This window comes from Lutra lutra, chromosome 12, assembly GCF_902655055.1.
Source record: "Lutra lutra chromosome 12, mLutLut1.2, whole genome shotgun sequence".
NCBI lineage: Eukaryota > Metazoa > Chordata > Mammalia > Carnivora > Mustelidae > Lutra > Lutra lutra.
In genome coordinates this window covers 27,170,150-27,305,892 of record NC_062289.1, presented here as the reverse complement: position 1 = coordinate 27,305,892, position 135,743 = coordinate 27,170,150, and the positions used below count along the sequence as shown (strand labels likewise).

At 41.7% G+C, this 135,743-nt stretch overlaps 3 protein-coding genes across 8 annotated transcripts in view; 1 reads left to right on the top strand and 2 right to left on the bottom strand.

Annotated features, from left to right (window-relative positions):
• Window positions 1-17,559: 17,559 nt before the first annotated feature.
• On the top strand, window positions 17,560-87,011 carry KATNAL2 (katanin catalytic subunit A1 like 2). 2 transcript variants are annotated; one of them, XM_047698144.1, is made up of 16 exons: window positions 17,560-18,412; window positions 44,127-44,197; window positions 46,868-47,037; window positions 48,597-48,639; window positions 51,872-51,989; window positions 53,126-53,224; window positions 55,513-55,611; window positions 55,814-55,891; window positions 59,552-59,650; window positions 61,613-61,676; window positions 61,877-61,995; window positions 68,518-68,609; window positions 70,783-70,893; window positions 84,003-84,165; window positions 85,102-85,204; window positions 85,708-87,011. In XM_047698144.1, exons 1-16 carry the CDS (start codon window positions 18,362-18,364, stop codon window positions 85,845-85,847), a joined length of 1,620 nt encoding a protein of 539 aa, XP_047554100.1. In that variant the 5' UTR covers window positions 17,560-18,361; the 3' UTR covers window positions 85,848-87,011. The 2 variants fall into 2 exon arrangements, with proteins under 2 accessions (XP_047554100.1, XP_047554101.1); XM_047698145.1 differs by lacking the exon at window positions 17,560-18,412 and adding an exon at window positions 42,020-42,127.
• Window positions 87,012-92,597: 5,586 nt separating this feature from the next.
• Window positions 92,598-127,633, bottom strand: HDHD2 (haloacid dehalogenase like hydrolase domain containing 2). Of its 5 annotated transcripts, none has more exons than XM_047697192.1 (8): window positions 127,144-127,302; window positions 120,980-121,125; window positions 119,529-119,639; window positions 115,675-115,883; window positions 110,148-110,232; window positions 100,386-100,602; window positions 98,056-98,119; window positions 92,598-93,971 (listed from the first exon to the last, which is right to left on the bottom strand). In XM_047697192.1, exons 3-8 carry the CDS (start codon window positions 119,627-119,629, stop codon window positions 93,868-93,870), a joined length of 780 nt encoding a protein of 259 aa, XP_047553148.1. In that variant the 5' UTR covers window positions 119,630-119,639; window positions 120,980-121,125; window positions 127,144-127,302; the 3' UTR covers window positions 92,598-93,867. The 5 variants fall into 5 exon arrangements, with proteins under 5 accessions (XP_047553148.1, XP_047553146.1, XP_047553144.1 ...); XM_047697190.1 differs by having other exon boundaries at window positions 121,082-121,125; XM_047697188.1 differs by lacking the exons at window positions 120,980-121,125; window positions 127,144-127,302 and adding an exon at window positions 127,493-127,633.
• Window positions 127,634-131,737: 4,104 nt separating this feature from the next.
• The window catches only part of IER3IP1 (immediate early response 3 interacting protein 1), a 16,865-nt gene continuing 12,859 nt past the window's right edge, over window positions 131,738-135,743 (bottom strand). Inside the window, exons 2-3 of the mRNA XM_047697194.1 lie at window positions 134,175-134,276; window positions 131,738-132,929 (exon numbers count right to left, since the gene is read on the bottom strand). Coding sequence (XP_047553150.1) covers window positions 132,874-132,929; window positions 134,175-134,276 — 158 coding nt within the window. The 3' untranslated portion in view covers window positions 131,738-132,873. The remainder of the gene's footprint in view (window positions 132,930-134,174; window positions 134,277-135,743) is intronic.

Genomic DNA, 135,743 nt, shown 5'->3' with positions numbered 1-135,743 from the left:
TCAAAAGTCTTGGGAGTGACTTTTCCATTTATTAGCTATGTAACTTTAGCAAAGTCAATTTTCTAATACATAAAACAAATGATTATTCCTGAACTCAGAATGTTGAAGGATTAAATGAGATAAAGTATATAACTTTATGAACATTTAAAGTGATAGATGATAAATCTTTTATACCTAAACAGCTGATAAATATCAAAAAAAGTATAATTAAGAGGCACTTAAAATATACCCATGTGATATACCCTAATATCTTTAGAAAGGACTCAACCTAGTGGGATCATGCATGAAATTTTGAATTCAGTTCTAAGCACCTGTCTTCTTCTTTTCCTTCCTACCTCTGAACCAGCAATTCTCTCTGATCTCAACATCTTTTTTTTTTTAAGATTTTATTTATTTATTTGACAAAGAGAGAGAGAGCACAAGCAAGAAGAGCAGCAGGCAGAGGGAGAGAGAGAAGCGGGCTCCCAGACAAACAAGGAGCCTGACTCGAGATTCAATCCCAGGACCCTAGGATCATGACCTGAGCCAAAGGCAGCCGCCTAACCAACTGAGCCACCCAGGCATCCCAACATCTCTCCTTCCCACTGATTTCTTCCTCTCTCCATATAATCATTTTCAAACCTCCTATAGTGCCAAGCCATCTTTCCTCCTTTGCCTGTCATACTTCTATTTTAATCACATTTCTTCAGTCCTTTACACTTTTCTGATAGTGTTTGGCCTTAACCTTTACTGAAACTAATATCAAGGAAATTGAACAATGAATTTATCTTTTAATTTTATATACCCAACTTTTTATTCTGAAATTTTTAAACACCAAGAAAAAAGCATAATACGATGAACATCTGTGTATATTCTAACTAGATTCAGTAATTATTGATATTTGAACAATTTTTATTGATCTAATTTACATACAATTAAATCCTCATATCTTAAGTAAATTCTTCAATTATTTTTGAAAAATACTTATTAAGATACAGAACATGGCCATTACCCCAGAAAGTTCCAAGTTCCTTCTTGCCCCATCCCAGTCAAGGCCCCCACAAGAAGCAACCAATGATCTGATTTCAAATACTACAGTGAGAACTAAAAAATGAAGGAACATTCTCTACTTATTTTTAAATGCTATAATAACTTTGATGGCAAAACTAGACAAAAATTAGTTTTCTCATCTAACTTATAAATACCTCTTACCCTAGTAATGCAAGGATGGTTTCACACAGCATACATATTAAGCAACTTGTAATTTGATCCAACTCACCACCTGATACAACCAAAAAATCTGGGATTAGGAAAACAGAACCAAATGCCTAATATAAGGAATTATCTAGCCAAAATCTTAGAAGTATTCAGGCGGTCAAACCAAACATTTGTCCTGAAGGTATTTGACAATCTAAAAGCAACGTCTATAAAATGAGCTATGACTTTTGGAGGATTGCTGAGCAAGAGAGAAATCTAAACCTAGTATCACAGAAGATGGAAAATCTAATAAACACCCCCTGTATTTAATATGAGACTCCTTAGGGTAAATATAAACCAGAAGTAAATCAGTACTTCCACAGATTGCAATCAGGTTTAATAGTAATTGTTTATTAAGCTTTCTATATTGAATAAACAGGTCCTAGAGAAGCACACTACAGGCACTAGATAGAAACAATTAAGTCCCCTCCAGATGAAGATATCATGACCCCAAATCTCAGACAACCCTACACAGATAATTTTCCAAATAAAATGACCAGCACATAGTTAAAAATCAGAAAAAGACTGAAATCAAAGCATGCCTACACTAAAAAATTAAAAGTTTGAAAAAATAATCTAGCAGAAACTCTATTCTAGAATTAAGAACTCAATGCAGAGGTTTAGTAGTATATTACATACAGTTAAAGAGAAAATAACCAGAACATGTGTTGGAAGGCTATTTTTAAAAAATATTTGTATGATAAAGAAAGAGTTGGGTAGGGGCAGCAGGAGAGAATCCTGGGACAGACACCCCCCCATCACTGAGCATGGAGACCAATTTGGAGCTTGATCCCATGACCTGTAAGACCAGAACCCCAGCCAAAACCAAGAGTCAGATACTCAACCGAGTCACCCATGCACCCCAGAAGTCTATTTAGAATGAAGCACAGAGAAAACAAAACCAAAAAAAAGGAAAAATGCATAAGAAAATATCGGAGACATAATTTGAAACCTTTGAATCATTGAAGATGATGTTGAAAAGGTACAACAAATGTTTAATTGGAATCCTCAAAGAACAAGAAAGCCAGAATGAGGCAGAAGTATTATGTGAAGAGATAAAATCCGAGATTTTCTAGACTGATGGAAGAAAACTAGGTAAACCGATAACAAAACCCTTTGCCATCCTGCATGGGTACTTGACTTTCAGTTAACGCTCAGTTAACAACGCTAGCTTTGTTCACTGGAAGGGTGATAGAGGGCTATAATGAACAACAACACAAACAAACAAACAAAAACACCTCTGACTGGCAAATTGCCTCTCAATCAGGAGGAACTTAGTATGAATGAATTATAAATACCTGATGGGGAGGCCATACTTGGGACTTACCTGAGGGAGTTCAATTCACCAGTAAAATACAGCAATTTTCAGTTTGTACGCAACTGGGGGCATCACACTAATGTATTATACAGAACTATCGTGAGAAATAGAATAAATCCATAAGTATAGTGAAGCATTTTACCATGCCTATCTTAGTAATTGATAAAAAAAAAAGACAAAGAAAAAATCATTAAAGATTTTTGTAACAACATAATTAACAAACTTGACCGAGTGACTCTAATGTGCAGAAAATACATTATTTCAAGCACATATGGAACATTTACAAAAATGACATATAATGACAGTAGAGCAAGTCTCAACAATTAAAAAATTGTAATAAACTACACATAACATTTACCGTCTTCACCATTTTTTTTATATTTTTATTTATTTATTTATTTGACAGACAGAGATTACAAGTAGGCAGAGAGGCAGGCAGAGAGAGAGGGGGAAGCAGGCTTCCTGCTGAGCAGAGAGCCCAATGCAGGGCTGGATCCCTGGACCCTGAGATCATGACCTGAGCCAAAGGTAGAGGCTTTAACCCACTGAGCCACCCAGGTGCCCCTACCGTCTTAACCATTTTAAGTGTACAGTTTGCTGCCCTTAAGAATAGTCACACTGAGGGGTGCGTGGGTGGCTCATTCAGTTAAGCATCTAACTTTGGCTCAGGTCACGAGCTCAGGGTCCTGGGATCCAGCCCTACGTCTGGCTCCCTGCTTAGTGGGGGGTCTGTTTGTCCCTTTCCCTCTGCCCCTCCCCCTGCTCATGCTCTCTCTTTCTCTCAAATAAATAAATAAAATTGTAAAAAAAAAAAAGAAAAAAACATGGTAATACTGCAGACACTGGTGTGGCTCAGTTGGTTAAGCAGCTGACTCTTGATCTCAGCTCAGATCTTGATCTCAGGGTCGTGAGTTCAAGCTCCACATTGAGCATGGAGCCTACTTTAAAAAAAAAAAAAGAAAGAAAGAAAAAAGATAGAATAGTCATACTGTTGTACAACTGTCATCACTATCCATCTTCAGAACTCTTTTTATCTTCCCAAACTGAAACTCTGTACTCATTTAAAAATAACTCCCTATTCTCCTCTACCCCTAACCCCTGGCAACCACCATTCTGCTTTTCCCGTGCAATTTACAGCATTTCTGTTTGTGACTAGCTTATTTCCTTTAGCATAGTGTCTTCAGAGTTCATCCATGTTGTAGCATATGACAGAATTTTCTTCCTTTTTGAGGTTGAACAATATTCCTTTGTATGTATATATAATATTTTGTTTATCCATTTTTCTGTCAATGAACAGTTTAGATGTGTCTTAGTGAGTTTGGGCTACTGAAACAAAATATCACACACTAGATAGCTTGAACATTTCTTTTCCCACAGTTCTGGAGGCTGGGAAGTCCAAGATCAAAGTGCCAGAAGATTTGGTGTCTGAGGAGGGCCCTCTTCCTGGTTTGCAGCTGGCTTCCTTTTTACTGTATTCTTACATAGTGGGAAGACAGAGCTCTAGTGTCTTCATCTTTTTATAAGGGCATTAATTCCATTATAGGGCCTCCACCCTCTCAACTCAGCTAAACCCAGATACCATCACAGCGGGAATTAGAGCTTTAACAGAATGGTATTGGGGAAGTGAGGGGGACAAAGACATTCTGTCTATAACAGGTTGCTTCTACCTTTTGGCTATGTGAATAATGCTGCCATTTACATGGGAATAGGGGTGCCTCCTTGAGACTCTACTTTCAATTTTTCTGAGGATCTACTCAGAAGTGGGATGCTAGAGTATATGGTAATTCTGTTTTTATATTTTGAGGAACTGTCATACCATTTTCAAAAGTGGCTGCATTGTTTTCCATTCCCACCAGCAATGCACAAGAGTTCCAGATAATCCCCATCCACATGAACACCTGTTATTTTCTGTTTTTCAATAGTCACCATCTTAATAGGAGCGAGCTGGTATCTTATGGTTTTGATTTGCATTTCCCTAATGATTATTAATCTTGAGTGTCTTTTCATGTGTTTATCAGCCACATGTATATCTTCTTTGAAGAAATGTCTACTTGAATCCTTTACCAATTTTTAAAATCAGGTTGTTTTGTTGTTGTTGAGTTTCACTAAATTTAAGAGGATTAAAATCATACAGATTATGATCTGTGCACAATTATGGTAGAAATCAGTAAGAGATAACTAGAAAATCACCATGGTTTTGGAAATTAAGAATACCCTTCTAAATAACCTATGAGTCAAAGAAAAAAAATCACTATGAAAATTTAAAAACTACCTGAATGAAAATACAACATACCAAAATCTGTGAGTTTTACCTAAAACCACAGTTATAGGGAAATTTATAACCTTAAACATACATGTTAGAAAAGAAAAAACACTGGCAATCAGTTGACCTAAACAACTTTAAGTAACAGAATAGAAAAATATCCAAGGAAGGTAAGAAGAAAGACACACTAAGCATAATACAAAAAAACTGATGAAGGGGAAAACTTACATATAATTTGTACACAATGCTTGACATTTCCTCAAAAATTACCAGACATGCCAGAAAACAAGATCAAATGACTAAAAACCAAAAAGGAGATTTGTGACAATAGTTTACACCCTTGATGTGATGTCATGAGAATGGCACTTTACTTCTGCAGTCTTCCTCTCAAAAACCCATAACTCCAGTTTAATGAAGAGAAAAACGTCAGACAAATCTCAGTTGATGGACATTCTACAAAGTAATTGACCAGAATTCCTTTAAAATGTCAAGGTCGGGACGCCTGGGTGGCTCAGTTGGTTAAGCAGCTGCCTTCGGCTCAGGTCATGATCCCAGCGTCCTGGGATCGAGTCCCACATCGGGCTCCTTGCTCATCAGGGAGCCTGCTTCTCCCTCTGCCTCTGCCTGCCATTCTGTCTGCCTGTGCTTGCTCTCTCTCCCTCTCTCTCTCTGACAAATAAATAAATAAAATCTTTAAAAAAAAAATAAAATAAAATGTCAAGGTCATCGAAAACAAGGTAAGGCAGAGGAACAGAGCCAAGGGGAGCCTAAAGAGATATAACAACTAACTATGATGTGGCTGAGATCCTACTATAGAAGGACATTAGGCAAGAACTAAGGTAATCTGAATAAAGTATGAATTTTAGTTAATAATAATGTATCAATATCTGTTCAATAATTATGACATATGTACCATATAAACACAAGGTGTTAATAATAAGGGAAACAGGTATATGTGAACTCTGTACTATAAGACAACTGGAATCTAAATCTTATTTATCATAAAAATGATAAATTATATTTGATAAATAAAATGTTTATCATTCAAAATTATATTTTCCAAAGATAGAAAAGAAAATTTAATTTTTATTTTATTTTCATCTTTTTATTTTTGGGGTATTAGATTTTTTTTAAGATTTTATTTATTTATTTGACACAGAGAGAAAGAGAGATCGCAAGTAGGCAGAGAGGCAGGCAGAGAGAGAGGGGGAAGCAGTCTCCCCACCAAGCAGAGAGCCCGATGTGGGGCTTGGTCCCAGGACCCTGAGATCATGACCTGGGCCAAAGGCAGAGGCTTAACCCACTGAGCCACCCAGGTGCCCCGGGGTATTAGATTTTTAAATAACAATTTCAACCTTTATTTTGTTATATTAATTGTATTTTTATTTCTCATAAGTAAGTTAAACTGTTTTACTTTTTAATTTTTTAAAGATTTTATTTATTTGTTGGAGGGAGAGAGAACATGACTACGGGGGGAGGGGCAAAGGGAGAGAGAATCTCAAGCAGAATCTGCCCTAAGCACAGAGCCTAACTAGGGCCTCAATCTCTTGACCCCGAGATCTCGTCCTGAGCCGAAATCAAGAGCTGGGAACTTAACCAAATGAGCCACTCAGGCTCTCCTAAACCCTGGTTTAAATGCTGTTTAATCCCTTTTAATCTCTAGTGTTCATCCCGTTTTATCTCCTTTTTAAAATTTTTATTAAGTTTTTAATTTCAATTCCAATATAGTTAACATACAGTGTTATATTAGTTTTCAGGTGTACAATATAGCGATTCAGCAATTCTATTCATTAATCAGGGCTCATCACAATAAGTGCACTTTTGAATTCCCATCACTATTTCGCCCATGTCCCCACTCTCCTCTCCTCTGGGGACCATCAATTTGTTCTCCATAGTTAAGATTTTGTTTCTCAGTTTGTCTCTGTTTTCCCTCTGTTTTGTTTCTTAAATTCCACACATAAGTGAAATCATATGGTATTTGTCTCTCTCTGATTTATTTCACTTAGCATAATACCCTCTAAATCCATAAATGGTTTTGTAAATGGCAAGATTTCATATTTTTAATGTTTCACTGTATGTAAGCGTGTGTGTGTGTGTGTGTGTGTGTACCACATCTTCTTTATCCATTCAACTATTGATGGACACTTGGGTTGCTTCCATAATTTGGCTATTGAAAATAATACTGCAAAAACATAGAAGTGCAACTTTTTTCAACTTAGTGTTTTGTATTCTTTGGGTAAATACCTGGTAGTGTGATTGTTGGATCATGGAGTAATCCTATTTTTAATTTTTTGAGCAAATTCCATACCATTTTCCACAGAGGCTGGGTTGCACCAGTTTGCTGACACTTCAACCTTTAAATGATTGTAAAAATGTGAAATTTATTTTCAGTTGTATCCACAAGAATTGAAGACATTGTCATTAAAATGTCTTGATCAGGGACGCCTGGGTGGCTCAGTTGGTTAAGCAGCTGCCTTCGGCTCAGGTCATGATCCCGGCGTCCTGGGATCGAGTCCCGCATCGGGCTCCTTGCTCATCAGGGAGCCTGCTTCTCCCTCTGCCTCTGCCTGCCATTCTGTCTGCCTGTGCTTGCTCTCTCTCCCTCTCTCTCTCTGACAAATAAATAAATAAAATCTTAAAAAAAAATAAAATAAATAAAATGTCTTGATCAGGGAGTATAGACATTTCAAGAACTAAATCTGGTATGGAAGATCTCTCAAATTTTTATTAACTTTTTTGGGAAGTTTTATGCAAGTTTAATACATTATGTTTTCCGTAATGCTTTACTATTCCATTTTTTTCTTAGAAGAAAACAGTAATGAGTTGTTGTTTTTTTTTTACCAAGGCTGTTGAGGTCCCTGAAGTCTTCCTATAGCCCCTAAGTCCTTTCTAGTTCAACAACATGCCACAGAAATTTTATCACTTTCTTCATGAGCTATGACCTCAGAAAGGCTAGGAAGTATTCACCTAGAGAAACTCTTATACCTTCACATGTGTGGTGGGAGATATGTATAAGGGTATTCATGACATCACTGTTTGTAATAGTGAAACACTGAAAACAACTTATCTTGTCCATCAAGAAAGTGGGTATATACATTGTGTTAGATGCCTGAAAAAGAATTCTATGTGTATAGAATGAGAAAAAAATGAATAAGCCAGAGTTACATTCCCAAAACAATATGAAAGGAAAAAATTAAGTCGGAAAAAAGCTATATATCCTTTCTACAAATTTTTCTGAAGTATGAAACAATGGTACATACTTATGGATATATACATATGTGATAGAAGTTCAAAAACATGCATGTGAATGCCAAATACCAAAACCAGGACAGTGGGTACCTCTGAGAAGGGAATGGGATCTGTGGGGTATTCTGGGAGATTCTATATTTATAAAGATTTTTCTTAAAACAAACAAACAAACAAACATACCCGAAGCAAATGTGGCAGAGTGTTAAGCTATGACAGATTTGGAAGGTAGATATACCAACCTACTTTTCTTTATGTTTGTGTACTTGAAACATTTCATAATAAGACAAAACACAAAATACATCCTAAATCTGATCATTCTTTCCAACTTCCTGGCCCCTCAGCCTGAACTCCTGTCTTGTTTCCTTGTTTTCTTTCTGTCTTGTCCCACTACAATTATTCTCCACACAATAGCCAGTATGGCATTTTATAAATATAAATCTGCTCTCATCAGCCCCCGATGCAAAAACCTTTCCATGTGTTTATATGACTCTAAACATAAAAATTAAGTTCCTTACCGTAGCCCACAGGTCCTAGTCTCATCTCCAACACTTAGCTCTTAGTCTTCCTCCACTATCATTATTTACCCCCTCAAACTGTTTTATTTTTCTTTTGGATCTTCTCACTACCTCAGATTATATTTATTCATGGTTTAAGGCTACAATTATTCCCAGAGTCTCCAGCTTCCATTAGAATATGAATTCCATGAAAAGTGGGAATGTTAAGCTCTGCTGTATCCCCATTGCTAAGAATATTGCTTGACTCATTAAATGTGACTTTTTTTTTTGAGGAATGAATAACTGACTTCTTTTTCATTCAAAAAGAAGAAGAATGACACTTCAGTGGTTTAAAAAAAGATATAATCAAACGCATAGAAACTGAAAATTACAGGGTACGCTGTCAACAATGACAACAGCTAAGACTCATTAAGCGCTCATTATGTACCAGGCATTGCCAAGCACTGGGACCACATACTTCTTGGGGAGCATGCCAGCCTTCCTCTCCTTCTCATAGGCCTCCAAAACCTATTTGCGACGTGGAAGCCTCCTCCCTAGTCACAGCTTATTGGATCCGTATCGAACACTGGGGAAGAAAAGCCCATCTGTTAGCCAGGAGGAAGCAATCAGATTTTTTTCTTGAAAATTGTGCTGAGAGTCGTGCAGGCTGAACAAGTCTGAAGATGAGTCATGTTGATGGCAGGACGTTTTTGAGTGAAGGGGACAGCTGTTGAGGTCCCTGAAGCTGCAGTTATATCTGCCCTTTCTGGACCATGTTGCTCAACATTTCCTGGTTTTCGCTTTTGGTTTTTTGTTTTTTGTGGGTTTTTTTTTTTTTGAGATTTTATTTATTTATTTGTCAGAGAGAGACACAGTGAGAGAGGGAACACAAGCAGGGAGAGTGGGAGAGGGAGAAGCAGGCTTCCTGCTGAGCAGGGAGCCCGATGCGGGGCTCCCATCCCAGGACCCTGGGATCATGACCTGAGCCAAAGGCAGATGCCCAAAAACTGAGCCACCCTGGCGCCCCTGTTTCCTGCGCTTAAAGACATAGTTACCCCTCTGTCCTTCCATGACACCCAGTGCCTTCATTTTTAAAATTAGTGTAGGTAAGTCTCTTTGTTTTGTTGATGATTCGTCCTAAGAACAGAGAAGTCAACCATCTCTTCATCAAGGAAACTTGACTAAAACAGTGTTTCCCACGTGTGGTCTCATTTAATTCTTGTAACATTATGAGAGGGTATTAGTAGCCCCATTTTCCAGATGAGGAGACAAGGCTTGAAAAGGTCCAAAAACATTCCTGAAATCACAGAGCAGTTGAGTTTCCAATCCTGGCCTGTGTGACTCTGGAGAGGAGTCCGAGTCACTCCGTGTGGCTGTGGGAAGGGTAGCAGGAGGACTGTGGTGGAGATGTGGTGAGGAAACCAGAGCCAACATTTTATTTTATTTATTTTTATTTTTACTTACTTTTAAAAAGTATTTATGTATTTATTTGTTAGAGGGAGAAAGAGAGAGCACACAGCAGGGGGAGCGGCAGGCCGTGGGAGAAGTAGGCTTCCAGCTGAGCAGGGAGCCCCATTTGGGACTCTATCCCACGACACTGGGATCATGACCTGAACTGAACGCAGAGGGGACTCAACTGAGCCCATCAGGCATCCAGAGCCAACATTTTAATATCATCCAGAGCGATTTAGAAAATGACGTTGACAATAGTGTGGGGCAAAACCCAGATTTCATTCTGTTTTTGGATAAGATCCAGAAAAATTTTATTCTCACATTTCAACAATCGTTGGCATAGAGAGATTTCTATTGACACAGAATGACTATATGATTAAAACGTTTTCTCTCCCCATTGACAGAGTTGACAGGTTTTAAAGAATGGCAGGATTTTTTTTTTTTTTTAGAAACATGAAAAATGGAGTTTTAATATATTTTCGGAGATGACTTATAGTTAGTTGACTGTCACAGCGTTTGCAGTGTGGCAGGTATATTTCTTGTTGTTCTCGGAAACTCCCCCTCATTCTCGAATGCCTTGAGAAGCCCTACTGAAGGTCGCTTGACATAAGTGAGGAAATCCAAGGTGTTTACTTGGGGAAGTGCTAGGGGAGAGAAAGGGATGGGGATTGATGGATTAAAGTATGATTTGAAGAGAGTGATCAATAAATCAAGTTTATGATTTAAAAACACTCAGAATTCACTTTATAGAACATCCTCGCTGGGGAAGAAAGAGTAAGCGGAATAGCTTGTTTTTGCCAGCTGAAGTTGGACGGTGTTTTCAATGCTTCAGAAAATAATACGCCTTAGGGTGCCTGGGTGACTCAGTGGGTTAAAGCCTCTGCCTTCGGCTCAGGTCATGATCTCAGGGTCCTGGGGTCGAGCCCCACATCAGGATCTCTGCTCAGCGGGGAGCCTGCTTCCTCCTCTCTCTGCCTGCCTCTCTGCCTACTTGTGATCTCTGTCAAATAAATAAATAAAATCTTAAAAAAAAAAAAAAGAAAAAGAAAATAGTACGCCTTGAGGAAGAAGCGGTAAGCTTGCGCTCTACCTCAGACCTCAAATGACACAACTTGGAAGCATCATTAATGTGTGCATCAGACACAGTTTTGTTACCTTGGTCTTTATTTAGACTGTTTAAAACTCAAGCACAAGGGGCGTCTGGGTGGCTCAGTGGGTTAAGCCTCTGCCTTCAGCTCAGGTCATGATCTCAGGGTCCTGGGATCAAGCCCTACATTGGGCTCTCTGCTCATCAGGGAGCCTGCTTCCCCCTCTCTCTCTGCCTGCCTCTCTGCCTACTTGTGATATCTTCTCTATCAAATAAATAAATAAAATAAAAAAAAAACAAAACCAAAAACTTCAAGCACGGGAAATTTTATTGTGTTTTATAAAAGAAGGGAAAATATGTTTTTCTTAGAAAATGGAGAATTTTTCTCTTCTCAGTAGGTAGTAATACTTTGGGAAGCAACACATTGGTACATTAAAAAAATTGGTTCTGAGAACAGGAAACCTGCCATTCGCTCACCTCACACCTTCACAGTCCCTGGAGTTACGACTGTACCAGAAAAGTAGAGGAGGCCGGGGCCATACTGTCTTCCCGTTGAGATGTCTACAGGTATGCCAGTGAAGGTCCTATATAAGGCTGAAGGCCCCCAAATGAGAGACAAACACTGGTGAGGTGCATCATGGGAAGCTCAGAGGCAGAGGACAACAGGAACTGCCAGATGTCCAATATCACAGTCCCCTCCGGAGACGCCAAGTGGCCCAGCCAGACCAGGTATATCTGTGGCAGCAACATCTTTCCAAATTTCCCTGACATGCTGAAAAGTGTGCCTATATGAAAGAGTGTAAACAAACAAACAAACAAACAAAAAGGCTCAAGGGACCAGCTGTGGAAAAGGTCCATGTGGCCCTGAGAGGAAAAGGGCATGGAATGGGGCATGGAAAACATCTTCCAGTGGCAAAGATAAATTTATCTGTTGAAAGGGGGTGGGTAGAGGTGAAAGGGATTATGAGTACACTTATCTTGATGACAACTGAGTAATGTATGGAATTGTTGAGCCTTTATATTGTATACCTGAAACTAATATAATACTGTATGTTAACAGTACTGGAATTAAAATTTTTAAAAAAGAACAAAAATTATCTGTGGAACAGAACTTTGCCCTTATTTTTTTCTTTTAATTAATCTGGATTGGGGATGGAGGGTGTGCACACTTATGTGTATTCTAGGTACTAATCTAAGGATAAATTTACTCCCCAGAGGACATTTGGCACTCGGCCAAGCCTGGAACATTTTTGGTTGTCACAGTTCTGGGGAGTGTTCCTGATATATAGTGGACAGAGGCCAGGGATGCTGCTAAAACATCCTTGCTGCTAAAACATGCTTAGCTAAAACTAAGAAAAGGTCAGTCCCCCACAACAAAGAATTATCTATCCCAAAATGTCAATAGTGACAAATTTGAGAAACACCACCCTAGCCCAGCAAATCTAGCTAGCAGAGAATTTCAGTGAGAAAAGCTGAGTTCCTCTCTTTTTTTTCCTTTTAAGTAAACTCTATGCCCAATGTGGGACTTGAACTTACAACCCTGAGATGAAGAGTCACGTGCTCTATTGACTGAGCTAGCCAGGAGCTCCTGAGTTTCTTTCTTAAAGGGAAAACATGCGTTTGTGTTTACTTTTTCTTTTAAAAGTGGTGGCTTTAATTAAAACGAATTTTAAGACAGGGCAAGAGAAGATTGGAGACAAATGCGTCAAGATGAAGGCTTTGGATGATCTGGAATACCACACAGGATTTTGTAAGTATAGTGTATAAGATCTCTGGTCTAGAAGACTAACTGTAGAAGTAACTCTGTGGGTAAGTGATGTCTAAAGACCTCATCTGAGAATCTCCCCTCTCAGCCCTTAGAGCCCCTGCCTCATTATTCTTCATCTACAACATTTCCATAGTTTCCTTTCTGACCTTCCAGCTTCTGGCAGTCACCTTTTCAAAGTCCCCTTAATTTCTGAAGAATATTTTCACTAGATATAGAATTCTAAGTTAATGATACTTTTTTTTTTCTTTTAGCATATATAGAGTTGTATTTCTGTAATCATCTGGATTCTCAGGTTGTTCCCATATCTTGGCTGTTGTAAATAATGCTGCAATGAACTTGAGGGTACAGATATCACTTCAAGCTGGTGACATCATTTCCTTTGGCTATATATCCAGAAGTGTAATTGATAGATCAAATGGTAGTTCCACTTTTAATTTTTTGAGGCAACTCCATACTGTTTTCCACAGTGGTTGTACCAATTTATGTTGCCACCAAAAGTGCATAAGGGTTCCCTCTTCTTTGCGTCCTTGCCCACATTTGTTATTTGACTTTTTAATAATAGTCATTCTAACAGGTGTAAGATATATCTCGCTGTCTTTTTGATTTGCATTTTCCTGATGATTAGAGATGTCGAGTACTTTTCATGTACTTGTTGTTCATTTGTAGGTCTTCCATTTTTTATTTTTTTATTTTTTTATTTTTCTTTTTAAAGATTTATTTATTTATTTGACAGTCAGAGATCACAAGTAGGCAGAAAGGCAGGCAGAGAGGGAGGAGGAAGCAGGCTCGCCACAGAGCAGAGAGCCCGACGTGGGGCTCGATCCCAGGCCCCTGGGATAATTAGCCGAGCCGAAGGCAGAGGCTTTAACCCACTGAGCCACCCAGGAGCTCCTGTATCTCTTCCATTTTTTAAATTGAATTGTCTGGTTTTTGTTTTGTTTTGATTTGCTTTTGAGTTATGTAAGTTCCTTCTATAGTTTGGATATTAACCCCTTAGCAGAAAGATGGTTTGCAAATATTTTCTCTCATTCAATAGGTCGTCCTTCCATTTCATTGATAATGTTTTCTGCTGTGAAGAAGCTTTCTAGTTTGCTGTAAGCCCTGTTGTTGATTTTTGCTTTTGTTGCTTGTGCTTTGGTGCATATCCAAAAAAAAATCATTGCTAAGACTGATGTTAAAGAACTTTTTCCTATGTTTTCTTCTAGGAGTTTCATGGTTTCAGGTATTATGTTTAAGTTTTTAATCCCTTTCAAGTTAATTTTTGTAAATGGTTAAGATAGGGGTCCGATTTCATTCTTGTGCATGGGAATATCTAGTTTTCCCAATTTATGGGGGTAGGCAGGCTGGCTTCATTCAGGAGATGCCATTTATTAAAGAGACTGTCCTTCCCCCATTAATTATTCTTGGCTCACTTGTCAAATATTAGTTGATCAAAATGAATTTCTTTTTTCTTTTCTTTTTTTAAAGATTTTATTTATTTATTTGACAGAGAGAGAGAGAGAGAGAGATCACAAGTAGGCAGAGAGGCAGGCAGAGAGAGGCGGAAGCAGGCTCACTGCTGAGCAGAGAGCCCAATGCGGGGCTTGATCCCAGGACCCTGAGATCATGACCTGAGCCAAAGGCAGAGGCTTAACCCACTGAGCCACCCAGGCGCCCTGATCAAAATGAATTTCTTTTTTTTTTTTAATTTTATTTTTTATAAACATATATTTTTATCCCCAGGGGTACAGGTCTGTGAATCCAAAATGAATTTCTTAATGTGAGTCTTGGTTAGAAAAGTTTGAAAGCCAGTGGTCACGTGAAGGAGATTCCTTAGAAAAAATTACATTAAATTTGGAAATAAAGCAAAACAGTACAGCATGACCTATCAATGTCACACTAGAACCATGTTTAGGAGGCCCAACCTCTATCCAATAGGACTTTCTGTGATAGAAATGTTCTACGTGTGTGGTTGCTCGGTATATCAGCCACAGCTACATATGACAACTAAATACTGGAAAACGGGGCTAGTGGGACTGGGGGATTGAATTTTTAACTTTAATTTAATTTTAATTAAAATTAGAGGGATGCCTGGGTGGCTCAGTTGGTTAAGCAGCTGCCTTCGGCTCAGGTCATGATCCCAGCGTCCTGGGATCGAGTCCCGCATCGGGCTCCTTGCTCGTCGGAGAACCTGCTTCTCCCTCTGCCTCTGCCTGCCATTCTGTCTGCCTGTGCTCACTCTCTCTCCCTTGCTCTCTCTGACAAATAAATAAATAAAATCTTTAAAAAAAATTAGAATGTAAATGGTCAAAACTAGAGGAATGTATCTATGCCCCTTAGAAAAAATTCCACAGGCTATGATTGTATTACCCTGTAGAAGTTTAACCAGTTTTGTATTTAACCCAGCAGTCTTTTTTTTTTTTTAAAGATTTCATTCATTCATGACAGAGAGAGAGAGAGCAAGAGAGGGAACACAAGCTCAGAGGAGCTGGAGAAGGAGAAGCAGGCTTGATCCCATGACGCTGGAATCATGACATGGGCTGAAGGCAGCCACTTAACTGACTGAGACACCTAGGCGCCCCATAACCCAGGTCTTATTCTAACTTTGTTCTCTTGAAAGGCCTGTGAATATCTGGTACCTCAAAATGCTTTTTAAACCACTTTTATCATTTCACTGGCTCCCTCAAGGACCTAAGGGACATCTTTGCCATGTGTCCATTCATATTAAAGAGAATTCCATTTTGAAATTTTTGAAAATCATGTCAACAAAACAATAAGTGCAACAGGAAAGGTATGTAATGAAATAAGGAACAATTTTCTCTCTGCCTAAATTCTGCCTGGGGTAAGTGTAGTGATTGGAAAAGCTCCATTGAACTGTCCTAGAAGGTGCAGTCTGAGCTGAGTCCTAGGAGACAATACAGGCTTTTGTTAGGCAAATGAGGTGAGAGTGATCCTCTAGGCAAAAGAAACTGTTCAGGATTAGTTCACAAATTCATGTAATCTGGGGATGGGGTGGGGGGGGTTGCCTCGATTGGGCTGGGAATGACAGGTGAAACTGGACAGGGAGGGTAGCAGCATGGCATAGTGGAAAGGCAGACTGGCTTCATTCAGGAGATAGTTTTGCATCCTAACTTTATCTTGTTGGATAATTTAAGATTGGCTAATTTGGCTCTTTGAGCCCATTTCCACAACTGTAAATTGGGAGTGTTAATGACTTCTGCATGGGGTATTAGGATTAAATTAGGTAACCACATAAGTCACATAGTGTGTTTTCTGGTGCCATAGATGCTTAATTATAGTTATTATCTAATGTGAGAGTGGTCAACAGTTTCAAATGGTGCTAAGTTTAAATAAGATTTTTAAAAAGGTGTAAAATAACCTATAATTGGCTTTCCTAATTAGGAAGTTATTGAAGATTCTGATAAGAACAGGTTCAAAAGAGGAGGGGCAGAATGTGTTGAGAAATGGATGGGAGGTGGCAAACGGAAGAAGACAGTCACATGTGCAATTATCAAATCAGAATGTTGTGTGTACATCCCAGAATATCACAAAAATGTCACAGGACTAATAAAAGATATGAATACCCAGATTGAAGGTGTATAGGATCCTTCTCTCTCTCTCAGTGATTGGTTAAGTTCCTGGTTTAAAGGAGGACTATGGCCCAAAATCTCCCTTTTTGGACTTCTCATTCTTATAGCCTTATTAATCTTAATGTGTTGCCTTGTTCGATGTTTCTCTACTTGGTGCCCAGATTCCATTGCTGCAATGACTTCACGATGACAGATGATCCTTACCACGCACAGAGACACTTCTTCACTGGGAGCACTGGATTCAGCTGCCTCTGTCTTTCTTAACTCCCTACACATTGCTCAACTGATCAATGTTGACCCGAGTAGGTAGGGACAACTCTACACCCCTATTCAGCAGGAAGAAGTTACAGAAAATGAGACCTTCCACCTTCAACTACCTTAAATATTTAAGGGTCAAAATTGTTCAGGGGGGAATGATGTGGGAAACAGAGGCAGAAGAATAATTAAATTTCCTTACCTACTGACAAGCCCTTAAAACAGGCAGAGTGACCTCCACTTTAAGGCTTTGCTAAGGGCAAAGGACAATCCTAGCCTGACAAACCCCTACCCCCAACCAGGATCCTGTAAGTCTACTTTAACAATTCCTTTAGGAAACTTTTATCTCTAAACTGCCAAGATAGTGTCGACAATCATTCCCAAGCATATAGCCCACTGATATACATCTAAAGGGTCTCACTAGAGGGTTTTATTACTGGTAATGAATAACCTTTTCCCCAGACAATAGCTAGCCCCTTAAGGTCCTAGAAACCTTGCTTCCAAAATTCCTTAGAGACTTACATCATCCCTAACCCCCTCCCAACTTACAAGTATATAGTAGACCTCTCCTCACCCCGGGGCAGCAGCTCTTCCTGCCCACAAGTCTTGTCCCCGGGCTTTAATAAACCACCATTTTGCACCAAAGATGTCTCAAGAATTCTCTCTTGGTCATCTGTTCCGGACCTCACCTCTAGTCAGTCTTTTCAAAAAGCTTGAAGTGAATGGAAGAGAGGGGATTCAATTCAGCAATTATACGAATGGAGATCTGGGGTTTTGCTTTGTTCTGGGTTTTTTGTTTGTTTTGTTTTGTTTTTTTAGATTGAGGAAACTGGATTTTTTTTTTTTTTTTTATTCTAAGGGTAGAGAATGGAAGAAGCAGCTGGAGGATAATGAAGAGGGGATGGTTTAGAATAGGATTAACAGCAAGCGAGACAGAAGGCAAAGACACTGAAGACACAAAATAGTTAACACATGAAGAAAATGGAGCAGAGGAAAATGTCAAGTCCCTGTTTGTCCGCTTTTAAAGAGCATAGGTCCAGAGCGAAGGGAGTTGGAGGAGAAGGGAAAGGTTGACGCACACTCTGCATCCCAGAAAGCCTCTGACAGCCAAAGTCCACAGCAGATTCTTCCAGTCTAAAAGGACCACTTGCAGACATTTCAAAGTAAAGCAGAAAGTTCCTTCCAAACCTTACCTTAATACGGGGGGACGGCGGGGGAGGGGGGATAGAGATGGGGACCTGGAAAAGACAGAGTGTCAAAGTGTAGTCTTGGGAACGTAAGCGCTGGGTCACAAAGGCCTGGACAATAGCCGAAATCAAGGACAAATAATACGATACATAAACTTGGTAACCTGGCATTTTAGAGGCAGAAATGAACCGAACAAGAACAACTTCAAGCCCCGCCCCAAACCCTGTCAATCATTCCCCCTCCCTCTCTTGATTGGTCAGTGCCCTACAAAGGCTTTGGATGAAACGTGCTTATTTTAATATTGATTGGCATGAGAAAGAATCCATCTTTGCCCAGCGATTGGCTGACCAGTCCAGGCTCCGGCCAATCCTGAAAGGGGCGGGCTAGTTAAGCGTCAGGTTTCCCCCAGCAGTTTTCTTTGGAAGTACTGGTCAGGCTAGTGACTGGCCCTTTTCACTTCTCTGGCCCTGAAACGGTAGCTGATGGAGCTTTCTTACCAGACCCTCAAATTCACGCACCAGGCACGGGAAGCGGTAAGGAAAGCACATTAAAAAAAAAAAAAATTGTACCAGGAGCTCTGGTCTCCTGTTACTGGGAGCCCATTTGCGTGTCCGCGGTTGCTATGGCGACGAGTTTCCCCTCCCCTCCCCCCAGCCGAGCGGCGCCAGCGCTAGGAGGGACCTTAGGTCCTACTGGTCAAGTCCAGGACTGGGCGTGAGGCTGTGATGGGAATAGGCTGGGTCTGGGACAGAGCAGGATTTGGGAGTGCCTACGGATTTGATGAAAGGGACCGCAGTTTGTGACTTAGGAAACGGTGTGGTGTTTATTAGACCGGCTGTCTTGATGGGTGAGCAGGTGTGGGGAGTGGTTAAAATAAGGATTGTTCAAAGGCCAGGCAGCTCTCACCTGACAGTTGGAACCCTGGGTTCTGATCCTGATTCTCCACTTACCAAGGCGGAGAGAATTTACGTATTTAATTCCCCTCTCGGGCTTCAATTCTTAGACTATAATCCTTTTCACACGAAGATTACATGGGCTTTACAGTACATACAGTGGTTTCGGTTGTACCGACTGCTCACTGGTGAGCAGTACTTTACACAACAATGCACATGAATTGAGCGCATACTCAATGCCTGGCACTGAGGAAATAAAAACAATGCTTTGGGGAGGAGGGAGGATAAATAAAGCTTAAAAATGCTGATATCTGAGCCCTCACCTCTAGAGATTCTGATTTACTGATTTTGGGTGGATTCTGTGCATCAGTATTTTTTAAAAGCCCAGGAGGGTTTACATGTGTAGCCAGCGTTACGAACCACTGCCATAGTGTTTCCCACCTTAAAAAACAAACTAATAATATAGAAAAAGAGATAACCGTCTGGTTGGCCTCCCATTCCCCTTTACCTACCAACCTCTCTCTGTTTCTCTCCAGCTTCTGGAAAGGGTTGGTGTTGCTAGTGTCTCATCTCTGGATTGTCTTCAAGCCTATTTCAATCTAGCCCCAATTACCTGCATGCTAACCTTTTTGCACTGGCTTTTAATAAAGCAGATTCCTGGACCTCACCAAGAGTTACTGAATCAGAAACAGTCCGGGATGGGGTCTTGAAAAGTGCATTGTAAACACACACCCAGGTTTGAAAACCACTGCCCTAAATAGTCTCATATATTTTCATGATTTCCAATGCCATCTATATGCCAACAACCACCAACCCCTCACTGACTCTAGAGTGGATTTTTTTGCTGGGTCCCAAGGTCACATGGTGTCCTAGAAGGTGGAATACAGAGAGGACTATGAATCAACTGATTGTTTGACAAACAAGGGGAGTATCTCAAGTATCTGCATCTGAATTTGCTCAATATCTAACTTTTTGTTTCCCTTCTGAAACCTATTCCTTTCCCAGTCTTCCTCCACCTGGAAATGTGAAACCACCATCCGCCAGTTGCTCAAATCAGAATTCTGGGAGTCATCCTTAGCTCCTTCCTCTTAGTTCCTCCCTCTGTTCTCTACCTAAGGAAGGCAGCAGCAAATCTTATTGATTCTACTTCTATAATAGGTCTTTAATCCACCACAATGGCTTACCTATCCACAATAGCTTTCTAACTATTCTTCTTATTGGTTTTTGCCTCCCTCTAGTCCATTCTTCATCCAGTGATCTTAAAATTATGTCACTCCCTGACTAGGATCCTTTATTGGCTTTTCATTATATGTAGAGTAAAACCCCAAAACCTTGACATGATCTACAGAGCACTGCAATGGTATAGCCCAGTTCCTGTATCTGGTGTCTTCACCACTTTCTGCTTTGCCTCCCACTGATACAGGCACATTCTCTTTGATCTGACATGTCTCTGAACACCACATACTCTGTACCATGCAAGTTAGTATTTAATTGTGTTTAATTTATTTTTATTTCTTTTTTTTTTAAAGATTTTATTTATTTATTTGACAGAGAGATCACAAGCAGGCAGAGAGGCAGGCAGAGAGAGGAGGAAGCAGGCTCCCTGCTGAGCAGAGAGCCCGATGCGGGGCTCGATCCCAGGACTCCGAGATCATGACCTGAGCCGAAGGCAGCGGCTTAACCCACTGAGCCACCCAGGCGCCCCAATTTATTTTTATTTCTTAAGATTTACTCATCCATTTGGGGGGATCAGAGGGAGAGAGAAAGAATCCTGAAACAGGCTCCCTGTTCAGCAGTGTGGGGCTGCTGTGGGGCAGCATGATGTGGGGCTCCATCCCAGGACCCTGAGATCATGACCTGAGCTGATGTCAAGAGTTGGACGCTCAACTGAGTGATCCACCCAGGTGCCCCTAATTTTTTTTAAAGTAGGCTCCACATGGGGCTTTAACTTACAACCCAGATCAAGACCTGAGATCAAGAGTCAGCTGCTTAACCAACTGAGCAACCAGGTGCCCCTAATTTGTGATTAATTTATGTTACAGATTCCTGCATATGACACAGCCTGTCAAACATAATTCATGTAACTTGAAGGCAGATCCAGTTTTACTTCTTGTTTTATTCCCTAGATGGTGCTAAGGGACATATTTAGGTATGCCCATTGATGGCTTGATTTTGCAGGGGGTATAAGTGCAAGGAGTTGTGCTGATTAGGAGTCTGCAGAAGGAAGAAGATAGAGGTGGGTGTGGTGATTTGGTGAACTGAATATAAGAAGGATTGCATGTCCACAAGGAATGTTGATCATGTAAATCATCTACTGTATTAGAATTTCCAGAATACTTCCTTTTTATTTGGTTGATTTTTATTGTTGTTTCAAATTATACATCCATACATATATGATTGATCTGAGATCTTTAATTTCTCCAAGGAGAAATCCTCTACACCCTCCTATAGGAATAAGGGCACAATAATCTTGGTTGTCACCATCGGTGGAGTTAAATAGGGGAAGACAGCTGTGTGTGGGGTGGGGGATTTCTCCTCGATGTTTGGTGCACAGATTATACTTAATCACTCCTACCTTAATTATGTAATTGCATACTTAATTACTTTTCCCTTTCCAAAGTTTGTGTGGTTGAATTTCTTCTCAGAGTAAATGTCCAACCTTCAGCCAGGGTAGAAGAGGGATTGTCACCTGATTGGGTTAGGGAAGGGAATCTATGATACACTGAGTTTAGCCTGCTCCTCATTATTTCTTTCCTTAGAAGTGCCTGGTGACTCCAGAAGTGCCCAGTGCACTCAGTTCCTGTAATTGTCTAGGGTGCTGTCATACTTAAGTGCTTCTTGTTGACTACTTTCTCTATAGGTGTTGGTTTTCTTTGATTTTGGTTGTCTTTTGCTTTTGTCTTTCTCTGTCCTCTTAATTCACCTGGCATTTATCCAGTTGCTTTCCATCTGTCAATTTTATTGTCATATTTGTCTGTTGTCACTTGCTCTTCTAGGGTTGTTGTCCTTTTTCCCCCCACCCACTTCTGCTCTAATCTTTATTATTTCCCTCCTTCTCCTGGCTTTTTTTTTTTTTAAATTTGTTTGTTCTTCTGTCTCTAGCTCCTTTAGGTGTAAGGATAGATTGTTTATTTAAGATTTTGAGACTTTTCTTGCTTCTTGAGGTAAGCTTGTGTTGCTATAAATGTTGCTTACATTTAATGCAATTATCAAAATACCACCAATATTTTTCACGAACAATCCTAAAATTTGTATGGAATCACAAAAGACCCTGAATAGCCAAAGCAGTCCTGAAAAAGCAAAGCAAAGCTAGAGGCATCACGATTCTGGATTTCAAGCTATATTACAAAGCTGCTGTCATCAAGACAGTATGGAACTGGCATAAAAACAGACACATAGATCAATGGAACAGAAAAGAAAACCCAGAAATGGACCACAACTATATGGTCAACTAATATTTGACAAAGCAGGAAAGAATATCCAATGGAAAAAAGACAGTCTCTTCAACAAATGGTTTTGGGAGAACTGGACAGCCACCTTCAGAAGAAGGAAGCTGGACCATTTCCTTACACCATACCCCAAAATAAAAAAAATGTGAGCTAGGAAACCATCAAAATCCTAGAGGAGAATACAGGCAGCAACCTCTTTGACCTCAGCTATAGCAACTTCTTACTAGACACATCTCGGGAGGCAAGGGAAACAAAAACAAAAATGAACTATTGGGACTTCATCAAAATAAAAAGCTTCTGCATAGCAAAGGAAACAATCGAGAAAACTAAAGGGCAAGAGGTTTTCAAGCTTATTAATTCTTTCAAATAATGAGCTCCTAGTTTTGTTGATCTATTGTTTTTTTTAAATTTCTGTATCCCTGATTTGTACAATAATCTTTATTATTTCTCTTTTCCTCCTGGGTTTGGGCCTTATTTGCTGTTCTTTTTCCAGCTTCTTTAGGTGTAAGGATAGATTGTGTATTTGGTACTTCTCTTGTTTCACAACCAACACCAAAGACATACAAACATTTATGAGAGAATATTATGAGTAATTATCAAAATAGGCAATCTGGAAGAAAATGGATGCATTCCTAGAAACATATAAATGACCAAAACTGAAACAAAAAGAAATAAAAAACCTGAACACATCCATAACCAGCAAAGAAATTGGAGCACTAATAAAAAATCTCCCAAAAAACAAGAGTCCAGGGCCAGATGGCCTCCCACAGGGATTCTACCAAACATTTAAAGAAGAATTAATACCTATTCTTCTGAGGCTCTTTCAAAAAATAGAAATGGAAGAAAAACTTCCAAACCCTTTCTGTGAGGCCAGCATTACCTTGCTCCCAGAAACCAGACAAAGACCCCATCAAAAAGGAGATCGCTGATGAATATGGATGCAAAAATTCTCACCAAGATACTAGATAATAGGCTCCAACAGTATATTAAAAGGATTATTCCCCACAACCAAGTGGGATTTATTCCAGGGCTGCAAACGTGGTTCAACATCTGCAAGTCAGCGTGATACACCACATAATAAAAGAAAGGACAAGAGCTATATGATCCTCTCAATAGATGGAGAGAAAGCATTTGACAAAACACAACATCCTTTCTTGATAAAAGCTCTCTGTAGTGTAGGGATAGAGGTAACATACTTCAATATCGTAAAAGCTATATATGAAAAACCAACAATGAATATCATCTTCAATGGAGAAAAACAGAACTTTTCTCCTAAGGTCAAGAACACAATAGGGATGTCCACTCCCACCACTGTTGTTCAACATAGTACTGGAAGTCCTAGCCTCAACAATCAGACAACAAAAAGAAATAAAATGCATCCAAGTCAGCAAAGAAGAAGTCAAACTTTAACTCTTTGCAGGTGACATGATACTTTATGTTGAAAACCCAAAATATCCACCCCAAAATTGCTTACTCATACAGGAATTCAGCAAAGTGACAGGATATAAAATCAATGCACAGTAGTTAGTTGCCTTTATATACACTAAAAATGAAGCAGGAGAGAGAAATCAAGGAATCAATCCCATTTACAATTGCACCAAAACCCATAAGATACATAGGAATAAAGCTAACCAAAGAGGTAAAGGATCTGTACTCTGAAAACTACAGAACACTTATGAAGGAAATTGAGGAAGACACAAAGAAATGGAAAAACACTCCATACTCATGGATTGGAAGTACAAATATTGTTAAAATATCTATGCTACTCAAAGCAATCTACACATTCAATGCGATCCTCGTCAAAATACCATCAACATTTTTCAAAAACTGGAACAAACAATCCTAAAATTTATATGGAACCACAAAAGACCCCAAATAGCCAAAGGAATGTGGGGGGGGGGGCGGGGACAAAGCTGCTGGCATCACAATTCTAGACTTCAAGCTATATTACAAAGCCGTAATCATCAAGGCAATATGGAACTGGCACAAAAACAGACACATAGGTCAATGGAACAGAATAGAGAGCCCAAAACCCTCAACCAGTCTTTGACAAAGCAGGAAAGAATATCCAATGGAAAAGAGACAGTCTCTTCAGCAAATGGTGTTGGGAAAATTGGACAGCCACATGCAGAAGAATGGAACTGGACCACTTCCTTACACCATACACAAAAATAGACTCAAAACAGATAAAAGACCTAAATGGGAGACAGGAATCCATCAAAATCCTAGAGGAGAACACAGGCAGCAATCTCTGAGATCTTGGCCACAGCAACTTCTTGCTAGACACGTCTCCAAAGGCAAGGGAAACAAAAGCAAAATGAACTATTGGAACTTCATCAAGATAAAAATCTTTTGCACAACAAAGGAAACAGTCGACAAAACTAAAAGACAATCTACAGGATGGGAGAAGATATTTGCAAATGACATATCAGATTAAAGGCTAGTATCTAAAATCTATAAAGAACTTACCAAACTCAACACCCCCAAACAAATAATCCAGTCAAGAAATGGGCAGAAAACGTGAACAGACATTTCTCTAAAGAAGACATCCAAATGGCCAACAGACACATGAAAAAATGCTCAACATTACTCTGCACAGGGAAATACAAAACGGCAATGAGATACTACCTCACACCAGTCAGAATGGCTAAAATTATAACTCCAGAAACGACAGATGGCAAGGATGCCAAGAAACCCCCTTACACTGTGGGTGGAAATGTAAATTGGTGAAGCCAGTCTGGAAATAGTATGGAGGTTCCTCAAAAAGTTAAAAATAGAGTTACACTATGACCCAGCAATTGCACTACTGGGTATTTATCCAAAGGATACAAACATAGTGATTCAAAGGAGCACCTGCATCCCAGTGTTTATAGCAGCAATGCCCACAATAGCCAAACTATGGAAAGAGCCCAGATGTCCATCAACAGATAAGCGGATAAAGAAGGTGTGGTATATATATATATGATAGAATATTAGCCATCAAAAAGAATAAAATCTTGCCATTTGCAATGAAATGGGTGGAATTAGAGGGTATTATGCTACGTGAAAACAATCAGAGACAGACAAATACAATATGATTTCACTCATATGTGGAATTTAAGAAACAAAAACAGGTGAACATAGGGGAAGTGAAGGAAAAATAAAAGATAAAAGATAAAAACAGAGAGGGACTCAAACCATAAGAGCCTCTTATCTTTAAGAAACAAACTGGGGGTTGCTGGAGGGAACAGAGGTGGAGGGATGGGATAATTGGGTGATGGGTATTAAGGAGGGCACATGATGCAGTGAGCACTGGGTGTTATATGCAAGTGATGAATCACTAAATTCTACCTCTGAAACAAATAATACAGTATATGAAAATACAGTTAATGAAACTGAATTTAAATTAAAATTTTAAAAAAAATTAAAGGAGAGGGAAATCTTGAACAAAAACAAAAACAAAAAACCAAAATAAATGTAGCTTTTAGTTAGAATAAGACTTTTTCCCATCTGTAGACCTCTGCGCCTTTCTTATTTTCAACTTGAATTTAAGATCCTCTAAAATGTGCTAAGGGCAAGGAAGCTCTGAGGAGCAATTGCTTCAGTGTTTTTAATTTGACCACACAATTCAAAACAAATAAACAGTAATTGGTATCAATGCACAAGAATGCATTTTGGAAAGCCATAATTGATCCACATATTCATATATACACACAGAATAATCCTGGAATAAAGTTAATTTTATTCTTCATGTCATTATATATACTGTTCACAAGTTGTGACTCTGCCTTTGTGAGACTTTTATTATTAAAAAATATCTGCTGTAAGTGTTAGCTAATTAATGAGGTGGTTGACTAGGTTTTTAAATGAGTATTGTTAAATGCCTTAGCTTTTATTAATTGCATGGGCCCCTGAAAAAAGAGTAATTGAAAATTTAATTACATCAATGTTTTTCTTCAAAGAACTGAGGCTTATTAAACTTTAAATGTTCAAACATTTAAGCATCTATTGAAATACCAATAGCTATAAACAATGTGCAGTTCTAAATACTAATTAAACAAACTCTAAATCACCATAAAGCAAAGCTGAATTTTAAGTAACTTTATGTTTTAAGTGCTCTTCTCTGCTTTTACATAAGGAAGATTAACCACTTCACTACTGACCACTGCAGCAGCCTTGTGGGTATCTTCTAAAATGCTGTGGCTGCTGTAGGACCACATTCTTCCTGGACGTGGACCAACGAAGGGAGACTGACCAGACAACTTGGAACACTTTGCTAATGTCACACTGCTACTCTTGGAGACTTGTTTTTGTGTTTTATTTCCTTTTTCACCGCTAAAAGAGAATGTGACAGTGTACAGATATGAATTTGTGTATTTGATGGCTTGGTTTAAAAATACCTTCTTTTGGAAAAATAACATTTATTAGGTTTTATTTTTAGATGTAAAAGGTATATCACAACCCAGATAAATCTTTTTTTTAAAGAGTTTATTTCTTTATTTGAGAGAGAGAGAGAGAGAGAGCACGTGTGTGGATGTGTGAGCAGGGAAAGGGGCAAAGGGAAAGGGAGAGAACCTCAGGCAGACTCCCCACTGAGTGGGGACCCGAGGTGGGGCTTGATTCCAAGACCCCAAGATTATAACGCCGGCCGAAACCAAGAGTTGGGCACTCAACTGACTGAGCTACCCAGGTGCCCCATCACCCAGATAACTCTCGTATGCATTAAAAAAAATTAAATATAACCTTCTGCTTTCCACTGTGATTGAGTAACAGGTGCCAGACTAGCCTTCCTACTGCACACAGCTAGAAACCTGGCCCACGTATATGAATAATCTATTTTCAGCCAGTGGACAGTGTGCTCATGAGAGAAGGGCTTCTGCTTGGAAGCAGTAACTGGGTTCCGGCACCCAAGGGAGTATCTATGCTGAGCAGAGATGAGACAGTGTACAGTTTGGGAAGACTTAGATGGTTAATGGTGGGAGGAAAGGGGACCAGAGAGAGGGAGCTGTGCAAACAAATTGCTCCATATTTCTGAGTTTTGGGCTGAACACTAAGCTGTGCCTCTACAGAGTGAAAAAGCACAAAGCTGGGGAAAACCCAGTCATCAGGGAACGATAAGCTGAACAGCTAGTAGTGTTCATATAACCTCCTTATGACACTGAGAGATGTTTTAATGCCAAGCAGCCTGAGTGGAGAAATGTGGAAGAGCAGAGCACTTAGTGGAGGTTCCAGGAAGGCTCTGCATTAGGAGTAGGCTGAACAAGCCCTAGAGGAAGGCTTCTTTGATCTCTCTTTCCTAACAAAGCTTAAAAGCACAGCTTGATAGGATCAGACTTATCTGCAAATAGTTACCTGCCAAAATAAAACTTAACACTTAAAAGACAAGAAAATCCAGACATTCACAAAAACTGGCATCCAATTAAAAAAAACCAAAAAACTACTAGTGGTTATAAGAAATAGGAAAAACAAACAAAACCAGGACAAAACTCAGTCAACCGAAATAGATCCAGAAATAGTGAAGAAGAAAGAATGGGCAAAGACTTTAAAAATAGCTGTAATAAATATGTTTAAGGGGGATTTAAGGAAAACAATTCTAAAGAGGAAAAAACCAGAAGATACACAAAAATAAATAAATAAAACACAGTTCACAGAGTTGAAAAAGACCGTATTTAAATCAGAAAGACTCCGTGGAAACCAAAGTGCAGCACTTGGAGTTTGAAGAAAAAAATGGACAAAGCCTCAGTGACACGAAGGACACTATCAAGGAGTCAAAAGGACGTGCAATTCATATCCCAGCAGCTCTGGTTCATCTCAGCTAGATGAAGAGGAGAAAAAAAATAAGAAATCATGGCTAAAAGTCTCCCGCAGATCCAAGACACACTCTTGTTGGCTGTGACAAAGCAAGATGCTTTGTTATGAATGGCCCTCTGGAGATACTCACGGGGCAAGGAAAGGAAGGAAGCTTCCAGCCAACAACCAACAAGAAACTAAGGCCCACAGTCCTCCAGCTCATAAGGAACTGAGTTCTGCCAACAACCATACGGGCAGAAGGAACGTGTTTGGGTGACACAAATGTTCTAAATTTGGATTGGAGTGTTGATTACGTATGTACACACATTCATGGGACTGTGCGCTTAAACTGGGTGCACTGTACCGTATGTAAATGGTACCTTAATAAAGGTGATTTCAAAAGTGGTATGAAAATTCACACAGTATTTACCAGAAAGGTGTACAGTGGAAAAGTAAATGCCTTCTTCCCTACGCTCCACCCCCTACCCATTTCTGCCTTCTCACCCTGTAAAAAACTATCATCTGTCGTTTCTTATAAACTATTTAGGAATATATTTGTATGTCTTAAGTGCATATTTATTTCTATATTTTTTTCTTTTCACAGAAGAGATCATTTCTTTCCTTCTGTATTTCCCTCTTACTTTATTACATGTCTTGTAAGTGTCTTCACAAATATTTGTGGGGAGCCTGAGTCAGATATTAAGTTCTGGGGATATGGTAGCAAAAAAAAACCCAAAAACAAAAAACACTGCCTCTATCTTCATGGTGACTATATTTTAGTAGGGAAGGCAGCTAACAGGTAAACTGGAACCTGAGGAGAGGAATTGCTGAAACAGAATAGATGTATCCAACTTTGGTAGGTAATGCCCAATAATTTCCCACGTGTTTATATCCGTTTATATTGCCCTTACAATGCATGATAATTCCCATTGCTCTACATCTAAGCAATACTTGTTCTCAATTATTTATCCTTTTACGTTTCCTTGAGAACACATGGGGTCAAGTACCTTTTTGTTAGTTTCTTATTTTGAATATCTCATTTTGCAAAGTACCTATTTCTCTTGTCCGTTTTTCTATGGGATGAGTTTGTCTTTTTAATTGTTTTGGGAGGAACTCACTATACATTAGTATATTAATTCTTTTAAGTGCTGATATTTGCAGCATACCAACATGTTCACTTTTATGAACACAAATTCATATTTTAAAAAAAGTTCATTTTATTCATGTTTTCTTCTACATTAGTGGGTTTTGGGTATCCTAAGAAAATCTTTCTCTATTCCAAAATCATGAAGATATTCTCTTGTATTATCTTCTAAAAATCTTACTGTGTTCACATTTAGGTCTGTAATTCATGCAAAACTGATTTGTGTGTGTGTGCACGCGTGCGCGCGCACACACACACACACACACACACATCTGTGTGTAAGGGATGAGGTAGGCATATAATTTTTCCAGAAGCATTTACAGAAAAGATGTCCTTCCCCACACTGTTCTTTGTCCATGTATATGCAGAATTGTTTCTGGGCCCTCAAGTCTGTTCCACTGGTCTAGTTGTCTACTTCCTACGCTAATACCACTCTGTCTTAATAACTGTAGTAGCACAATCTTGGTATCTATTAAAGCAAAGACTTCTACTCTTTCTTTTTTGTCAAGTGGTTACTATTACTGACAACACATAGTTATGTGTTTTAGAATCAACTTGTCAAATTCCACAAAGATTGTTGGATTTTGATTGGGATGGAATTGAACCTGAAGATAAAGTTGAGGAGAACTGACAAAAAACAATGAGTCTTCTGATCAATGCCTATCCTTTTTATTCCAACTTTCTTAATTCTTTTCAGTAGGAATCAAGAAGTTTTCTGCATAGAGATTTTGCCCATCTTCTGTTAGCTATACTCTTAGTCCTTGATACTATTGTAAATGTTTTCTACATCACTGTAAATGGCTTCTTGTTTTTTTAAACTTCATCTTATGTTATTGATGTGTAGAAATACAATTAATTTTCGTGTATTGATTTTATTTGAGCAACATTCCTAAATTCATTTATTCTAGGAATTATTTGTGGATTCTTTTGACTTCTTTATCTATGCAATCATATTATCCATGAAGAAAGACAGAGTTAATTCTTTCAATTCTTTGCCATTTGTTTTTCTTGCTTAATCTTACTGGTTAAGACCTCTAACAAAATGTTGAATAGAACTGGGGATAAGAGGCATTATTTGCCTGTGGGAGGTACTAGCAATCTAGGAACATGTTTTGTTTTGTTTTGTTTTTAAAGTAGGCTCCACAATCAGTGATGCCCAATATGGGGCTTGAACTCACAATATTGAGATTGAGACCTGAGCTGAGATCGAGTCAGACGCTTAACCAACTGAGCCATCCAAGTGCCCCTCAATCTAGGAACATCTTAATCCAGTCTCAGGGACTGAAATTTTTCTGGGCCACATAGAGAATGAGAGAATGATCTTGGGCAGTTTAACTTCTCCTCTGTCCTTATTCATGGGACTGAGACCTTCATAGATTTTTACCAGGGTCCCCTATTAGGCTGGGTCCTGGATTCCAACTTTTGTACCTATAGCACCTTGAGGTTGTCAAACATATTACTCAGCATCTTAGCCTCTTAGAGGGAGGTAAATGAACATGGGAAAAAGTGGCTTCAAATGCCTTGATCACGTCTGTGTATTAATGAAAACACACACACACACCCGCCACACAGGTATATCTGTAGGGTAAAATCTTATAAGTGAAATTGCTATATTTAAGAGTTTTTATGTGTGCATATTTGACATACATGCATCTGTAGAATAAAATTCTTATGGAAATAAATGAACACCATCCAAATGAGAGCAGAAGCCCTTTATAGAGAATGTGCTGGAACAAGGGAGTCAGGTACCATCACTTGCATTTGGCAGAGAATCAAAGGCAGGCAAAGGAGTGGGAAAGCTTGGCAGTGAAAAAAGGGAAAGCTTTAGCTATTTTCTGACTAGAGGCTGTTGACCTGGGACAGCTGAATGCAGGCTAACAAGAAGCAGGGTATCTTATGTGACTGATTTGGAGACTGTATTTGGCTTTCTTTGCTTGGTCCTCATCTGGAAGCTGGAGGCAAAAAATCGGGAGGCTGACAGTTGTTGACCAAATCCTGACCATTCTGGGCCAGTTACCACAGAGGCTGTGATTCCAGTTCCTGGACGGCTTGCTGTAGAGTTAGTGGTTTGGTTTTCTGGGATGGTTGCTGCAGTGGTTATGGTTTGGCTTCCTGAACTTATGTGAGTCTGACCACTAGCTATTGATATATTCAGTCTCTCGTCTTAAGACTGATATGGCTGGGGCACCTGGGTGGCTCAGCGGGTTAAAGCCTCTGCCTTCAGCTCAGGTCATGATCCCAGAGCCCCGCATCGGGCTCTCTGCTCAGCGGGGAGCCTGCTTCCCCCCCCCCCCCCCTGCCTGCCTCTCTGCCTACTTGTAATCTCTGCCTGTCAAATAAATAAATAAATAATCTTAAAAAAAAAAAAAGACTGATATGGCTGTACCGAAGAACGTATAGAGTCGACATTTTGCCTGGTAACTTCAGTAAAAGTTTTAGCAATTTCTGCGTCTGCTGGTAATGTGTGGTAAATTTGCGCCAACACAGCCGGCTGTTCTTTTGAACTTTATTCGTCTGATACGTAGAAATTTGTATCACATTATGTCTTTCATTTGCATTTTTATAAGATTGAGCATCTTGTCATATATTTAAGACTCATTTGTGTTTCTTTTTCAGTGGTCTATCTTCTCCTCTGTTTTGCGCATTTTTGTATAAATTGTTGGCATTCTTTCCCTGATGATTCGTGGGTACTCATTATATATAAAGGAATTTGGCCTTTTGAACATTAATAAAATTGTAAATATCTTTCCCGGATTATTGTCCTTTGACCTTGTTTTTTATTTCCTAAGTTTTTATGTAGCTAAATTTATCAGTCTTTCATTAGTGCTTTCTGGGGTTTGTGTCTAAGAAGGCCTTATTTACTCTGAGATTAGAAAACAAAACAAAACCATGCTAAGTAGTTTTATTTCTTTAAGTACAATCTGGGGATACTATTTATTAACCAAAACGATGTCTTGTTGTTTACTGAGAGGCAACTTGACAAAAGTATAATCAATCTTAAAATCCCCAAGTGAAACCCAGGCTTCCCATCTTCAGCATTCTGAAGTATTCTCCAGGCAGGGAGGCTGTGGCACAGAGGCTCACAGGGGCAATATTGGAAAAGTCCAGGAGTCAGAGTCCAAAAGTCTCCACAAAGCGCTCACAGGGGCAATATTGGAAAAGTCCAGGAGTCAGAGTCCAAAAGTCTCCACAAAGCAAAAGATTCTGGTCTCTTTCAGAAGTCCTATCCCCTAATCCCCACTGCCTGTGTTTTCCTGCCCCCAGATTCCATGTCCAGGACAAGTCCTTAGTTTACCAGTGGGAGAATCTCTTCTTGGAATCTTTCATTGTCTTGGCCATCATCTGGGCAGTTTGCTTGGTGGGTTTCCTGTTGCTCACCACTGTGCCCTTGGCCCTGCTGGAGCTCAGGCTGTCAGAGCGTGGCTTCCCCAAGAAGAGGTTCAGACTGTCGCTCTGTCACTGCGGCAGGGAGCATGGCTGCTTCCTGGAGGGATGATGCTGGCTTGATCTGCTCCTCCTAGTTCAAACTTCTCCTGGCTCCTTCAGACATGAGAAGGGGGCCAGGTCACACAGTTGAAAAGGGTCTGCCCTTATTGGCAGTTGCAGATTGGATATTTGTTGTCAGTACTCTGTAGCTGCTGCTCTTGGGCGTCCCAAAGCCACACGTACGTCTCCTACCATGCCCCATGATCTTCTGGACTTTCTTAAAGTTTCAGTGACAATGAATTTTCCATAATGTATGTTTCTCCAACTAGGACGTGATTGTATATTTATGCGATAGAGCTGAGCGGCATAAAGTCTCCAAAGTGGATGGGCTCAAGAACAGAATGGGTGATATCCTCCCGCTTCCAAGATGGATGTTGTTTTTAAGTCCCGGGATGCACAGTTGCTCAGGGGGATCATTTTGTGGAGCTAGGCACACTTGGAACCAGAAGACATCTGCATCTTCGAGTTCATTTTGCGCCCAGGAAATCCAGCTGCTTCCTCTTCCAGGGGTGAAGACAGTACTTCTTGCTTTGGTTTGGAAGGAGGACACTGACTCAAGGGCTGAAGTGTTCAGTAATCGGCCTGTACCGTGGGCAATGGAAGGTCTGGCAACGCTGGCAATGCTTCAGTGGGGACCTCTCTCAGCTTGGCTGAAGGGGCTCCAGACAGCTGCGGCTTCTCTGACTTGCTTTTGTTCACCTCAGGTAGCCTCTGGCCTGAGTCCACATTTTCACTAGTGCTTTTAGAATCATTTTTAAGTCCTTTTTCTCCGAATGCCGTAGGGGAAGTTTTCGTGATTGTTTCCTTTTTCCTTTTTCTTGGGGGACATAGAGGCACAGTGGCTGGTTCCAATTCATGATGCAGATCTCAGCATCACAGAGGAGCCCACCGACTTGCTGTCTACATCAGAAGCTTTTATTTTCCCTTCCTGAGTCCTTGAGCTGTTAGAACTTTCTCTTTCACCTTGGGCAACAGGCCTCCTGCCCACTTTCCTACGTCTAAGCTGTCTAGACTTTGCTTGTTTTTGTCTGGTTTGGTTTTCTGGGAGCCTCGTGCTTTTGCTTAAGGCATCCGAAGCAACCACCCACGGAGGTGAAAACGTAGGGGTGCAGTGGCCCTCTTTCCTTCTTTCTTGACACCCCTACAGAAGGCCTGTCTTCTTTGTGTTGTCTCAGGACAGAAGCCTTGGGCTTTCCTTTCTGAAGAAGACCTGGTGTGATTTCTGGCTGATTAAAGCACTGGACTCCTCATGGCTCTTGGTACCTACCAGGAGTTTGTCCCTTTAGGATGATGGGTGCCCCTTGCTTTGACTCACCGCCCCTTCCCCTTGGGGCCACCTGGGTGGCCTTCTTGCCTGAGCCCCGGTCTGTCCTGAGAGGCAGCAGAGGGGCCTTCCCCAGGCCTCTAGCATGCAACATGGGCCTGCGTTGGCCATCTGTGCCTGTCCCCAGACTGCTCCCGGGGAGTAACCAGAAGATTCCTGCTCTGAGGACCAAACTGGAGTATCTCTGTGGCTCTTCCTTGTCTCCTCTCAGGACTGTGGGACACCAGGTGGGACCTGTGTGTGTGTGTGTGTGTGTTTTCTGTCTGTGCTCAGGGCAGTCCTGCCTACACCTGGAGGCTTTGCAGGGTTGTGGGTCGTCTCCCTCCATTCCGGCCTCCTGAAGTGCCAGGGCGCTTTGAGGCGCTTTGAGGAATCTTCTTCCCAAGGTAGGTCTCAGTGTCTGATTCACAGAAGTCAATTCTGCCGGTGTCTGTGCAAGTGAGTGACTATCCGCGGCGGCCCCCCCCACCCCCCACTTCTCCGTGAGCATGGCTAGAGATGAGCCCCGCAGGTGGACAGCCTCCTCAAATCTTGCTGCTGCTGCTTTGGGTAGAGGCTGGTTAGCAGCCAAGCCCTCAGCTCCCGCACAACTGAGTGCCCCGACCTTGCCGCCACCGCCCGAGCTACCTCGCTGCTGAAGCCCTGAGCCGCGCTCTGTCGCGCCTGTGGCTGGGTGCACCCCGAGGGAACTGGGTCTGCAGTCTGGATGCTCCCGACACCCCGGCTTCTGCTCCTCCGGGAGCGGAGCCACAGCAGCGTGCAGCCCAGGACAGAAGACCCCTCGCTAGATCCTGGCCTCATAAGTATCCCAGCCGCCCTCCCTTGGGCACTCTCAGTGGTGCGCCCCAAAGAAATGAACTCCTGCGGGTGGTCCCTGGGCTGCTCCGCCCCTCTGCGATCCTGAGAATCAGCAGGAGCCCATCAGCAGTGACCATCCTCGTGCCCTGCGCCTGCTGTTGGCTATCTTAATTTTCACCTCAACCCAGCAACACGAGTAATATTCCCCCATTTTATGGATGAGGAAACTGAGGCTCAGGGAGATCGAATTAACTTGCATGGGGTCACATAGCAGAAAGAGATGAAGCCGGAATCTGAATCTAGGTAGCGCAGGGCTAGGGCGAGCCCTCACCTCTGAACAGGGGGAGGAGCTGAGGCCTAGAGACAGGATTAGTCTAAAGTCGGACAGTGTAGCCCTGTGAGGCCGGTAATAGTCCCTACCTAGGCTTGCCCGGAAATCAGTGTGACACAGGCATCAAACAAATTCTTCAATGAATGAACAGCCATTGGCTCGGACCATCTGAACGTCCACCGTGGGGCCTGAGCCAGATCAGCCTAAGGGCCCCGCCCCCAACCCAATTATCCTCGAAGGCCTTACCCTTCTTTTAGAAGGACTACATTTTATGACTATTATTACCATTAAAAATAATCACTTGGGGCACCTGGGTGGCTCAGTGGGTTAAACCTCTGCCTTTGGCTCAGGTCATGGTCTAAGGGTCCTGGGATCGAGCCTCACATCTGGCTCCCTGCTCGGCAGGGAGCCTGCTTCTTCCTCTCTCTCTGCCTGCCTCTCTGCCTACTTGTGATCTCTCTCTGTCAAATAAATGAATAAAATCTAAAAAAAAAAAATCACTTAATAGTCTTAAGATGACAGCATTGATCACAGCTCCTTAGATTAGCTCAGACCTGATTAGATCCTAGTTGGATCTCCAGGAATGCCAGACCTCTTGCTCCAATCAGGAAAGTTCCATGGTTGTTCTTCCTTTATTTTTTATATTTAAAATTTTTAATCTTTTGAACAGTTCTATAGGTATACAGTGTGAAGCATTATCAACTTTTCCCTCAATTCTTCCCAGTTGTCTTAATATTGTTTACATAATTTGTTTATATGGTAACTATATTCCCTCCCCCATTATTCTAGGTTTTAAAGCTCTCTCAAGTCTTAGAATTTATTAGATTTAAGAATTCTTGGCAGTTATTACTGTTTTTGATATTCTTAGTAGTATCAATTGATAGTTCCAATATCACGTGATTGCTTCCATAACCACAAGTCAAGTTTAAAGGGAACAAAGAGAATAAATAAAATAAAAACACCACATTCCCACTCCCAGATACACTAAGGTGTTAACCAAAGGTGAGTGTATGGATAGACACTCTTCCAGATCCTTTTCTATGGGTGTATATACAGATACATGTGCGCGCGCGCACACACACACACACACACACACACACACACACGTTTTATCAAAATGAAATCATATTGGGGCGCCTGGGTGGCTCAGTGGGTTAAGCCGCTGCCTTCGGCTCAGGTCATGATCCCAGGTCCTGGGTTCGAGCCCCACATCGGGCTTTCTGCTCAGCAGGGAGCCTGCTTCCTCCTCTCTCTCTGCCTGCCTCTCTGCTTACTTGTGATTTCTCTCTGTCAAATAAATAAATAAAATCTTTAAAAAAAAATGAAATCATATTAAATAGTGTTCTTTAGGCAGCTGGTTCTCTGACCTGGATCTCGCATTGTATCTGGTTGTTGTAGCCCTCACGTCTCTTTGAATCACCAGAGCTTCCCCCACCCCCTACCTTCTATGGTTATTTTATTTTTAACAACTCTGGCTTGTTCAAGTTCAAGAAACCAGGAGGATTGTTGTCTGGAACATCTCCCCTTCCAGATTTGTCTCACTGCTTCCTTGAGGTCTCACCTGCTGCTCTATCACTGGTGAATGAGAAGTTGGTTCTAAAGGCTTGATGAATTTCAGTTAAATCCTCTTATTTACCTTAGTGGTGACACTGAGAACCTCACCTTGCACACATCAGGGAACCGACAGCTCCTGTGACAGCTGTCTGATCTCCCTATCGCGCCGCTCTGTGATAAACAGAAAGTAGCCTGTGTCAGCATGGCTTTTGGAAAAAACACAAATATCGTAATTCCCTAACCTAGTGTAGTGTTGAATAACAGTGACGTGGTATGGGACGTCTCCCATTTCAGTAGACTTTATAGTTCTCTGAAATCCCAAATTCCATAATCAGTTCACACTCAGGATTAACACACAAATGCCTCCTCTCGTGGAACACTGTTTCTGAGCACAACTGATCAGTTCTGACTTTATACTAATACACTAAATGCCTTTCCTGGATCTGTAGACACTTTCTGGGTAGTTCCAGTGCTTTGTCAAGTTTACAGCATTTGAAACTTAGGAAGTTTCCTGGTAGAAACAGGAGGTAATCAGGAAACAAACAAAAAACAAATTAGAACCTATGGGTATATATTCAAGCTTTTAAGTGAATATTAGATGCAGGGACTGTAAAATAGAACTATACTAAAAACATTTGAAAGAAGAAATGTGTCCTTTTTAACTGTTTGTTTTTGAGATGGAAAGCTTAATGCAGAATTTGGATCTTATTACAGAAATTGAAACGAGCTCATGCAAATTAGTCTCCATTGCACCCGTAAAAAAGAAATTAAAAGCACTAATGTTGCATGCGGTGTATATACAGTAACATTTCCTAAATATCTTCTGGGTCTAAAACTAGGAATGATATTCAATGCTTCCTTTTCCTCAGGCTACAGTATCATAGGATTCAATTTTGAATCTGATAATGGAGGCATTTTTGTTGCACAATTGCCCACAAAGGAAATGAAGGAAGAAGAAAACAGCCAGATCATTGAAGCAGAGACAAATGAGACACTGCAGTTAGATGTTCACTTCTGGACCTCCTCTGGTAGACAGAAATTAATTGAGCATCTAATTGTGTCCATTTCAGGGGTATACCATCTTTCACAGTTTAAATTGACCATTTGTTGGTGGCCCATTCTTTCTTCTTTAATTCAGAAAACAACTTTCTGTGCTAATCTGAATGGCATGAGAATAAAGATGTTACAGATCTGGTAAACTTTACACTCTTAATTAACAAATTCATGAGACCACATTCTGTGTTTCAAGTAATAGCACATCTTAAATATTTAGCATTAGATATGTGAATAGTATTTTCTTATATCTTTTTGCTACTCTCACTTAATTCTGAATTCCCATCAAACTCATTTCCAAGAAAAAGTTGAAGTACTATTTCAAGGCCCGGAGCCCCCAAATACAAGCCATGTGCTTTTTTTTTTTTTTTTTTTTTTTTTTTTTTTTTTTTTTTTTTTGCCATGTGCTTAGAAAGCCCTTTTTGGAGCAGCTTCATCACCAAACAGAATTCTAAGTCACTGAACCAAAGGGTGTCCCTCAATCCCCATTGTCATACACATCAGGACTATTTGCCAAACTTGGTGATTCTAGTCAAAGACCCCTAGAAATACTCTTGACTAGAGCTGGGACAGCTACCATTTTCCAGGAATGCAATCAAAGCCCTGGACAAGCTCTCTGCTAGGTTATTTATATTCTCCGAAGAGTATGGCCAACATGGCCAAGATCAGCCCAGGCTCCAGAGGTACCTCCATCCCAAGAATGAGAGCTTTGCCTCCCTCTTCATCATGCTCTACTGTGAGTTCCCCAGGTCAGTGAGTCACTGTTCGGGTGGCACTCCAAGGATGCTAACAGGAATCTGAGGGAGATAATTCTGACAGATCCTCCAGCTCAAGTTTTATCGGGGTGGGTGTGAGACCCAAGGTGTAGCTATGGATGGTGGACGAGAAAACTCTTAGGTTTCTCAGCATCTGCGCATGTGCAGTGAGGTGAGGTGGGGTTTGGAGTCCCAGGGGGTGGGAAGTGTGGTGTGGAGGAGGTGACTTCAAGTGACTTTGTATGGATCTTTCCCTCCCAGTGAAAGAACATGGCCCTGCACCCCACACCTCCCAAGACTGGGGCAAAGGACCCGGATGTCAGAGTGGCTCTTTGTGAAGGTGCTGGATGTAATTCTTTGGCCCAGAAATTTTCTGATCTGGGAATAGTTGAACCCAAGTTGAGGTTATGTTTGCTTCTTACTTGTCAACATTAAATTTAAATAATTCAAAAGTATATGGATTGACCCCTAAGTTGCTGTACCCCCAGGCCTTCCTCTACCCACAGGTAATGATGTACCTGGGTTTTTAGTCTTTACTTTTTCTATGAGTGAAAGATTGTGACTGTGTATTTCTGTGACTTTTCACTTTACAGTAGGCCTTAGAATTAGGTAGATCTACATATGCTGGGGTAGAAAGATTTTCAAGACATATTATTAAGGGGGAGGGAAGCAAGATGCCTAACAGCATAAGCAAAATTATTCCATTTTTGTAAATTTTTAAAAAGTTGCGCATACGCATGTTGCTGTATTCGTAATTCCTTTCTGAACCATTACACAAGAAATTAAAAATAGTGGGTAGCATGGAGAAAGAATCTCCTCTTTTTAAACTGTTTGTACTATTTGAACTTTTTCCTTTGTTAAATTTAATTCAAGCCTGTATTTTAAACTTTCTTTCCCTGAGTAACACAATATTTGGGGTGGGCAGCGAGTGGGTAGAGAGAAGACGTAATGTCTTCAGAATCTTTCTTTGTCAGTGTGTAGAGACCCACCTCATTCTTCTTCTTCTTCTTTTCTTTTTTTTTAAGATTTTATTTATTTATTTGACAGACAGAGATCACAAGTAGACAGAGAGGCAGGCAGAGAGAGAGAGGAGGGGAAGCAGGCTCCCTGCTGAGCAGAGAGCCCGTTGTGGGGCTTGATGTGGGGCTCGATCCCGAGACCCTGGGGTCATGACCTGAGCTGAAGGCAGAGGCTTTAACCCACTGAGCCACCCAGGTGTCCCCACCCACCTCATTCTTTGCTTTCCACTGTGAGTTCCTGCTGTGACTTACTTAATCACTAATGGGCATTTATAGCTTATTTCTATTTTTTTGTGAATATGAATAATGCCGTACTAAATATCCTTGAACATTAATCATTGTGCATACATGGACTATTTCTATAATACAGTATAATTGATCTTCTATAGTGTAAATTGCTGGGAGTGGAATTGTTGGTCAACAAGTACGTGTATTTTTCATTTTGATAGATTTTGCCAATTGCTCTGTAAAAGGGTTGTCCTAGTTTACATTTCCACCAGTAACGGCTGAGTGCATGTTCTTTCGCTCCTTGCCAAGTCTGAGTATTATCTGGATAACATTATTAAGATTTCTGCATTTAAAGAAATTGGAGATTCTTACTGAAAGAAGCTTATTTTTGTCCAATGAACCGAGGAAGTATTAATGATGCTTAAGGTGGTTTCTTCAACTTTTATGTGTATAGCCAATAATGACAAAACCAAAAAAAAAAAAAAAAAAGGTCTACAGTAAAGGGAAATGAAAGCCTTCTGGATGGTTTTGCGTTTTCTTCTCTGCCCAGCATGTCTCACCTGGACTCACCTGGACTGAGCTCGCTCGCTACAGCTGGTCATCAGAGCACATAAAGGAGCGCCAGTGGCAGCCCAGCCCAGGATGGGACCAGGCTCTGCCGTCAGGCTGGTGAGCAGGCTCTCACAGTGGTGTGGGCGATAAGCAGCTCTTTCTCCCCACCATTTCCGTTTTGAAGTGCTCCAAAATGTTGCATGAAATAATTCCATTTTTTGGTCAGACCATTTGTTTTAGAGATCAGGGTAAAAAGTTTATTCAAATTATTCACCTTCATTTTAACCTTCTTTTCTCTACCTATCTCCATTTGTTTTTGGCATTTCAAAACAGACTTCTTTGAGATACAATTAGCATACCATGCAATTCACCCAAAGTATATTTACAGAGAGATACAAGAATGACCACAGTAACTCCAGAACATTTTCACTACCCCAAAAAGAAATTGTACCCCTTAACTGTTACCTATTTCCATTCCTCCATCTTCCTCTGCTTCCCCATCCCTTTTCTTATTTTTTCTTTATTTTTTAGTGAGATCCATGCCCAGTGTGAAGCTCGAACTCATGACCCTGGGATCAAGAGTCTCACATCCCACCCACTGAAGCAGCCAGATGCCCCGCTCCCATTCCCTTTTAAAAACATCTCTCCTGGAGTTCCTGGTTGGCTCAGTCAGTTAAGCATCTGCTTTCCGCTCAGATCATGATCCCTGGGTCCTGGGATGGAGTCCTGACTGCCACTTCCCCTGCTTGTGCTCTCTTGATATGATTTGGGGTTGTTTCTGTAAAAAAGAAACAACCCAAAACAACAAACATCTCTCTCTCTCTTTTCCTGTTCCCCTAATAAGTTTTCGGGCTCTACCCAGACTCTCATCTTCGGGACATTCAGAGCTATCAGCCAAACACAGTGCATCATGTGCAGTCCTGGGGAGCACAAGCAAAATGCTCCTTAGCTAATCTTAGCATCCTACTCATAAGAGAACAGGTGCATCTGTGCCTGTTTAGATTAGGAAGAAGCGCATGCCTCCAGTGTGAAGGATGGCCTCTGAAATACATGAACAAAGCAACTAACAGCTGTGGAGCAGCCACTGATCACTGACCCTACTATGGTCACAGCACCCCACAGTTTGCAAAACACTGTCCGGTTGGAAATGGCACTAGTCAGTGTCTGGTAAAGTCCCTCCGAGAATGGACATGGCTCTCATGGCTCTTGTAAGAGACACCATTCATGTGTTACTATGTGGGGTCAGCTAAGAAAGACTGTCTGGTAGCCATGACTGTTTGATTTTAGCAAATCTGGCAGATGGATTTTGGCAAGTTAAAATAGCAGCTTTTCTGTAGTCTGTGGTTAATGTGAAGGGGTGAGGTGGGGATGGTCGAGGAGGGGATGAGAGCAGGGGAGGAAGTGATGGGGAGAAGAGCGCTGGGTTCTAATCTCAACTCCACAGGCTTTTGAGCATATCTCTTAATTTATCTGGATCTTGGGTTCCTGAGACTCAGTGATCACCCAGTACCTTCTAGACTCTTCAAATTCTGAATCAAAACTCCCAAGTGTGAACTTGAGAATTTGTATATTTAGAAATATAGCCTATCACTTTTACTATTGCTTATTTAACAGGTGGTTATATTTTTATTTTGCAAACTTGATTTGGACTGAATTTTGCGATAACTGTCATCTTTATTATGCAAATAATAATTTGGAACTGACCTGTATTTCATGAAGTACTTCCCCTCCTAATACACTAGATGGCGCTAGAGGCAAGGCGAATCAGATTCCCCCTCAAAAAGGCGGGGGTTGGGGGGTGGTTTTGACCAGCAAAGTCAAAGTTATTATATATGGTAGATTCAAAAGGCTTCAGTCTTTATCAAGAATCGTTGTGTCAACATCTTCAGAAAGGTGAGCGAATACTGCCAGTGATAAACATCTTAATATCAGGATAGTGTAAGATTTTTTTGTAGAAGCTTTCATACTGTTAGTGTGACCAACTCTTAAGATATCTTAGATTGGGGCCCAATCTAAAATATACGTGTTGCTAAAGCAACAGAAGTGCCACAGAACAATGAGCAACCCTAAGCTTTATTCCCTGTCACGAATTCTGAGACAATTCTATTGCACTGAAGGGAAGTCTTGGGGGGATAAAAGGGAATGTAAATGACACATTTTCAGATGTATTTGATGGTGAGGAAAGTGATGAGGGGCCTTTAGAGGTGTGTTGGTGTTTGAAAATTAGCAATAGGTATACAGAAGAGTAACCAAGCTTAAAAAAAAAAAAAAGAGGCAATTATTCATTCTAAGAAAAACAATGTACAGAAAGGAAAAGTACTTTCTGACTTGGCTGTGAACACTGTTTACATGGTTCTAATAATAGAATCCTGGAATACTGATATCAGTGGCAGGGTAGGGGGAGAAGTTGGATGACTGCTTAGTAACGGGGTGTGACTAGTTAATGCCTAACATTCATGTATCATGGAACACTGACCTATTTAGAAACACGGAAATAAATATCAGCAGAAACAACTAAAGTAGTTAAGGTTGTTGCCTCTAGGGAGGGGATCGGAGGTGGGGTAGTGGAGTGGGGCAGAGACTATCGGTTTTCCTTAAAAATGCATAGTGCTATTATTCAGCCTTGAAAAGAAGAAAAAAATTGGACACACATGACACCGTGGATGAACCTTGATGACATTTGCTGAGTGAAATAAGTGAGACACCAAAAAACAAACACTGTAGGAGTCCACTTCCGTGAGGGACCTAGTATAGGCCAGTTCACAGGAGGGAAAGGAAAGTGGTGGTCAGTGGGGTTAAGGGGATGGGGGGAGGGGTGGAGGGCATCATTGTTTAATGAATACAGAGTTTCAGTTGGGAGAGATCAAAAAGCTCCCAAGACAGATGGTGGTGATGGTTGCACAACAAGGTAAACGAGCTTAATGCCACTAAATTGTATGAATAAATGGCTGAAATGGAACGTTGTATGTTAGGTATGTTTCTGCACAGTAAAAAAGCAAAGTAAGAAGAAAAATGATTTATAGTACTGCTTGAATTTTAAACAGCCATATGTACATTTTAATTTCATCACATTAATTTTTAGAAAGCTTTGGATGCATATCTGAAAAGTTTTTGTATGCGTTGTGAGCATGAGTGTTTGCACATAGATTTTAATGATACGATTTGGGCCACTCGGGCCTTTTTTGTTTTTATCCAGCTCTTACCTGTATTCTCCTTAGCTAAAAATGTTAGATAAGCTATTCTCAAGTCAGGGAGGTATTGCTGAAAGTAGGTATTTTATGAATACATTTCAGGGGAATTTGAGATGCCCGGTAACTAAATGGAACACATGAACCCTAAAAAAATGTGCAGATGCATTTATGCAGGAATTTCCCTTTTCTGACCTCTGCTACTCTTAGTGGATATTCTGGGCATTTTGCTGTGTGGCCACCTGATGAATGGCTTACTGGAATTTGTCCCCACATTTGTGCTGGGACTGGGTGGGACTCTGAGGGAAGTGAAATTGTATCAGGTATGTCAGAGCTGATTTCTAGGTCATGAGCTTCTTTTTACCATCACTCTCCTTAACCTGGCCCAAATAGGAGTGTATATATTTGCTTCTTTGCAGTTAGGAGCAATAAAATGCCAATTAGCTTGGCTGTAAGAAGTTGACTAGTAAAGTACAATTCTAATTTAAATCATCATATCTTCAGTTTGCAAATGAGAAGGCAGCTCTAAGAAGAAGACAATGGAAAATAACTTTATATATCCTTAGAGACATCAAACTGCCTTCCAGGCTTTAAGTCATGCTTCTTGGTTTTGACAGGTTACATTTACCTTCAGCGGTTTATTGCTCTAAAAACAGTGTTCTATCTCATTGTCATCCCATCTAAATTTTCCTTTTTGTTCACAGTGTGAGATGAGGACAGAAGCTCGGCGAAAAAATCTCCTTATTTTGATTTTGCATTACTTAACACAAGAAGGGTATGTTACATTACAAATGTTTACAGAGATGAATCCTCTTTCCCTGACCCCCACTTTTCCAGATACATGCTTAACAAAATAGTTCATAGAATTTATTTTTTAGAATAGTTTTCTATTTATAGAAAAACTGAGCAGAAAGTATTAGAGAGTTCTCACCTACTGGGAATCCCCCAAGCCAGTCTCCCCTATTATTAACCTCTTATATTGGCATGGTACATTTGTCACAACTGGAGAACCAATCTTGATACATTAATGTTAGCTGATGTCCATAGTTTCCATCAGGGTTTACTCTTGGGCTGTATAATTCCGTGAGCTTTGACAAATGCATAATGTCATAGATCTGGCATTGCAGTATCATATCCAATAGCTTTGCCCTAAAAATCCCTTGTGCTCTGCCTATCGATGCCCTCATGTTCAGCAACACAGACACAGACACAGACTTTTATTGCCTCATTTACATAGATATTATTCCCATTACGCATTTGAAAACTTTAACAAAGCTACCCTGTTCCTGAAATACCTTCCCTTTCCCCTTCAGGTTTCAGCCCTATCAAATAAGATTCCCCGGGGTCCCACTGCTGGGTATCTACACAGAGATAATGCTCTTAGTCCTCAATTCTCCTTCCCTAAAAATAAAGGTATCGCATTTACCTGATGACCTGTGCTTGGCTCTCTTTTCTGGGTAATGCCATTTGTTGACTGGTAGGAGAGGAGATGGAAAAGCGTTTGAGTTTGGCCACCTACCTGATTCAGAAACGTGCAAGCCCTTGCCATGAAGGCTGAAGGTGTTCCGGGTTTTGTGAGGAAGAGAGCTCATCCACTATTTACTTTTGAGTTTTCTTTCTTTCCAAGCCTCTGCCAGGAAGAAAACATTTGGGTTTCGGGCTTAGGGCTTGAACTTTCAAGTTAAGGCAGCAGTTCTCAACTGGGGTAATTTTGCCCCTTGGGGGACATTTGGCAGTGTCAGGAGACGTTTTTTTGACTGCCACAATGGCACCTAGAGGGAGAGAGCAGGGATGCTGCTAAACGTCCTTCCATGCACGTGACAGCAACCCACAACAGGGTTATCCAGCCCCAGATGTCAACCCCGCTAAGGCGCTGTATCAGGAAGAACTGTGAAAACAAAGACAAAGAAAAGTCAGCGTAGTTTATCCCTTCTGTTACAGCGTTTACTGTTATTCACAAAACACGCATTTCCCCTTTCTGCCACAAGATGGCCCCTTGCATCTCACATTAATGAAAATTCAACTAGAGTTGATCATTGTCCTGAGAATCCCCTGGTTAAGGTACTTATGAGTGAATTCTCAAGATGAAAAGTAAACTTTCAGAAAAGTAGACCTGCCCTTAACAAAATATTCAGAATTTATCTTCACAAAGAGGATAGATTATAGTGGATTGAAATAAACAATCAGAAAAAGCTTTGTAGAGAAGGTGATGCGAGCTGGTCTTGAAAGATGTCTGGAGTATAGAATATGTATGGAGCATGGATAGAGAGACATGATGGACAAGGATGTTCTAGCAGGTGCAGAGAGAAATAAAAGAAAGAAAGAAAGGGCATGAGCTAAGTGGAACAATTAGGTGGACAGAAATACCAGAGGTTGACTATCAATTGACACTTACAATGTCTTTAAAATTAGCAGGGTCACCGGAAATAATCATGACCACCTCGTTTAAGAAAGTTCAGGCTTCCAACTGACCTGAATCTGGGGCAGGGAAGAGAGCATAATAAACAACGTTTTCTCCTACTTTCCCAGACTGGAATCAAACAGCAAGAACTCTGTCCTGCAGCAGGAATTCTTAATCTGAGGTCCTTGGATGAAACTGTATGTTAACTTGTGCATATCTGCACACTTTTCAGGAGAGAGTTGTTGGTTTCAATAAGAAGCCAAGAGCTAAGATTCAGACCTGGAGAGTCTTTCCACTTTCAGAGTGAGACAAAGCATTTGCTTTTATTGCTAAGACCACTGAAGTTGGACCGCCCTACAACTGAACAGGTTAAAAATGACAGTGAAGAACGCCTGGTGAAGATGGTCCTTACATCCCCAGTCAGCTGCTAGTGTCATGTGCGAGTGAAGAAAACACTCCCAGGAATAATACATCCAAGCTGATGATGTCTTCTTATGCTAAATTTCCCTCAATGATATTGATCAACATAGTTTCAGAATTTCCTTCAAAACTCAAAACCTACCCTTTTCAATTGCTTCAAAATCATGGCAGATCTTGCCTCTTGAGGTTGAATTTGGGTTTATCAATTGCCCGATGTTATCTAAAAGGAGTGCTGGTGAATAAAGAGGTAATAGAGTTGGGCAAATACCCACTTTAGGCTAAAAATGAGTTAAGGTAAAGCATAAAACATTTTCTTAGTTGATTTCCTTATTTGACTTTTATGCATTTCCAAAAACATTTTGAACAATGATGACATCATTAGAGTAAGTATGTAACTTCCCGAGGCAACTGCTTTAAAAAACACTACGTGCATATCCTTACTGTATGTGGGGCTTCTTACTCTATAGGTGAACATCACGTATCCTATTGTCATCTAATGTACTATTTAACCTAAGCTTACTGTTTGTATTGAACATGTTTAGATTTGTCGTGCCTGTTTGCCTTTATTCATTTCACCCAGAGTTAATTCTTTTGTTTTGCTTTTTTCTTCTGTGAAATGCCCAGATACATCGATGCAGCCAATGCTTTGGAGCAAGAAACTAAACTGGGGTTACGACGCTTTGAAGTTTGCGACAACGTTGACCTTGAAACTATTTTGATGGAATATGAGAGCTACTATTTTGTAAAATTTCAGAAATATCCCAAAATTGTCAAAAAGGCATCATCAGACACAGGTACATGGCTATTTTCTAGAAATAAGGTTTTCTCTCATCTTTAAGATTGGTGTTTCTTCCTCATTGTATCCCCAGATGGATGCTACTGCCACCCTGCACCGAAAGAATAGACCAGGAAGACCATGCCGGGAGTAGCCTCTAGTAGATCCTATACAGATAACGTCAGTGTGATTGTCTGGGCTGTGACGTCCCTATAGCCATGCTGCTATTTGTTCAAGGAATGTATATTTTAGGACAAGGAGAGCACAACCCCAGTATATCACATGTACTTTTTAGAAGACCAACACTACTTTCATTTCTTTAGAGATGAAAAGAGCTGTTGGAAGAGGATAAATGACAGAAGACCTTTTTGTTGTTATTGTTAGGAAGACCTATTATCTATCTTGAAAATAACATGAAAATGAGTATTGGTGAACCTAATAGCTCATGTATAGATAATGAAATGCTTTTGAAAGCCATCAATCCAGATAATGATCAATAGAATGTAAAGACCCAGTATAGGTTAGCAGTCAAGGAGGATGGCTGGAGGGAAGATGTAAAGTGAGGGCCCTATGTTCTGTAGTAACATTGACTTAGAAGTCTGTAAGTGGGGGAAGTAATTATAAACCAAGGGAGATCATTGTCCTGTTTACGAGGCACTTGTTAAGCCACAGACTTTAACATTTCATGTGGGGACCAGGAAACTGAGAGGAATGTCAATTAAAAATAGCCGGGGGCGATTCTCCTAGCTGGAGGGGATATTTTATGTGAGTTCCTTTCCAGTGCCACGTCCAGAGCTCCCAAGTCCTTGGCTGGGTGTTGGATCTGGGTTTTGGCAGAGAAAACACTGATGCCTAACCACTGAGCAACCAAGACTATCACTGTCACAATCTACTCTCTAGATTTCTGTTCTTTTTTTATTTTTTTATTTTTTTAATGTTTTATTTATTTATTTGACAGATAGAGATCGCAGGTAGGCAGAGAGGCAGGCAGAGAGAGAGGAGGAAGCAGGCTCCCTGCTGAGCAGAGAGCCCGATGCGGGGCTTGATCCCAGGACCCTGAGATCATGACCTGAGCCGAAGGCAGAGGCTTTAACCCACTGAGCCACCAAGGCGCCCTTAGATTTCTATTCTGATCTAACTTGGAACCATAGTCTCCTGGGATACTGGGCACAGTGTGTTTATTTTAAGATAAATTGGCAGAGTACAACTAATAAGTCTCCATGAATTGCCCTGGTGTCCCACAGACCACAGCAAAATGGTGTCAAGTTCATGAAAACTTGAAATGATTATTGTCACCTGGCCCACACTGAGGTCGCCACCAGGTTCATGGTTTCCAACATGTTTCATATCTGAGGGCTTTGGGGTCCTCCTCTGTGTGGAAATTCTTGGCAAACATGGGCTTCTTTCTCTTTGCTGGTAGTTTCACTTCTTTCTACGTGAGAATAGCTTTGACCTCCCAGATTCTACAAGGCTGTAACACAAATTTTAAGAACAATGTGAGAGGACAAACATTACTGACAAATCACTTTCTCTTAAAAATTAACTTTCCTTTTTCTCCCAATATTTGTTTTGACACAGTGGAAAATAATTTACCACAAAGAAGTGGAGGGAAGACCAGAAGGTAAAATGAATGGTAATTCGTCTTGGCCAACCCAACTCTAGGAGTTTGTGGGATCCCTTTCCAGAAGATTCTCCAGCTCAGCTCCATGTCTGTCTACCAGCAATTGCAGACTATGGTCATGTGACCTTGGTGGGCCCAGCCATGGGTTCTCCTCACGTTACAGGTGTCCAGGATATGGGTCACTGTCTGTTGGTTCTCCTGGTTTTATCACAGTTAACTGAGTTCATTGGTGCTCTTTCCAGGCTCTGTGCTATGGGGAGTACAGACCTCAGAGATGAAAAGATCCAGGTTCAATTCCTGGCTCTGCTACTCACCAGCTTGGAGCAAGTTTCTGACCCAAAGTGAGGTCCCCACATGTAGAGGGCCCCATGCATGCTTCATGATAATACTCTCAGTAATGTTCTGCCTGAGGCTATCTTTGCTTTGTGCTCTTCTTTGGGAACGGTTTTATTGTTTTGATCAAAGTGTTATCCTTTTATTTATAGTTTCCATAAAGCTAGTCAGACTCTGACAATGAAAGATAACTACTTTTTTAAGATTTTATTTATTTGACAAACAGAGAATGAGCACAAGCAGGGGGAGCAGCAGACAGAGGGAGGGGGGAAGCAGGCTCCCGCTGAGCAGGAAGGCTGATGCGTGGCTCCATCCCAGGACCCTAGGATCATGACCTGAGCCAAAGGCAGAGGCTTAACTGACTGAGCCACCCAGCGCCCCCGATAATTACTTTTGAACAGAAATGGTGAGGAGCATTTTAAGGGGCCAGCTTTGGCATGCATTTGGATTCTGATTATTTTCCAGCCAGCCGCTCATGCCTGGAACTTCCCCAGCATTCCCTATGTGGCAGAACATTCCATGAGCAAGTGTCTTCTGAGCACTTTGCTTCTCTTTAGGGATGGAGCTTGACAGCTTAGGTGTCTTCAGCTCCTCTCTGAGTAAGTGTTTGTACACGGCAACCATAGAGGTCAGCCGGCAAATGGCTGGAGTCAGGAAGGATAATTAGGAAAGTAATGAATGCTGTTTATAATTTTATAATTGAAGACAGCTATTGCAATGAGAGGTTGTGTCATGAGACTGGCCATTAACAAATGAAAGTACCTTTTCCTAATTTGCGCATCTCACACCAGAGAGCAAGCTCCCAGTGTACCGATTTGCCCATGACCCAGGGGAGGTATGGTTATTTCATGGGATGGGCAACAGAATTAGGATGCCAAAAAAATCTTGACAATTTGGAAGATGGGCCCAAAATAACAAGATGAAATTTAACGAAATAAGGTATAAGCTCTAACCAAAGATTAAGACAAATAACTCCTTCATTACAAAATCAGAGACCTAGAAATTGGAATTAATAACAGACGTGGTGTGAGTCAGCAGAGTGATGTGATTGCCCGTGTGATCTCGGCCTCAGTGGAAATGCAGTGTCCACAGAGTGGGAGGTGACTCTGTTCTGGTCAGAAGACAGTGGACAAAGGGAAAGTGACCAGGATGAGGATGACTCTAGGAGCTAGGGTTAGTCTTAAAAACGATTGGAGCAGCTGGTGATGTTTAGCTTGAAGAATGGAAGACTTAGGGAGGAGGTACCCCTAGAACAACACGGTACCAGTCTTCACTCTCTAAAGAGGATTGAGCCTTCTTTGTAGAATTCCACAGGGCACACCTGGGAATGGCAAATAAAGTTACAGTAGGGTGAGTCTGGTTTCATATTAGGAAGAATTCTACAATCGTTAGAGCTGACAGGAAAGGAATCACGCTGCTCTGCACATTAAGCACTTGTCTTTGATTGTGTTAAAGCAAATCTGTGAATCAGTTGCCTCTAAAGGGAAATCAGAGTGGGGAATCAGACTCCCAGTTCCCTGCCAGCCCTGCAATGACGTTAGGCAAGTTTCAGTGTGTGTGTGTGTATGTATATATATATATATATATATATATATATATATATATGACCTCACTTCATTTAAATCAATGCTATTAATAAGGGTTTACACTTATAAAATGTTTGGTATTCATTTCCTAGATAATTTCATTTTTGTGCCAGCAAAAGGCCCGAGGGACAGGCATTTTTATTCCTAATTTACAGATGAAAAACAAATGCCGTACACCTCTTACGACGCTCACCCCTGTGGGTGAACCCTGGGGTCATCGCGTATGGACACTGGGGGTATCATTGGCATGGGCGGTCTTGCTGGCCAAACACCTGTTTACATTAGACACAAACAACTTTTTCTTTCTCGCAAAGACATGGAGAAATAGCTGCTCTCTGAGACCCCTTAGTACATGGGAGACACGCTTCCAGTGAAACTCCTGCAAACACATCTCACGTCTAAGGACAGAGGAACTGAGAAAACTAAACAACTTCTGCTATGGGGTTCATGCGGTGCCCTCCACGCATCCTGCCTCTCTCTGATTCCATCTCCTCTCCAACAATATTCCAGTACTGAATTTTAGGTCTCATGGTGAGGACCTCGTGTACAAATTTATTTTACTTTTGCATTGATGTAGGTAAAACATATAACATATATGCTATGCAACACATATATACACAGACATGCTGTCAAACCCATATATACTCTTGTAAGTGCCACACCTCAGCACCCCCCGCCTCCTAATAGGCTCCCTTTCCAGCCAATACTCCCCATCTCCACCAGAGGCAGCCACTCTCTGAATTTCCAGCCCCGTTGATTTGTTTTGCTTTAAGTGAACAATATTTGGTGAACATTTGTTTTGCAAATATGAAGATCCGTAACAAAAGAGATGAGATAAGGTCTGCTTCCCTTCCACAAATCCCCTCTAGGTACACCCGGCACACCAGATCAAAACCACTGGCAAATCCCTAGGCTTTCTCTTATCTCCCCACAACCTGCCCCTTGGTCTGCTACTGTTCTTTAAGGAAAGTGGGAATGTTGGAGAAATGCTTGCAAAGCCATGTGTTCTTGAAATACAGAGCTATGTGCAGAAGGGCTGGAGTTGGGTGGCATGTGGGGAAAGGAAGAGGAGGTCAGGGGTCTCTGGGAGGAGGTGGACACTCTAGCCTGGTCTTGGAGGACCCCAAGGGGTAGACTGGAGCAAGCCAGAGCCAGGATGGATGGGGTGGGAGGACAGGGCAGATGGAGGCCCCAACTGGGGTACATATGCCGAATGCTTTTTTTTTTTTTTTAAGGTGCTACACAAGTTGTTTAGTTACCTAAAATTAAGTGGTTAAGATAATTTCCTCCAAGGTCTTTGTTCCCTCCCCTAGAGTGATGAGCGACAGCTGTCAAAATCTTCCCAAGATCAGTCAGCAGAGGCCACGGTCCAGAACCACAGCGGGGAAATCGGGGGATGCCAAATCCCTCCATAAGGAGCATCCTAAACAGGTCTGGACAGCTTTGCTTGGTGTTGGTAAAATTGCAGGTGGCTGAGAAATTGCTCCAAGAAAAAAAGTCACGTTTATTTATTCAAGGATGTATATTTTTAAAATGCTGTGTGATTGTGTTAAATTGTAGATTTTCTTCTGGATTAAAACCACAGGCAAATCTCTAGTCTTCCTAATGCCTTCTAATTTGAGTGGGAGGTCTCCTTCCTCCCCTTAGCCTTACCCCCCTGGTCAGAGTCCTGGATGACAGGCTTTGAGGGGTGAGCCCTGGACCCAGAAAGAGCAGGGGGCCTGGTTGCTACAATGCTCAATCATCCCATTTGAGGTAACTGTAGGTGACAAGTCTTCCTGTCCCAAAGCACATCCAGGATGAGGCCAAAGATTAGTCAGGAATGGCTCCTCCATTCCATGGGCTTCTCCAAAGTACACATGGTCGTCCCCACACTGGACGATCTCAGGAACAGGGTGGGGAACAAAAGGCAAGAGCCCAGCAGGTGGGTGAGATCAATGGCTCCTGACTCAGGGGATCCACACCTAGAAGCTCTTGGGTTCAGACAAACATACCAGGTTTCAGAGGAAAGAAAACCTAGTGAAATTGTGAAAAGGAATGGCAAGAATGGCTGTGAGAGATGCCCGGTGGGATAGAAAAAGGCGTTTAATCATGAGATTCAGCTGTCGGAAGGAATCTCTCCCTCTTAAAGAGGTTGTACACTCCTGGCCAGTGTAATCTGCCCCGGGGGGAAGCGGGGGTGAGATGGGGCAGGAGAATTCCACAGGTGGAGGGTTGAATATCAACTCTGCTCCATCTCCAAACTCAGCCCCTCCCGTATCGCACACCTCTGGTCACAAGAGAAAAGTCAGTGAGTGGGTCTGGGTTGAGGCACCATATGGGTTTCCTTCACTGGAAAAGCTGCTTGGAACCCATGGCTTCCACTGATAGCCCTTCCCACACGGCTCAGCCAGGGAGTAAATTTGTCTTGCTGGGACTACACAGAAGTGGCCCAATTACACACAGGGTTTCCTTTCACTGAACTGAGAGCCAATGTGTGAATTTTGGACGATGGAATGGGCAGTTTCCACCAGCATCTGTCACTTGCTTTCCACGGCTGACTTCTCGTTGTCTTGCTCTTTCTTCAGGAGGCTGTCAATAATCCCCAAGCGGGGAGTACTGACTTTGGCTTGAGCATATCAGGAATCAACAAAGGCAGTGGAGAAGAAAACGTCCGCCCACAAAAAGTAAGTAGAATTCATGAACATAGCACCAAAATGGGAAATTGCTTTTCTTTCTAAAAACGAAAATAAAAAATGTTATCGTTGTCAAATAGAAAAGCTAATACAGAATGGTCAGAGCCTGGGTGTGAGGTGAGCTGAGGAGAGCACTGGCTGAGGGGTTGAGCCCTGGCGTTCTGGTCTGAATCTCCTTTCTGGATGAATGGTCTTGAAGGAACGGCCCCATCTCTAAGAAGCTCAAGTCTCCCTATTTGTAAGCTCAGGGGTTTGGCAGCGACGGCTTCTAACGTCACGGTCAGCTTAAACGTCCTGGGACTGAAATGGGAAACGTCGGTGTTCTGGGTTTTTGAAGGAGTTATGGTGGTGCACACATCCTTCTCTTTCTTTGTGTGTGGTACCTGACTAGTGGTGGCCCCTTTCCTCCCTGGAGGTGTGGCTCTAGGCTTGAGTGTCATTTCATGTGAGCCATGAAACCTCAGTTGAAATAGGGTAGATAGGGGCGCCTGGGTGGCTCAGTGGGTTAAAGCCTCTGCCTTCGACTCAGGTCATGATCCCAGGGTCCTGGGATCGAGCCCCACTTTGGGTTCTCTTCTTGGTGGTGAGCCTACTTCCCCCCTCTCTCTCTGCCTGCCTCTCTGCCTGCTTGTGATCTCTGTCTAATAAATAAATAAAATCTTAAAAAAAAAAAAAAGAAACAGGGTGGATATTGTCCCTGATAGATAGCTCTATCCCTTTCATAATGAACCTCATGTCTTGATCCATAAGTAAGAGCGGCTCAGACAGAAAAGACTCAGACTGGGTAGATGGAGGCAAAAGGCCAGTTAACACATGTCCTTTGAGGATGAGAAGAAGCAGTATCAACATCAACAGATTTCTCTTGACTGTAACTTCCTGGGTTGTACTCCTTGTAAGAGCCATCGTTCTTTCTCTGGGCAAGTTCTCAGACTACAGGACGTTGGTTGGATTTAGCTCCGGCCAGCTCTTCTTGGGTAAATGAGACTCTGGCTGTGTGTGCCTGAAGGGGAAGCTGGGAGCATCTCCCTGGAAGTCAAGGAGCTCTCACTGGCCTCCAGTGGCTCCCTGGAAGGGCCTCGGTGATACCGGTGATCGCTGGAGATGATGCGTTCAGATCAGTGCCTCCCGCGGAGAAACGCTTCCTGGTTTACCTCTGCCAGTGTCATTGTGTTTTGAGTCACTTTGGCCTAGTAATTCTGTGGCCCTAGTTTCTCCCATGAACATCTCGTGTTGATATGAATAGTCGTTTCTGATCAGGTCACAAGGAAGGGACCATTTAACCCAGCACTTAGCCTTTGAAGGAGTCTGGTCATAAATTCTCTTTCCAGCAGAAGTGTCCTGAGCAGAGTGTCCTTAAAATGCAGATGGGTTTGTCCCTAGCACTACAAATGTTCATAAACTGAATGAGGGTATATGGCCAGGGGCCCGTCTCCAAAATGGGCCTATCATGGCCGTGTTAGGGCCCCTAGCTTCGGCATTCCTGGACCCCCTACAAATTTAGTAGGCATGTTGTTCTTAAGGGCACTGGTCAATTTGCCTAGGTTCAAAACCCTGCTCAGACTTTCCCAGCTGTGTGACCTTGGGCAAGTTGCTCAATCTTTCCAAGCCTTGTTTCTCTTTCTCCGGAAAATGGAAATAATCAGTGCCTACTTTAAATATCTTGAACGGAGAGTGTTAGCCTCGTGCCCGGTGTATGACATGGAGGTCTGCTCATTACCCGTGCGCGCTGGCTACTGCTGTTGCTGTTTGTTTTCTGCACGCATCCTTGCTTTTTCTTTCTGCCTGTCCCTTGCGGGGACGGCAAGGGGCCCAGGGAGGATGGGAGACAGACATCGGGTTTGAATCCTGGCCTTAAGCCACTTGTAACCTGGGACTCTACTGAGGAGAGAAGGTACACGACTGTCAGTAAGTGGGAGCTATTGTCACCCTTGTGCCAGTGGGTTCTTCCCAGATGTGGGATGTTTCAAAGGACCAGACGATGTAGGAGAGGCAGACCTGGAAGGAAGCAGAGGGCATCGTGTCAGAAAAATGCTTGTGAGTTTTCATTCAAACCAACTTCATTCTGAAGGGTTTATCTGCAACTTAATTTTCTTTTCTAGAGTGTCCAACTTGAGGAAATCACCTCATTCATGATTAGTGCAGGTCCTTTTTAAGGCCTCACTCTAAGTTTGCCCTACGTACTAACATACATAAATGTGTCTTGATTTACTGAAGCTGAGCTGTTAGGGATAGTCTTCCCCCATGTCTTAATGGTGTAAGTAACCATTACTCCGTTTCAGGGCCAAATCGTTGACTTCCGAGGGCTGCTCACAGATGCCATCAAAGGAGCAACCAGCGAACTTGGCTTGAACAGCTTTGACTGTAACCCAGACCCCTCAGTAAGTGGCTAAGATGCGACATTGCAAACTGCCAACCTCCAGACAAACTTCAGAAAGATAATTTTGAGTCCAGAGAAACCCTGTGATCAAATTGAAGGTCACAGCAGCCTGCTACTACTTATGTCACCGAGATCCATGCCCTGTTTCGCTTTCTAAATTATGAGCAATATTGTAATGTAAAGCTTTCTGTTCCCACCGTCAGGAACGATTGTTGAAACCTCTGAGTGCATTTATTGGCATGAATAGTGAGATGCGAGAATTGGCAGCCGTGGTGAGCCGGGTAAGATCTGATATTCAATTCACAAATTTACAGAGGCGGATTGGGGCTCCTGGAACATTGTGGGCTGCTTCTTTTATTAATAACAATAAATATGATCATTTATTTATAAAGTGCCCCCACTTGCAAAGGCACTCATATTGTTTAGAGGCACAATAATGCATGATAAATAAATTATAGAATCATAAAATTACAATACAAAAAGCCCACCATCTCACTACAGAGGCCAAGAAAAGCAAAAGGGAAAAAGACTTAGAAGGGAAGGGACAGGTGAAAGGTTTTAGAGCAGAGCCAAGAGTTAAGGAAAGAAAGCCACTTAGAGAAGGAAAGAGCACACCTGTGTCTGTTTTCAACAGTCGAAGTCTAGAAACACAGATGTTGGCAGTCTGATGATTTCATAATTGGGAATTTCCACAAAAAACAAGATTAGTAGGGGCGCCTGGGTGGCTCAGTGGGTTAAGACTCGGGTCATGATCTCAGAGTCCTGGGATCGAGCCCCGCATCGGGCTCTCTGCTCGGCGGGGAGCCTGCTTCCTCCTCTTTCTCTCTGCCTGCCTCTCTGCCTGCTTGTGATCTCTCTGTCAAATAAATAAATAAAATCTTTAAAAAAAAAAAAAACAAGATTAGTAGTAAAGAGCTTATCATCTGGACTACTGATTTTTAAGCTTACCCTCCAGAATTTATTTTTCTTCTTTCTTTAAAACTTAAATTCAGTTAGCCAACATATAGCACATCATTACTTTTAGATGTAGAGTTCAGTAATCCATCAGTTGCATGTAACACCCAGTGCTCATCACACCACCTGCCTTCCTTACTGCCCATCACCGAGTTACCCCATGCCCCCACTTACCTTCCTACCCTCCAGAATTTAAAAGCAGTGAAGTCTCCTGGTGAGTGACACTGGCTCTGGAATCAGTTGAGCTGGATTTTATTTCTTTATCCTTCCCTTTCTAACATGACTTTGAACATGTTCCTTGGGAACAGAATACCTTCCTGAGTGACAGGGCACTTATCTGATATCCAGCAATCTCATATTTAAGGAAAGACTAGAACCTAGGCAGACTCAGAGAGATATTTAATGTGCTCCAAGACGCACAGTTGTCTGCAGTGATTAAGGGTCCCCTAGCTCTGGCTGTTCAGTTCGGCAGCTCTTCCTGTCCCTATTAGCTATCAAGCTGGGGGGTGGAAACACAAAGATGAATGAATCAGACACAGTTCTTGCCTACAAGAGTCTCTCATGTCATGGGTAAGGAGAACAAAAGGAGGGCTATTTTGTGCCAAAGCGTAGGAAAGCATTAGGGAAGAAGATACACAAGAGACAGGCACATGAAAATGCACATGAGGGAGGGTGGGGGGTTCTGTGTCAAACAACATGCCTGCGAAACTATACAGCTTTTAGCTGAATGAGCCACAAGGAGCAGTGGGGAAGGAGGCTGCAGAGAGAGGCTACAGTTTCTGGGTAAGGGGCACAGTGAGTGCTAGCCCACGGTTGGAAGTGGCCCGTAGGACATGGGGAATCTTTGAAAGGTGTCCATCAGGAGAACGGGATGCTCAAATGTGCTTTTAGTCTGTCCGAATGACAGTGTGGTGGGATGGAGAACAAAGAAATGGAGATGAGGAGACCAGCTCTCAAGTTATTACCAGTGAGAGAGGATGAGGTCGGAGCCAGGCTGTGGTAATTAGGATGCAGAGGAGAGCAGAGAAAAAAAAAAAGTTATGCCCATAAAAATCAATGGTCTCATTACTGTTTCTGCAAAAAGACAACATGACTAGTGATGACAGAGTTGTAGAGTAGAACTGGCCCAAAATGATTCCACCTGGCATCTTTTCTACAGTACCATGGGAAGTAGTCATCCAGTCCCTGCTTGAATGCTTACAGTGATGGGGAGATCACCACCTAATGACTGATAAGTTTTGTTACTATAAGGAGGAACTTCCTTTTAGGGAATTAAACACTGCTATGTGGAACTCATTATCAGCTCTAGACGAGGACAAAAAATACTGCTCTGATTTACGGATGCTTTGAATTCCAAGGTGGATGAATCCCCCATCTGTGCCAAGCTTTTCCTAAGAAACTGTGGTAATAAGAATGTGAGGCGGGGGGGTGCCTGGGTGGTTCAGTCATTAAGCTTCTGCCTTCAGCATGGGTCATGACCCCAGGGTCCTGGGGTTGAGCTCCGCATGGCGGGAAGCCTGCTTTCCTTCTCCCATTCCCCCTGCCTGTGTTCCTGCTCTTGCTGTCTCTCTGTGTCAAATAAATAAATAAAATCTAAAAAAAAAAAAAAAAAAAAAGAATGTGAGTGGGAGTTAGGCTAGCCTGCAGATCCACAATATAAAGATAGGGGGCGCTCTCCCAAGTTTTTTTTTTTTGTTTGTTTGTTTTGTTTTTATTTTTGTTTTGTTTTTTTGGGTTTTTTTTTTGGGGGGGGGAGACGGAGTCCTTTCTCTGTCGCTGTATCACAGGATCATGCCTATTAGGCACTACCAAAATCACTTCTATGAATACTTTCGCTAATAAAAGTGGTCAGCCATGGTGAAAGGATGTGGGAGGACAGGGGACAGGGATGGGGACATAACATCTCACCAGCACTGAAAAGACATATTTTTATATTTTAAAACATGTTTATGTATTATTTAAAAATTAGATAATATAGGGGTGCCTGGGTGGCTTAGGTTAAGTGTCCAACTCTTGGTTTCAGCTCAGGTCATAATCTCACTGTCCTAAGACTGAGCCCTGAGGTAGTCTCCACGCTCAGCAGGGAGTCTTCTTGAAGATTCTCTCTCTCTCTCTGCCCCTCCTCCATTCAGGTACACAAACTCTCTCAAATACATAAATAGATCTTTAAAAAAATTAACTGAATATAAAAATAGTTACCAGATTGTTCTACAGTCACTCAAAATGACTTCTAAAAGGAAGGCTTTTCTGATATGACTCTTGATACTCACTATGCCTGGAACAGCTCCTACTGAGAAAGGCCCTGAGTGGCTGTTCTGAGATGTCCTGTGGAATTGAAGTTTGGAAACTAAATTAGTTATCAGTAAAAGCTGCCTTAATTGATGGTCCCGGATGGTGGCTACAGGATTCCACTAGGAGAGGGCAAACCTCACTTTTGCTTGCTTGTTGGCTTCCTTGAATTTTGTAGAAGCAGTTGCTCCTGATGGAAAGTGGGGAGAGATCCCTGGGGAAAAGGAGACATTGGTTTCAGAGGAGCATTATCTCTTAGGCCACAAAAAAGCGTTTGCAAGATCAAGGAGCAGGCGAGGCCAGGCACTGGTTCGGAACTCTGTTTTGCAGTAAAAGCCAGTGTAATTTGAAGGCACATTCTGTAGCTTCTTTGATTACAGTCATAAATCAGCATGGTTTGCTATTGACTGAAGACAGGTATAGTCCATCGTTAGGAGATTTTGTTTCCTCTTAAAAGTACCGTATTATCTCATCAATCTCCTCTTGGGGGGAAAAAATCACTGAATGTGCTCATGGCATCCATTTTGGTGAACTAGCCCGTAATTACCATGTATATATACACATATATCTAATATGAAGAGTTTTTATCACCAGCACTTTATGCCCCATTGTAAGTCAAGTACTCTGCTGCTCCTATGTTTATTACCGCTGTGGAGGAAAACATTAGTTTTAACAAAATGATCAAATGTGCATTGCAGGACATTTATCTCCATAATCCAAACATAAAGTGGAATGACATTATTGGACTCGATGCAGCCAAGCAGTTAGTCAAGGAGGCTGTTGTGTACCCTATCAGGGTAAGGATGGGAAGCCTCATGGGGGTGGTTTCTGTTCATTGTCCACTGGACAAACTGTATGTCACGCACCCGTCAGGAAGAGGACAGGATGTTCTTCTGTTATCGCCTTAACTTTTGGGCTGTGTCACAGTATTTGGTTAAACACTGAAGTACCAAGGCCCAGTCCACTGCAGGCAGTTTGAAATCGTGTTACATATTGGGTCAAGGCGGGGTCTGTTCAAGTGATCATTTTAGATCTAAGACTTGTCAGTTCCTACAGATTGGTTCAAATTAGCCTGCCTCCCTAAAAATATACTTACTATAGTAGAAATGCCTCCTGTAGGAGAGGGCCTCTCACTGTGTTTCTATAGATCCCCCTCCCCCTTGACCCCCTTCATCTAGGGTTCTGTTTCTGACTTTTTGTAAACACCAGGCAGCCCCTTCCAGGGCACTGGCCAGGAACGCCATTGTATCATGCTCACTGCTCCTTCCTGACAAGTCTTTGTGTGGAGTAGTTCATGAAACAGGAAGGAAAACAGAAAAACAAGACATTCCATGTTGGGTTTGCAAGTGTGGTGATGAGAAGGTCTGTGTACCCCATAGCTGTGGCTGTATAACCACCCCAAAACCTCGTGCATTTGGTAGGCAGTCTGGGTGGCGGTAGGCAGTCTGGGCCGGAGCCTGGGAAAGCTGGCATAGACAGGATGACTGAGACTTGTCCATGTGCCTCTCCTCTCCCAGCAGGCAGGCCCAGTCTTGTTCCATGGTGGCACAGACTTCCCAGACAGAAGCGAGAAAGGGCAGGTACCAATCCAGCAGCATTTTTCACATCTCTTCTTATAGTTCCTATATTTTCAAGTCTCTTCTTATATTTGCTGATGTTTCATTGGCCAAGGTCACAGGGCCAAGTCCAGATTCTAGTGTTGGAGAAATATACTCTCTTGGTGGAAGGAGCTGCAGCTAATTTGTGGCCATTTTCTGTGATCTCCCGCAGTCAAGATAACACATTTGTTGTATTGAATAATCTATTGATTCTTATCACTGAGATAAGAATGCAGACCCTAAATTTTGGCTGCTTCTAGTCTAATGAGACAAAAATCAGTAAATCTGGATGGTCTCCCCGCCTTTTCTTCCTGTATTCAGACATGGGAGGTAAGAAATACACTGGCATTCAGATTTAGTAGAAATTTATTCACTCTTTCCTTTGAGTGGCTCTACAGTACAAGTCTTCGGGAAAGGATGGAACATCTCATTGGAGCTCTGGATATGTCATCTCCGTGGTGTTATAAGCTTTGTGTGTGATGGCATGGAGAGTTTGGCAACAGCATCAGCAAGAAAACAAGAGCTACTTACAATTTTACTATCATTTTTCCTTCTCCCTTGTTCTCTATCAGCTCTACCTACTGCCCCCGACTGTCTGGATTTGAACTAATGGGAGAGAATCATGGAAGTTTGTGGGATATGGAAGTCCACGCATGTCCCGTTTGGAGTTAGTGTCTCACAAGGCATTCAGCACCAAATGTTCCCAACTTCTAAATCAGGCTTTGCCATAGCTTTGTGCTTGATTCGCATACACCGTTGTTGGTTGGTTTTAGGGTTTACCTTAAAGGGCATTCCTGGTTCACAACATTCCAAAGATTGCCAAATAACCCTGTACACAGAACTCCAGGAGAAACGATGTTATGTATGTAGGAAATAACTATTGTAACAGAGAAGGAAAGTACCCACATATGCCTTTCTTTTCCTTAAAAAAAAAAAAATACTGCTCTTTTAAAAGCCACAAAAATTAAGCCGGGCATTGCTATTAAGTGTGAAAGTAAAACGGGGAGAAATAAGATGTAAACAGAAGCAGTGAGCCTCAACAAAAGGAAGACCCGACTCGTTGTGCTGTGTTTCTCCCCAGCTTCCTTCATTTGTCTGCGCTGAGGGCGTGCCGGCTGACATACTGATTCCAAACCTCATCTTTGTTCCTTGTTTCCATAGTATCCGCAGCTGTTTACGGGAATCCTTTCCCCCTGGAAAGGTCTACTGCTGTATGGTCCTCCAGGTAAAGGAATCTTTCTGATTTGGTCTTGATTAGAAGTGTGGATGCCGAGGGTGAGCTGGCCTGTCTGTCCTCATTCAGGCGGGGGGTGCTAAGGACCGCTGGGTAGCCACCTCCTTTTCCACTTGGGAGACTGACTTCTATCTGTGAGCAGAGGAATGGAGTGCAGGGGTCACTCGCATTTTATCCTCATGTGTCTCTAGGCACAGGCAAGACCTTACTGGCTAAAGCTGTGGCCACGGAGTGTAAAACCACCTTCTTTAACATTTCTGCATCTACCATTGTCAGCAAATGGAGAGGGGATTCAGAAAAACTTGTTCGGGTAGGAATTCTTGATTTTATATTTTTTTACAATAAGTTCCAACAGAATACAGTGGTTCAACATGATGTTAGAGCTTATTTGTTTTTAAGTGATTTGTATGCTAGAATTTACCCTGGATTTTGATTACCAAAAGCCCAGGAGATAGATTGACTATTATATGTGGATATTAATCCTGTTCCCATCAGCAAAATATGATCTCCTTTCCTTTGGGGATGTGACCAACAGTGCTTTTTTGATTCCTGTAGCTTAGGAATGGAAGCCGGGACAAAGGTTGTTTAAGAAGTGGAATATTTTTTTTCTTCCTCCAAGAAACATTTATTTTTAAGCATGTGCAGTATATTCAGCTAACATTTATTGAGAAGCGACTAGCATACACTAGTACCTGCACTAGATACCCTCAGAAAGAATCAAGAAATTAAAAACAATTATATTTTTTCAGATGCTCTCAGCAACTTTCCTCCACAGTGCCCCATAGCCTTACAGTTTTTTCCTCTCCTTAGGAGAGAAATAGAAAATACATTTTATATAAAATATAATATAAAATTTTATACTATAGAATTTTACTATACTTTCTGGCACCTTAAGAGAATATCTGTTTATGATTTAACACCTCAATGTAAGGTGGGTCCTTCTCAGAAATCCTGTTAAACTGTTGAATTCTGTAGAATGCCTGGAAAGTAATCAATACCAAGTCAATGTAAATACTATATATTTTCTGAAAAGAAACTCTAAAATATTATGCTTAAGTTACATTCCCTTGGATGATTCATTTTCAAAATATTATGGCTTCCTTGGAAGTCATAATGGAATATTTTTATAGGATTGATTTACCTAAAATGGCCTATCATTTATTACTTTGATTCTTAAGTTACTTCAAATGTGTAAGTTTTTACAGTTCTTATCACCGCTTCACGATTGTAATTCGTGGAAATCCACGTTGACATCTGTTTCTTTGTTCTTTGAGTCTCCCTTAGTGCCCGTCTAAAGGTGGGGTTGGAACTCACCTGTTCCTTAATTTGTGGGTTCTATGTGAGTCTAGTTCGTTTGATGTCAATTAGTTAAAATCCAGCTAACTATAAAATCTTCATCAGCCTGAAGACTTTTTCTTTTTTTAACATTCCATTTCTATGGGCTGAAGAACAATAAAACTTTTACAAGATGCCCCCAGAATCCGTTTAGATTTCTCTCCTGTCATGAAAAGTGGTGTTTACAACTGTGAGCACAAAACACTGCAAGAAGCTCAAAGAAAGATTACATTTCTTTCTCCCCTAAACAGAAGAATAAATTCAAATATATTATGACTATTCTTTTTTCTTAAAGATTCTATTCATTTATTTCAGAGACAGAGAGTGAGAGAGAGCGTAAGCATGAGCAGTGGGAGAGGCAGAGAAGCAGATTCCTCGCCAAGCAGGGAGCCTGATGTGGGACTTGATCCCAGGACCCTGGGATCTAGACCTCAGCAGAAGGCAGTCACTTAACTGACTGAGACACCCAGTTGCCCCTCTTACGAATATTCTTTTTTTTTTTTTTTAAGATTTTATTTATTTATTTGATGGACAGAGATCACAAGTAGGCAGAGAGGCAGGCAGAGGGAGAGGAGGAAGCAGGTTCCCCGCTGAGCAGAGAGCCCGATTTGGGGCTTGATCCCAGGACCCTGGGATCATGACTTGAGCTGAAGGCAGGGGTTTTAACCCATGGAGCCACCCAAGTACCCTCTTATGAATATTCTTTTTTTTTTTTTTAAAGATTTTATTTATTTATTTGACAGACAGATCACAAGTAGGCAGAGAGGCAGGCAGAGAGAAAGGAAGGGAAGCAGGCTCCCCGCTGAGCAGAGAGCCCGATGTGGGGCTCGATCCCAGGACCCTGGGATCATGACCTGAGCCGAAGGCAGCGGCTTTAACCCACTGAGCCACCCAGGCGCCCCTCTTATGAATATTCTTAACGAAGACTGAAACTACTAAAATAATTATCTTGTTTAATGTTGGATAACCAGAAAAGTCACTTAACAGGGATTTTCCATTCTGTGAACATTTTATTTAAAGTTATCCTTTGCTTCAGTATTATTTTGTTAGGATTCTAAGGGTGAGGAAATGAGTCCTTCCCCAAGTTCTCCCCTTTCTTTACCATATATTTGAAAAAAAAAAAAAAAAAAAACAAAAAAACTAGTGTTGGGGCGCCTGGGTGGCTCAGTCAGTTAAGCGGCTGACTCTTAATTTCAGCTCAGGTCATGATCTCAGGGTCCTTGGAATCGAGCCCCACCTCAGGATCCACAATCAGCAGGGAGTCTTCTGAAGGATTCTCTCTCTCCCTTTCCCCCGACTCGTGCTCCCTCTCTTTCTCTAAAATAAATAAATAAATATTTAAAAAAATAACTAGTATTTTTAGGAAGAAAAAAGGGTACAAAAGGGAATATAGACCCTTGAGTCCTCTCCCTAGAGGCAACTACTACAGTCTGCTAGTGCAGCCTTTTAGAACATTTATCTGTATTTATATTAAGACCAACAACTTCATCCATATCTCCTTCCTTATTAAATACAAGTAGGAACATACTACACAATACCCTTCTTTTACTGAGTTTTTTGTTTGTTTTGTTTTTTTTGTATAATTTTTTATTTTTTAAATTTCTTTTCAGTGTACCAGAATTCGTTGTTATGCACCACACCCAGTGCTCCATGCAATACGTGCCCTCCATAATACCCACCACCAGGCTCACCCAACCTCCCACCCCCACCCTGTCCCTTCAAAACCCTCAGATTGTTTTTCAGAGTCCATAGTCTCTTATGGTTCATCTCCCATGCCCAAATCCCTTCTCCTCTCCATCTCCCCATGTCCTCATGTTATTTCTTATGCTCCACAAATAAGTGAAACCATATGATAACTGACTCTCTCTGCTTGACTTATTTCACTTGGCATTAATCTCTTCCAGTCCCGTCCATGTTGATACAAAAGTTGGGTATTCATCCTTTCTGATGGAGGCATAATACTCCATTGTATATATGGACAATATCTTCCTTATCTTTTTGTCCATTGTAGGGCATCTTGGTTCCTTCCACAGTTGGGCAACCGTGGCCATTGTTGCTATGAACATTAGGGTATGGATGGTCCTTCTCTTTCCTACATCTGTATCTTTGGGGTAAATACCCAGTAGTGCAATTGCAGGGTCATAGGGGAGCTCTATTTTTAATTTCTTAAGGAATCTCCACACTGTTTTCCAAAGTGGCTGCACCAACTTGCATTCCCATCAACAGTGTAAGAGGGTTCCCCTTTCTCCACATCCTCTCCAACACACATTGTTTACTGTCTTATTAATTTTGGCCATTCTAACTGGTATAAGGTGGTATCTCAATGTGGTTTTGATTTGAATCTCCCTGATGGCTAGTGATGATGAACATTTTTTCATGTGTCTGATAGCCATTTGTATGTCTTCATTGGAGAAGTGTCAGTTGATGTCTTCTGCCCATTTTTTGACATGATTATCTGTTTTGTGTGTGTTGAGTTTAAGAAGTTCTTTATAGATCCTGGATATCAGCCTTTTGTCTGTACTGTCATTTGCAAATATCTTCTCCCATTCTGTGGGTTGCCTCTTTGTTTTGTTGACTGTTTGTTGTGCAGAAGCTTTTGATCTTGATGAAGTCCCAAAAAAATCATTTTCGCTTTTGCTTCCTTTGCCTTTGGAGATATATCTTGAAAGAAGTTGCTGTGGCTGATATTGAAGAGGTTACTGCCTATGTTCTAATCACCAAGACAGCACGGTACTGGCATTAAAACAGACACATAGACCAGTGGAACAGAGTAGAGAGCCCAGATATGGACCCTCAACTCTATGGTCAAATAATCTTCGACAAAGCAGGAAAAAATATATAGTGGATAAAAAGACAGTCTCTTCAATAAATGGTGCTGGGAAAATTGGACAGCTATAAGTAGAAGAATGAAACTCGACCATTCTCTTACACCATACACAAAGATAAACTTGAAATGGATAAAAGACCTCAGCATGACACAGGAATCCATCAGAATCCTAGAGGAGAACACAATACCCTTCTATACCTTTTGGTTTTTTTCCCACACTCAACAGTATAACTTGGTTATTGTTCCAAACTATTATAGACAGAACAGTTCTTTTATAAGTCCGCATGGCATTTCCTTGTCTGAGTATACCAAAACATATTTAACCAGTCTTTTCTTAATGGACATTTAGGTTGTTTCTAGTCTCTTGCTATCATGAACAAAGCTACAGTAAACAATCTCACTATATACATGTCCTTGCATGCGTAGTAATGTAGGACCATTTCTTTGAAGTCAAATTGCTAGGTCAGAGAATGAAAAATCACCAATTGCCAAATTGCCTGACAGCAGCATCACACCAGCTTGCACACCCATCAGTGATGTGCGTGTTTGCTTCCCCCACCCTGGTCAACACTGTGTAGAACCCAAATTTTAAAATCTTTGTCAATCTGATAATGAAACTAATATTTCAGTGCTCAAATATGCATTTATTTAATTCTGAATGAACTTGAGCATTTTCTTATACGTTTAGAAGATATTTATATTTTCTTATTTTCTGTGAAATGCATTTTTGGTTTTGGATATTTAAAAAAATGATTCAGGAGGAAAACAGATAACCTCTGCTAACCTTGAAGGATCTCATCTTCTGTCCTTTCAGAAGTTATTTTCTGAGCTCTTGGAAAGATCCTCATCTGGAAAATCTTGGTCATGCTGTCAAGATCTTTACTATGAAGCTTTCAGATAAAGAGAGCCCTTCAGAATTTTCCTCTAAATCAGAGACACATTCCTACCATTTGTTTCTCTTTCTAGTCCAATTAAAGAGTTATTTATAGGGAACTCTTGGGTAATGTTCCTCCCTCCCCTCCTAATGTTCTTGCCTCCTAGGAATTGATGCTCTTGAATAGTTGAGTGGTCTCTTCAGCAAATGCACACACCTGTTGGTGCTTACATCTTTAAACACTCTCCCCGGCCCCCCAATCATATGATTTAACTTCCTCCAAGTACTTTAGAAAATTTTAGACTAATGCTTCCAGAGCACTTACCCGGAATTCTATATATTCTCTGGCACTGGAAAGAGCAATGGTGTGGTCAATATGGAGACATGGGCTCCAGATGTGGTTCTCCTTCCAACTCGTTGTTTGTTTTTTTCGAGCCTCTCAGTCCCTCTGCCCTTTAGGGAGCACCTTAAAAACATGTGTGGTTCTATTAAAGAGTTCTGATATTCCACTTTTCATTGGGTAGATTGCTGCTTTTGTGACATCCTTAATATCAGTTATATTGGGGCTTTTTTTTTTTTTTTTTTTTTTTTTGGTGATAAGTGAAACAAGTTGCTGGCTTCTAATGAGAGGGTCTCTATAGTGTCTAAGAGGCATTTGTGATGTGTGTCCCAGCATTGACACTGTTCCCTCAGTTCATTAGGCTGAGCCAACTGTCTTGGCCAAATGAAGTAGGATTCTGTGAAAGGAAAACACTTGAGGATGAGCATGGTCGTACCACACGTGCACGCAGTGGTGAAGGCGAGGGATTTCCGGCTCAGTGACAGGGAGACCTGTAAGGGATAACCTGCCACTACTCACGTAAGCCACAATCTGGCCTTCTCTGGGCTCTTCTCCTCTTATTTGATCTGTGCTGCTTTGCTAGTGCTAAGTGACATGGAGAATAAATCCCCTATGCCTATTAAAGAACCTCTATTCTTTTCTAAATCTCTACTGCTTTCTCCAATCAACCAGTGAAGAATTGTATATGGTGCTCAAGAGATCAGTTTCAAAGTTAAAAAAAAAAGGTTTAGTTTTTTATACTTTTTTCATCACCACCACATCTCCCTTTAGAGCTCTTTATTTTGTTTTTATATGTCTGTTCTTTTGCTGGCTGCTTTGCTGTTCTTGTTCAGTCTATAATATTTTATTTTGGAATGGAACATTTTTTTTCAATTGGGAATTGCCTTCAAGCACCTGAGCCTACCAAACAGCAGTGTTTGGAGTGGTATGGGGACCCCATAGAGTAATCTGGGGAGCAGAAAGGGGCAAAATTCTTCAGCCTTGTTACCCAACACGGGAACTGTATCCACTCCCTACGGTTCTTCCTTCTGAGAACAACCTTCATTCTCCCTAAAGGTTAAGGGAAAATCATCAAATGACTTTCCACATTCCAAGGCTTTTGTGTCCTTATGGAACATGTGATTGGCAGGGAGTCTCAGGGGCTAACTAACTGACTAGAAGCTCAGGCACTGAGTTTTATCTTAAGCTCTCCCATTTATGGTTAGTAACCTTGAGCTTAACCACTAACTCTCTCTGGCTCTAACCTTATCAAGTGATAAGTAGAAATAATTGGACCATCCATGGGGTTTTGCTAAGGAGAAATAATTGCGATGATTATAAAATTATTGTGGAAGAACAGAGTGCAGCATAAATGCTTAATAGTACAGCCAGCCTAAGCTTTTAATCTCTGGGAGCATCAGTGAACTTGAACTTAAGTGTATGAATTTGAACATGTGGTTGCTTTTCTCCTTCCCAGGTGTTATTTGAACTTGCCCGCTATCACGCCCCCTCCACCATCTTCCTGGACGAGCTGGAGTCAGTGATGAGTCAGAGAGGCACTGCTCCTGGGTAACAGACAGGGGGGTTTTTTTGGTCATCACTTCTCCCCTCTTGTAAGTGTGTTTGATGGTCGGAAGCCCATCGACATTTACCAGCAGAATGAGCCTATTAATAAGCCCACAAATTTTCTGCAGACACATGGAAAGGTCTTTAAATTAGATCCTGTTAACTGAATAGCTGATTTAAGTAGTTTTTATAACCGGAGGAAATGTCATCCTCCCTTCCCCCTTTCCCCACAGAGTGGTTTTCAGGACTGAAGATCACCCAGCCCCATGATCCCAGGCTGCCATCACGGTCTCGCTGGCCCAGAATAGCTTGCCTGTGACCACTGCCTCTGGAGCCAGAGGGGCTGCCTGTGGGGAATGGGGCTGCAAAGGCTAAGGCCCAAGGGGCAGCCCTTGACAAGGTGTGTGAGGCCAGGGAAGCCACCACTTCTCTGTGACATCAGGTTGTGGCTTAGCCTGATTTTAAATATATCAAATATGTTATCTCTAAAGATGAAGTGTCCACTAAAGTCCCCAGCAGGAAAGCACACATCTCAGACTGCAGTGAGCCTCCTGTGTGTGTGTGTTTTAAGAAAGTCTTTCTGTCTTCGTCAGAAGTATTCTTCTTTGAAACTTTTTACTAAACCTGGCTTGGAAAAACACATCTCTGGCAAATCTCAACACAGCTGCATTTATTAATGGCCTCTAATGGTCCATTATCAAGGCCGAACTAATAGTAATAAAAGGCAAATATTTAGCTTCTTGGACGTATAACTACAATATAATTTATGAAATTTTATTTATTGAAAATCATTTTCCTAATGGCAAAGCAACCATTAAGATGCACCCAAGAGGCATGGCATTGATGGCACTGATTGAAATGGGACAGTTGCCATGGCTTAATGGGTGCTAGTGAGCCCCAGGCTGGGACACCCTGTCTCTCTCTTCAGGATCTGATGGGAGGAGACCAGTGCAGAGGCACCCAGCTGGGCACCCACCAGACAGCTCAACCACCCTACTTGTCATTCCCTCTGCAAAGACCCGGCCCGCCTGGCCTGCCTCACCAGAGTGACCTGTGTGCTTGTTCTTCGTTCACTTGGTCCTTCTCCGCTCCCAGGGTTCCCCACAGCTTTGAACAGGCTGATTTGGGAACTTCATCAACTATCCTAGGGTGTACTCCAGGGTTTGTGTGGAACGTCAGCTTCCTTGTCTGGAACTTGGACCCTAAAACTAGAGTCTTCAAAGGGCCAAGGAATAAGGGCAGGTGCTCTAAAGACTTCATGGGTCATATGATGTTAAAAGATTAATTATGAGTCATTGATAAATAAATATATAATTATGCTGTGAGACTGTCCTTTCTCTTAGGACAAGGCAGTTTGATGGTGAGTGGCACAGTTCTTAAAAAAAAAAAACACCACATACCTAATCTATGCTGCCACCGTGCACATGCAGAGATGAGAGGATGGCTGTCGTGTGGTCCAAGAAACGGATTTTTTTGTCCTTTTACTTCAGTCTCTACAAGAAAAGAGGAAGGAGAGCCTGCTGAATGTAGTCAGTACTTAGAGCCAGTCTACATTGTTAGGTCCTGTACTGAGGTCCTTCTTGCTGGAGGGGTCTTGGTCGTGATGGAGGAGGGGCTCAGAGGGTGAATTTGCATGGAAGACAGCCTCCATCTGCTGTGTGGGGCAAGCATACTTTCCGTGTCATTGTCTTGTCTCTTATTAGAAGAGAATGAAACAGATTCATCATGGTAGCTCATTTCTCCTCTTCAATAGATTATATCCACAAATTATACTAAAGGAAATACTGTGTATAAATGTACTTTCATGCCTGCTACCAAAATAGAAGGATTCTTCTCAATTACACTGTGTTTACCAAGGGCAGATAGCGCTGTAGGGGAACATGGTTGCTTTGAGTCCATTGGGGCTACTGTCTGCTTTTCAGCTCTTTTCTAGTTCACTGCCAGCCTTTGGTTTTCTTTTCAATATCGTCACTATATTCATTTACTTCCTTTCTATCACCCTCTATGTGAAAATAGTACCATATTGTTTGTTTCCTCTAACCCTAGTATGAGTGGCTCCTTAGAATGAGACAGGGAACCTGTTTTACAGGGACAGTCATTGATGTGAGTGCCAGTCTTGTCCTAGAAGCAAAGGCTCCACATCTTGCAATAATCTCCCCTCTGTGTCCCTTTGTAGCGGAGAACATGAAGGAAGCCTTCGGATGAAGACAGAGTTACTGGTGCAAATGGATGGCCTGGCTCGCTCAGAAGATCTCGTGTTTGTCTTAGCAGCCTCTAACCTGCCATGGTAAGAGATCTTAGTACATTTTGAATACATTTTTAAAAAAGATTTATCAATTTGAGAGAGAGTGTGTGCAGGCACGCAGGAGGGAGAGGCAGAGAGAGATGGAAAGGGAATCTTAAGCAGACTCCCCGCTGAGTGCAGAGCCCTATGTGGGGCTCAATCCCACCACCTGGGATCATGACCTGAGCCAAGACAGTCTAATGCTTAACCAATTGAGCTACCCAGGTGCCCCCTGATACATTTTCATGAGCCAGTGAGTACGGATGAAGACACTGTGTTGACCATTTTGGGCAGTCTCATGGTTTGGTTCCTGCCCTGGAAGATTAATCAGAAGTCTTTTCTGGTCAAGTCCTCAGTCCTTACTATCTGTACCAGGAAAGAATCTGCCTTAATAGAAGGAACATAGGCCAGGACTACCACTAACAATATTTAAAATGGACATTCTGGGGTGCCTGGGTGGCTCAGTTGGTTATGTGTCTGACTTCAACTCAGGTCATAATCTCAGGGTCCTGGGATCGAGGTCCCATATTAAGCCCCACGTAGGGTCCATGCTCAGAGGGGAGTCTATTTCTCCCCCTCCCTCTGCCTCTCCCCCTGCTTGTGATCTCTCTCTCAAATAAATAAATAAATAAAATATTTAAAAAAATAAAATGGACATATATTTTGAGTTTCAAGTCAAATTATTTACTCTATTTAAGTAGGGCTTTGGCAGAGAACTATAAAATGCTAAAATCTTCAGGCAGGATTCAAGGAATATTCCAGAAATAATATGCTTATACTTTAACAGTATTAAAATCAAACTCTTTTTTAAATTAGGAAAATCTTTAATGTTGCATAGTAAATAGAAAGCTAAATAATCTCTAATTGAAAATATAATCTACTCACAGAGTCTTTTATTCAAATTGTATCCCAGAGTGGTTTAAGAACAGTTCTAGAAGTGGAATTGGGAAATAAGAGAGGTTGACTAGGGAAAAACAGTATCTACTTGGAGAGTATATTTAAAAAAATAATGATAATCCCTTTATAGTTCCAATACTATTTTCACATACATTATTTCTTTTGAGCTGCAGGTAAGACAGGACACAGATAAGGAAGTGCTATTTTTCCCATTCAAAGACAGGGACCAAAGTCAAGGAAGGTCAATCCACCCAAAGTCAAAAGCAAATCTGCAACAGAGTTGGGACTTGTAACTTGTATCCCCCCACACTCACCCCTACCCCATCCATTTCTGTTTCCACATTCAAAGATGAAAGAGAAACTCTTCTGCTGTTTCTCTTGCTGGTCATCTAAGCTCCCAAAGAAGTCACTAAAAAGATGTTCACATGTAATCTGTTATTTTAAATATATTCTTAATTTCAACCTGGCTCCAACTCCTCTCAAATTTATAAGACTTCACTAATGTGTAAGGTGATCAGCACTTTATGTGTTCATGATAGAGGTATTTCCATACAATATTAAAGTGAAATCCAAGCAGAGAACTGTCATTTAAATGTGATTGTGAAATCCCTCAGAGAAAGAATCTCCATTGCTTCATCCATTGGAAATAGGGTTGATCATAAGCACTTTACTCCTATCCCAGGTGATGTCGGAGTCAGCTGGAGAGGGTCTGTGTATGGCTCCAGGAACATCTGTGTCCCCTGGGGAGACCTACACATTTTCTACAGGAAAAGAGAAACTTCTACTCCCAGGGAATATGTAGGACTTTGTTGAGGAAGTTACTGTGCTGCCACAATTTCCCCGAGATCATCAATTTTTGGTAAACACCAACTTAAAATGATCAGAGAAGAAAAAAAAAGGCTAACAATCAAATATTAAAGAAGTCTTTGAAGGCTTTTCCAGAAGAATTGCCCCTCATCTTGGCAAATGGCAAATACATGGCTTTGCCTACATCATGACAATGTACCGTGGAACCAATATGTTCTTTCTGACCCATCCTTTAGCAATGCTGGGCTCTAAAAAAAGCTTACTACAAAAAATTCCAGACACTAAAGAAGAGGAGAAAGCACCCATCATTTCCCAGTTTCAGTAACTAACATTTGCCTGATCGATTGATTTTTAAAGATTTTATTAATTTGAGAGAGAGAGAGAGCACGCACAGAAGGAGAGGGAGAAGCAGGCTTCCCACTGAGCAAGAAGCCCAGCACGGAGTTTGATCCCAGGATCCAGAAATCATGACCTGAGCTGAAGGCAGATGCTTAGCTGACTGAGCCACCCAGGCGCCCCTTGTCCACTGATTTAATCTATTCCTGCCCCCTCCCTTGTTTTGCTACAGTACCTTAAAATATATCCCAGATTGTTGGGTCCCTATCGTCATGTCACTTCTCACAAATATACTTCAGTAGACATCTTTCTAAAAAAGAACATTTTCTTCCATTACGGTACAATGCTGTTACTACCTCCAACAAAATCAACACCAATTCCTCCATATCATCTACTACCCAGTGTTTTTTCAGATTTCCCAGATTGTTCCAAGATGTCTTTTTACAATTAATTTACTGAATTGATATCCAAACAAGGTTTGCATTTTGTAATTTCCCTTAAGCATCCTTTGATCTATAACAGACTTCCTCCCCTTTTTTTCCCACTTGCCATTAACTTGATCGTCAGGGAAACTGTCCTGTAATACGTCTGAAGAGTCTGGATCGTACTCACTGTATCCTTTGATGGGAAAAATAATACTTAGGGATAGCAATCTCATGATTACAGGTGCTCCTTGCTAACTGGATTATCATTCTTTCTTGGCCTTTTGATCAGGCAGAACTAGGGAAATACATAGTTTTAAAAAGAAGCAAATAATGACTTCATACTAGTATTTCCCATTCAAATTTTAGATTACCAGAGCTTTAGTTAAATTATTTGATTTTATATTTGTACCTTTTCTCTAATTGTGAAAATCTTATTTCTTAACATTAATATAATATTCACTCAATCCTAGGATGTAGATATATTTTGTTTTTGTATGTGGAACAGAGTTTCTCAGTAATGATACCAATACTCTCATGACAGCAACATTTTGATGAGCATGATGGTACACACCTGCCCTGAAACAGAAGTGCTAAATCCAGATTTCTTCACCCCAGCACTACTGACATTTTGGGCCAGATAACGCTTTGTGGGGGCCTGTCCTATGCATTGTATGATGCTAGGCAGCATCTCTGGCCTTGCCTCACTAGATACCAGTAGCACTGCTCCCTATTGCAACAAAAATTGTTTTCAGACATTGCGAAATGTTCCCTGGGCAGTAAAATCCTCCCCAGTTGAGACTCACTGAACACAAGTAAGTGACAGACATTAAATAGAGACAAACTGTCACATGCTCCATAGGTGAACTCTCAAGGTTTCTTTTAACTCCAAAAAATAATTGAATTTGGTTACACCAAAGGTGGCATATGATATAAATTGTTCTGTGTCTTGATTTTTTTCTGAACAAAATATTCTGAGCAGAAAGTTCACTCTTACTCCCTATTTGATAGCTGCGTATGTTCCATTTTGTGCATATGATAATCTGTCCCTGTCACCCGGTGATGGGTATTTGGGTTATCCCTACTCTTGCTATTATGAATAACGTTGCAGTGAATAATGGTACACATATATCACTTTGTGTATTTGCCAGTGTATCTCTGGGATAGGTTCCTGGAAATAGAATTGCTAGGTCAAAGGGTTAATGTACATGAAATTATAGTAGAGATTGCCAAATTTCCCTCCATAGAGGTTGTACATTTTGTATTCCCACTAGTGTCCTGCTTTCATTACTTAACATTATAGTGAGAACATTTCCAAAGTCATTAAATAATCCTTGAAAATTGGATTTTGTAATGGCTGTCCAAAATTCCCACATGTGAATATACCACAATTTAGTTAATCATTCCTTTCCTGTTGAACATATATGATGCTCCCAACTTTTCTCTATTATAAATAACACTGAAATGAACTTCCTTGAATAAAAATCTTTGACCAAAATTTGTTTTTTTTTTTCTTTAGGACAGATTTCTGGAAGTAGGATTACCATATAAAAGAACATGGATGGTTTTTAAGCTCCTTGCTACATACTGTCCAAGTTCATCTGTGAGGAGATACTACATTCTTATTAAGGCTATTGGAACAGACCTTTATCTTGGCTTCAGGGTCTTATATGAGGCAACAAAATTATCTGATTAAAGCAGAATGTCCTTCTGGGGGAAATAACTAAATGATACCAAACTATATAAAAACCCAATCTTAAAATCCCCAAAGAGATTCTTCATGGTTAGTTACTGGTAGTTCTCACCCATAGCATCTTTCAGGGCCCAAGGCTATCGTTTACTACTCGTTAACTTACCATTTTCCATGGGGGGAGTCCATCTGTCTCAAAGGGTTGGTCATTTCTCCCTTCTCAGCAGTGAGACAGCGTGCCGCCTCTCCTTCAAGGGGCACCTCCCCTCATTTATAGCATCACAGAAAGGACCAGAAGGAAGCAAGAAATAACTGTGGCTGTGTCATTCGATGTGTAAATCAGCAATGAGGAGAATAACAAATGTTGCACTTGTAATATATTATCATTAAAATAACAGCCATGTAAGAAATGTTTAGTGAGCACAATTAGGGCTAATTTGACCAGCCTCAATTGTTAAGTATGCACAAACTCAGGCCTAAGAGCCTAGAGGGAAACAAAATACTGAACAGGGTCATTAAGGCAAACACCATCTTTGGATGTCTATTTAACTTGATGGTAGTTTGTACAAATAAGGTTTGAAAATTTTATGTGTGAAGTATGATGAAGCTCATCTCCTACTTCCTTCTGCAGAAGGGCTAGAGAGTTCTCTATCCTTGTTAAAATTAAACATCACTGAGTATGACCAAACTTTGGATTAAAAACAAGTAAGCCTCAAGCCTAATATTCAGAAGAAAGCATAAGATCCAGGAGATTATTGCACTGGGAATGTTCAAGAACTTACATAAGTAAGAACTTACCTAAAGTTCTTACTTATGTAAGTTCTTGAACTGACTTCGTCCTGTAGGAGCTGTCTCCGCTCTGATGAGATATTTCTATAAAAATGTGTGCATGGGATTGAAGAACTCCGTATACACAACCCCAGTTTGTTCCACAATCTCTCCATGCATCTCATGCCCTCTAGGGAAAAGCCTCATGCCTTCCCTATCATTACCCTCTAGATTGACATTTCTCTGAGTAGTCTGTTGTAAGTCAGTAAGCATTATCCAAGGATAGCATCTAGTGATCTAATAAGCTCAAGAGATACTGAATTAAAGATAGTTCAACTATCTTCTCAGATCTTCTCAGTGCCTTTAAGATGTTATTGTGTGTTGTGACTTTCCTAGAGAAGCTTCGAGAAAGTGCTGAGCAAGCAGTACTTTCCGTACTTATTTGACCCTGGAATCCTTTCCTCAATGAGCATTTCACAAGACCGGTTTTCCATTTGAGAATGCGTGGGAGACAGTGGTTTGCGTGAACTCACTCTGATGATCTCATCTTTTTCACTGCAATTGCATTCAGTCACGCTTGCAGGCTTTTTATTGTTCACTGTATTTTTGTGCCTACCAGCGGTCAAACTGTTTTGCTTGAAATTGCTTCTGTCCACATATAATGCCACTATCCCATGCAACAATATTGCATCCGTGATCCTCCACGTGAGGTTGATGGGTAATTCTAACACAACCAGGAAAGGGTGTGGTGCAGGACTGGGTAGGTGCAGTGGGGAAGGCACAGTACTGGCTGAGCAGGAGGTTGCTTACTAGTAACCTTGCCTTTGTCCCGTTCACCTCTTACTCCATTTGCTTGGTTCCGTCAGACGGAAGTCTTTCAACCTGGCTCTACCATAGCATTACTCTTTCTTCTTAATGGTGCAGGCTGACTTGTGAACTGTAATTTTAAAACTAAATTTTATAAATTATACAATTAATATAACTGTTTTATGGGAAATTTAAGAGCTGGAAAAAAACACTCATAATTTTACCACTGTGACACAGGTATTACTAGCCTTTTTGTATAGGCCTTCTGGTGAAAGTGGTTTTGTTATTATCATTTGTTGCCTGTGTAGCTTTCTGGGGTAATTTTTTTCTTCCCAAAGGGGGAATAGTTTTACTGCTTCAGCTCTGCAGAAAAGTAATACATGCTCATTAAAAACATAGTATATGCTTCAGTATTGCTTGAAACTGAACGGTCCCCTAGAGCTGTACCTTGGCAAATCTAAACCTTCCCAGAGTCTTGTGTGTGCCGTGTAGACACATACACACACACACACACACACACACACACACACACACACACACACACGATAAAAAATGTCATCACCCTGTGGATGCATATTATTTTCTTATATGGCTTGTTTTATTTTTCCTTTTATTTCATATATTGTGGTCAAGTTTGAAAATCTACCCAATTCCATATAGAGTTCCACTGTATGGGTAGGCCATAATTGATTTGATTTTCCTTTTCTTTTTCTTGAGAGTTTTAATATGGCATCAACCTACTGGGTCATGCTTGCTCCACCATGACTCAGCTCCCAGCTCCGCCCCACAGATACCCTTAGGTGGGAAGTAGTTTTTTTCCTTTACTGTCTGGCTGGAGTAGGGCAGGTTTTATCAAAAAAGGTTTTCATAGCCTTTTGGATAAAGAGAATGGGCTTTTGTCTGGGAACGTTAACAGGTGTCCCTAGTACCCTACTGGGGATATGTGAGAGGCTAAAAGAAAACCCACAGAAGCCACTGCCACATCATCCCTCAAGTCCCGAGGTGCCCAGCCTGTCCTCCTCCTCCTTTCTACCCTTCACCATTTCCTGGCATTTGTTTGCTGTATCGTGTCCAGGGATTTTTAATTCTGAGAGGGCAGGCTATTCCATCTTGGCCAGAAGTGAATGTCTCCTCTCTTCTCCTTGACTCCCTTTTATCTTTTATACATCTTAAACACAATGATTTTATGCTCCAGGTCAGTGGAATCTAACTCTGTTAGTTTCTCCTGCTTTCATTCATGGTGGTTTGTTATAAAGGTCTTGTAATTTTAGATGGTGAGCTTGCACTTAATGAAGGGGACTCCGTCTGAGTCTTGCATGTGCCCTCTCAGAGAAAATTTGTATTTGACTGTGTTAAGCTTTAGACCCTTTTAAGCTAATCCTCAGCTTAAGGTCTCTCTGATCATGCCAATGAGGGTACGTATGTAGTTCTGAATTACAAAGGAAGACTTTTTCCTGAAATGCAAGACAGACAGCTTTTCTGTTCCTTTCTTGGTAGTGGACATATTTTTCTAACCCACCCTTTCCTAGAGGATGTGCCTCTAGTTGTTTATGTAATGGGCCTTGATTCCACCTCTCATCTTGAATGGACCCAAGACCTTCCATGCTCTCCCACATGTAACTTTCAGATCCAAACCTTTTTGTAACAAAGAGGCAAACACCCCAAGTCAGCCACAGCTTCGAGTTCATATGCTCAGTGTGGATTTTCAGCTTCATTTTTAGTCCTCAAGGATTTTGGCCCTGCTTCCTTGTGGGCTCATTTATTGTGTTTTCAAAAAGTGTTTCCTATAATTCATCATTCTAAAAAGGGGCTTTAAAACAAGAGATTTCTGGATATCTAGAGTTCTTCACTTTGCTGGAAACAATCTTCCTATTTTTTAAATAAATTATTGATAAAATATTTGCTGGTAAGAGTAATGGGAATATATCTTCTTTGATGATATTATAGTAATTAGAAGTAATTTTTACTCTTTATTATAAAGAAATGATGCTCTTAACCCAAATACCAGTAGGGCATACACTGAACCGATTGCTCCAGACTTTCCTAATGGAGACTCTTGTCTCAGGCTTGTGAATTCACACCTCAGGATAAGACGTCTCTGGAGATGAGAGGCTGGAGACTCCACATGGAGACATTTTTTCTTTTTTAAAAAAGATTTTATTTATTTATTTGAGAGAGAGAGAGAGAGCCTGTATTAGCAAAGGGAGGAGCAGAGAGAGGGGGGAGCAGGCTCCCCGCTGAGCAGGGAGCCCAATGCGGGGCTTGATCTCAGACCCTGAGATCATGACCTGAGCTGAAGGCAGACGCTTAACCAACTGAGCCACCCAGGCACCCCAAGACAACATCTTTCATCTTCAAAAGTATTTCCCAGCCAAGTGAATTTGATGAATCATCCCCTGAAATCTTTGTTTCCATTATTTTCACTAAGGATGAAAATAGAAAGTTTTATTCCCATTGCCCAAGTAGATGCTGATTTTCTCTATTAATAAGAACTCATGACTAGACAATCCTAATTTTCAACAAAACAGATAAACCTTCATAAATAAAGGCTGGGCTTTAAGAAAGCAGACCATTTTACATGAAGCCAAGAGTCCTGCCCCCAAAGCTCATTCATTCCTCCAAGCTGTATTTATTGAGCACATCTTCTGAGTATTCTGCTTGATGGATGGACGGGGAATTCAAGAAATCTGGTCCATGATCATTGGCCTCTGAAAGCTGGCTATCTGATGGGACATGAATGAGACATAAACACAAATCATTTGAGATGGGGAGATAGCCAGTACTATGCGAATGGTACAAAAAATAAGTAAAATGCACTTGTACGGGGAAGAGGCCATTTCGGAGAACAGAAAAAGAACAGAAAAGAAAGAACAGAAAATTTAAAAGAAAAAAAAAAAAAAAACAACCTTTATGGACCAGAGCACACTTGAACTGGGCTTGTAAAAATGACCTGGCTCTTGGTAGACAAAGTGGACGAAAATCGCCTGAGTAGAAGCTCAAAGAAGATGGCAAAACGCAGATTCCAAGAACAGCAAATGGACCAGCTTGGCCCTCGTAGGAAATGTAGCTAAAAGTCAGCGTATGCGAGGTTCACTGTGGGAGACAAAGTAACCTCGCCAATAAATAAAGACCAATAACCTCGCTTTATTCTTTGGCTCCCTGTTATCTGCTACAGAATAAGCAGTTCCTTATTCTGCTCTTAAGGGCAGCCATGATCATTACCTTTTTGTGGGTTGCGGACATACTGGAAAGGCTGCTTACAAAATGGAAGGTTCCTTTTCCTCCCGCCATGCCAAGATGGTTTGAACTTAGTGTGTTTTAGCTATTGAATGAATGAAATAGAATTACGTTCTGTTTCAAAATTCTGTAACATCTGGAATTAACTCTGTTCCAGGAACCACACAGTTTAACAGGGCAGACAGGCAAAGGGGAGGCCCTGAGTGCAGGTTTGGAGCAGACGCCCGGGGGCTTGGAAGCAAGGCCTCAGGGCCCAGGCGACTGCCCGGGAGGCCAGTGAGCATAGGCCCAGCAGCCCAGGCCTGAGGCCTTGTGAGGCTCCGCTGTGTCTCATGTCACTCTTGCTAGTTGCTTTTGCCTTCCAAGGTGATGAAGGTACCAGAGTAGCAAAATAGAGGACACATGAGAACGGAATAACTAGTCGAAAATCAAAGTGTAAGAGCTAAAGGGAGTGTTTTCTGGTTGCCACACATTAAATTTTTTCATATAACTATATTGGCATAAAGAATAATTCCTGGGTACATTCCATTTGTCCTTTGTTTCCTCCCTTGTATGATTTTATGATTATTGATGTCATTAAAAGTGCATTCATCAGACCTGGCTGTCAGAAAGTTGCACTTATTTTGTGCCCACAAGCAGTTTTGAGGTAAATCTCTTGCTTTAGGGCATTAGTTGATCAATACAGACATCTATAGTGAGGTATTGTTTCCCACCTCCTGCATGACTCCATTTTCCTAAGACATTCTGGGGATCTGGTCTTCCTTTCAATAAGAAGTCACTCTAGATGGGATGGGGAGACCCAGGAGAAGGTACCCTACAAAAGAACATTTGTTCTGCAGTCCCCTGCCTTTGCAGGAGGGGCAGCTGGTCCAGGGAGAGGCGTTGAAAAGAAATATGCCAACTGCCTGTCACCCCCAGCTCTATAATTTCCTTCAGGGTAGTCTGTTTCCTTCCTGGGTTTTTGTCCGATCTCAAGTCCCATTTTTATCTTTGATATTTATAGGACCAACATTCTCGCAGTCCAAAGCCAAAACCTCCCCAGTATTGCCTCTAGTTACTTATAAGGAGAGAATCTGTCTCATTAAATTCTGTATTTTGAAGACTTAGCACTGATAACACACTTGGCAATGGTCAGTATTGCTGAACTGAACTCCCAAAATGTGAGTTTAATGGTTTCTCCTCTGTTAAAATTTCCTTCTTGCCCTCCTTTCCTTTCCCACCTTCTCCTCCCATTCAGCCACAACTCTCTGCTGTCTCAATCCACTCTGGGTACATTCAGACACACCAGGTATTCGATTTCATCTTCTTGGAGCCTGGTCTGCCAGAACCTTCTTTTAACACCAAACTGACCTGATGTTCCTCTGCACCCAGTAAATAAGGAGACCCAGGGAGCTCACCTCATCATCCTGGAGATTTCCTTTCCTCTCTGTTTCTTGAATCCCACGAAGCCCTTTGGTTTGGTTTATGCTCTCCCTTTGGTCTTCTAATACTTTCCTGAGAAAGGGTGTACGGGAAGTACGTACTCGCAGGCTTTGCATTTTGAACATAACTTAAGTCTGTCCCCTTAGTTGTTTGATTAAGATGTAGACTTCTACATTGGAAATTATTTTTCCTCAGAAGTTTGAAGGTGTCACTCTATTTTTTCTTACTGTCTTGCATTGCTGATGAGAAGACTTATTACTGATCCTTTGTCTGTAACCTGTTTTTTGTCTCTGGAAGCTTTTACAATCCTCTTTGTTCTTGGGGTCCTGAGACTTCACCATGATCGGAGTCGGCAGTCTGCTTACAGTCACGGTGCTGGCATGAGACCAGAACCCGAGCCACAGGCCCTAGGCTCTCACCATTTGGGTTCAAGTCCCCTGCCACCGTTCTCTAACTTTCTTACCTCAGGCAAGCTACTCAACCTCTGTGCCTCAGTTTCTTCACCTTAAAATGGCTTAAAAAATAGTACCTACCTTGTAGGGCTGTTGTGAGAATTCAGTGAGTTATTATCTACAAAATGCTGAAGCCAGTGCCTGCCACTTAGAACTACTCCATAAGCAACAGTTTTTATTCATATTTCAAATACAAAAAAAAAGTTTCCTCAACTTGTGCAACATTTCCTTGACCCTGTGCCTTGAATAGAAATCTTGGCCTTGAGAGGGGGAGTGGCTACACAGAGGGAGAGGGTCTGGGTCTCAGATGTGAAATGAAATTTCAATAGGGCAAGTACGGTAAAGAACAAAGCGGATGCAGAAAAGCAAGAGGTGATTGTTATGGCTGCGGAAGCACCCCCAGACTCTGGATTCTCAGCTCAGGACTAGAGGAATAATGAGCAAAGAAAAAATAGAATCTCTGAAGAAATCTAGTCACCCCAAATTAGGACTCACATATGCTCCCTGAAAGGGTGTTTTCATTTTCTGATGCAAAAGGGACTATCAGGACAGAGATTCAGAATGAGAGTAAGAAGAACAGGAACATCTGTGTCTTTATGAGTGAGAGACATCTGCTGATACAGAAAGGCATCACCTAATTTCTGTACCAGGAAATCAAATAGATGTTGCCCTCCCGTCTAGGAACCTGAAATTTTAACATATAAAGAGTTTACAAACTCACACATAAAATCATCTACTAATAGGAATGGTAATTCAAGGTAACTAAAGAGCCCCAGTTAATGAGGGGAAGCTCTACCTTACCAAATAGTGCCAAATAATACATTTGGAATGAAAAAAAAATTTAAATCATGATTTTGCGCCACTCTTATGAAATAACCAATTCAAAGATCATTAACAGAAGCTAAAACCACTAGTTGAAAGAGGATGGGAAAAGAGATATGTACACAGTGCCAAAGTATTGTACATAGGATACTTATTACTTTACAGTGGAGGTCAACAGATGATCCCAGTAATTGAACAGCACATCACTAATTGTGAGACATGCTAACATGTGGATCCCGACATAATGAATTTGAAAACGTATCATCATCTATGAAATATACTTGCCAAAAATCATTACCCTGATTCTAATTAAACTTTTAATCTAAATTCCATCTTAGAGGACAGGGCAACGATAGTGTGAGGAAAACATCAGGAGAGTCCAGAATGTGCCTTATCTTGGTCAAGGCAAAGTCTAAAGAAATGGCAAGGAGACTGGTCTAGATTATAAGAGATTTGAGATATAACGAAATGTAATACATGATTCTTGATTAGATTTGGGTTGGAAAAGATATTTCGGGGATCACTGGAGAAATCTGAATATGGAATGAGCATTAGACATATTATGTAATCAGTGTTAATTCTGTTGGGTGTCATAATATACTGAAGCTATGTAAGAAAATGTTCTTACTGGGGGAAATGCATGCTAAGGCATTTAGGGGTGGGGTCTCATGACGTAATTTGAAATGATTCGGCTGGATAAACAGATACGAAGCAGATATAACAAAATGTTAATTACTGTTGAGTCAAGATGGAAGGTTTGTGGATAACCATTGCTTTATTCCACTTTTCTGTTTGGAAATTTTATATTAAGAAGTTTAGGGAATTGGCTTGCAGATGCAAAATTGTATAAACCTGGCCTGACAGTGTTTTGGGAGAGGGAGGCATGCAGGGCTCAAAGGGCCACATTTCCGTTGGGCACACTGGAAGGAGCTTTGCTCTTTTGAATTCTGCAGAGCAATGGCGTGAGACAGTCATTCACTCCAGAATGTGAGAGAGTTTGGGAAGAATTAATGTACTTCCCAGAGTGCCCAAATTATTGTCAGGAATAATTACTCACTGGCAGCATCAGACTGAATAATTCATGGTACGAAAGCAATGGGAATGCTCACGTGTGGTGGTTGTTAGTTGGAATTTTCCCTCAAATTAAGTCACTTAAAAATTCTCTCTTTTACCTAAGGTATTTTGGGGATGTATTTTCTTTTCCCTCCCCTCCCCTCCTCTCCCCTCCCCTCCCCTCTCCTTCCCTTCCTCTCTCTCTCTCTCTCTCTTTTTTTTTTTTTGGCCAAGTCTTTCTCCCAAACAACGTGAGGTAATTGTCCTGTTCACTCAGGTACAAATCTAAAGTTAAAATGCAGAACTGCTTCCTACGATGCTAAACTGTTCTTTAAAATGTTGTTGCTTAAGAAGGGAGTTGACTGCTCTAACCGGTTCCTGTTTCCCACATGATCTCAGGGAGCTGGACTGTGCCATGTTACGCCGCCTGGAGAAGAGGATATTGGTTGATCTCCCCAGCCGGGAGGCCAGGCAGGCCATGATCCACCACTGGCTGCCCCCCGTGAGCAAGAGCAGAGCCCTGGAGCTGCGCACGGAGCTGGATTACAGTGTGCTGAGCCGGGTAAGCTGCCTGGAGGGCGCACCTGCAGGCCAAGCAGCTGCTGCTTAAATCTTCTGAGCAGGGTTCTTGTGAGCTGGTTTGGGGCATATTCCTGGAGTCACTTAGAAAAGACTTGAGCTGCCCCAGCAATGCAATGCACCTCTCCTTCGTGAGTGAGTTCTCTGTTCCTCAGAAACATTCAAGCAAGACAAACATTCAAGCAAGTGTGATGTAGAGGAAACAGCATAGGGTTTTGACTCAGAGAACTATGTTCACATCCTGGTCTTGCCCCTTATTAGCCGTGAGGTCTCAGGAAAACCACTGACTTTCTCAGCCTGTTTCCTCATCTGTGAAATGGGTAACCGATATGCCACGAAGGATTACTGTGATGATTCAAGTCTTTCACACATGGAAATGGAGGTACATGTCTGCTCCCCTCACTGTCACTGGTGTCACTCACTGCCTCCTCTGAGTGGACCCTGGAACAAACATATCCTCTGGTCATCTGCATGATGTTCTCTGAGGTTCCTCAAAGGCAGGTATGATCTTATTCACAAGAACAAAAGTGTCTACCAAATTTGGTCATGTTTGGATGTGGGCACAGGGGCCCCATTAGGCTACCGTGGATAGTCTAGTCTTTCACCAGCACCTTCCAGCGTGGATCTGGATGGGGTCAGGAAGCTGTTTATGCTCCAGCTTCTCAGGTCACCAAACACATAAGCAGCCCCAGACATTACAGATCTGGGAATCTGCGTGGTGTTTGTGGCAGACAGAGACAGGTTCTAAACAGGGCCTCTTTTTATTTATTTAAGTTCAGTTAGCCAACATATAGTACATCACTCATTTCTGACATAGTATTCAATGATTCATTGCTCGTGTACCGCGTCTTGCCTGTGAGAGCGTAATCACCACCGGCACTGTGCCTGCTGACCCACGGCTGCTCTGTGGCTGTTTCAGGAGACGGAGGGCTACTCGGGCTCAGACATTAAGCTCGTCTGCAGGGAAGCAGCCATGCGGCCTGTGAGGAAGATCTTCAGTGCCCTTGAAAATCACCAGTCAGGTATGGTTGGGATCACAGTGGGGGTGCTCTGGGAGAGAAGGCTCTTAAAAAACCCAACTTTCACCAGCAGATGGAGCCTCAATCCTGTTCTTGGTTGCTCTTTGCGCTTGCAAACGTTCTTTGGTCCAACTGTCCTCTGCGTACTCCACTCATTTCTCCTCTGGTGTTCTGTTTTGGATCAACTTCACCCCAGCTGATCAACTCCTTAAGTCTCAGGCTTTTATTTCTTTGGCACACTATGATGTGGGCGGGATCCATCTGCACTGTGTTACTCTTAAACACTGCTTTGATAGGGAGACATTTAAGTCATATTTTTTTATCGGGCTTTAGGGGCTGAGTTGCACATTAAAGAATTCCTTCCCCAGCTCTCTTTAGTCTTGCCTTTTGCTGCATTAACGATTAAGAATGCTGCATTATGCATTGTCTTGAAAAAAGGTCTATTAGCATTTCAAGAGCGCTGATCCCGGTAAGGTCAATTACTGTGCTGTTGTGTTTTGATCCAGAGAGCAGCAATTTACCTGGAATCCAGCTGGATACAGTGACCACTGCTGACTTCTTAGATGTGCTAGCTCACACCAAGCCTTCAGCAAAGAATCTGACTCAGAGATACTCAGCCTGGCAAAGTCAGTTCGAGTCTGTATGAAATCACACCGACCCTGACCGGGCCACAGAGACCACCACGGAGGCCTTGCCATTTATTAGTGTAAGCAGAAGAACATGATGGTTGGGAGAGAAAAGAAAAAATTATACTTGAAGACTGAGTTCATTTGAACAACTCGACTGTTTTGGAAATGAGAGATATTTTTGTTAATCTTTCCTGCCTGATGCCAGCAGAATATGGAAGATGTCAGTTACAGGTATATAGGCTATTAGTCGTGCAATGCAGACTTCTCCCCCTTCCACTGAGACTCCCTACACTTTGATGAACGATTTCTTACAGTGTTCCGTGTTTGTGAATTGGTATTTTTATTCTGAAGAAAAAGATGTAGTGTTGGAAGCTGTGCTGGAATGCACAGTGCTTCCAAGTCAAGGGGGCCCCTTAGAAGCGAAGCGTGACAGACCATCTGGCCAGTTGACGGGCTTGAGGGGGGTTAAGAATGGTGCGGGGAAGGACACATGGTGTTTTTTTCTGACGATGTCCTGAGTGTCATCAGCTCTCCCTAACTCTGACCCCAACCAGTATGATCAGCAGCAAAGCCCCAGCAGACTAGCTCCCCCACAGAGGTCTGGGGGAGGGGCTTCGGGAGCCTCAAGCCACCAGCTCCCAGTCCCCGTTCCTAACATCTTCCGACTCTTCACAGCACGTGTGCTCTGCCTTCTCCTGATGGCCACAGCTCCTCAGTGGATCCACAGCTTAGGGAAGGGTAGCCCCAGGACAGTCATCCTGGGGCTTCCCTTCCCTTAGGCTCCCCTGCATCTCCTTATGGGGTTGTTAACAGAAGCAGTTCCCTCAGAAACTCGTGATCTGGGCCACCTACTTTAAACCCTTGAAAAATGCCACTAAGTGATGCCACCACCACTCTTCCCCGCTAGAACTTACCTGTGGTTGTCCCTTCCTTCTTCCCTTACTCACCTCATTTTCTTCATCCCTCTGCAAGGCACACTCCTCCCTGAAGAAAAACTTGCAGGGAAAGGGGTATTTTGGATAGCTAAACATTCCAAAGGACTTTATCCTAATTTTAAACAAAAACAAAGCATTTGGGGGGTACTGATTATTTTGAGAATATTCTGAAATGCCTTTTAAAATGCCATTTCATGGGTAATGTAGTCAAACAGAAAATACACCATATATAACAAATTAAAAATAGAAAAGACATTTCATCTTAGTATATGCTCAACTTAAGCTTCTTCATGATCATGAAAGTCTTATAATATCCAACACCAGCATTACCCTAGATGTAGACATCTCTAAATGGTCTCAGACATCTGCTTCCTGTGTTTGGGGGTCATTTTTTCCTTCCTTCCTCCCTCCCTCCCTTTCTTTTCTTCCTTTTCCTCCCTTCCTTCATTTTCTTTCTTTCCTTCCTTTTTTCTTTCCCCTTTTCCTTTTCTCCCCCCCCCCTTTTTTTTTTTTAAAGATTTTATTTATTTATTTGTCATAGAGAGAGAAGCGAGAGTGAGCACAGGCAGACAGAGTGGCAGGCAGAGGCAGAGGGAGAAGCAGGCTCCCTGACAAGCAAGGAGCCCGATGTGGGACTCGATCCCAGGACGCTGGGATCATGACCTGAGCCGAAGGCAGCTGCTTAACCAACTGAGCCACCCAGGCGCCCCCCCCCCCCACTTTTTAAAAAATATTTTATTTGTTTATATGACAGAGAGAGATCACAAGTAGGCAGAGAGGCAGGCAGAGAGAAAGAGGAGGAAGCAGCTCCCTGCTGAGCAGAGAGCCCAATGTGGGGCTCGATCCCAGAACCCTGGGATCATGACCCGAGCTGAAGGCATAGGCTTTAACCCACTGAGCCACCCAGGTGCCCTTTCCTTCCCTTTTCATTTTTTCTTTCCTTCCCTTCTTTCCTTTCTTTCTCTTCCCTCTTTCCTTCCTTTACTTTCTCTTTCCTTTCTTTTCTTCCTCCCTGTTTCTGTTCTTTTTAAAGATTTTATTTGACTGAGAGAGAGAAGCACAAGCAGGGGGAATGGCAGGCAGAGGGAGAAGCAGGTTCCCCGCTAAGCAGGGAGCCCGATGCAGGACTCGATCTCAGAACCCTGGGATAGTGACCTGAGCTGAAGGCAGTTGCTTAGCCAGCCAAGTTCAGTTGGCTAAGCAACTGCCTTCAGCTCAGGTCACTATCCCAGGGTCATTTTGTCAGGTTGTTAGTGGGTATTTCTTGCTGCCATTAGTCCATCCACTTGTGGCCACTACCATCCTTTCTGATTTCATAAAATCTCAATTGGATGGAACCTCAATTGTTGTTGCTAACTTGCTGTGATTAGAAGTAGGTATGTTTGTGTGTGTGTACTTGAAAGTGAACAGGTAAAGGGGCAAAGGAGACAGCCCCTATGGATAAAAGCTTTGTGACAATGTTTGGCCCCTTTTAGCTTACTGCTCTTTCCTTACTCCAGTCAGCGTAAGCGTGGTTTTACCATCCCTCATGGCAAATACACACAACCCCACACACAGCTGACCATGTACCTGACACACCCCCACATCCTTCCTCCATTCCTCCTGACAATCTCCAAGTTCATCTTCGTAATACTTCCGTCTACTTCAATTGCATATTCAGTCCTCCTCTTTCCCTTGGAAAATATGTCTCCAAATAATAACTCAAGTGTGTTTGTGAGTCATGCTGTATTTCATTGACTCCTTTATCCATTTTATACACTATCTAATGACTTCCTGCTTTGGATGAAATGAAATGTAGCTCTTTCATCCCTCTGCTGTGTTTCCATCATCGCCAAATAGTTATGATTTTACGTTTACTCAATAATCAGTGTTTCTGTGGGAATGTGTACTGTTCACGCAAAGCCCCTAGTGAATCAAAATTACAATTCCTTTATATGTTGGTTTTGTCTTCCCAGGAATTAATAAGTGCCTTGCCAACAATATCAGATAGACTGTCAATTGCATTCCCATATCCTCTGGTCCTGGTGTTTTAAGGGGAAAGGAACCAAGAACCTTGATAGAATAAGCAGAGATGTACCTAGCCCCCATTTGCAGCCCTGTAGCTCATCCTGGCTCACTACCACGCCCGTTGTCCCCAAGGCCTTCTCTTTCATGTTTCCTGGGACTCCAACCATTTTGTTTACCAGCTTCAAATTTCAATCCTACCTCACACCTCACCTCTCTCTACCTAGTCTCCAAGACTTCAATCTTTGAGTTTCTACAGGATGAGTTTTGGTTGTCTTTCTTTGCATGGATTTTTGTTATCAACAACCTATCCATGTTCCATCCTTCAAATTATTGTACCTTCTCATCCACTTGTGCCCATCTCTCCTCTTGTGGGCTCTCCTTGTGAGTTTATACCTTCTTTATTCATTTACTTTGATTTTAGTGGGGCTCTGAGAGAGACCAACCAAGACATATGATTAGTTTATGTTTAGAGCCTCTATTATTTAAAAAGTAGATCAGAAGTACATCTAAGTTTATAGGGATATAGGAACCTGGCCTATTTTCAGAGGAAAATGTAACTTCATCCAACATGTGGTACACTTTCTCCTAAAGCAGAAGTCACAATGCCTGTAGGAACACAGGTAAGTAAGCTGGGTGTAGGACAAGGAAGAGGAGGGGCTATGATGGAGGGTGAGACTACCTGAACGACACAGCAGTGGTGCAGCTCCCACAACTTAGGCACTGGGACCCAACACTGCCGATCTTTCAGTATTCCTAGGAAAACCTATAGTAACTGATCTGCATTTGAGATCTCCTGATACCCAGATGTTGGCCACTACAGCTAAGTATCTACGTTAGGATTCAAGGCCTGTCCCTGCATTTCATTCAGGTCATCCTCAAGAGCCTGGTGGACTTCTACTTACCTACTGGACTGGAATCTACTTATCTAAAATAAGGCCCTCCCTCGTTTCTCGTCCTTCATGGAGCCATACAGCTATTGTGCTACACAGTTGTGCGTATGTTTTAGCGTCTTGCGCCCAAAATGTTAGCCCCAGGGCTGTGGTACTTTTATCACTGCCAGTGAATGAAGCCAACATTCTTGACGATGGAGCGCTGTGTCTGCTTCCCACGCAAGAAGCTGTGATGACTGTTCCAAAGCACTTAGGTCACTGCACTCGACCTCTTCTCTGAGAGCACTTACATGACACACCTTTTACTTTACCCACAGTTGGTGTTTCATAATTTGGTTTTCTTGGGCACACTAGCTAGCAAAACAAACAGGAGTCGTGATGGGTAGGACGTGAAGGTGGGCACTGAAGAGTAAGATATTCGAAATTGCTGAATTTTAACAGATACATAACTGAAATGATAAATGACTTCTGGTGCTCTGGTGTCTTGTTTGGTTGTCCCTTAGAGAGAGCGGCATGCTGTGGGGTAGTCGGCCTTGATGGCTGGCATGACAAAGTCAGAAAAGGTCCTATGCATTTATGCCGAAGGAAAGTTTTTGGGACTACGTCAAAGGAACCTGTTAACACAAAAGTGGCTTTACACAAGCAACCGCTGATATGAGAAAGGGATTCTGCTGTTCTAGGCAAAGTGTTTCGGGGAAAGAGACCAGTCCACTTTAAAAAATTCCTTACTGTAGAGGCCCAAGGATTTCAGTTTCATCCTACGTGAACCACCACTGATCTCAAAGCAGATGAACACAACACATACAAGTGTGTTTCTGACTTCCTGGTCCAACGTGGTACAGTAATTTTTGAACGTGGGGTTGAGAGCGAGGTGATGACACTATCCTTCCGAGGGAGTTTCTGACATCCATGGCTACAAGTGCTCAGTGGCCCCGATCAGCTCCAACAGATGCAGGACAGTAGGCAGAAGAGCTAGAGCAAAACCAGCCAGTTTTGGAGGGAGGAGAGTGCAGCAGTGGGGCAGCCATCGGTCTCTACCATTGGACTGGCATTCCACCTTCTTCCACACCCAGCACACACCTGGCTTCTGGCAGATGCTCAGTAATCTCCTGACACTGAGTGTTCCTTACTGCCCTTTCTCGTCCCCAAATGGCACTTGGTCCCTTTTCTGGGCCTAGGAGAGGATTATAGTAAAACTGATGCAAACACTGCCCTCAAGGTCATACCATTGGAAGAAAGCCCTTTAAAGATTTTTTTTTTTTTTTTTTTTTTTTTGACAGACAGAGATCACAAGTAGGCAGAGAGGCAGGCAGAGAGAGAGAGAGAGAGGAAAGCAGGCTCCCCGCTGAGCAGAGAGCCCGATGCGGGACTCGATCCCAGGACCCTGAGATCATGACCTGAGCCGAAGGCAGCGGCTTAACCCACTGAGCCACCCAGGCGCCCCGAAAGAAAGCCCTTTAAATGGGATGGCTGGAAAAATGAAGTCTTTTGGGGACTTCAGTTATTAAATCTCCTCCATGAGGCCCACAGCAGACCAACCAGCTATGCTGGGAATGTTTATAGTAACCTGGATCTAAAAACCAGATTTTCATTTATCCTCATGAACCTCACTGTGGACAGGTCAGTTAACAAGCCCTATATAATGCTTGTTAAATAAAACAAGAAACAAAGATTTTAATGGCCCTATACGGCCAAACTAGAATGCAGGAAAGAAGCCATTTCTCTTGGCCCGGGACCTTATGCTCACGTGGTCTTACCTCTTCCTGCCCTTGTTTGACTCCTGACACATCAGTGATGTCTACTTTGCTTTAGCTCTAACCTGTCTCTAAAGCATCAGATTCATTATTTCTGAGTGTCTAATGGGGCCTCCGCTATGGGTAACCAGTCTTCTCCTCCCTACTCCCAGTTCTACCTTCTGACAGTAAATTCCTGTAGTATTTACAGCTAGTTTGTATTGGTTTGAGAACCATCTGAGTAACCAACTATCTGTGTTGCAGGAGATATAAAAAAGAATGAGCCACAGTCCTGTGTTGGGGGAGAAGGACATGTAAGGACTGAGGCCACAGTCCTGTGTTGGGGGAGAAGGGACACATGGGGACTGAGGCCACAGTCCTGTCTCGGGGGAGAAGGGACATGTGGGGATCGAGGCATCATCTAACAAGTGCTCGTTCCACCTGCAGTCAGGTGGACATCACAGAGCAGGCCCTGGAGTGTTAAGAGCATCTTGTATGCTCTCCCTAGCTCCTCCACTAGTGAGGGTCCTCAGGGCAAAATCCTTTCCTAACACACTCGATTATTTCCTAGCGTGGCACTTAGCACGTAGCAACCAGCAAACGCTACTCAGTGGTGCTTGAGCCAAGGCATCACTGAGCCAGGCGGCCAGGTAACCGGTCCCGGGCGAATGGAGCGCAGCCATCAGCACCAGGCAGCGCGCTCCAGCCGCACGCCTGGCTGACCATGCCTCTGCGTGCAATGGAGTAGCATCTCCTTTTCTTAATCCTCAGGAAGACCTCCCCTATTGAACTGACTGTGGAGATGAATTCTATCAAGATTTATCAGATTATTCAGTGTGGACAGTGCCACTATGTCTGCCTCCTCATCGGCGCCGAAGACACAATGTGCTTCGAAGATGCTGCAGAAGGCGGTCCTCAGCATTTGGCCAATTCTACTCTCCGCACTTACTAGGCTGGTCACACATTTAACCCTCATGACAAGCCTGTGTGGTGGGTGCTGTCACGGTCTCCATTTTACACACACAACTACAGAGCTAGTTAACTGCTAGCGAGGCCCCCAAACCCATGCTCCTGGCCATTCCACTCGTGCCTCCGATTGGCGGTGGCCGTCCTATCATGCTGTCCTTTGCGCTCTAGGCTGTGTTAAGTACGAAGTCAGGGCATCTGCAAAAACAAGAACCGAGCAATCACCAAACCACCAGAAGGAGAGGGGCTGCCATTTATTTAGCTCTGCCCCTGCCATCCAAGACCAGGCTGATCTCTAAACAAGCATCAAAGCCCGAAGCTCATTAACATCAGCGCGCACTTCAATAAGGTGAACACCACAGTGATACACAATTACATGCTAATAATTCAATGCCCAAGAGCCCTGTAAAACAATTGCAAAGGCCCAGGATGATCACAGTATGCAAATGCACGAGGAAAATCATTACCTACTTAGGCCCCTTCATTTTGGTGGGTTTAACATGAGAAGAATAATCCAGGCTACAAGACGAGATTTCATTTTACAGCTGTAGTAACCAAGTACATAAAAGCCTGAATCTGTCCCAACAGCTTCTGAAAGATTTTTCCCATAGTGTCAGAGGCAAAAATAATGAAATCTTGCAAATGTACAGTTAATAGGACCCCGGTGGACACTAACTTCAAAAATGCATGGTCTATAAGACATTAAAGGCTTGATTTTAGTTTCTGCACTGTTCCTGTTAATAACAATGTCTAATTAAAACATCTGTAAAATACTGATAGTTTTAATTTTACATAAAATTTCCAAAACAACTGTTACACAGTATAATAGGCATCTGCAATGAATAGGTTATTAATGGAAATATTATTTTAAATTAAAATCAGGTTCTAAATTTAAATTAGTCATCTCTGGCTAATGAAGAGAAAAAGAAGTCACCCGTGCTGGGAATAATACGGTAGATAATCTAGTTTTCAACATCCGTTAAGGCAAATTCACTTGATCACTTGGGCTAAAGGACAATTTATTTTGCCGCTTTGACTTGTACTCCACTTGGCACTTCTGACGGATTTCACAGTTGAACTCAATATTAAAACTACAGCTGAAATGCACTTTCCAAAACATTATTTTATAATTTAAAAAATGCCATTCAATCTCCTTCACACTCGGAACACTCCCCCCTCCCGGAGGACCAGTGAGGAGGCAGCAGAGAACGTGATGCCCCACAGGAGGCTCTCCCTCCCAGCCCTGCCGGCCTGATGAATATTTTAAGAGGAATGGCATAAAATCTCGGCTTTCCCTTTCTCTGGGTCTCATCTTCTTTTACAAAATAAAACAAAAGAGATACATGAGGCGTAGTGGCTGCCTGCGATTCGATACCTTTCTTTCTAATTACTGCACAGCAGAGGAGTGCTGCTCCGTGCCTGTCTGGGCTGGCACGGACCAGGGGAGGGATTCGTTCCGGACAACGAACAGCTGCGTCTCCGGCTGCTTCTGACTGATGTAAAGGATCACAGGAGATGCTGCAGAATGTGGTCCACGGCATGAGGGAAGCTCTCGCAAGTTAAGTAAGGAGGCGGATTAATTTTTTCTTCATCCGCTGCTCGGTATTTCCCTGAAATGAAAGGAGAGCCAGTGAACAAAGGCTACTGCTAGAAAGCCACATTCATCACGTCCCATGAGCACCGGGGCCACCTCCGAAACACCCTGGCGAGTACTGGAGAACCAGGGGCTCCCCATCTCCCAAACCATCTCTTAGAGAAGCTTTTGGCTGCAATGAGGCAGTTCAAAGCAATATCATGTCCAGCATCTTCCCCCAGGACTCCGGTCCTTCATAACGGACAGTCGCAGGGGCCAGGACACCTGGCCGCTAAGGTTTCCTTCAGATCTCCACAGCTGGGGAAATCATTTTCTTCCCCACCAGCCCTAAAGATAGGAATGGAGACTGAAGCAATGCTTTTCAGTGGAAGCCAGGACAGGACAGGGAGGAAGACTTATCAGCTCCCAAGAGAGACCGAAGACAGCACGTGCTGCCACCCAGGGACCCTGAGAGCACCCGGGGGTGGGGGCAGAAAGAGACGAAGGCACACAGGCCTGGCTCAGTAGGACGGTGCACCCAGCAGGTGCACTGGCTCAGTCTCCCTGGGCTCTGGAATGTGGGACACATAACCAAAGACCTCAGCACAGAGAGGAACCCTTCCACACAGTAGTCATGGGCAGCTTTACAAATGTTTAAGTTGGATGATGCATGGTCCCTATTTAAACACCCTTAATGGGTCCCAAGGCCCTTCAGAAAGAACCCAAATCCCTACCACTGCCCTTCGTCATGTGGCCCAGCATCCCTCCAACCTTAGCGCGCGCCACCTTCACAAGACCGCAGTCCTAGACGGCACCTAGCTCTTTGAGGACCTTCACACCCGCTGTCCCCTTTGCTGGCAACAGTCTTCTCACCCCACTCATCACCTCCTGCACGCTTCAGGTCGAATTTCATATTCCCATTCCGGTTACATCTCCTTCCTGCCTCTCCCCTAGCACCCTGTTCTTTGTCTCCACATTTATAATGCGTTGTGATTCATGTATTTATTTGCTTCATGTCTGTCTCTCACCTAAGACTGTGAGTTCTCTCAGAGTAGGGACCATATCTGTTATTTTCTCCAATGTATTCATTCCCAGCACCGAACATAATGACTAACATGAGGTGAGCATTCCACAATTTCTTTAAGAATGCAAAGAAGGAAGAGAGGGAGGAAGGAAGGCTGGAAGGAGGGAAAATGGGAGAAGGGAGGGAGGAGGAAGGAAGGGCGGAACACTGCTTCAACTGAGGCCCTGGGGAACAAGGCCAAGTGCCCTGTAGCCCCTGGGACTACCTCTGCACTTTCCCCTTCTCTTTGCTCTCTCATCCCTTTTCCTTTGATCTCTCCCATTTAATCCTCTGCATTCTCCAGCACTCTCTGCCTGAATCCAGCTCCCCTAACAACAGACCCACCATTCCTACAGTTCCCGCCATTCTCCATTAACTACCTCTTTATGAGGCTTTGCTGAGCAAACAGAAAACCTGAAAGTCCTGTTCCACACCTCTGCGCTGTGGTGAAAATATTTTCTGCTTTGTCTTACTAACTGTGAATTTCCTATAGGCCCCGAGCCAGCATCAAATGTACAAAGCGAACAAACACCGGCCTCATTCACCTCATCTAGGCACCTGTCCGCGGTAGGGGCCACACAGAAAACTCTGGGGCTAGTTCTTCCTCAACCTTAAATTCCATTAAGTACAAACTCTTGCCACATTTCTACTTGGTTTCAAACAGAAGTCACTGACTACTGCTCTATCATACCACCTACTTCCCGGATCCAGCGGCATAAGGGCGCATATGTGAAAGTCAAGTTTCTTAGCCACGGAGTTAAGGGCTTGCAGAATGCTCTTGCCATCTGGCTGTGCAAGTGGGGGCTTCTACAAAGTCCACACCGACACAGTGGCTTACAGACGTGTGTGGTAGCTCCAGCACCTCAAATGGCGGCTGGCATGCAGCAGGTGCTCACTGATGTGGGCTGTGCGAACGAAGCAGGCCACCAGCACTCACGCCTGCCTCACTCACTGTGGCAGTCTGTGCTCTCCTGGATGGATGAATTCCTGGAAGAGTACAGGAAGCCATTTCGAGGATATTAGATCAAGAGTGACCCCACCTTTTCTAGGTGACTGTTTTCCATGCTAAGCAAATACATTCTGGGCAGGACTAGTCACAAATCTTTAATAACATCGTTGGGCAAATGCATACTGAGCTTCCACCAGGTGCCACTCCCTGAGAAACAGAATTGCTCAAGACCATCCGCAAGAAGCACTTATTATGGGATAGATTAATACCTTTGTGATCATTTTCAACACTGGGGAGCCTAGTACTTGTTCAAATGCATGGATTTCAAAATCACCAACAGAGCTAGCCATTTTGTGTGCTTTTAGAACAGTGGGCTTACTTGGGCTTGTTTCTGACCAGACATGAACAGTACAAATGGGCCTGTTTCCCTGCACTGGACTTGCTGTTTACTGGCTATACGTTTTCAATTCGGTCGTGTTCTGCTGCTGGCTTCTCTAAGACCAACTAGATGGCTCCGTGACAGGCTGACCACAACCAACTGCCAGTCAGGAAAGAAGGGACAACCAACAGAAGCCAGCCACGGCAGAGGAAGCAGGGCCCACAAGACACTGGCATAGGGGGTTTTCATACTTAGTATAAATCCTTAATGATGTGAATTGAGGAGAGAAAATGTTCGCAGGGGTAATAGACGAGAGGAGAAATACTTATCTGGAGATTTCCTCAGTGACCAGGAAATAAAACAGTGAATGGCAGGAACTTGAAAATTAGGATACAGGGAGGGACCATGAGTGCGATGACTTTTCTGGACTTTTTCTTTCTTGGTACTTCCTCGTTTTTGCTTACATCAAAGGGCAGTCATGTTCACAGGAGGCTGCTGAGCATTTTGAGAAGTATAAACAAACACCCTGTTCACTCTGGAAAGATGAGTCCCTATCTGCAAGGCTCACAGGACTCCCTCCAGAATCCTGGCATAGCCTGTACTCCGTTTACACAGGGCCCTGCCAAATGCTGCTTCTTCAATGCTAGGTGTAGCTATGCTTGCCAGTTTCTACTTTTAAATTTAAAATAGCTTTTATACAACCGCATTTTCTTGAATATATGTCAGTTGGGAGTAAATGTACTTTTTCTAAAAAATGTCCAAGCTGTGGCTCTTCTGAGACTTTGTTTAAATCTTCCTTTGTAGGAACAGCCTCTTAAATGGTTCTGCTAGCATTCTATGAACCTGGGCACTCTATGAAGTCCACTCACTGCAGACCGGGGCCAGGACCCAGCACACTACTGGGTCCTCTGTCGTCATAATACCATATTAGTTGAGTCCTCTCCCCAGGAAGTTCCTGTCTTCAGTTTACTCTGAAGGGCTACAAAGAGTATACCTACTTAGGGTATAGGAAATAATTCCTAAAATAGTAAGTAAAAGTTCTTTGTGTGATTTTTAAAAAAAAAATACAAGTGTTGGGGCGCCTGGGTGGCTCAGCAGGTTAAGCCTCTGCCTTCGGCCAGGGTTATGATCTCAGGGTCCTGGGATCGAGCCCCACATCGGGCTCTCTGCTCAGCAGGAAGCCCGCTTCCCCCTCTCTCTCTCTGCCTGCCTCTCTGCCTACTTGTGATCTCTCTGTCAAATAAATATTAAAATAAATAAATAAATAAAAATAAAAATAAATAAAAAAAAATACAAGTGTTAACAGAAAGTATCAGATCACTTAGCCCACAAGTTCCTAAGGAGACCAACTTTATCTTTTGCTGGCACCAAAAAAAAAAAAAAAAAATACTTTTATAGGACACCCCCAAATCAGTCAACTTTGGTCCATTCCAATGTGGTGATTTGTGTATCAGGAAAATCATATAAATAGTAATTGTCAACCAGCACAGTTATCTCTGGGTAAGTTTTAAAATAACCGCTGAATTCTCTCTGATCTTTCAATTTTTATGCAGCATGGGCCCTCCCACAATGTCTTTCCCTGAGATCCTGAGCCCCTTTTATTTTTGCTTTGAGGCAGAAAGAGAATTAAAGTGCTCAGTGGGCTTTGTCATTTCTGCAAAGACTGTTCTTTAAGCAACTGTGTGTTTTACCATCCTATTTGAGAGAAGGCTTATGCAGAAGATACATACCAGTTTTTACTAAGATACCCAGCATGCCAACATTCTGAGCCCCACCGACATCATCCCTGCAATCCTAGAAAAGGATAAAGAAAGCATTTAGTTCAAAAAAATACAAGAGAGGGGTGCTTGGGTGGCTCAGTGGGTTAAAGCCTCTGCCTTCGGCTTGGGTCATGATCCGAGGGTCTTGGGATCGAGCCCCGCATGAGGCTCTCTGCTCGGCAGGGAGCCTGCTTCCTCCTCCCTCTCTCTCTGCCTGCCTCTCTGCCTACTTGTGATCTCTGTCAAATAAAATAAATAAAATCTTTAAAAAAAAAAACAAGAGAAAAGGGGGTAAAATCCACATCGGACCCACTGACAAAGCATGCCATTTGGAGAGGGAAGTGTCGAAGCGGAAGGTGTACAACAGAGTAGGAAGTCTAGTGACCAAGCACAGACAGCACATCTTCAGTTCATGTTTTCCACATGCACATCTGTCTCCTCTTAAAACAGATCATGGGAAAAAGCATCTTATTCATCTGGCAGCTCTGAAGGTGAATGATCCAACTGCAGACCGTGAATGGACGACCTTTGGGAGACGGCTCTGCTGCTGCCCATGTAACACACCACCCTTACTCTCCAGCCAGCTGTCCCTCGAAGGTGGAATCAAGCCAAATCAGAATACTGAGATTCTCTGAGATTCACTTCACACTTGGGGATAACAGGTCAGTTAGAGTAGGTAGCTCCTCTTTCCAATTCTTACCCAAGATAGAGATGAATACACTTGGTTGACTGTGATGATAAACACCAGGTAATAAAAATCCAAGGACTCGAAGAAATATCAAGAAAAACAACCCTTGGGGCCCCTGGGTGACTCGGTTGGTTAAGCATCCAAACTCTTGACTCCGGCCCCGATTGTGATCTCAGGGCTGTGAGATCCAGCCCTCCATCGGGCTCCGCACTGGGCATGGAGCTTGCTTAGATTGTCTTTTCCCTTTCCCTCTGCACCCTATCACTCACCCCCCGCAAAAAAAAGAAAGAAAGAAAATCAACCCTGCCATCTTACATCTTTATAGGACTTTACAGACAGGATTCATTCAGACCATGTCTGAAGAAAAGTCTTTTCCTCAAAAATTAATACCATTCAACAACAGACCTTGGGGATGAGTTTTAGAATATCAAAATCCTCATCCAAGGTCTAACTTGAAACCTTCCATTGCATCTAAACTTGCCCTAGTGAAGTGAAGGAAAACCTGCTGTCTCTGGGGTAAGAAGCAACCGTCCAGGCAACTGAACGCTGCCATCACATGTCCTTCCCGCCTCCCACCCTGTCCCCATACTGGTAACTCCCGGCATAAAGAATTCTGACGTCCCCACTTCTTCAAACATGTATTTGCCTGGAAAAGTCAGCTAAAGATTTGCCAAGAGGAAAAGATGTGACCGAAGAGGTGGTTTCTCAAAGCAGCATCAGGTTTAGTGATTATCGTGTTTGGGTTTGGGTGAGCAAGGAAGGACGTGGACGGGAGATGAGCACTGGGCTGTACATCACAAGTGAGCCAAGCAAGGGATCCGTAGTTAGTTCTGGAGGAAGTACGGAGCCTTGCATTCTGCTTCTGGCTGGGCCACTCATTAGCTGCAGGAATTCAGGCATGGAGCTTTACCTCTCTGGGCTCCAGCGTCCCAGTCTATCAGATGATGAAGTGCGGAGCAGACAACCTCCACGGTCTTTCAGCCCAATGTGTTGACTTAAAATTGAAATATAATCCTTGCCCCTCTCCTTGCCACAAGGTGGTGTGCTTTCTAGCTCTTTCCCCCTCACGGCACACGTAGACCTGTCCCCAGGACACTGGGGAAAACTGGCAAGGTGTGCCCAGCCAGAGCTCACTGGCCAGAGCTTCCAATCGTCCAGGTCCAGCCCTACCACTCAGAGGGCTGAGGCGATGGATATCTGTAGCTATCTGTGGCACACTGACTGGGAAGTTCTTCCATAAAGCATATACTAGGAAAAAAATAATGGTAGAATTCTGTAGGTATACATTGCTCTCTACATACATAATATTCAAAAAACCTTAAGTCTGTGTAGAGGTTTTCTTCAAAAAGACATATAAAGCATTTGACTGACTTGCATTTAATGGTCTTTTGATTGTATACACCATACCATGAACGATGTCAGGAGTAATCAGAATTTCAATTCTTTACAAGAGTATCGCTAACCTGCTATTGGCAGGTCTGTTTATAGGCGCCCACTTACTACCACCTGAAACCACAGGAAGAGTCTTTTTGTGTTTCAAAGCAGTGTGGCGAAGCTGACTCTAGCCTGCAGATGGGTAAGCTCTGGCCATTTCCTGGGCTTCTCTACTTACATCTCCTATCATGACGGCCTCCTCAGGTTCACAGCAAGTGCCCCGCAATGCTTCCAAAAAGAACGTCTTCTCTGGTTTTCCCACGACTGTGGCTTTGGTGTCTGTGGCATACTCCAGAGCTGTCACGAATGGTCCAGGCCCCAGGGCGAGGCCGTCTTTCCTCTTGTAATACCTGGCTTTGTGGATTGCTATCAGAGGGGCCCCATCCAGGAGTAAGCTAGGGAGACAGAGAAGATGGAAAGTGCCTAAGAAAGCAAAAGGCTTTTATAACTGGAAAAGCATGTCAGGCTCACAAAGTGGTTTTATTCACACTCACGGAAACAAATAGTTTCTTATTAACTTTTAATGACTTGCTGTCTTCTAATGAATTCGCAACAACTGCTGGGAATTACACTCAGATACGTGAAAGAAAGGTGACAGATTATTAAATTGGGGATTGCTTCAACCTTTACCTTTAGCGGTTTCAGACACTTTACCCGAATCACCAGGGAAAGAGAATGAAGAGAAGTAAAGCTAAATAAGACACTCGAGGGAAGAAGCTTAACTTAACGAGACAGGTTGTTTCAGCAAGCAGGAGGCTCTGGAGCCTCTTCCAACACGAGACAACTGTTGCTGCACGGACGGTCTCGCGAACGCCGGAAATACCTGCATTCCTCTTCTTCTACTCCAAGATGTGAGTTTCTTCTTCAGTCAGAAATTCAGAAGACCATTTTACAAACACTTCCTCTTGTACTTTTACCTTTTCATTCTACCTTTGACTGCTTCAAGCCATCCTCCCTGAAGAACACACCAGTGAGGCTTAAGGGAAAGCCCATGCTGTCAAGTCCCTTCCTTTGTCCCGACATAGGACAAATGCCCTGAGACCGATGGGAAGGGCAACCGGAGTTTGAGACCCAAACTCCACAGAGAGCTAACCCCCATCCCCAAACACCTGCCGCCCGTCCCAACAGCGCCGCCCGCAGTCACAGGGCAGAAAACAGCCATGCACATACTCTCCTCTAATGGAATTCGGGACAGGATAGATTTCTTCAACTGCTTTTAACCAATGTAACAAATGATCTCACTAGCCTGATTTACTTTAAGTCATCTCCTTAGTTAAAATATTTAGTATGTCCATCGAGGAGGAATTCATCACATCTTACCCTTCACAATTATGAGTAATTAAGCGCTCAACTATGAAACTGCTAAATTATTCTTGTCAGTGGGCACAAAAATGCCTTCCTGTGAGAGATGCAGAATTCAGACATTTATGATTAAATATTTTATTAAGTAAAAACCAATACTGGACTATTACAGGGACTTATTGTTAGTTACTACGAATTGCTCACAGCACACGATAGATCCTTCAAATGTATTCACTAACATTCATACAAATTAACTTCTTTTTTTCTTTTTTTTAAGATTTTATTTATTTCTTTGACAGAGAGAGATCACAAGCAGGCAGAGAGGCAGGCAGAGGGAGAGAGAGAGAGAAGGAAGCAGGCTCCCCGCTGAGCAGAGAGCCCGATGCGGGGCTCGATCCCAGGACCCTGAGATCATGACCTGAGCCGAAGGCAGCGGCTTAACCCACTGAGCCACCCAGGCGCCCCACAAATTAACTTCTTAAAGCAGATCCTGAAATCCAACTGTTAGGAAACCTGATAAAGCCAATATGTTGGCCTTAAAGAACCCCTGCTGATAACAGTGAGATAATTCTGGTTGATTATCTAGCCCCACTTCTTGTCACCCCAACCCCCAATCCCATTTATTTGCTACTCTACCACGGAACTGGAATTCTTTATGCAACAGACCTCAAAATTGCTTTCCACTTATATAGCTAAACTAAAAACTCATTTGATTTAGCTTTGTTAATATTTTATTATATATTAACTGGGGATAAGACTTATCAGCTTGGTTGACGTGTGTACTTTAATTCCCAGGCAGTACTTCAGTGCCTTCCCTGGAAGGGCTGAAACTGCGGGTTCCTCCACATTTCTCTAAATGGGAACAGGTTCTCCACGAGGCTGGAGAGGACACGCATCTCTCAGGGAAGTGGTTTCTGCTTCTACCTTCCTTCTGTGCACAACATGGGCTTTACCGAATCTTTGGAGAGCCAAGCCATATTCAGGATGGACTGAAAAATAAACGTGTTCTAGAACACAGATTAGAAGATCTTTTATAGTTAAACATTTTTAAAAATATCAAAAATAGACACGCCAGTACTTCGAGTATTTTTACACTTCCTAGACAGGGCCGCAAAGGGTCAGTTGCTTTTGTTATAACAAAGAATGCATTAGCAGGAAGTCTGACAATTTTCTGTCTGTATCTCACTATAAAACCACTGAGGTTCAAGAAATAAGGGGAAGGAAAAGGCACAAAGAAGGCCTGATTCAAATATCTCTGGCTGCAAATCCTATGTAGGCAAAGTAAAAAACCTGTAACATGCCCTAGCCAAGCTGGGCCACAATACAGAAATCTTAGGCAGAGCAGTGAGAGGAAAGCTAAGGGGATAACTCACATTTACAGCTACAAAACTCTGCTAAAAGGGACCTCAAGGAACATCAGGTCCAAAACGCCCTGACGTTGGATGAAGAGATCATCTGGAGATGTTGGCCATGATCGACTGCACCCCCAAGGAGAACTATAACCCAGAGAACATCTGAAAACCAATCGAGTCCTCTTCCAAATGCACTATACTGTCTTTCTAAATAACTTTTCTAGGAAAACAATCAACTTTTCATCATTTCCATGGAAGATGGAGCATATGGAAATGAGATCACATGGCAGCTTAAATGATTGTCAGACCTTTCCTATATGTCCAACATCAAACTAGGGAGTCCCTTCCTTTCTGCTCCCCCCAAAACCATGCCCAATCTCTCCCATCCCAATATATTCACCCAGGTCCTCAAACCAGACACCTAGGAGCCATCCTTGACCTATCCCTTTCACCCATCCCCCTTCACCCCTACTCATTAACATATCCAGTAATTTCCAATTCCAAAACAAAAATTAAAATATCTCAAAACTGTCTTCCTTCTCTCCTGAACTTCTGCAACGGTCTCCCAACCAACCTTCCTGCTTTCTATTCTTGCTCCATTCTTCCAAGCCATTGTATAGGCAATATGGGAGTTTTAAAAGTACAGATGGGATCACATCCCTCCCCCACTCGGAAGCCCTCAACAACTTCTCACTGCAAATAGTATAAAACCCGAAGTCCTCACCGCAACCTACATCTCCAGTCTTAAGTCACTTTCTCAGTCGATGGTCATGTGCCAGATACAGCAGTCCCTTCCAACTTCTTAAAAACCATGCCACTGTCTTGTGCTTCAGCCTACACCTCCTGACACAGCTCCCCATGTTTTTCACACAGCTGTCTTCTGCTCATTCATCAGGTCTCAGCTTCAACGTCAGCACAACGAAGAAGCATTTCCAACCTTCATATGTAAAGTGGACTTCTTCCTCGCCTCTGATCTCTTCTCTCATCACCCTTTTCCCTTTGTATCACTTCCCACAGTTCATCATTCTTACTCAACTGTGATTGGTCTTCCTCACCAGAACATAATTTCCACTATGCCCATCAGTTTTACTCATCGCTGTTATCTCTGACTTCCAAAACACAAACAAACAAAAAAAAAACCGCTGGCACTTCTCACCAAATGTTTACTGAATTAATGGATGAAGCTCCGTCTGTCTCGGTCCTGATAAATGACATGAGGAGTGATGCTTACCTTCCTAGGACTAGAGAGGATCTATGCAAACCTTTTCACAGTATCTGCCTGACAATAATGGCAATTATTATTCTTCATAAATACAGAAGTATGGGATCCATGCTACTTAAAATAGCTAACAGCAAATCACTTCATATTTGTGGGCCTTGGTTTCTTATCAAACAAAGAGGCTGAAACAGATCAGGGCTTTTTCAGTCTCAGCACAGGTGATACTTTGGGCTAGAAAATGCATTGTTGTGGTGCCTGTCCTATATGCATAGGACGTTTAGCAGCACCCCGGTCTCTCCCCATTGGATGACAGCAGTAGCCTCTTCCCCAGTTGTGACAACCAAAAATGTCTCCAGACATTACCAAATGTCCCCTGGGAAGCAAAAGTGCCCCTGGTTAAGAACCATTAAACTGGATGACTACCAAAGCCTTGACACTCAATACATTTAAAACCCGTCAACCTGAGAAACACAAACTACCAAAAGCCCAAATTAAAATGATAGTAAATCATGAAACATATCAAAGGAAAAATCTCACTAACAACGAACTGTATTGCTACATGCAACAACTTGATTAATCTCAAAAGCAGACAAATATGCTACAATTACATGATTTCATTCATATGAAGATCAAGAACCCGCAACACTGACAGCAATCATAGTGGTGACTGTAAGGAAGGTGTAGTGTTGACTGGGATAGGGAGCCTTCTAGGGTGCTGTAGATGTTCTGGTCCTTGATCAGAGAGGGGGTTACACAGGTATATCTAAGTGTAAAATTTCACTGAGTCATATACTGACAATTTGTATACCCTGCCATGCATGTTATACATCAAATAAAAAAAATCAATAATAATATATTTATGTGAATTATTCACTGGAAGCTTTTATTTGGAGTAGCAAGAGCTGCCTTGACCATAAAAGAATCTCCCCAGTGATTAAAAAGTAAGAGTCGTTTAGTGGCCGATAATCAACTCAATTCTGTAATCTGATTTTCAGACTGGCATATTAAGTTGTCCTCCTGCATATACTAATGGAATGCTTTATATAACTCAAGTTCTTAAGTCTTAAACAATTTCTTACTTACAAAGTGTTTTATTTTATAGTCTGGACTTCAATTTAAAAAACTGCATCATAGGGGCGCCTGGGTGGCTCAGAGGGTTAAAGCCTCTGCCTTCAGCTCAGGTCATGGTCCCAGGGTCCTGGGATCGAGCCCCGCATCGGGCTCTCTGCTCAGAAGGGAGCCTGCTTCCTCCTCTCTCTCTGCCTGCTTCTCTGCCTACTTGTGATCTCTGTCTGTCCAATAAATAAATAAAATCTTAAAAAAAAAAAAAAAACTGCATCATAGCCTTTCCAAAAGAGAAAAAGCCCAGAGAAATGATTTCTACTTTAAGCCCTGCCGCCACATTGTTCTGGAATTCCTCATGCCCAGGGCTCTGAACACCCAGAAAAAGTTCAGGAGTTCCTGTCCAAATGCACTAATAACCGAGGCCATTACTGTTGATTTTTTCTTCCCTTTCTAAGGAACTGAATATACTGGAGTAATCAAAACATTTTATTTTTTTCTTAAGAAGATAGGGAAAAGAAAGCAATTCAACACTGAACAGAAACCATCCATGGTGATAAGGATCTCCTCCCCAAAACCAAAACCCCCTAATTTTTGCACACATCTAAGACTTTGGGAGGACTCCTGTACCCGGCAACAATTATAGAAAAGAAGTCACTAACAAAGTTTCAAAACATTATTATTAAGCACACTTCATCTCTGCATTTAATTGTGAAAGTTTCGGTATCATTTACCTCATTATAACGATATTTTAAGAAGCTCCTCTAGAAGCTACAGGTAGCTGCTTTTAGGAAAAAAAAACACCAAAAATTACAACTTTTCGTAGGTTAAGCAATTCTCTGTAGTTTTCCTCCCAAATCCTTTTGACCCAGCAATATATACTTCTGAAAACAATCTTAAGGAATAAATATAAATACTATTTAAAGAAACGTGCTTTCATTTTTCAAAAACTAACTTCAAAATCCTGGAAAGAGCCAACAATAGGAAGTGTATTGTACTTTTTAAAGTGGAATATGCTGTGGCAATCGAATGTGTTTTGGAGGACTAGTAACACAGATAAACATGCACAAAAGTGGAGTTAGCCAGTGAACCCAGAGTATACGTACATTCTCATTTTTATCTGGTATTTATGGACATGGAAACAAATGAGCTACGCGCTAGCATGTTAACTGGGGCTCTATTTATGTAGCAGGATTACAAGTAATTTTATTTATTCTTTTCCTTTTTGAGCATTTAAACTTGTCCACAATGAAAACTTTTTAAAATTACTTTTGCGCTGATTTTTTTTTTTTTTTTAGTCTTGTGACTAAGTTAAGTGATCTGTTATTAAGTGATCTGTTTGTCCAGCAGCCTTTCTCCTAATAGAGATCATCAGGCTTAATGTTAATTGGTCCATTACTAAAATGCTCAAGCTTTAGGTTTCTTACTCAGGTCAGCAGATGAAAAGAGACCTAGCCACAAGCAAGTACTGCCGCTGTGCAAATGAATGTACTGGAGCTGGGGATATTTGTGGTGATGAATCCAACAGTACTACCAGCAGATAAAGCAACACTGATAGAGTAGAACACGCACAAAATACTACTACATGTTGTTTAGGGACACCTGCCGTATGCGCTAAGTACAAAGAAATATATGACAATGATCAACACAGAATTCATGACCGTGATTACTTCTAGGTCTTAGGTGGTAAAGTCAGGAACACACACGCAGGGGATATCAAATGTGCTGACAGTTTGTGTTTCTTAAACTGACTGACAGGCATATAAGTGTTCATTATATTATGCTTTGTATCTTTCAGTGTTAGATAAAAGGGGAAAAGCCATCCAAGGCTCTTAGCATTTGAATGTCTTCTAGAACCCAAACTCAAGTCATTTCTGTTCCCTATAGTTGGTTCTTATCCTTCCCCAAAATCAATTCTTTAAATTCAGGTTTTTCAGTTTCATTCAGACATTTAAGACACATTTGTAGACAGACTGTGCTATATATGTGTGTGTGTCTGTATGTGCTTGGGGCTTACATACATTTATGTATGGGTCTACATATGGGTTTATGAATGGGTTTACCCATTCAAAACACAGTAAATAAGAGGCAGTGTAATGTGGAAGGTTGATGTGTCTGCCTCAGGGCGATATGCCCCGAAGCTGTTATTCAAGGCAGCGATGCAACGGGTTTAAAATCCAATGTTTATTCTCATTATCAACCTGAATAGTAATTTAACTAATCGGTGGTTTATTTGAGATGTCTATATTTGCCACACACAATCCAAACAGCTGTAGTCATTGGTTGGAAGGCACAGTCTCTGTGGAGACATCAATATGCAAAGAAGGGCAAGACCTAAAATCCTTCTGTTAATTCTCCACCCAGCTGTTAAGTGCATTTGTGAAATTAGAGTTGACCTATAAGTGCACTGTAATGCTTTAAAATGTAGTGTTTAAAAAAATCGATATGGTTAGGGAAGTGTACTAATTAGACAGCATCCGAGCAATTACAAAGTCAGTATTATGTCAACATACATTTTTATTACCCTGAGTCTAGTATTCATCTAAGACAGAAACCTCCCAACTTCCTATTAAATATGTCCTTCCCAAATTACCAACTAAAATCAATCAATACCCTCTCCTTGAATTCTGTGGTTAAAGAAATGGATAAAAGGTAGTGGGTTAAGTTCAAAAGTAAGAAATCATAGCAGATTCTCCATTTACATGAAAACTGATTTTGGCATAGCGGTAAACCTTACTTAAGGAGCAGCTAGATAATCCACCCCCCTACCCCCAACCCAAGAAGCTAAAGGAGGATAACTGAAGTAGGTGAAGCAAGAAGAATTTTACTACCAGACACCCCAAAGTGTACCTTCAAGCAGTGCACCACAGAATGGATCTTCAGGAAATACGTACAGCAAATGGATCCTGAACAACTATGAAAAGTGAGTTTATTTCTTTTAAACAAAGGCTTGACTGTCACAGTGATGGGTAAGAGTCACAAATAAAAGTGCATTAAGTAGCCAAGGTTTCTATTAACCAAGGATCTAAAATAAATATTCATACAAAGAGAAAAGGTGGTTACTCCCAAAGTGCTATTTTTGGCCACAAAGATTTCCAAGATCAGCAGCAAATAATGAGCCCAGATGTGTGAACCCTGCAGTGAGTTTTAAACTTTACTGCAAACATTCTGGCTACTGGACATCTACATCAAGAAATGACTTCTACATCAAGTATATGTTAGAATGATTCTTACAGATCTTCATACTAGTAAGAAAACGATGTTTTTATGGCATTCTTTGTAACTAAATACCAAAAATTTACCAAGCCATTACAAAAAATGTTTACACAAGTTCAGTGTATCCTGATGCAATATTTAGAACTACTGAACTTGTCATAAACTGAAAGGCAAATTACACTGTTTAATGGCTTGACAAGAACTAAAAAAGATGAAAAATGAAAAATCCAAGGGGAAAAAAAAAATCAGTCTCCCTCTAGAGCATATTTGTGAGTAGATTCTGCTCCAATTTATCTGAAGTGTAAGAACCAGGATGCTGTCTTCCTTTTGAAGCAGCCAGTGCAAAGTTCATGTAACCAAAATGGACACACAAGTGAAGATTCAGAACATTTTCCATGTTCTATTTCCCCACATTTCTATTGGCAGCCACTGGAACATTTCCAGTTAGACACCCCAAAGGACGAACAGCCCCAACCTAAACTTATCACCTCCTGAACCTCGACAGGGGGTGTCTCTGTCATATATGCTCAGGTTAGAAATCTGGACATCAGCCTTGACTCACTGGTCTTCCTCACCCCTAAATCCAACCATCCATCAAGTCATGTTGACACTACCTGAATCTGCTCCTTCATCCTTACTGCTACCATCCCAGTTCAGACTACCATTATCACTTACCAAATAATTTCTTTGAAAGTGTGGTCAAATGTGTCAACTTCTCTCCATACCCTAGATTATCACCAGAGGAAGAAATCGTGTGTATTGTTTTTGGAGCATTAATCGGGATGATATACCTTCCTTCAGACAATAGCATAGTCCATGGAGAAATCAAAGGAATGATAATAAAAGATAAAACTGAAACTATTTCCCACAGGATGAATGAGGTTAAAATGAGCAGAAAGTTTAAAGCTTGTTTTTCAGAGAACTGTTGCCCCCTCATCAGTCATTACATATTTTCAGACCCTACTAACATATCCACTAGCTGTCTCTCCAGAAGTCTGGAATCAAGGTCATCTGACAGGGTTCTAGCCTAGGAAAAGCCACGCCCAGCATATCTACCCTGAGATAAGGAGGCCAAAACCCCATTCAGTTTACACCAGTTCTCAGAGCATGCCTATAGCCACATCTACTCTTTGCCCCAAGATAACCTTCTGACATCAGGGGTTAAATTCTCCTCATTTTGGGGTTAAATCTCCACCCCAAAGTGAACATGGGATGTTACATCTATGTTTGCTCAGTGATCACGCTCCATCTTTTCTCATGAAGAGTCATGTAAGTTTCCCTGCCCTTTTCAGCAATATGTACGTAATCTCAACCCCTCTGATCGTAAAACCCTTGTTCTCTCCCCCTTTGAGGAAGCAGATTGGAGGCTTATCCTCCAGTCTCTTCCTTTAGCTGCCTCTCAAATAAACTCCTTCCTTGCTGCAAACCTGATGTCTCAGGGACTGGCTTTGCGCCCCACCAGGCAGATGGACTTGGGTTCCACTACAAAATTGCTAATTTCAGAGCTGCAATATTATTATGAATTTCTGTCCCAGGGTATTGATTCTACAAACCAGAAAAACCCCAATGATCATCACATTTTAACATATTGATTATTTCTTAAAAACTAAGCAAGATAGTAATAAATATGATTTAATATTGATCTTGAAGTGATCTTGAAGGCATCTACCCTCATGTACAATTTGGGTGGCCAGAAAGCGAAATACATCTATAACCTTACATGACAGAGACTCAGGAAGGGAAGAGAGGAGCATATGATTAGATGAAAAATAAATAGCTAGAGACTTACCGGAATGCTTGATTCAGTATTTGATAATGAAAATGTTCTGGTGCCAATCCTATGACCACAGCATTGGGATCACTTGTTTGTATTCCTGGGAATGGAAAAAATATGTAATTATTGAAAAGTGCAGTTAAGAGTAATGATACATTTTATAATAAAATAGCTTTAGTCAATCAAATACAAATTTTTGCTATAGCCATAATCTGAAATTTAAGAGATTATTCTGCCCAAAGTACTTTGGAGGTATAAGCAATACTTTAAATAGTTTGTTTTCGTTATTTTTAATTTTCTAGTATTTCTGCATATTCCTTTTAAACGGTGTCACAATGCTTAGTAATCAGAAGATCCCAATGGAAACTTACAACTTGATGCTCTCAAACAAGGGACAATTTCTAACTTTTAAAAGCTTTACTGATTACAATCAACAAGAACAGCCACGAGTTCTCTATGAGCTATCAGATCAATAGCAACTGATAAGGGACTAAAAGTCCAAGAGGCAAGGGAAATTGGACTTTCTAATTGACACAGCTGAGGTGAACACACTCATGATAAATAAGGAGTGCACCGTAGATTCTACAGTTTCCTACTTAATGCCTCATCTACTCTCAGTTCCACAAATATTATTCTATCATTATTTTAAGGCCTTGGTATCTGGTAACAGAACCTTAGATATGACAACTGAACAAGTGCATTCACCATCGCAGTTATTAAAGGTCTGATTAAAGGTTCTGCAGATTATCTATATACCAACTCCTATTTGCCTCTCTCACTGCCTGCCTTGAAGCATCATCATAGAGTCCACCAAAATGGGAGGGGAAGAAATACAAAGAGCAGATACCCAGATTTCCAATTGCCTCCTTACTAGTAGCCACAAATACTGAGTAGTAGTTCAGAAATGGTAGTACGCCACCAGCAAGCACTGGCTGTCACTGCTTCTAGGCCTTTGCAGTGCAAGATTTAGAGAATGTTTTTTTTTTTTTTTTTAAGAGAAAAAGGGAATTGATAATGGTATTTTAAATCCAAAATTGGTAATACATGGCTTATTTGATTTTTATATTCTTATCTCTTTTCACTTATACATAAAATCACGTGTACTACCAATACCAGTGTAATTACTACTTTGTTTTGTATCTATAACTTAAAAATAATATCTAACTACATTACTAACAACACTAAGACTACTGAATGCAGTTTAAGATTCCTTTGCAGTTCATTTTTTATTAACATATAATGTATTACTGTTTCAGAGGTAGAGGTCTATGATTCATCAGTCTAATATAATACCCAGTGTTCATTACATCACATAGGCTCCTTAACGTCCATCACCCACAGTTATCCCATCCCTTCATCCCTCTATCCCCTCCAGCAACCCTCAGTTTGTTTTCCTATGATTAAGAGTCTCTTGTGGTTTGTCTCCCTCTCATCTCATTGTCTTTTATTTCTTCCTCTCTTTTCCTATGATCCTGTTTTTTTCTTAAATTCCACATATCAGTGAGATCATATGATAATTGTCTTTCTCTGATCAACTTATTTTGCTTAGCCTAATACCTTCTAGTTCCATCCACATTGTTGCAAATGGCAAAATTTCATTTTTTGATGGCTAAGTAGTATTCCATTGTATATATGTACACCACATCTTTATCCATTCATCGTTGATGGACATGTGGGCTATTTGCATAGTTTGGCTATTGTGGACATTGCTGCTATAAACATTAGGGTGCATGTGCCCCTACAGATCACTACATTTGTATCTTTGGGGTCAATATCTAGTACTGCAATTGCTGGGTCATAGGGTAGCTCTATTTTCAACTTTTTGAGGAATCTCCACCCAGTTTTCCAGAGTGGCTGCACCAACTTGCACTCCCACCAACAGTGTAGGAGGGTTGCCCTTTCTCCGCATCCTTGTCAGCATCTGTCGTTTCCTAACTTGTTAATTTTAGCCATTCTGACTGGTATGAGGTGGTTTTGATTTGTATTTTCCTGATGGTTAGTGATGTTGAGCATTTTTTCATGTGTCTGTTGGCCATTTGGATGTCTTCTTTGCAGAAATGTCTGTTCATGTCTTCTGCCCATTTCTTGATTGGATTCTTCGTTCTTTGGGTGTTGAGTTTGGTAAGTTCTTTATAGATTTTGGATACTAGCCCTTTATCTGTCATTTGCAAATATCTTCTCCCATTCTGTCAATTGTCTTTTGGTTTTGTAAACTGTTTCCCTTGCTATGCAAAAGCTTTTTACCCTGATGAAGTCCCGATAGTTCATTTTGCTTTTGTTTCCCTTGCCTTTGGAGACATGTCTAGCACGAATTTGCTGCGGCTGAGGTCGAAGAGGTTGCTGCCTGTGTTCTCCTCTGAGATTCTGATGGATTCCTGTCTCACATTTAGGTCTTTTATCCATTTTGAGTCTCTTTTTGTGGGTGGTATAAGGAAATGGTCCAGTATCATTCTTCTGCATGTCTGTCTAATTTTCCCCACATCATTTTTTGACAAGTCTTTTTTTCATTGGACATTCTTCCCTGCTTTGTCTAAGATTAATTGACCATAGAGTTGAGGGTCTATTTCTAGGCTCTCTATTCTGTTCCACTGATCTATGTGTCTGTTTTGTGCCGGTACCATACTGTCTTGATGATCACAGCTCTGTTATAGAGCTTGAAGTCCAGAATTGTGATGCCATCAACTTTGGATTTCTTTTTCAACATTCCTTTGGCTATTCAGGGTCTTTTCTGGTTCCATACAAATTTAAGGATTATTTGTTACAGCTGTGAAAAAAGTTGATGGTATTTTGATAGGGATTGCATTAAATGTCTAGATTGCTCTAGGTAGCATAGACGTTTTAACAGTATTTGTTCTTCCAATCCACGAGCATGGAATGTTTTTCCATGTCTTTGTGTCTTCCTCAATTTCTTCCCTGAGTGAACTATAGTTCTGTAGTTCTGAGTATAGATTCTTTGCCTCTTTGGTTAGGTTTTTTCCTAGGTATCTTATGGTTTTAGGTGTAATTGTAAATGGGACCGACTCCTTAATTTGTCTTCTTCACTCTCATTGTTATTGTATAGAAATGCAACTGATTTCTGTGCATTCTGATTTTATATCCAGATACTTTGCTGAATTCCTGTATGAGTTCTAGCAATTTTGGGGTGGAGTCTTTTGAGTTTTCAACATACAATATCATGCCATCTCTTTGCAGTGCTTTTATCCTTAGAATTTATCCCCCTATGGAACGAACCATCAAAATACTGTATTTTAGGGGCACCTGGGTGGCTCAGTGGGTTAAGCCTCTGTCTTTGGCTCAGGTCATGGTCTCAGGGTCCTGGGATCGAGCCTTGCATCGGGCTCTCTGCTCAGCAGAGAGCCTGCTTCCCCCCTTCCCCACTCTCTGCCTGCTGCTCTGCCTGCTTGTGATCTCTGTCAATTAAATAAATAAAATCTTTTAAAAAAATACTGTATTTTAAAGTCATTTGAAGTAAGTCTTTTCTCTGAGTGAATATGTCACCAACTTGATATAGAATTAAATTTATTTGTTTCAATTTGATTTTGGTTTTCAGGGACTGGCTTGTTTTTTACTTTTTAACCACCTTTCAAACATGCAAAACATTTACATGGTTCCAAAGGCAACACTATAAACAAGGTACTTGCAGAGAAGTCTTTCTCCTAATTACTTTCTTTCTTCCTCCTGTTTAGATAATCACTTTTCCTAGATTCCCACTTATTCTTCTTTAGCTTCCTTTCACAAATATAAGACAAACACGTATCCATTTCTCTCTCATTTTCTTACACAAAAATATGTAAGGTTTCCTACACCCTGCTTTTTCACTTAATATATCCTATGAAGACCACTCCTTATCAGGAGACAGAATTTGCCCTTCCTTATTTTCCAGCTACAAGCCATTCCATTTTGTGGACATATCATAGTTGAAACAATCAGCCCCTTCCAATGAACATTCATATTGTTTCCAATCTTTTGTTATTTCAAATAAGGCCATAATGAACAATTCTAATCACATTCCATGGTGTATTTTTGTAACTACTTCTTAGGGATGGATTCCTACAAGTGGCAGTTCTGCTTTATACCCAGTTTTGCTAATGCCAAATTCCTTTCCATAGGAGGTGCTCCATTTTATATTCCTGTCAGCATTCAGATTTTTTTTTTTTAAAGATTTTATTTATTTATTTGACAGAGATCACAAGTAGGCAGAGAGGCAGGCAGAGAGGGAGGAGGAAGCAGGCTCCCTGCTGAGCAAAGAGCCTGATGCAGGGCTTGATCCCAGGACCCTGGGATCATGACCTGAGCTGAAGGCAGAGGCTTTAACCTACTGAGCCACCCAGGCGCCCCAGATTCTTTTAATAAATGTATTTTCTGTTTAATTCAGCCAAAGTTGGCTTCTGTTTCTTACAAATAATAACTCTGCTTGATACTGTTCTACTTCCAATAGGACAAGTTTCTAGGTTCTGCGACAATATAGTCACGCTGAATTCCCTAATCATTATTTGTAAAACCATCATAAGGTTTTATAATGAGGTACTTATACCCATTTTTCTATATTGTGTCATTTCACTCTGAGTGTCATTTATAAAAAGAAGTAATGTGGCAAAGCTTCATAAAAAAACAGGATATTTTCCCAGGGTCTGTTAATTTCTTTAAAGAAAAAAGTTTTATTTTATTTTGATTAAAAGTATTTTATGGTCATTGTAAAAACTTCACATGATACAGAATATCTACTTTTTTCACAATATTATTAAGATTTATTCATCAGCCTCAAAAGCCAAACCCATCATAAACAGAAACTCCTCATAATCAATCATTTATAAATGGGATCAGATTAATTCCATTAAAACTAAAGTAAAATGTAAGATTCCAACATATTTCATTTAATCAAATTAATACAGTGGCTCCTGGATTGAGGATTATAATACATAAAGTGATTCTGACCTGTGTTTTCTCAAACTGTGGGCCATGATCCATTAGTAGACTGTGAAGCTAATTTGGAGGGCTCTAAGCAGCATCAAATTCAAACAAACAACAAAGTAAACCAAACAGAAAATGGAGTACATCTCATGTAGTAGGAGTAAGTATTGTTTAACACACATAAACACAAATACTTATCTACTGGGTTACTATATTATGTGTGCATATTGTAGCATGTAGTCAAAAGAAGTCTGAGAGGGGCGCCTGGGTGGCTGAGTCATTAACCGTCTGCCTTCAGCTCAGGTCATGATCCCAGGGTCCTGGGATCAAGCCCCGCATTAGGCCCTTGCTCAGCAAGAATCCTGCTTCTTCCTCTCCCATTCCCCCTGCTTTGTTCCCTCTCTTGCTCTGTCTCTTTCTGTCAAATAAATAAATAAAATCTTAAAAACAACAACAAAGAAACCAGATTTGAGAAACATGAACTTATTAAAACTATCTGTTGACCATTTCAATAGTAAGAGTAAATCTGACAAAACGTCCAGTTTTAAGAATGTTTTAACGTCCAGTTTTAAGAATGACTTAGAAGCAAACGTGAAGAACCAATTTCTGTATATTTCCAAATGTCCCCTACCTTTGAAATCAGGGAGCGCCCGATCATCCACTAGCAGCATGGGTCGAACCTGCTTCTGCTCTACTAAATTTCTGGCTGCAGTCAGCGAAGTGAATATTTCATCTTCAGAGATATCAAACTCCAATTTTTTCAACCTATCCAGTAGGTCTTGCTTGCTCTCTTTGGTTGTATTGGTCACAAACCTAACCATTACAGAAGCTCCACGCAACCTGGGAAAGTCAAATTCATATGTCAACAAGCAGCTTTTACACTCTAGCCCCATAAAACCCGATTTACGAGAACTTGCCAGAGGTCAGAAAATGAAGAGTTAGTCACCAAGCCACTGTTTTTATGGCCAATAAGCTTGTTTTTGTAACCTATCCAGATTTTTACAAACCATCCGCACCTTGTGGACTGCTTCATCTTCGAAGGCTGCACCGTCTAACTGTAAAAGCTATGTATGTCTACCTCTCTGAAGGCCTTCTGAAACTGAGTTTTACCTCAGGGTTTTAGTAAAGAAATGAAAAAACAAAACAAAACAAAACAAAGTTTAGTAACCACTGTACTCACAGATTATGAGAGAGAAAGTTATCTTAGAGATTATCTACTAGTGCAGCCTTCTCCTAAAGACGGGACAACAGAAGCCAGGAGTTAAGTGACTGCTCAGCTCTGCACAGAAGGGGGTCAGTAGAGCCCATGGGCAACTCAGATCTATGTTGTGGTACAACTTCTGAACTTCTATGTGAAGAGAACAGGGGATACTTCAGGATGCTTATTCCTTCTTAGCAGTCAATCAGAGTCGGGCTAAACCCTCAATATGTTACTAAGTTAATCAACAGAAACTATCTGAAATGCTCAAAGAAACATTCCAGTTGTACAGACCGAAATGTGTTTTCCCCTTGAACTACCTACATACAGGATTGTTTTGATTCCATGATCTGCTCCTGGAACCTAAACTGGCAACCAGAGAGAGAATTCGTGATAGTCTAGCTTTCTTTAAAAACGGAAATGATTTTCTTAGCCTTAAAGTATTTTAATCTAAAATCCACAAATAATTTTAATTTAACCACAATTTAAAATTTTGTATCGATACCCTGTTGCTTTTTATTTTATGCCTCTCTCGAATGGACACAAAACATAACAGCACTAATAACAATTTAAAACAAGCAAGCAAATAAACCAGAAAAAAACATTTTTAAGTATTCACCCAAAGAACATTAAATACATTTCCTTGATTAAATGGTTCACTGTAATCATGATTATCTGTATAATATCTGTGTGATAGCTTTTCTGAAAAACACATTAAATTTGGTGATTTATCTCTCAAAAGAAACTGATGACTTCAACATAACTACCATCAACATAATTAAAAATGAACCAGTACAAGAATGGAAATTACCACATCACTTTTTTTTTTTTTTAAGATTTTATTTATTTACTTGACAGAGAGAGAGAGAGATCACAAGCAGGCAGAGAGAGAGGAGGAAGCAGGCTCCCCGCAGAGCAGAGAGCCCGATGTGGGGCTCGATCCCAGGACCAAGATCATGACCTGAGCCGAAGGCAGAGGCTTTAACCCACTGAGCCACCCAGGCGCCCCACCACATCACTTTTAATGAGGATTTTTAAAAACACTTTTCTTTTGACTAGTCCTTCAACTTCCCTTAGTTTCTTTTGTATGCACAGAAACCCAAACCAGCAGTGACAAGAGTACAGTGATTTCTTTGGGATGGAAATGCCTGCAGTGCCAGTAAGAGAATAGTGTGTAGACTCTCGTCCCCCAAGACTGGCAGGCTCACAGCTTATTGGGCAACTTAGAAATGTTGTCCACTGTTCACCAGAAAGAAATTCTTTGGATCCATAGTAGAAAGCTCATCATCAAAGCAGCAAAAGCTCTTACCCAGTAGAATGGACTAACAACAGGCATCCTTTTCCCTAGAAATCCTACCTAGGAGAGAAACTGTGTCAAGAGAAAGTCCAACCCTGCAATGGGTTTTCTTTTGGTTTTAAACATGTCCACCTCTAACAGATACCATAATTCTAACGAAAATGATAGATTCCAACTGAAGTCTACCAGATACAAAAGCCTCTTCATGTTTTCTGATTCCCCCAATGGGAAATAAGCTCCTTGAGAGTCCAAAGTCTGTGTCACTCTTTTGCTCTACTACCTGGCCCTGTGACCCTGGTCACAATATTTTCTGAATTAACAGCATACTATGAATATTTTCAGGTTGGAAAATGATAAGCACCACAGGCTCACTACTGCTGATTTCTGAAAACTTCCCTAAATTATTTCAGGATGAAAGTACTTAGTAACATTATTAGTTGTGTCATATCGAGGAGTATCTTTTTCAGAACTCAGAAGCAAACACATTCAGTTCACTTTAATAAACTTTTCCCATGTCCCCAGTTTGTATGCAGACTTGTGTTAAGTACTGTGATTGATACATCAGAAATAGAAGAGCTCAGTCAGACAGCCGGAGATGCTTCTGGAAGCACCAGCACGATGGCTGCCCAAGGAGAACCCCAAGTCCAGTTCAAACTTGTGTTGGCGGGCGATGGTAGTACCGGAAAAACTATGTTCATGAAACATCATCAGACTGAATTTGAGAAGTATGGAGCCACCCTGGGTGTTGAGGTCTATCCCTTTGTGTTCCATACCAACAGAGGACCTACTAAGTTCAACGTATGGGATACGGCTCGTCAGGAGAAATCTGGTGGGCTGAGAGATGGCTGTGATGTCCAAGCCCAGGGTGCCACTGTAATATCTGATGTAACGCCAAGGGTTACTTACAAGAATGTGCCTAACTGGCATAGAGATCTGGTTCGAGGGTGTGAAAACAGGCCCAATGTGCTGTGTGGGTGTGTGGCCATGTCTGCTGCTGCCCTACCAGTGGCAGACACGGAGCCAGCTCAGTCAGCACAGGAAGAGCACGAGCTAGAGGCTGCTCAGACACCTGCTCCCCAGGGTGAGGACGGTGACCCAAGAAGAAGGGTAGCTGGAGTCCAGCGGCAGAAGTCTAGTTCTAGGATAACTGTCCTATGATGTCAGTGGTGCAGCATGTCTGCCACTTTATGATACAGCCGAGCTGGACACGTGCTTAACCTTTGGATGCTGAAGGAGATGAATGGGCTTTGGAGTCAATGTGGTCGTTTAAAAAAGTACCTTCATTTTTGGGACCTGCATATTTAGCTGTTTTGGAACGCAACCGCTCCCTCCTGAGTTTCAGATATGAGACTGCTCTAATCCCATCACAATATCCAGTGGCGTAATCTCGCCTGTCGCTGTCATTCCCACTTCTCTTCATTTAGAATCAGAGTAAAGTCGTATTTCAAATTAAAAAAAAAAGAGAGAGAGAGAAATGTAAGCTAGTCTCTAGCCTTCAAAAGCATTATATGTTGTTGACAGAAAGCAATATAAAATTTCAAGCCTCTTACTAAATTTTACTCAAGCAGTTGGCACACTCAATGCTAAATTTTGGGTGAAGGGAGTGGGCAGAACTATGCCTTTGTGTATGTGTGTGTTTCATTTTGTGATTCCAGGATTCATTAGTGATTTTCCAATGGGTATTTATTCCATACTTTAGAATCTTAAGTTTTTATTCCCAAATTTACATTACTGACTCAGATAAAGACACACACACACACACACACAAAGAACAAGAGCACTAGATCAAAAGGCCAAACCTAAAGGTTTGGAAAACAGTGTTTGGAGGACTTTACAGTGCATACATCTTCTAGCTAAACCCAAGGCAGTTCCTGTATATATGGTAAGCTGGTGAAATGCCATCGTAAGGCCATCCATTTAGCTAATGATCTGCCTCGGTAAAATGGCACTTACAAACATATTTGTCAGCTGAACCTGGAGAATAGCTTGCCTTTTAAGAGCTTCCTGGGCGCCTGGCACAGCTGCATCTTCAATGTGAAGTGTGCCATTGAGATCCACCAAAACAGCTTTTAACGCACGGCGTGCTGCCATCCTTCATTCCCTAGGAGAGAGCAAATGAAATTAAAAATACAGTTTAGGAAACAATGGACAATTAAAAACTGGTAAGACTTCAAAAATATCATTCATATCCAGAAAAATACTGCTTCATGTTAAGCTGATTCTTTTAGAAAAAAAAATGTTTTAAAAAATAAAAAAAATCTAAAATTTGATCCATAGAACTTCTACAATGTTTGATTTTTCTTTAAAAAAAAAAATCTTGAATTAAAACCATAGGAAGGGGAATACTAAAAGAGAAGTTACTATTTACTTTCAGATTTCTTAAAATAATTCTTTGGTGGAACAATTCATTCAAAAATTTATTTTAAATATGAGCAAATGTACTCTGAAGAATGGGTGAATGGAAGCCTTAAATCATGGGCAAAATCTTTTTCATCTTTTGCTATATATGGGTGCTGAGGGGCGCCTGGGTGGCTCACTCGGTTCAGTGTCCGACTCTTGACTTTGGCTGAGGTCATGATCTCAGGGTCGAGAGAGAGAGCCATGTCAGGCTCCGGTGGAGTCTGCTTGAGATTCTCTCCCCTTCTTCCTCTGCCCCTCCCTCTGCTTACATGCATGTATGCGCACTCTCTTTCTATACATAAGTGAATTTTTAAAATCTTAAAAAAGAAAGGAAGGAAGGAAGGAAGGAAGGAAGGAAGGAAGGAAATGTTCTAATTGCCCATCTCCAGCATGATAGCCTGATATGGTATATGTAATCAAGGAGCTATCAGTGTTTACAGGTCACCGAGAAGGAAATTTCAAGCTATAAAGTAATTTTAGTCAGGAGATGTTTCCCCTACCTTAACCAGATTCAAATTTCCTTCTGCATATTTTCCCCTTTAAAATTTTCTTATTATGAGCTACATCATATACACAGTGGCATATAAGGTATATGTACTGTTTAAAAATTACAGAGTGGATAAGAACAGTAGGGAAACTAAAGAGAAGAGAATGGGACTTCATTTTTAGTTTTTTTAAGCTTATTCATTTTTTTCTTCCATTTTTGTTTTTATAATAATAAAATACTTCAGACATACAAACAAGTATAAAAGACATCATTCTATAATGTCCCCTGTGTAGCTCCTTTGTAGTCAATTGCTCTCCCCTCCACCAACTCCTGGCAACCACTGATATTCTGTCCCTAGTTCCTTTTCAGAATGTCCTATCAATAAAATCATAGAATATGTAGCCTGTTGGGGTGGGCTTCTTTTACTTAGCAAAATGCATTTAAGATCCATCCATGTTTTTGCTAGAATCAATAAAGCTCATTCCTCTTGCTACTGAATAGTACCCCACAATGTGGATATACCACAGTTTATCCATTCTCCGGTTGAATTTTACCTTGGTCTGTCTGGTTTTCAGTGATCCTGAATAAAGCAGTTATAAGCATTCATGCACAGGTTTTTGCCTTAAGAGAAGTTTTCTATTTATTTGGGTAAATACCTAGGAGTGTGGTTGCTGGATCCTTTGGTAAGCCCAAGTTTCACCTTCAAAGGATGAAAAATGTAGGTAATAAAGATATTTAAAAGATTATGTTACAGTTCTGAAACCAATTCCAAAAAAAGATTCCAAATATATCTTGAGCAATGGCAGAAACTTGTAATCTCCTATGCTGACTCCTTTGAAAAGTAAATACGTATTTGTGGATGAATAAACTCTGGTACGCTTCTTTGCTTAAAAAACAAGAACAAGAACAACAACAACAACAACAAAAAAACACATTCTTGGAATTGGGCTTCCTATAATATAGCTGGCTAAGTGACCAAATTAATGCTCCAAATGAAACCTAACAATACTAGATTACACACACACACAAACACACACCCCTTGAATGACACAGGGGTTAAGGATGCTGACCCCTGCACAGTTGGAAATCCAAGTATAATTTCTGACTCCACCAAAACTTAACTGCTTTAATGGCCTGCTGTTGACTGGAAGCCTCATGGATAACACAAGCACTAGATTAACACATATTTTGTATGTTGTATGTATTGTATGCTGTATTTTTACAATAAAGTAAGCTAGAGAAAGGAAATGTTAAGAAAATTGTAAGGAAGAGAAAATACATTTACGGTATTATACTGTACTTATCGAAAAAAAATCATATAAGTGGACCAGCACAGTTCAAACACATGCTGTTCAAGGGTGCATATGTATGTATATGATACATGTATATGTGTGTGTGTGTGTGTGTGTGTGTGCGCGCGCGTGTGTGTGCGCACGCGCACGTGTGTGTAAAGCTTCAAGGAACAAGGAAGAAAATAAGGATTTCTTAGATCTGAATAAAGCAACAAACCAGAAGATGAGCAGAATACCCACAGCCTGTTTTGGCCCTAAGAGCATCTGCCCACACTAGGTTACCTTGAGTCCCCCAACTCCTTGGCCCCTTCAGGGAATACAAAATAAAACTCAGAGCCCACCTGAAGAGAGAGATCCTCCCAATCTAAGTGCAGAGGCTTCCCTGTAAGGATGAGCCAGAAATAAACCATCACTGGCACTCCCACTCCACCATCTCAGGCGACTACAAGAAAATCAACTGCTATGAAACTTGGACCAAAGAGTGAAAGGAAGAAAATGCTACAGAGAATATGGAAACATAAGCCAGCCCTGGACCCAGTCTGCAGACTAAACTCACATCATCGAAGGTAAGTCCTCAGAGAACCTTCAAGATTTTAATTAGAATGACCTTGACTAGCAGGTGCCTGCTGAAGCAAATGCAAATCCTCCCCAGGATATGACTTTCAGCCCAAACAGCAAAGAAATCCCACAAATAAAATCAAATAAAATTCTAAGCACAATGAGCATGTAACCTAAAGAAACAAGGACCATAAGGGAGAAGAACCTGCAGAAACCACCAAGCATAAAGCCGTCCTATAAGGGCTCCTGTGGTAATTTGAGTATCAGACAAATCCACTGGATAAGGCCTGCAAGTTTAACGTATAAAAGACTGAAAATCCTTGCAAAACAGGTTGAGAAAGCCCAATGCATTCCAAGCAAAATAAAAAGAAGTCCATTATCTAAACTGCTGTATACTGAAAGCAAAGAAAAGATCCTGAAGGCAGCCACGGGAAAAGATACATTACTTTCAAAGACCCAAGAGACTGATTGATAGCTGACTTCACACTAGCAACGATGACAACCAAAACACATTAGAATAATATTTTCAGTGTGCTGAAAGAAAATAACTGCCCATCTAGTAACATATAATAAAAAATTCATTACCAAATTGGGGTTATCCTACTAATACTAGGTTGGTTTAAATTAGAAAACCAATCACTGTATTTACCACATTAACAAATGAATGAAGTAAAATAATGTCTGATCATGTCAATTCATGCAGAAAAAGCATCTGATAAAATTCAGCACCTATACATACTAAAATACTCTAAGCAACATAAAAATGGCAGGCAACGTCTACAAGCTGACAAAGACTAACTACAAAAACCTACAGCCAACATTAGACTTATCAGTAATACTGGAAACATCTCAGAGATAATAACACAAGGATGTTACTATGACCACTTCCACTTAACAGTGTAAATCATATCCTAGTTAGTGTAGTCAGGCAAGAAAAACAAGGTATAAGGACTGGAAAAGAGAAAACTATTGCTATTCATACATGTTATGAGTGTATATACAAAAATTCAAGATGCTGAACCAGCAGGAAAGTACAGCAATTGATATTAAAAATCACTATCATTTCTATGTCACTAAAAATATTTAGAAAACAAATTTAAAAATATTACTTGCAACAGTGTCATAAAATGTAAAGTCACCAGGAAAGTCTAATGATGTTGACATTTTTAGGTCAAAATTTAAAAACTTCAATGAAAGCCACAAAAAATGAGTTAAATATACAGATGTACCATTTTCATGGATTAAAAGACCCAATATTGTAAAGATGTCAGTTTTCCCTGTAATGATCTATAGGCTCAGGGCAATTTAAATCATTATCTCAAAGAGTGTTTTGTGGAACTTGGTAAGCTGATTCTAAAAGCTAGACATCAGTGCAAATGGCCAAAGATAGCTGACATACTTCAGCCAAGACTGGAGAAGAAAAAGAAGGTGGGACCTTGGTTTACCTAATATACAGATTTGATTAATGAGGTCTCATAATTAGTGAAGACGTTATGGTATTAGCACATAAAGAGACAAAGTAATCCCCGAAACAGAAGAGAGAATCCGGAAAAAGACCCCCATCCCATGTGTAGAAACCGGACATGACAGAGGTAATTCCAGATACATGAAGAAAGAATGATGTGGTCAATAAAATGGTGTCAGAAAAAATTAAATTGCACTCCCAAATAACACCACACACAATTTTTTCCCAGGTAGATTAAACGACTGCATGTTTACGGCAAAACTGTAAAACTTTTAGATAGAATATCTTCATGACTTGAGAATATGAATGGCTTTTTTTTTAAGCTACACAAAGCACCGGGGAGCCTGGGTGGCTCAGTCGGTTAAGCTTTTGCCTTCAGCTCAGGTCATGATCCCAGTGTCCTGGGATCGAGCCCCACATAGGGCTCCCTCCTCAGCGGAAAGCCTGCTATTCCCTCTCCCACTCCCCCTGCTTGTGTTCCCTCTCTTGCTGTGTCTCTCTCTGTCAAATAAGTAATAAATAAAATCTTAAAAAAAAAAAAAGATATAAAAAGCACCAACCATAAAGGAAAAGGCAGATAAATTCAATTACTGGAAAGGAGTTTTTAAAACTACTGGAAAGAGAGAAACAGAGTGAAAACATACAAAATGAAAAACAAATTTCCAGCACATGTGAGGAAGGACCAAAATCCAGAAAATATAAACTGTAAATATTAAGACAAACAACCCAGTAGGAAAATGGGCAACATGTGTACTCAATAAAAAATGTTAACTCTGAAGGTAATTAAAGAACAAAATATAAACAAGACTGGACAGACAACAAAAGAATTGTAGTTAAAAAAAAAACAAAAAACAAAAGAAAAAACCTGTACAGCTAGAGCCAGCAAATGGTCATAATAAATACTGATAATATTAATCCTTATTGAAGTATCCACATAGGCTTAATGTTACCAAAGCATTTAAAAAGGCTATTTTTGCTTTCAACAGTTCCACAGAACATAACTTTTAAATCCTAAAATGCTCTGTGGAGCATTATATATCTGAGAGTGACTGACAGGTCTAGAAGAAAAGAAAAAAAAAAACAAAACTGAGATGCCCCACTCAAACCTCAAAACACACTTCCTTAATTAGCCCCAGCATAGGCCATGGCCACTTCTGCCATGACCTCGTCTGAACCTCTATAATACTTGTTAGTTGATCTACAGGTCAGTATTTGATAAAATATAATTGTAAAATACATGTGTCACCTCCAAAGAACAGGCAAAGGCTTCGGAAGTAGTCCATGTCCTTTTTCTTGGGTCCCTGTCCCACCATCTCCCACAGTTTGGAAAGGTTATAGGAGATAGAACTTAGAAAGTCATCAACAGCTGATAATGAACGGCCCATATTCAGTGCAGAGAAGAAGAGTAAATTCTCTCTCATGCCAAAAGGAACTCTTCAAGATACTTCAGAAGGATATCTCCCCTTGAATATCATGGTGCATCTCAGGACAGCAAGCCCTCTTTACCCTCCAAGCTGCTCTTTCCTACAATCCTTATGAGGGAATGGCCATTCCAGCAATCCAGATGTAGCCACCAGCCTCTCCCACTCCTTCCTCCCACTCAATCAAATGCCAAGTCACCTCAGCTCTGCCTCCTTTGAATCCACTCACTTCTCTCCATAATTACTAAAACGATCTTTTTTTTTTAAGTTTTTTTAAAGATTTTATTTATTTATTTGACAGACAGAGATCACAAGCAGGCAGAGAGGCAGACAGAGAAAGAGGGGGAAAGCAGGCTCCCTGCTGAGCAGAGAGCCCGATGCGGGGTTCGATCCCAGGACCCTGGGACCATGACCTGAGCCAAAGGCAGAGGCTTTAACCCACTGAGCCACCCAGGCGCCCCATAAAACGATCTTGGTTTTGAAACCACCTCTCATCTAGCCTATTTCAACAACTCCCTAAGTGTCTTCTCTGCTTCAAATCTTATTTATAGCCCCAAATCTGCTACCTGAAGCGAAGTAGTTTAGAAAAGTCCAAGAACTAAGGGGCTGCACGTGGCTGGGTTTGAATGTCAACTCACTAGCTGTGTGAATGTGAGCAAGTTTCTTAACCTTTCAGCCTCAGGCTCTTCATTACTAAAGTAGAAAGAATTACACCCAACTCTAAGGGTTGACAGGTCAATTACAGAAAGTAACACGTGTTGTGAACACTGCTGCGCACACAGAAAGGCTGGGTTATGTATATGGGGGGGGGGGGATCTGAGGCACATGTCAAGGCCAACAGAAATCACAGGATACATATGACACAAAGTCCTAAAGCCTGAGAATAAATTGAGAATTTGAGAAAACATTTTCTACCAAACCAAGTCTATACTTTGGCATATCATTCAAATCTTGTATAAATATTTAAGACAAGAGTTTTCAACAAACCATTTTCTTTTGCAAAGTTGGGGCTTTTCAGAATATGCCTTCTAGACCTCCTGGGGAATACAAATTCTCTTTTCTTTCCTATGCACTTCTGGTGGAAAAGTCTGGAACCACTGTATGCACTCCATAAATGACACTAGTTTTCAGTCACTATCCAGTTAAAAATCTTCCAGTTGGGGGCGCCTGGGTGGTTCAGTCCTTAAGCATCTGCCTCAGGATCAGGTCAAGGTCCCAGGGTCCTGGAATCCAGTCCCACACGGGGCTGCCAGCTCCGCGGGATGCATGCTTCTCCTCTCCCACTCTCCCAGCTTGTGTTGCCTCTCCTCTGTCTCTGTCAATAAGTAAATCTTAAAAAAAAAAAAAAAAAAAAAAAAAAAAAAAAAATCTTCCAGTTGCTCTGCACTGACCTCAGGGTAAAGTCTCAACAATGAACCCTGCTGTGAGGAGCCCTGGGTTCACCTCTCCAACTCCTTCCCCTCTACTCGCACGCCAAAGTTCCACAGCATTGCAGGCGGCTACCAGCCCTATACTCTACCTCCCTCATCGCTGGACTTTTGTCTGGAAATCCTTTTTGTTTTCTGACTTCTACCACACCTGTCTCCTACATCCTCCTTTCCCCTGGACAACTGCAGTTCATAGATCTCAGATTAGCAGCATCCTTTCCTCTGGCATTCCCGAGTGCAACTCCTTTTCGCCCAGGGACGGGCCAGGAGCTCCTAGCTTGCTCCTATTATTCCACTTATCACTCGGTCCAAAGTGTTAAGCTCACTGAGGAAAGGAGCTGTTGTGGCCTTTTCCGCGGCACTACTGACCGCTCAGTATGGGTTTGTGAGTTAACCCAATTCATGAATCCCGGTCTCAGTTGACTGGGAGGATTCCAGGAACAAAGGTCTTTCAGCACTAACAACTGCGAGCTCCTCCATCTCCTGGATGGAGGGCCTCAGGACTGGTCACTGCACTCCGCCCCACTGCAAAATCCAGGACCTGGCCAGACTGACCGGAAGGGACACCAGCTTCGAAAAACGGTCCAGGGGGCAGGTCCCGTGGGATGTCTACCACACCAGAATCGCGATGTGCTCCAGGACTACGAAGAGCCCCGCGCCACCATTGCCCCGAAGCCCCGCGGCCCCACAAAAGCGCTCGGAGCCCCACTTCGCGCATGCGCGCCGACCCGGCGGCCACGGGAACCGCCCCCGCCCGGAGGGGTGGAACCGTCATCTCGGAGCGCGAGCGCGGGTTGGTCCGCGGCCCAGGATGGGGGGTGGCCTGGATACGCAACCAGCATTTCACAAAGAAACGCAGCCTTTGCACGGGCGGGAGGTCGCCCGTCCCGGAGCGGCTCCTCACCCCTGCTCCGCACGCCGTCCTCAGCAAAAGCCCCGCTACCAGGAAAGTCAGCACAGCCCTGCCGTCCGCAACGTCCTCGAGACCAGTCCAGGCAGGCAAGCAGCCGCTAGACGCCGGAAACTGGGCCGACAGCCGCACCGGAAGTCCCGCCTCTCCCCCGTCCAACTCCGCCCCATCCGCCCCTGGCTGCTTCCGGGTTGCGGGCCCGCGCTCTAGAGTGTAGGCTTGGTCCTTGCCACATTTGAGGTGTAAAAATTGTTTTTAAGACCCGCTCCCTGAAGGGCACGGCCTGCTTAGCTCCAGGTGTAGGAGGATAAACGAAACCTCTGTCTTCGCTCAGCAGCTCTTTACCCTTCTGCAGCCCCATTGGTGAACCAAGTACTGAGTACCTTTCTTTGCTGCCACCCTCCCTCGCTGCACCGCTTCATGCTCGTTCTCGAGGTGTAACTTGGAAGTTAACTCCGTGATGCTTTCTGTGAAATACCCGATCTCTCTCTTTTTTTTTAAATTTATTTATTTGACAGAGAGATCACAAGTAGGCAGAGAGGCAGGCAGAGAGAGAGGAAGGGAAGCAGGCTCCCCGCTGAGCAGAGAGCCCGATGCGGGGCTCGATCCCAGGACCCCGGGATCATGACCCGAGCCGAAAGCAGAGGCTTAACCCACTGAGCCACCCAGGCGCCCCAAAATACCCGATCTCTTAAGTCATTTTATGCTTTGCTACTTTAATAGCATCTGGCATTTGTAGCTGTGTTAACCCCTACCTCAGGCAACGAGGTTTCTCTTTTCCTACATCAGCTGTTCCAAAACCTTAAGCTGCCAACTCTCCCATCCTGCCTCTCATTAGAGACCAACCCCAGGCCTTGCCTGTCGTCCCTAGTGGAGCAGAATCTTGAGGTGCGTGTAACCATCTCCCTCACTGCTCCTCTCCCACGCACCTACTGGGAGTCTCTGATCCACATTGGCTGCCTTTAAATAAGTAAAACTTGAGTGCAGATGTGGTTATCTTATGCATTCTCTATGAAAACGACTAAATGAAAAACTTTCTGGAGCAGTCTGACTTAGTAGGATACACACTCTGGTTTGCACATATGGAACTCCTTGCCTGGGTGCTGCCAGAACCCATCCAACACGCCCTCTGCCCAGTGCTGCAGCCTGCTATGTTGTGAGCTAGAACACTTTCTTCTGGACTAGCGACCCTCTACTTTCCCTCCCCACTCGGTCTAAAGGTTGTTTTTGTTTTATTCGTATTTGTTAAGTCTATTTTCTATGTAAGGGCATACTTGGTTAAAGGAAAAGGAATCTGCTCCTAGTTTACCCTTCAGAACTAAGAGCTGCGAACTAAAACAGCACTGAAGGATTTTAAGCAAGTGCGTAATGTTGACTTGCATTTTCCTAAATACTCTGGCTGCAGTATGGAGAGTGGATGGGAGAGGGACCAAATTGTACATGAGACCAGGTAAGCTACTGCAGGGCTACAAGAGCAATGCTTGCACTAAATTGTGGGGAAACAAAGCAGACAAATTCAAGAGATCTTAGGAGGTAAAATAGAAATGCTTAGAGATTAAATTGGTAAGGGAGAGGTAGGCATCAAGATAACTACTAAGGGGGCACCTGGAGGGCTCAGTCGTTAAGCACCTGCCTTCAGCTCAGGTCATGACCCCAGAGTCCTGGGATGGAGCCCATCAGGCTCCCTGCTCAGTGGGAAGCCTGCTTCTCCCTCTCCCACTCCCCCTGCTTGTGTTCACTCTCTTGCTGTGTCTCTTTCTGTGAAATAAATAATTTAAAAAAAAAAAAAAGGTAACTACTGAGTTTTAGGCTTGGGCAGTTTGGTAGTGTAAGTGATGGTGTCAGTGACTAAATGTGGCATGATTAAACAGGACTAATGGCTTCCTTCTTGAAAGACTCGAGTGATTTTGCTTGCCAAAGGCCAAGATGAGTAAAGAGGGATGGGATGTCTAAACAGATGGTGACTAAACTCATGGAGTGAGCATTGCATAATGTATAGAACTGTCAAATCGCTATGTTATACACCTGAAATTAACATTACACACCAACTATACTTCAATACTGAAAAAAATTTTTCAGTTATTGACAAAAAAGGAAAAAGGAGGGGCTGAATTTGGAAAAGATAAAGATGGTACTAAAACACAAAGGGGGAGTAAAGAAAGCAGTGTGAGAACTGAAACAAAAACAGCAGGATTCCAAAACTCACCTTGAGCAATATCCTTGGACACTGGCCATTATGCGTCTGAAGTCCTTGCACAGAATGTTTTCACAATATCTGGCATCTAACGACCAATCAGGGGCCAAGAAAAATTTCAGCAAAAAATAATCCCATTTTGCTTAGTATCAAAATTTTATTGGTAATAACTTTGAAACTATGAGGCACCGAGAAAGCAATTTATTTCACTGAAAACATTTACTTTGGGAGAACATCTCTTTGGTTGAGGTACACCTAGCATCAAAGGTTAGTGACCTGGAAAAGGTATACATATATAAATCACCTGGAGCAGATTTCTGTTCTGAAATAATTCTTGACCAGTTTTACAGATGAAACAACAGAAAACAACTGAGGTCTTAGGAAGTTTGTCAGTTTGTCTTAAGTGACGATAAAAGGTTTTGCTCAGCATGTTACAAATATCCTGCCTCCCACTCTTTTTACTACTCAAATATATTGCTTTCTCTCAAGTCCCTTGATATAAGTACATATACACTCAAGTGATAGCATATATCAGTAGACCACAGTTCACACTTCCTCCTCTAAAGCGGGGTTTTTTTTTTTTTTTTAAGATACTCATTTTAACTATGTTTTCAAAAACTTGGGAGTTTTGTGGAAGGACCTTAGAAAGGATGACAAGAGTGGGGTGGAGGTTAAACAATGGGCCTTTGCATCCCTGTTTCAACTAGAAATAAGTAGACTGCTCTCATCTGTTTCAAATAGTGGGGCATTATAGTTCTGTGTTATCCCTTTTGAAATCTGGTTCTACCATAAACAATCAATACTTGAAAACCACTGTATTTAACTAAGGATCAGGGTATACGTTTGGTTAATATCTACACTTGAGCCAAGATCCTTCATGAGATAGGTCAGAGGCATATAGACACAAGGTCAGCACACATTAGGACCATAAACATCATGGATATTTGGAATCTAGAATGATCACCAATTGTTTTTTTTTTTCCAAAGATTTTATTTATTCATTTGACAGAGAGAAATCACAAGCAAGCAGAGAGGCAGGCAGAGAGAGAGGAGGAAGCAGGCTCCCCGCCGAGCAGAAAGCCCGACGTGGGGCCCGAACCCAGGACCCAGGACCCGGGACCACGACCCGAGCCGAAGGCAGCGGCCCAACCCACTGAGCCACCCAGGCGCCCCTGATCACCAACTGTTAACGAGAATGGCTATGGGGGAGGATGTGGGCAGGCAAGCAGACACTGAAGTTACTGTCAACTAAGTAAGATACCGTGGTTACCGAATCTCTGCTCTGGGGACATCAGGGCTAACTTGGGAAAGCTTACAGGCCTTCAGGCCTCCCTTCAGGCACACTGAAGCTAGCAATGTGTTAAGTGGCCTCTAGAGATGACAGATTTTGAGATTCAGTGCTCAGTTTCCTCAGACCCACTTTGCTACACAATACTCTGATCCTGCCATGCTACAACTGCTCTCCACTGGAGTCTGAACTCAGACAGTATCCTGCCACTAAATGAGCATGAAGGTGTGCTGTGAAGTTTTACAAGAAAATGGCATCAGGCCAAGGTCTCTTTTCTTTCCTTTAAAAATTCCGTATGATCTGTGGAGAAATGGGAGTGCTCTCAATTAACTGCATGTATTGAACCTGTTCAGTGACTTAAACTTGGACGCATGAATCGGATCTTTGTAAGGCCAAAGAACACTGCTTCTAGCTGCCAAATATGTTAGTTACTCACATCAGCCAGATAATCAACTAAGAATCCCTGGTACATCTCTTTGGTTCAGCTGCAAGCCTGCAGCCCAGAGATCATCTATCTCTAATTCAGGCATGGCCAATAGGCATTCAGTACCTGCTCCAAAGTTTTAGAAGTAACCATAGTCATGGAATAAAAGTTGCTCTTGAGTCTCCTTGATATAATCAACAATTCAGTTAACTCACTGAAGGAAAAAAAGTGACTGTAATGTTTACTTTCATTAAATCTGTGCTCTGTGATTTTATAGCAAAGAAATGAGATTAATTCAATTAACACTGACAGGTAAGGTACAAAAACAAGTACTTGACTTGGAAATTTAACTTTATTTACAAATGTTCTCCTATAAACAAAGATGCCAATCTATTCCTTTAAACTATTATAACTGGTAGTTTTCAGAAAAAAACATTTACATAATTTTAATCTTCCTGCATAAACTGTATTATGGGATGAGCAAATATGGAATGGTTTAAGAATATAAAAACAAAACGAAAACTTATCTAACATGAATCTCTACTGACAGAATAAAAAATTAAGAATTACACCCCTTAACGTGCTACTCCAGAAAACGGAAATGTCATAATCTAGGGGAGAGGTAAATGCTTCACAATAGTCTTCTTACATAGCACAGTTTAATTGTGACTATTTAGGATAGCTCTTACAGGCTAATATTTAGGCTGATTTTAAAAAATAAAATATTATTGTAAAAAGGGCATAGACTTTTCTACACAGATTTTTCTACCAATGGAAATATGTAGATAGTGATCTGACCTCATCATTCAGGCCAATTAATAAAATAACAAACACATGAAAGAACTTAAAAACACAACCTATGTGACTGACTTACAAAATTAGAATTCTCCCTGAAGTCAGAGAGTATTGCTCATAGTTGCTATAAATTTGAACTTGTCATAGTCGAAATGATACATAGACAAAATAAAGAGTTCAAAGTAAAACTATCCAAATTACTGACTTAATCATTTTATATGTAGTAATTGCTTAAAAAAAAATCCTTTAAATTTATCTAGGAAGATAATCACTCTCACATCATAGCTAAGTCACAAAGAACTTCAAAACTTTGAAAAAAAATTTATCCCTGAGAAAGAACTGAGAGAGAAAAATCTCTAAAAACACACAAGTGACAGTCCTATACCCTCTGAACAATCTTTACCATAAGATGAACTTTTATTAACAATTAGCAATCAAATGTATTCCAGTTCTGGATAGTTACTGCCTCTGATGACCTAAACTTTTTGTAATGAAACTGTAAGTGCAACATTTTTTAAAAAATCAGATAAATAGGGGCTCTGGTTTTATTGTCAGATTTACATTTTTGTCAAGTGCAAGGACGACCAGCGATAACATGTATATTCCAATAATGACCGAAGTAATAACTTCTGCTGGCATCTCTTCTTCTGAGTCTCCATTTCCCCCACTGTTCTTCACCCAAATAATAAAAGTAATACAATGGCAACTGAATTTATGATTATCAATGGCACTGTAAAGAAAAAAAAAAGTTTGTTACTATAAAGAAAATAACAGGAAAAAACTAAGTAATAGTTATTAGCATCCAGGAAGGATGAAAATATCAAATAATATGTCATTCATAACCATGTGGCAAATTGCTGTAACAAAGGAACATGTACTGGATCATAAAATCCAAAATTTATTTTAAAGAGGGCTTGTGTGACTGCGGTAAGGGTCACTGGTACAACTAGATCAATATGGGACATATGTGAATGGTGCTAGTGCAGGGCTGGGAACACAGAAGCACACCAGGCCCAGGCAGAAGCAGACCCATATGGCTGTGACACTTGACATAAGAAATAAAGAACAAAGAATGGGGTGCCTGGGTGATTCAGTGGGATAAAGGATCTGCTTTCCGCTCAGGTCACGATCTCAGGGTCCTGGGATCGGGCCCCGCATCCTGCTGAGCAGGGAGCCTGCTTCCTCCTCTCTGTCTGCCTGCCTCTCTGCCTACTTGTGATCTCTGTCTGTCAAGTAAATTAAAAAAAAAAAAAATTCTTAAAAAAAAAAGAAAAGAACAAAGAAGATTCCACAGTTTCACCACTAAATTAAGAGTGAACTTATTTACCATTCTATCCAAAGTTGTGATCAAAAGACCTAACAAAGAGGGAGACACAGAGAAACCCTAATTTTAATGGTTTTAAATAGAAATTTTGAACCCTTCTCTCTCCAGTTGCTCTAAAATACTATCCAATAGAGATGCCAGAGTGGCTCAGTCAGTTAAGCATCTGCCTTCAGCTGACGTGGATCGAGTCCCATGTCAGGCTTCTTGCTTAGCGGGGAACCTGCTTCTCTCTCTGCCTGCTGTTCCCCCTGCTTGTGCTCTCTCTGAGAAATAAATAAAATCTTTAAAATAATATCCAATAGACTGGCAGATATGGGACCTTTATTTTCCTCTCAAAAGCCTTCTAGGACTCTAGATGATGTCACTACTTGAAGCAACATAAATTTCAAAACGTAAGAACACTGCTTTGAAGTCTGAGAGGCAACACGTGAACCGATATACCATTGAGCATTCCATTCGCATCAAGTGGTTTAGATGGAAGTAAGAGGCAAAACTAAAAAAAGAAAATCAGTAACTTCTACAGTAAACCCAGGCTGAAGAGAAAAAAACTTCACTACAAAAATGGTGATAGTATTCACACTCAGAAGCTTTGCTACTTAAACACCACAAAATTAAAACTTAAAAGAGTCTATCACTAGTTTTTCTTCTTACCTCTCATCACAGTTCTTACAGATCGAATAAGGTTCATTAGCTGAGATTTAATTCCTGGCTCCTCTCCGAATCCACCAATTCCCTGGTCTGCTCCCCAGCCAACTGCATAATATAAAAATGATTAGCTGTGTTAAAATTTATTATGCACTTGCCTTGCTCCCTCATTAGTCATCTTCTAAAAGATTAGCTTGAGACTTTGTTAAAGACATAAAATATAGTCATCTGACTTAAAAGTTACCACACTGATTAAATATTGTATAATATGTTTTTTACTTTTGATAGCAACAATCTTATTTCATTTCCACACTGATTTTATAAAATAAACTACAGTCTGAATTACTCCACAGCATGTAATTCCGTGAAGATGATTGTTTTGACACCCTGATTGGCTTTTTCCCTTTTTTTCAAACAAAACATTTTCAGGTCAGAACTGAAAACCAAGGCATACTGTCAAACTCGATAATTAGCTCAATTCAGCATTTATAAAATCTCACCCAATGAGCAGTATAAAAATGTTGTAGCTGAGACACACTAACTACATTCCTTGGGGAAAAGTGAATGCAAACGTGCTCACGGCTTGCTTAGGCTTTCAGAGCGTGGTCCGTCCTGCCAACTGGGGCGTATCTTTCCCCCTTCATCACTCTCCTCATTTCTCCACTTCAGCTGTGCCATTTAGCCTACTACCCCACTTATTCTCTGTAGAAGAGTCTTTTACCTTCTTCTGTGTCACTTTCCTCATATTATACATCATTATTTCTTCATCTTTATCTGCTAGTTCTTTCTTTACTGCCCTACATTCTGCTAAAGGCCTACAAGTCCTCATTTCTGCAACTCATCCTTCTCTGGCTGGCATTTCAGGACCACTTTTCATATCTTACATTACATTGTTTTGTATCTCTGATGACTCTAGGGCTTACTTGCCGACATGCTGGCCCTTAAACTTGGAGATGATCTTTATTTTATACATGAAAGAACCAGGTCTCAGGAAACAAGACTGAACTTCATTTAATCAACTTTTATTTGGTCAACATAAAAGTCAAGAAAGGGTTGGCTTGCTTCTTTGGTCACATCAACGCTGAGATTTATTGTGGGATAAAACTACTTGTAAATTCAAGTTCACAAAAGAGGTGATTTGTGTGGACTCACGCTCCCCCCTTCGAGGCCTAGCTCAGGCTCTTCTGACAAGCCACTGCAGTCCACAGGGCTGTCACTCGTTGTGCTCCCACACTGCAGCCACCATCACAGTAGTTTCGATCAGCCTCTCTGACGTCTCTCAAGACTCTCTGAGCAGATGCCTCGGGAATCTAGCTGTCTTGACTCCTTGCACTTTTTCGCTTACAGGGTTAGATCTATCCACCACCCGATCATGCGATGATCCCCACTGCCTACTGAATATAGTCCAAACTCCTGAAACTGACATTCTAGCCCTATAGCCCACCACAACCTTCCAAGAATTCCTATTCACACTCGATGCCCAGATGCCCACTAATCGTGCTACATGCTAAAGGGAGCTTCTGAATCTAGGTGTGACTTCATCCCGAAGGCCTCTCCTAGTTCCCTCTCATATCA

Excerpts from the sequence above, each read along its gene's own strand:
- KATNAL2 (XM_047698144.1), top strand. The coding sequence starts at position 18,362 with ATGGAGCTTTCTTACCAGACCCTCAAATTCACGCACCAGGCACGGGAA. Across the intron at positions 18,413-44,126 it reads CGCACCAGGCACGGGAAGCG|TGTGAGATGAGGACAGAAGC; the intron begins GTAAGGAAAGCA and ends TTTTGTTCACAG. Across the intron at positions 61,677-61,876 it reads ACTGCTGTATGGTCCTCCAG|GCACAGGCAAGACCTTACTG; the intron begins GTAAAGGAATCT and ends ATGTGTCTCTAG.
- HDHD2 (XM_047697188.1), bottom strand. The coding sequence starts at position 119,629 with ATGGCAGCACGCCGTGCGTTAAAAGCTGTTTTGGTGGATCTCAATGGC. Across the intron at positions 110,233-115,674 it reads GGCGCTCCCTGATTTCAAAG|GAATACAAACAAGTGATCCC; the intron begins GTAGGGGACATT and ends TTCCATTCCCAG. Across the intron at positions 93,972-98,055 it reads GGGTATCTTAGTAAAAACTG|GGAAATACCGAGCAGCGGAT; the intron begins GTATGTATCTTC and ends CTTTCATTTCAG.